Source organism: Trifolium pratense, linkage group LG7 (genome assembly GCF_020283565.1).
Source record: "Trifolium pratense cultivar HEN17-A07 linkage group LG7, ARS_RC_1.1, whole genome shotgun sequence".
NCBI classification, from domain to species: domain Eukaryota; kingdom Viridiplantae; phylum Streptophyta; class Magnoliopsida; order Fabales; family Fabaceae; genus Trifolium; species Trifolium pratense.
In genome coordinates this window covers 4,296,312-4,421,005 of record NC_060065.1, presented here as the reverse complement: position 1 = coordinate 4,421,005, position 124,694 = coordinate 4,296,312, and the positions used below count along the sequence as shown (strand labels likewise).

At 32.9% G+C, this 124,694-nt stretch overlaps 15 protein-coding genes and 1 long non-coding RNA gene across 34 annotated transcripts; 8 read left to right on the top strand and 8 right to left on the bottom strand.

Annotated features, from left to right (window-relative positions):
- Nucleotides 1-5,675: 5,675 nt before the first annotated feature.
- Nucleotides 5,676-10,410, bottom strand: LOC123898169 (cryptochrome DASH, chloroplastic/mitochondrial). Of its 2 annotated transcripts, XM_045949059.1 has the most exons (13): nucleotides 9,764-10,375; nucleotides 9,002-9,141; nucleotides 8,647-8,871; nucleotides 8,122-8,247; nucleotides 7,932-8,006; nucleotides 7,703-7,819; nucleotides 7,560-7,606; nucleotides 7,141-7,217; nucleotides 6,904-6,979; nucleotides 6,700-6,769; nucleotides 6,443-6,566; nucleotides 6,242-6,291; nucleotides 5,676-6,123 (listed from the first exon to the last, which is right to left on the bottom strand). In XM_045949059.1, exons 1-13 carry the CDS (start codon nucleotides 10,353-10,355, stop codon nucleotides 5,911-5,913), a joined length of 1,932 nt encoding a protein of 643 aa, XP_045805015.1. In that variant the 5' UTR covers nucleotides 10,356-10,375; the 3' UTR covers nucleotides 5,676-5,910. The 2 variants fall into 2 exon arrangements, 1 of the variants encoding a protein (XP_045805015.1); XR_006805277.1 differs by lacking the exon at nucleotides 5,676-6,123 and having other exon boundaries at nucleotides 6,690-6,769; nucleotides 9,764-10,410.
- Nucleotides 10,411-10,429: 19 nt separating this feature from the next.
- On the top strand, nucleotides 10,430-12,823 carry LOC123898171 (protein FAM32A-like). Its single transcript, XM_045949061.1, has 2 exons — nucleotides 10,430-10,794; nucleotides 12,407-12,823. The coding sequence occupies exons 1-2, from the start codon at nucleotides 10,647-10,649 to the stop codon at nucleotides 12,643-12,645; spliced, it is 387 nt and encodes a 128-aa protein (XP_045805017.1). The 5' UTR covers nucleotides 10,430-10,646; the 3' UTR covers nucleotides 12,646-12,823.
- A 27-nt stretch (nucleotides 12,824-12,850) lies between these two features.
- LOC123898170 (cucumber peeling cupredoxin-like) lies at nucleotides 12,851-13,937 on the bottom strand. The gene is made up of 2 exons (XM_045949060.1): nucleotides 13,680-13,937; nucleotides 12,851-13,570 (listed from the first exon to the last, which is right to left on the bottom strand). The coding sequence occupies exons 1-2, from the start codon at nucleotides 13,867-13,869 to the stop codon at nucleotides 13,131-13,133; spliced, it is 630 nt and encodes a 209-aa protein (XP_045805016.1). The 5' UTR covers nucleotides 13,870-13,937; the 3' UTR covers nucleotides 12,851-13,130.
- A 1,589-nt stretch (nucleotides 13,938-15,526) lies between these two features.
- LOC123898494 (glycosyltransferase BC10-like) lies at nucleotides 15,527-20,343 on the top strand. Its single transcript, XM_045949467.1, has 10 exons — nucleotides 15,527-16,285; nucleotides 17,778-17,876; nucleotides 17,955-18,055; nucleotides 18,146-18,217; nucleotides 18,326-18,416; nucleotides 18,569-18,649; nucleotides 18,956-19,018; nucleotides 19,108-19,230; nucleotides 19,596-19,634; nucleotides 19,743-20,343. The coding sequence occupies exons 1-10, from the start codon at nucleotides 15,935-15,937 to the stop codon at nucleotides 19,887-19,889; spliced, it is 1,167 nt and encodes a 388-aa protein (XP_045805423.1). The 5' UTR covers nucleotides 15,527-15,934; the 3' UTR covers nucleotides 19,890-20,343.
- A 1,962-nt stretch (nucleotides 20,344-22,305) lies between these two features.
- Nucleotides 22,306-27,280, top strand: LOC123897788 (threonine--tRNA ligase, mitochondrial 1-like). Its single transcript, XM_045948569.1, has 13 exons — nucleotides 22,306-22,548; nucleotides 22,849-22,945; nucleotides 23,028-23,108; nucleotides 23,213-23,297; nucleotides 23,782-23,876; nucleotides 24,023-24,055; nucleotides 24,143-24,229; nucleotides 25,228-25,320; nucleotides 25,582-25,674; nucleotides 25,760-25,981; nucleotides 26,387-26,458; nucleotides 26,710-26,781; nucleotides 26,872-27,280. The coding sequence occupies exons 1-13, from the start codon at nucleotides 22,442-22,444 to the stop codon at nucleotides 26,965-26,967; spliced, it is 1,233 nt and encodes a 410-aa protein (XP_045804525.1). The 5' UTR covers nucleotides 22,306-22,441; the 3' UTR covers nucleotides 26,968-27,280.
- Nucleotides 27,281-27,778: 498 nt separating this feature from the next.
- LOC123898372 (fasciclin-like arabinogalactan protein 3) lies at nucleotides 27,779-28,791 on the top strand. Its single transcript, XM_045949308.1, has one exon. The coding sequence runs from the start codon at nucleotides 27,915-27,917 to the stop codon at nucleotides 28,578-28,580; it is 666 nt and encodes a 221-aa protein (XP_045805264.1). The 5' UTR covers nucleotides 27,779-27,914; the 3' UTR covers nucleotides 28,581-28,791.
- Nucleotides 28,792-35,626: 6,835 nt separating this feature from the next.
- On the bottom strand, nucleotides 35,627-37,985 carry LOC123899467 (thioredoxin-like protein YLS8). The gene is made up of 2 exons (XM_045950600.1): nucleotides 37,768-37,985; nucleotides 35,627-36,180 (listed from the first exon to the last, which is right to left on the bottom strand). The coding sequence occupies exons 1-2, from the start codon at nucleotides 37,885-37,887 to the stop codon at nucleotides 35,872-35,874; spliced, it is 429 nt and encodes a 142-aa protein (XP_045806556.1). The 5' UTR covers nucleotides 37,888-37,985; the 3' UTR covers nucleotides 35,627-35,871.
- A 4,800-nt stretch (nucleotides 37,986-42,785) lies between these two features.
- LOC123895254 (protein KAKU4) lies at nucleotides 42,786-50,180 on the top strand. The gene is made up of 13 exons (XM_045945512.1): nucleotides 42,786-43,321; nucleotides 43,799-43,863; nucleotides 44,361-44,473; nucleotides 45,166-45,278; nucleotides 45,374-45,504; nucleotides 45,695-45,868; nucleotides 46,486-46,753; nucleotides 46,964-47,043; nucleotides 47,131-47,158; nucleotides 47,552-47,621; nucleotides 48,064-48,149; nucleotides 49,051-49,150; nucleotides 49,584-50,180. The coding sequence occupies exons 1-13, from the start codon at nucleotides 43,039-43,041 to the stop codon at nucleotides 49,927-49,929; spliced, it is 1,857 nt and encodes a 618-aa protein (XP_045801468.1). The 5' UTR covers nucleotides 42,786-43,038; the 3' UTR covers nucleotides 49,930-50,180.
- A 1,387-nt stretch (nucleotides 50,181-51,567) lies between these two features.
- On the top strand, nucleotides 51,568-54,782 carry LOC123895253 (COP9 signalosome complex subunit 5a-like). The gene is made up of 6 exons (XM_045945511.1): nucleotides 51,568-52,160; nucleotides 52,523-52,804; nucleotides 52,902-53,049; nucleotides 53,199-53,281; nucleotides 54,347-54,424; nucleotides 54,512-54,782. Exons 1-6 carry the CDS (start codon nucleotides 51,774-51,776, stop codon nucleotides 54,599-54,601), a joined length of 1,068 nt encoding a protein of 355 aa, XP_045801467.1. The 5' UTR covers nucleotides 51,568-51,773; the 3' UTR covers nucleotides 54,602-54,782.
- A 9,590-nt stretch (nucleotides 54,783-64,372) lies between these two features.
- On the top strand, nucleotides 64,373-71,424 carry LOC123894881 (plasma membrane ATPase 4-like). Its single transcript, XM_045944975.1, has 15 exons — nucleotides 64,373-64,783; nucleotides 65,774-66,130; nucleotides 67,042-67,803; nucleotides 67,980-68,102; nucleotides 68,188-68,292; nucleotides 68,391-68,535; nucleotides 68,630-68,794; nucleotides 68,906-69,144; nucleotides 69,231-69,263; nucleotides 69,366-69,447; nucleotides 69,538-69,698; nucleotides 69,786-69,959; nucleotides 70,365-70,547; nucleotides 70,665-70,846; nucleotides 70,965-71,424. Exons 1-15 carry the CDS (start codon nucleotides 64,736-64,738, stop codon nucleotides 71,059-71,061), a joined length of 2,856 nt encoding a protein of 951 aa, XP_045800931.1. The 5' UTR covers nucleotides 64,373-64,735; the 3' UTR covers nucleotides 71,062-71,424.
- A 323-nt stretch (nucleotides 71,425-71,747) lies between these two features.
- Nucleotides 71,748-76,438, bottom strand: LOC123894183 (F-box/FBD/LRR-repeat protein At4g26340-like). The gene is made up of 9 exons (XM_045944100.1): nucleotides 75,677-76,438; nucleotides 75,431-75,589; nucleotides 75,223-75,341; nucleotides 74,859-74,892; nucleotides 74,216-74,269; nucleotides 73,876-73,944; nucleotides 72,103-72,201; nucleotides 71,884-72,009; nucleotides 71,748-71,807 (listed from the first exon to the last, which is right to left on the bottom strand). Exons 1-9 carry the CDS (start codon nucleotides 76,436-76,438, stop codon nucleotides 71,748-71,750), a joined length of 1,482 nt encoding a protein of 493 aa, XP_045800056.1.
- Nucleotides 76,439-78,953: 2,515 nt separating this feature from the next.
- Nucleotides 78,954-79,927, bottom strand: LOC123894182. Its single transcript, XM_045944099.1, has 2 exons — nucleotides 79,076-79,927; nucleotides 78,954-78,965 (listed from the first exon to the last, which is right to left on the bottom strand). Exons 1-2 carry the CDS (start codon nucleotides 79,925-79,927, stop codon nucleotides 78,954-78,956), a joined length of 864 nt encoding a protein of 287 aa, XP_045800055.1.
- Nucleotides 79,928-85,121: 5,194 nt separating this feature from the next.
- LOC123900081 lies at nucleotides 85,122-87,292 on the bottom strand. Its single transcript, XR_006805796.1, has 2 exons — nucleotides 85,551-87,292; nucleotides 85,122-85,414 (listed from the first exon to the last, which is right to left on the bottom strand). It is a non-coding gene; the product is annotated as an uncharacterized LOC123900081 (long non-coding RNA).
- A 4,343-nt stretch (nucleotides 87,293-91,635) lies between these two features.
- LOC123900076 lies at nucleotides 91,636-99,899 on the bottom strand. Of its 16 annotated transcripts, none has more exons than XM_045951378.1 (15): nucleotides 99,762-99,887; nucleotides 99,438-99,550; nucleotides 99,266-99,353; nucleotides 99,091-99,186; nucleotides 97,185-97,230; nucleotides 97,059-97,107; nucleotides 96,116-96,186; nucleotides 95,113-95,171; nucleotides 94,905-94,997; nucleotides 94,301-94,358; nucleotides 94,029-94,165; nucleotides 93,891-93,947; nucleotides 92,792-92,889; nucleotides 92,356-92,555; nucleotides 91,636-91,920 (listed from the first exon to the last, which is right to left on the bottom strand). In XM_045951378.1, exons 3-15 carry the CDS (start codon nucleotides 99,269-99,271, stop codon nucleotides 91,865-91,867), a joined length of 1,026 nt encoding a protein of 341 aa, XP_045807334.1. In that variant the 5' UTR covers nucleotides 99,272-99,353; nucleotides 99,438-99,550; nucleotides 99,762-99,887; the 3' UTR covers nucleotides 91,636-91,864. The 16 variants fall into 16 exon arrangements, with proteins under 16 accessions (XP_045807334.1, XP_045807337.1, XP_045807339.1 ...); XM_045951381.1 differs by having other exon boundaries at nucleotides 99,266-99,341; XM_045951383.1 differs by having other exon boundaries at nucleotides 99,266-99,338.
- Nucleotides 99,900-100,929: 1,030 nt separating this feature from the next.
- LOC123900073 (E3 ubiquitin-protein ligase MBR1-like) lies at nucleotides 100,930-104,922 on the bottom strand. 3 transcript variants are annotated; one of them, XM_045951373.1, is made up of 6 exons: nucleotides 104,710-104,922; nucleotides 102,332-103,524; nucleotides 102,182-102,232; nucleotides 101,795-101,893; nucleotides 101,388-101,552; nucleotides 100,930-101,274 (listed from the first exon to the last, which is right to left on the bottom strand). In XM_045951373.1, exons 2-6 carry the CDS (start codon nucleotides 103,493-103,495, stop codon nucleotides 101,125-101,127), a joined length of 1,629 nt encoding a protein of 542 aa, XP_045807329.1. In that variant the 5' UTR covers nucleotides 103,496-103,524; nucleotides 104,710-104,922; the 3' UTR covers nucleotides 100,930-101,124. The 3 variants fall into 3 exon arrangements, with proteins under 3 accessions (XP_045807329.1, XP_045807330.1, XP_045807328.1); XM_045951374.1 differs by having other exon boundaries at nucleotides 102,332-103,526; nucleotides 104,715-104,854; XM_045951372.1 differs by lacking the exon at nucleotides 104,710-104,922 and adding an exon at nucleotides 104,041-104,326.
- Nucleotides 104,923-114,217: 9,295 nt separating this feature from the next.
- LOC123900074 (histone-lysine N-methyltransferase, H3 lysine-79 specific) lies at nucleotides 114,218-117,359 on the top strand. Its single transcript, XM_045951375.1, has 2 exons — nucleotides 114,218-114,355; nucleotides 115,671-117,359. Exon 2 carries the CDS (start codon nucleotides 115,725-115,727, stop codon nucleotides 117,135-117,137), a length of 1,413 nt encoding a protein of 470 aa, XP_045807331.1. The 5' UTR covers nucleotides 114,218-114,355; nucleotides 115,671-115,724; the 3' UTR covers nucleotides 117,138-117,359.
- The last annotated feature ends 7,335 nt before the right edge of the window (nucleotides 117,360-124,694 follow it).

Genomic DNA, 124,694 nt, shown 5'->3' with positions numbered 1-124,694 from the left:
AACAATAGCTTTCAATAATCGGAAGATTCTTTCAAAATAAATCATTTTTTTCCATATAAATTTCATTATAAAATTTTGATTATAAAAATCGGAAGATTCTTTCAAAATCAACCATTTTTTCCCATCTCATTCTTCCTTAACAACGCCTTCATCATCATTATCGTCTACACCTCATGCTATATAATATAAATCACCGGAGAATCTCATTCCGACAAATTTCCAACCATTCTTCTGGTGAATACTTCAGAATCGTGTATTTTCAATAGCGTTCGAAATAAGCCTTCAGTGTAGATCATAGAAGAATGCCAACACATGCTCTCAGAAATCAAAACCACTCTATTATCGATTAAATTATATAAACGTGTACATATGTGTATGTCATTTAACTTAGCCAACAACAATTTCTTTCCAACTTCACGGTAGCGTTCGAAACAAAAAATTTACATTCTCTCTCCCAAACTCTTGAATAATATTCTCAATAAATAGTTTATATGTTTCTTTTGTCTCAGTTTGCACATCAAAAACTTCTGGAGCTAAATTTTGGCCCACGGCATTTTCGGCCATGCTAATCGCCGACCGGAGATATAAACCCTAATTTTTATAGGCGGTTGTGTTTTGTGTCTTGATCGTCGATATCTAAACTTGGATCCCCTTTGTCGTAGGATGCTTGTCGGTTGCATCATAAGCTACTTATATAACCACCACCGACCACGATCGGATTACAAAACAAGTGTTGAATGTTTTCGTTGATGTTTTCGACGTTTTCGTCGATGTTTTCGTCTTCGGCAACAAATTCACCGATAGCTACATCGTTCAAAACGTCGAGAATGCAAGCCTCTCTTAGAGAATAGGAGTAACTCGTGAGATTGCACAAAAGGACATATAACCCAACCCAATTTTCATTGTAAGGATTTATTTTTTATTAAACAAGATCAAATAATTTGAAAGTTCATTTAACAAGATGTCACAATTTATAAAGTCTGGCTTTTTCAAAAAAGAAAAAGTTTCTATGGGCAAATAATATTTTCTACAATGTAATAAAATGAAAAAAGTTATTACTTTGGTGTATAAGGTTATACGGTGATAAATTTAGGCAAATTACAATGTTGGTACTTTTATACATAAAAAATTATGCTTTGTTACATATGTATCTTTGCAATGTTGTTAATCTGATTGTAAATTAATAGTACTAAAACATCATAAACGAAATTTGAAACTAATAGTAATGCAAGGGACACTTTATAATACTAAAACTTCAAAACAATTTCAATCAGCATTCTCTTGCTTCACACAGATCAATTTTCGTGCTTTGGTAATTGTTGGTGCTTCTGAAACAGATGAAGCATCAATGACTTTTACCTTAAATAACATTTGTTTATCAACAAATGTTTCAAGTTCAGATGGGTTTGTACAAAAGAAAATGAGAATACATTGAATATATAATATGAATTTGGCTTCTTCAAAAAACAATAATATGAATTTGTCAAACATGTGCAATATATGTTAAAAGCAATCAAAAGTATTAATTTTTTATTGAAAAATAATAATTATAATTATTTATTAAAAAATTATACTTTTAACTAGCAATATACCCGTGCTATCGCACGGGTCGTAACGTTACGCGTATTTTTTTAGTTACACTTTGCTAATTAGTCCACATTCCAAAAATAATCAAATTATATATTCATTAATATATTAAGTAGTATGATTATTTTAAAAATGATTAACAATAATAGTAATTTAACATTCAATATCAATTACAACATAGACATAAATCATGGTTAATACAAAGATTTTAGTACAAATAAGTTAATGTTAAGTTGATATATATATATATATATATATATATATATATATATATATATATATATATATATATATATATATATATATATATATATATATATATATAATTGTTATTTTGATATTGTTATGAGTTATATGAATTAGTAGCATAATTTGTCTCATGTAAGATTTATTTAGTTATTTTGAGATTATTATGGGTTTCATGAATCAGTAGCATAATTTGTCTCATGTATGATTTATTTAGTATATATGATAATTATTTTGAGATTGTTATCGATATATATGATATTTTGAAATTTTTAAAATTTTTATAAAAAAACAATAATACAGTATTATAATTTTTCCCATGTGTTAGAATATTTTGTCAAAATACCCATTGTATATTGTTTCTGTCTTTGCAATATATTAGAAATAAAATAATACAATATCCATACTTTAGTATAGATAGCTAGCCTTAGCACATGCATGAACATGTGGATGTGGAGTGTATCCATGAATTTTTCAGCCCTGCACTGCCCAATGCATGTCCCTTCCATTTTACTATAGTATAAAGGATATTTTCTTTGTAGTTTAAATAAAAATTTAATTGAATCATACGGTGCTACTACATTTAAAATGAAAAATACTCATATATTACCAAGAATAACTTGTTTCATGTATATAATAGTTAATTAAAAAATTTCATCAAGAATAACTTGTTCCTTGTTTATAGTAGTTAATAATTTTTTCATCAACAATAACTTGTTCCCTGTATATTTCAATTAATTAAGTTTTTCATCAGCAAATACTTTATTCCCCGTATAATAATAGTTAATTTAAATTTTTCATCACCAACAATTTGTTGCCCGTATAAATTAGTGTAGTATACTTTATAGAAATACACAAGATCTATAAATACACGGCTAAGCAATTTGTTCCCCGTATAAAAATACAATCAAACTTGTACTTTCAGACCCAAAATACATGCCTTAATTTGGGCTTAATGCCCAACCCAGCCCATAAAATAAATAAAAAACCTAACCACTCCTTAGATGTAACTCAGTTTTCTGACTTTCTCTAACCCTAGCCGCCGCTCAAACATCCCTCTCTATCTCTCACATTTTTTCTTCTTCCTGAGTCCTAATGAACCACCACCACCACCTTTCCTCTATGTTTCTTTTGTTTTTAATTTATTTGACAAAATCAATCTCCTCCATTTGTAAAAGTGATGTCCATCTCCTTCATTTGTAAAAGAACAACGGCAAAATCAAAGATGCAGAAGGGAAAGACAAGGAACAACGGCAACTCATCTTCTCAAGTTATCAGTTATCTTCCTTCCACCAATTTTTTTTTTCTTTCTATGTTATATTTCTCCGACCCGCGACCTTTTCTTCTAGATCTCCATCACCATAGATAACCTTCAAAAAAATCACCATCATATAAAGACTCTCATTGATATTCACTACAAAACTCACATAGTAAAAATCCAGATCGGACTAATTTTACCGGTGACAACCGCGCCGGAAATTGCATTCACCGTGTGGGAAAATGAAATCCTTCTATTTTGTAAATATCTTGTGAGTACATGGTTGGTATTTGTCATTAGATTTTTTTTTTTTGTAAATATATTACTTTTGTCTTCTTTCCTTCTCTTATGCATACAACAATAATAATAAAGTTTAGATTTATAAACTTAACTTTTCTTGTGGTAGCTGTTAATTTTTTAGATTTGTTCTGTTTGTGTTTTTTTAGATCTATTTGGATTTTCAATTTGTATATGAAGAGCACTATATGTTTTTATTCCTTTTTGGTTTGTTTGTATTTTTTTTTTTTTTTTGGATCTGATTGTATTTTTCTATTTTTTTCATATGAAGTTGTTGCAAAATTTAATGAAAGTGAAAAACAAAAGGACAAGAAACTTTGATTGATTTTTTTGGATTTGATTGTATTTTTTGTTTTATCTTTTAAAAATATATAGTTTCATATTTTTTATTTTCTCCATTTTTCTTTGATTTCGTCAAGAAATTTATTGTTAAATTATGATCTTCTTTATTCATCTAAAGGATATTTTAATGAGTGGTGAAAAATTAAAACTAATATTAATATAGAATAAAAAGATAAAGAGTACAAAGAAGTTGTATTTGTTCGGTAACCTTATTTCTATCTTTTCTCATTACTATTCACTTCCATTTATTACAACCTTCATTTTTTTTTAAAATTTTTTCATTGTCTTCTATCTAACAATATTTAAGATCAATGTTAAGTATTGATATACTTTTTACAGATCTGAAAAAGAAAAGTAAGAAATAGCAACATATGTTAGAAAACAGAACAACAACAAATATTTGTTCAAAACTGCATACCAAATTTGAACAAAAACAATAATAAAATTTAAAGTCTTTGAGTATTACCATATTTACATCCTCAAGCCTCAACTTTGTTTTAGTGTTGGTAATCTGCATATAAAGAAAATAAACTATTTGTTTGATCGAGTTGGTAAGCATGCTAAAAATGATAGAGTTTGAGGACAAATAGAATAAATGAACAAAGATGATAAATTAGCAACAAAAAAAAAACAAAGTTTGATCGTATCTTCATACCTTTAGTGAAAGAGAAAACAAATTTCGTATACTTGTGTTGTTGTTCAAAAAATGAATAGTTTTCCTGCAAGATGAGAAGAGAAAAAATGGAGATCAGACAAGTAGAAAGATAAAAATACTGAGAGAAAAAGATAAAAGTAGTTAGAGAAAGAAGAGTAAGAATGAAATGTGATAAATGTGAAAGAGTATATAGTATTCAATGATATTTGAAATTTGAATTTGAAAAATTTACCCCGAAAATTGGTTGGTAATAGTGTGAAGAGAAGTTTTGGATTTTTCTATCAAAAAGGTGTGATTTGACATAAAGGTGACAATTAGATTTCAATTTTGTTAGTTCCTTAGTAACTATGGCTTGCCTTTCAGTTACCTTTTGTCTCACAAAAGGAGAATATGGCTTAGTTAGTGAGCCATATGGCTCAGTTACACAACTCTTTAGTTCAGTTTCAAATTTTTTGGACAACAAATACCCCTCTTTTGGACAGGTGGCAAATTTTAAAGAAAGGTTATTGTTGTCTTTACCAGGTACTTCAACTTTCTTATATTGTAATTGATATAAAATGTACAAGTTTTAATACAAACTTACTATTTTGAATTTTTTAATATGTGCAAATTTGCGCATGATAGAAATATTGATTTGCATAGTGATTTAAATATTTGGCTGCAGTAATATGTTAACTTTTTTTTTTATATTGCTCAAAAAACTTTTTTTTTTATAATAATATTTTGTTAACTTAATTTGACAACTGAAAATTAAAACTTCTATTATAAAAAAAATAAGGGTTAAATATATATTTTTCCCCTATAATTTTTAAGAATTTTGTTTTTAGTCTCATGAAGATTTTTTCCGCACTTTTTAGTCCATGAAGTTTTTTTTCGTCGGTGTTTTTAGTCCCTACTTTTCATTCAACTTGTGCATATCATTCGAAATTTAATTTTTTTTTTCTGCGATCATGTTTAGTACATTATATGAATCTCTCTTACAGAAGTTTAAATTTTTTTAACAAGAGATGAATTAAATATGATTTTTTTAGTTGCACATAAAAATTCATAAATAATTCATCTTATCGGGAATGTTCTTATAATATTATAAACATGAATACAAAAAACTATTAAAAAATGTGAAAGTATACAAGAGTTTGATTAAAAGTATGGACTAAAACCATTGACGGAAAAAACTTCACGACTAAAAAGTGTAAAAATAATCTTCAGAACTAAAAATAAAATTTTGGGAAACTACAGGAACCAAAATTGAATGTAACAAAAGTTGAATGTTGGAAAGAGAGCGCAGAGTAAATTTAACAAAAATTGACCTTATTCAAAGTTACCATAGTATAAAAATTCTATACAAAAAAAAGAGCTACCAAATACAAATGGATTAGCTCAACTTCAATGGGGTAAACTTTCTTATTATTCTTTGATACACTATTGGTAGGCAAATCCTATGCTATCAATAAGATTTCCAGTATCCACATTCCCACTGAGAATGGCATACAGTAATATAAGAGGTGGTCATGTTTCTTCTTCCCTAAACTTGTCTCCTGTTCGATCTTCGATCATTACCTCTTCTTGCACCATGTGACTTGTCCTCCTTATTGTGTCTACTAGTTGTTCCAAACTTGAGAGGCACAATTTGACGAATATATAAATTACCAGGAAAGTTCCTTTTATCTTTTGAGATTGCTCGTAACTGTGGCAACCAGTATGCAACATATTCGCCTTCTGGGTCATATGTTTGTGCCTGACCAAAAGTATATAACAGTGTCACATCAGAACCAAATTAAAAAATTTACTGCATATTATATCTGTTTCAAATCCATATTTCAAAGTAAATTGTGAACCTTCTCGTACCCACTTACTTGTTTTGGTATGCTGAAATAACGGTCTTCCCTAGGATCATTCCCAACTCCTGAACAATAAGAACAAAGAGTAAGAGAGAATATGGATTATATTTTCATTGTTCAAGAATTTATGGATATGATAATAATGTTTGCATGACATATTAAGAAATCTACACATGTTTTTATTATAGAAGGTGTTACATATATCCACATATTTACCTGATCCATAAGTCCAGTTTCCATAATTAGAGCATGGATCATAATCCAAAAGACATGTCTCAAACCATTCGGCTCCCATGCGCCAATCTATGCCCATATCACGAACTAGAAACGAACACACAATCTGTCAAAAAAGGTTATCATATTTCATGTTTCAGTTATCATTTATCATGGTGTCTGCAAATTCACATTAGTTCAATATATCAATTCCTAGAAATTACTATACTGTAGAAACACATTAATGTACTTTGGTTCACCTGTCGTCCTCGGTTCGACATAAAACCTGTCGTTGATAATTCCTTCATGTTGGCATCTATCAGAGGATACCTTAAGTTATATATATAGAGTAAAGAAAATGTCAACTACAGGTTTGAGTCATAGGAGAACAAACATAATATAAGAAATAGTATATTGCTTTAAATAAACAAGAATATTCTGCAATAATGCGACAAAAACTGTACCCTGTACAACCATCTCTCCAGGATTCAAATAATTTCTTGTCTTGGCTCCAATTATGCTGAATATTTCTAGGTCCACCTACAAAGAAAAAAGAGACTATACATAAGCAATCTGTAGAGATGCATTGTCACACTAGCATTCCACAACTATGGATAACACCACGAAATAAAACCAGCAGAAATTTTAATCCATGACTCAATAAAACACCAGACGCATCAAAGACTTCAAACAATCCATACCTATATGGAAAATTGAATTTCCATATTTGACTGATAGAAACCTAAAGTAATCCCTCCATATCAACTCGAACAAAACCCTGTGAAAATAAAGACGGGTTCAGAAGAATAATGCATTACAAGAAGGCCGAAGATGTCAAACGTGTAATTATTTAACCCTGACTTCTATTACTGGAACTTTCATGAATAATTGAAGAATGAAAGCTTGAGTTTTCTGCTACTATTTTTTTTCTTTCCTTAGGCGTTACCCTTTCTTTGCCACTAACTTCGTACGAGTCTTTTCTAGATGGAGTTAAAACAAATTTGCATAATGCAACAAGACAAACAAGTAAATTCTTAGGGAATAATTTAAAAAGTAGAAATAAGAGAATTCCATCAAGAAATATGATGTAGAATACAGTAATAAGAAAATGCAGTGTTACCAGTAGGTAGAACTATTTGCTTGTCTTTCATTCTCATATCTCTTTACCTACAATGAACAGAACAGACCAAACTTTGTCAAAGCAGCCATCTAGATTTTCAATATAATGTAATGCACAAATCAGAGATTGTTATCAACTTTAACCTCTTCGTGTATGAGACGAGGTGACAAACTTCCGGATGCAAGCCATGGAGAGAATTTAGTAGAATAATCAGGCCCTAACATCCCATTTCGGGTCTCTTTATATACCTTCAGTAAATCCTACACATGCAATCTCGAGAATGAGTTAGATAACCAAATAAAGGAGTGGGAACTTCCATCTCTACTCCCAGCATAACTAACAATAAATTCTAACATAAGTATAACATCTGACCTTCTTCCAAAAGTATTCATATATTCTGTTCAGGCCAGCAGTTTCACCCCCGACAAATTTCATCCCCTTGCTAACCTACATCAAGAGGAAGTAAACAGAAAGAGCAAAGCTCATTATTTTTTCATTGTTGAGTTCAAAAGACTAGAGTTTCTTACAAGGATTTCCACAAATACTTATGACAAAAACCCACATTCTGAGAGCAAAGTCCCAACTGCTCCATTGAAGGAAGACGTCCCCAATCCTCAATTGGGGGAGCTGGTCCGAGTGAAGTTGGCAATTTGATGCATGAGCGCACGACACATTTAGCTTCAATGGTCTGCGAGTTCAGTAGCAGCACAAGTAGTGTTAAAACAACAATTCCGGCTCTAAACACACACACAAGAACATAATGACTGATCATGGAGTTTGGTCAATGGTGTCTACGACTCCGACAGCAGAGCCACTAATGTAGTTTTGTATTATTCAGTACTTAGGTCAAATTACAAGATTACCCCTAAACCATACCGCAAGGGCAAACCCCCCTGCACTCCAACCCTCCTGGCGTAACCCAACAAACGAGTGAACCAAGCCCAAAGCGCAAATGTTCTAGCTATGCTCGACCGAGTGCCCACTTATTAGCAAATATTAGTCATACATACTCAACAAGTAGCAACAAAAGCCATTTCCAATCAAATAAACAAATCTACACACACACATGTCAATTTAAGTACCATGCCTTACGAAATTGAGTATAAACATCCGGCAAACAAGTGACATCAAAAGGAAGATCATCACGGTGGTACATGGTGGTTCCCCAAACAAACTGTAACTTAGGGTGGCTGTTTGAAGTTGTTGACGCCGCAGCGGATTCTTCAGATGGTAGCACCACTTGTTGAAGGCATCTGCTGACAGAATTTTCAACATTTATCTCCTCACTGCAAGTTTCTTTTTGTGCATATACCTGACAGTTTTACATTCACTAATGAACCAACCAGTGCTATAGCTTCTTCAAATATCATAATATCTGAAAATTCCATCAATCTAACCTAGCCTATTAAACATTCTTAAAAAATACAAACTCAAATACTAACTGTATGAGCTCCGTAAGCTTTAGCTAGAGAAGGAATAATATCTTCAGGTTTCCCATGTTGAATAAGCAAATTAAGTCCCCGTTTCATTAGATTCTTCTTCAAGTCAGCCAAACATTCGAGGAGAAATTGTGCTCTCAATGCTGCACAAGGTCAGGGTCATATAGATTATGCTATATTATATTGCCAGTGCTACCACATTAATCAAATTCAAATCCATAACCATAGCACCAACAAAACAAACAAAGAAGCTAAGAAAATCTATGAAGCACCAAAACTTTACATTGAAGACTTCTCCGGTGTCCTACACGTGTTGGTGTCATGTTTAGAGTTTAGGACCGACAAAACATAAACACATGTTATCTTCAATTGCTTTCATTTTCTCAAATTACTATCGGTGTCTATTCAAGATTAACTAGTTAGTGGGTAGCTAATAATTTGTAGCCCTTTGATGTAATAACCATTCTCATTATTAATACAATTTCTATTTTACTTTTTACACTACATTTCTTTCTCGCGAAACTTTTCAGTGAACCTTGGTTGATTTTTTCTTTGTACTCACCCTCTATTTATATCCAGGCACTAGTATCCAATAGTATCACATTAAGTATAGAGATATGTCTGAAATTAGTTTATAAAGAACATTTCTCAACTTATAAGCTCAGTATAAGTCTAATACTATAATAGTGTTGACGTGTCAGTGTCGTATGTGGTATCAATAAAAACATAGGAGAATCACTAGAATGTAAGGAAGAAACAATGTACCTCCAGTTTTCGGAAATCCGAAATAGTGAGTAGTGGAAAAGAGTCGAGGATCAATACAATAAACAGGCAATAGAGTTTGTGAGGAAATCCAAGCTTTATAAAGAGCCTCATTATCCAAAACTCTGAGATCATTCCTAAACCACACAATTGATGTACCTTTACCACTTCTTTTGGTGTTATTGGAAGTGTACCTTTGGAATGTTTGATTGGAAACACGTTCCATTTCGTTAGAATCTTGCTCTGGCACGTACTGCATTGAGGAAGAAGATGCTGCTGAGGAGGTGGTTACTGGTTCGGATTTGGTTGTGCATAAGTTCATGGTGATGGTTGAGAATTGATATCGTGTTGTTGGATTTGTGAGAATTGATGTTAGTGTGGATTTGGATGAATTGAGAGTGAGAAATTGAAGTTGAAGTGTAGTGCATAAGGAAATGGCCATGTGCAGTGTTAAACAACGTCGTTTTGGTTTTGCAGAGAAAGAAGCTTTTGAGGAAGAAAGACACGTCAAACAGTTTAAATTGTGACACGTGGAAAATATTGATAGGTGTGATGTGGCAATATGCTGTCCTATTGTTGTACTTATCCCCTGCATCAAAGTAGTGAGATGTGGATGTGGAGGTTATAATTTGTTTTCGCAAGCTCTATTAATTTATTTTGCTTTTTTTTTTTCTTCAACATTTGAGACTAGGGTGCAAAAAGTAAACATAGCACACATGCATCCAAAAAGTTCGCGGTTGTTTCTAGAAAATTCGCCAACTTTCCTACCTTTTCCGGTAGTAGTATTATTTAACAAATAATCACAGCGTAATCAGCACCTGTTTTCAATCATCGATTGAATTGAATCCCTAATAATATTTCTACTTCGTATAAGATTATTAATCACATGTCTCCGTACGACGGCGTCGTCATCGGAAAATTGAAACTCAAGGGAAAACCATTGAATGTCAAAGATGCTTCTGGAATCAAAAAGAAGAACAAGAAACACAACAACAATAATAGCTATCATCATTACTTCTCAGAGTTTAATTCAGGTTAATATTATTATTATTATTATGATGCGTGCATTTTCTTGTTTCAAATGCATTATATTGATTCTAATTCCCTCAATAACATGTAATTTTGTAAGAAATTTTCATTTCATTGATACGGTGATACATGCTATTCGCTTGAATCGATGAATTTGGTTATTCAAAATTTGTTATTGTATCAGGAGGATGGAGTAATGCAGAACTGCTAAAGATTCAGGAAATGCAAAGATACATTGAAATACGGTTAATATTTGATCCAATGCCCTGATATTTTATTCCTTGCTTACATTTTTGGATTCACTTTTGGGTGAACCAAAAGTGATCTGAAAACTTACAATTGATTTTAGTATGTTCAAGGATCTCGATTGCATTCGATTTTGCTTGTAGAATTGATTCTAACTTGAATTTAGGACTTTGTAGACAGTAGTGTTTACCTCTAACCGTGTTTTTTACCATCAAATATTTTGTTCAATTCTCTTTCATGCGACCGCTTCGAAACATAAATCATTTTATCTTAAATTCACTTTGACTAAAATCAATTATACATACTCCCTCCGGTCCTTTTTATAAGGAACACTTTGAAAAAATCACACAGACCAATGAAACACATTTAACATAGTTATTTTCATTTAATACTCTTATAAATTTAAATTTATTCCATGTATACCCTTATTTAATTACTCTTTATTCAAGTAACTTACTTATTTTTAAATTCTCTCTCATAATAAATAAGGGCATAAGTGAAATTGAACATTTAAAACATTTGAAAATTGGTCAAAGTTTCTTATAAAAAAGACCAAATTTTTTGCCCTAAGTGTTCCTTATAAAAAGGACCGGAGGGAGTATATGTTAAGAAGTCCCGCATTGGTTGCGATATGAACTGAATATGTATTTATAAAGTGAGTGCAATGCTCACTTTACAAGCCGGTTTTGTAAAGATGAATTAGGCGCGACTCTCAATTTTAATAATATACAAATTTGATTTTCGGGAATACTTTGTTGGGTCCTTAAGTTTGACAACTTTGATTACTTTTGCATTGGTGTTTTTTGTGGTTAGGCTTAGAATTTATAGAGACTAACAAAATTAGGCATGCATTAGTTTCTTTGCCAAACTTGTTTTGGGTTTCTCTTTAGGAGTCTTCTTAGATGTCTTTGCACGCAGGGCCATATGAATGGATTCATTTGCCATGCTAAATGGGCAATGCAATAATAGCTTGTGGGAAGAATTTATATGATTTCATTGAGAAACTAGATAATTGTGTGTTGTTCTTTTATATTGATTTAATGATTTATTGTGAATTTGTGATGTAATGAACACATCATCATTGTTTGAGATGGATTTCTTTAAGTATGAAGCACATATACATAGATACTAGACACGACATTGGCATGTAGGCACCGGTGATAATTTAAGAAAACACAAATGATTGAATGTAGGCACTAGTGATAATTTAAGAAAACACAAATGATTGAATGTGGATCGCAACATCACATGTTTCATTGTTGTGACGCGTTGAACAATAGTATACATCTTTGATCTCAATTTTGGTGCTATCTAGGTCAACGGTTCTCCACTTTAGGGATTATATCTGAAAACTGTTGTGAATGTGAACAGGTAACCATGAAGGTAGCGTGACCGAGGCTGACAAGTATGAGGGCAAAGGAAACGGCGCATCTTGTGATGATCACCTAACTCCAGCTGAGAAGCGATTTCTCCAACAGACGGAGAAGCTCGAACGTCAAAGGCTAGCAAAGATGGCGAACCGATCTCATCGAGATAGGATTCAGCAGTTCAATCAATATCTGGCTAATCTTAGTGAGCATTATGATATCCCAAAAGTTGGACCTGGCTAACACAAGCACTTGGATTCATGTGTGTTGGATGACACCTCTATCCATTTGTTCACTTCTTTTTGAAAGTTTAATTGTTCGATTCTAATTTCTAGTAGCCAGTATCTGGGTTGGTTTCCCCTGTCGATGTGGTTATAAAAGCAATGCTACTACAGTTGCATGCTACTACAGTTGCATTACTAATCTTGAAAGAAAAAAAAATTCTCTAGGGAGCAACTTATGTTATTGACTTTTAAATTGCAGTTGCATCTTGTTAAAATGAAAAAGATGTCCTACTACTCCCAAAGCAAATTGCATTCTACTAGTACTAACTACTAACACATGCAGTATCAATAAAATTAGTTTGTTTCCTATCATAGTTCATGGCAAATTAATAGTGTATATTATTAGTAATGAAAGATGAATAAACTGTAATATATGCCTAAGTAAAACTTATTCCAATGTGATGTATCCCAAAGGAAAAAAAAAAAACTCATTCCAATTTGTGTCTATCTTTGCGATTGCAACAGTACCAGTGCAACGCCGAGTGCGTAAATCGCCACGCACCCGTCAACGCGGTTCGCGAACGCGCCACTATTAGGTGTCTGCGGCAGCGTAACCGACGGAGATTCAGCACTATTAGGACCAGGCGGCTCAATATACGGCGGTGGAGGAGGCTGGTTGAGACTTGGTGGCAAGCCAATGCCACGCTGAACTTGGATCTGAAATGCTAAGCCTTGTTGACACTGAAGACCTTCGCTATAGTCGGAGAAGAAGTAGTTGAGTCCCACAATAGTCAACGGAACGGAAATAGTCAACGGTTTGTTGAAACCATCTGGAAAACCGCTGTATATCGATGTATCGTTGTCTGAATCATCGACTGTACAATTCAAGTAAGCGGTTTTGTTGTATGTAAGAATCACGCTCTGGTTCGAATTGGTGTTGAAAACTGCACGAAAAATAAATAAATTATTAGATTAAATTGGATTTGTCTATCTCAAATTAATCGATCTAATTTTAATTTCATACGAATAGAGATATAGAGTGATTGAGCTTACTGAGATAATCGCCGAGGTTGAAAGTTTGAGTGGAAGCCCAAGAAGAGTAATTTGTGGCGGAAGTGTTGGTGGTGGAGTTGAAAAACCATCCGGCGGTGCCGCCTACGGTGTGGTTTTGGTAACCGGTTATGGCGGATGCAGCGGAGATGGTGGTGAATAATAGTACGAGTATCGTGGGATACGGCGCCATTGGTGGTGAGGAAATGTTGTGACTTAGTGTTGTGTGTGTCTGTGTGGATGCGATCAGACTTAAACGTGACGTGAATATTGAATGGGGAATCATACTTTTGATTAATGGAAAATGCTAAAATTAGTTAAATTTAGAGTTTAACTAGAATAATCCGAAATGATGTTTTTTCTTCCGATCCCGTGTTTCTTTTATACTTCCTGAATTTCCAATTTTACTCTTGAAAAAACTTCGATTTGTAGAAATCGAAGTGTTTTTTTGCTTTAAAAACAAATTTCGGTTTTTAAAAACCGAAATTTACTCTGAATTTGCATTAGAAAAAATTCAGTTTCTACGAACCGAATTTTTCTGTAAGGGCAAAATTGAAATATTGGGGTATAAAAGAATTACGGGGTTGGGAGAGAAAGCATCATCCGATATTGTAAAATTGTTTTACACTGTCAACCAATTAAATATAAAGTTTAATTAAAATATTCTGATAGTATAAAACAGTTTTACACTGTGAATCAATTAAAACAATCAGTTCGCACATGTTACCTTAATGTTAAATATAGAAAAGCAGTTATGCTAGAACTGACCCCGATCGGGAGGGGGCTGAAATTACTTAATATTATAACTGACCCTCAAACGATCAAACCAAATTAAATTTGTGGTAAAAACAAAAAAACAAATAGAAAATTCAAATTAAATCTTTCATAATACTACCACATCTCTTATTAGTTATTACGTTAAAAAACAATTCACGATTATAATTTACATTGAACATTCCAATATGATTCATAATCAAACTACCAATTTGCTTAATTAGAGAAAAATAGTTACTTCTATTGCTCATTGCCCTTTCAATCTATAAAACGAATTAATTTTGGTTCAATTTTTACGTATGGTCCATGGAAGAGACCAATCTTGCACAAATTGATGTAATGGAAGATTGGAATGGGTACTGTCGTACTGGTGTGTGGTGCGAGAGAGGTGATGAGAAAATTAGGTATATAAAGGATAAAAGGAGAAAAAAGTTTAAAATAAATATGGAAAGAAATTAATCATTAATTAGAAAGATTTTATTTGATTTTTTCTATTTTTTTTTTTCGGCTTTTCACCACCAGTTGAATCTGGTTCGGGGGTCAGTTCTGGCATCAAGTGGTTCCAGCCCCCTCCCGATCGCAGTTGTGGGGGATCGAACCGCGGTCCTCCCTACCAAGTTCAGCACCAATCACCACTGAACCAACTAACGATTGGTTGATTTTTTCTATTTGTAACACTTGAGTGATGTGTCTTAAACGATGATTTTAATGGATTGATGGTGAAAAATGATTTTACACCGTAAAAAATTGTCTTTTTATTAACATTAGTTTTATTTTTATTTTTTGATATTTAACAAGTGCTCTTTTAGAGATTAGAATGACTTTTAATTAATCAGTAAAATTAAAATAATTTTGTTCTTCACTTTCTCACGCTGTCACGCACATACTACAACTATTAAAAGTTGGCAAGTTTCAAATATTTGGTAGATGTTGGCAAGTTTTTTAAAAGAAAATGAATTACTAATATTTAGTAATCAAATATTTGGTGTCACCGTGTCAGGGTCTAAAAAAACATAAATCTATATTAACTACGACAGACAGTTAGAAAAAATGCTTTTATGATAAAGTCCGTTTCATCAAGAATTTAATTTGGGTTGTCTTGAACGATTTATCCTTTAATATTTATTAGTAATTATTTGAGTCTTAAAGAATAATATTTCATACTGAATACTTGTGAAAATATTTGGTTATGATAGAAAAAAAAAGAAGAGAAATTAGTTATATTTGTATTGAAGACAATTGTGCGTGTGAGGTGGCAAGAACTCCGTAGTTTGATTAAATCTCAAAAGCTCTGTTTGGCTACCAAAACCAAAGATTAAGATACAAACCTATGATCAGTTGTGAGTTTTTTGTTTTGTTACGAAGATCAGTTATTATTACTCACACACACTATAGTTGTATTTGCATGGCTTAATTGTCCATAAATTATGGTTTAAGAAATTAATCATCCTACAATGAATGAATGATTTCTTGATGATTGAGTGATGATGATGATAGGATTAAGAAAACATACATTAAGAAGTCCTACGTTGATCATTGTATTGGCTTCTGTTGTGTGTTTTGTTATGTTTTTTACAGTTTATGTTTATACATCAACAAGAAGAACAAATCCAGATAAATGTAACTTTTATTCCTCTCAAGGTTGTCGTACACATGATCTGTTTCCAAATGCTAATTTTTCGAGGGAATTAACTGATCTAGAGATTGAATCTCGTGTTGTTGTTAAAGATTTACTCGCCTTTTGTCCTCTTCAAAGTAAAACACCTAAGGTTGCATTTATGTTCTTGACTCCTGGTACATTGCCTTTCGAGAAACTCTGGCATCTGTTCTTTCAAGTAAGCCATTCTCTATATTCCCATTCAATTTCATTTTATCGACACAGACACGTAGACACAATAATGATTTAAAGAAAATGACATTTATGTTGTGTTGATTTAAAGAAAATGACATATCTAAAGTCTCGGTTTAACATATTTTGTTCAGTTCCTCTAGATTTAATTATAACTAGCCTGCAGACGGGTACTGACATGTATTAGATGACGCGAGAATACTTCATTTGATGATATTAATTGACGTTGTATATTACATAGTTGTTGTAAGTCTTTAAATTGCTGTGTAGGGCTGAGAATTAAGAGTGCCAATAGGAAAGTGAGGTCAATATCCTAGAGATGAGTGGTGGTTATAGAAGACAAAATATGATTAGGAAAAAAATCAGTCGAGAGAAAGTCGAAGGTCTCTGTATTTCATATTATAATAAAGATTTGGGCGTGTGTTGAAGAAAATGTGTATAAGTTCAGTGAGAGGTGGATTGGTTGGAGGATAGTTTAGTGACTGGATGTAGAGGGGATCAAGAAAAATCTGTCCACGCCGAGGAAGAGAAGTTTAATGAGTTCGACTACAATGAAGCATATTTATAATGTGCGCCGCAAATACAGAAAGTCAGAGATGCAACAAGTAAAATATTCATGATAGGGAGTTGTCAATATTTTTTAACCATGTAGCAACTTTGCCTAGTGAGAAAATACTTATGTTGTTACTGTACTAGACTACTAGAAGTTAGCAATATATACATATAATCTTAGATCATGGAATCAAGTTTAGTTCTTAATATGAGCTAGTGTCACTAATAAAATTTGGAGAATTTAGGTTAAGGGACTTGCCTATCAATGCAGAAACCAAAATACCTCGGTACGTCTTGTGCCGGGGAGGCTGATTATGTTAATATATTTCATTTTGGCTTGTTCAAAAAAAAAAAAAAAAAAATGTATAATTTTTACTAACTTTGTCTTGTATTACTCTACTTCTATTATGCATCAAACATGAAACCAAAAAGTCATGTCTTTTGTTCTGTCCTTTTCTAAGCGATTATTTACAAGAATTGAGTAAGCATTGATCTGCTAGGGAAACTTGTACTTTTCTCTTCTATTTAATATGATTTCTATCTTAACCAAACATACTTTTCTCTTATGTTCTCTATATTGTTCTTTTCAAACAGCTAGCATTTGCGCTCCTTTTGCGTGAATGTTCTTACCTGTTTATGGATACATTTTTTACTAACATCACTGTCTAGTGTCTATATAAAGTTTTGAGGAACTTAAGTTGTCCAAACTGTTTCAAGATATAGAAGGAAAAATAAATCCCGTTATGTCTCCCTTATCATCATATAGAACTTATTTGCAAGAGATACTTTTTTCCGCAAGTGAAGAAAGATTGTATGTAAAAAATTATTTGACAGTGAATGCTTGAATACTTGTGAATTTATTTTGAGTAATTTATTTAATAGAGATTTAGTTGCTTCCTATTTGATCTTTACATAACAAAATGTAGGGGCATGAGGGAAAATTTTCAATTTATATACATGCATCCAAAGAAAAACCAGTACATACAAGCAAATATTTTGTTGGTCGAGAAATTCACAGCGAACCGGTAAGTATGGCGCATATGATATTTTTAGGCATGCCATCTTTGTTAATATAATATTAACTGGTCTAAATTTTCATAAAGGTGAGTTGGGGAAGTTTTGCAATGATTGAGGCAGAAAGAAGACTTTTGGCGAACGCACTTTTAGACCCTGATAACCAACATTTTGTTTTGCTATCTGATAGGTCATTTTTCTTATCTGGTTTCTCTCTTTGGTATAAACTCATGTTTGGTTTGATGATTTGATCTATTCAATGACATGTTATTTTTTCCAGTTGTATACCTATACGTCGCTTTGAATTTGTGTACGACTACTTATTGTTTACAAATGTCAGTTTCATTGAATGGTAAGATATTAACACATATGGATCCTTTTTCCTTGCTTCGTATTTCTTACATGGAGATTCTGACTAAATCTTTTTCTTCCACCTTTCCAACCCTCCACTGAAAAAAAGCTATATTGATCCTGGCCCTCATGGTAATGGCCGATATATAGAGCATATGTTGCCTGAAGTAGAAATAAAGGATTTTCGAAAGGGTTCGCAGGTATGATTTATGTTGTAGAAACTTTTAGTATGATCTTAATTGAGACCAGGTATAGACAAACTTCACACAAATACTTATTAGAATTTAGAAATTTAGGAATCAATTGAAACTTTTATGGCGCAGAGTTAATTTGGATCATGTGTGTGCTGCAGTGGTTCTCAATGAAGCGGCAGCATGCTATTATAGTTATTGCAGATAGTCTCTATTTCACGAAATTCAAGTATTACTGCAGGGTACTACTATGTTACTTATAATCACTTTATTGATGCCTTTTCTGATTTGATGAATTAATTGTTCGTTCCTTTTTTTACTCTTCGTGTTACCTCTCATGCTACTCTTGATAAATATATTCATTAATCGATGAACCAACGGATTTCAGGGATTTCTTGTTGACCAAGTTACAAAAGCAAAACTTAACAATAGTTAATTTCTTTCATTCTAACCACAAATTTGATTATATTTACTTGGTTTTCTACTAATTCTAATGTTTTAGAAGTTGTTGACAACTGTTATGTTGTTCTTGCTTTTAACTTCAACAGCCAAATATGGAGGGAGGACGCAACTGTTATTCGGATGAGCATTACTTACAAACGTATTTTAATGTCAGTCTTCAATGTTCACCAATCTTTGATCTTCTAAATGACAATGACATTGATCTCTTTCGTTGCTAACTTGTTCGTTGTATGTTTAGATGCTTGATCCACGTGGAATTTCGAATTGGTCGGTAACATATGTTGATTGGTCTGAAGGAAAATGGCACCCTAGATCTTTCCGTGGTCAAGATGTTACATTTCGACTCATTAAAGCCTTATCAGTATGTAATAAAACTATACATTCTTTATCAGTTATCTTTTTCCCCAAGATAATTAGATTGACTCCTAAGTCAGCAATTTGTGTCGATGTTCACCGCATAAAATATTTCTCATGAAACTTGCAACCTTTTTTGTTGACTTATTTGAGCTTATTTACTGACAAAAACACTTGTCAGCCTGTTTGAGAGAGCTTATGAAAATTGCTTATGACATGTAAATATGCTGTTTTTAGCTTATTTTTATAAGCTCTCCAGGATAGCTTATCAAAACAGCTTATAGCTTATTGTGACCTTATTACATCACATGATCCTGAGGCAAAACTTTTCTACTATAAATCATCTTAATGTCATAATTTGTTGCAATGCAGTCCATTAATGGAAGTCCACACATTACAAGTGAATCAAAGGTATAAATGATTGAAAAAGGTCTTCCATATTGTATGATACTACTTAATTATGTTTTTAATATCAAAGGAATAAATTATTTTTTATTTTGAATTTCATATGCTTTTCAGAGAACAGTGTTGATGACACCTTGCATGCGGAACGGGTCGAGACGACCTTGTTATTTATTTGCCAGGAAGTTTTATCCAGATGCCTTGGATAAATTGATGTACCTTTACTCAAATACTACTGCTTTCCAAAGTATCTTCAATTCATAATCATTTTTTGTTAATCAACAGCATATGATTATGATCCTTATAGCCTTACCTTGGCTCTTGCACATAACAAATTTGGTTTTGCCAAGTTCCACAATCCAGATGCAACTTGATAGAATTCTAAGGGGAGACAAAGAAACTGATTCAATCAAACATTTCAATTGGCTGAGCCTTGACAAAGTTGTTCTGCTAGCTTTCCTAGATAGTTTGAAGTTCTTATTTTACATTTTTTGTGATTATTTGTTTAGCAACACTTTGGATTTTCTTGTTGGTATCTAAACTTTGGTGCTTCTCAACATGTTACTGTCAGTTCCCTAACATCCAACAACTCTCTCCATTTGAAGGCCTAACTCTAACCAAATATTCATTGGTAATGGCCAGTGTTTGTGTTGGACAATTGAGGGGAGCTTTGTTGGATTGAATTGACATACTACTGGGACTTGAGTAACTATATAACTGAAATTTACACCTGACTTTTACTCAAAATCTTAAGGCATTAGGTTTAGAGATTTACTTTTGCCACCTTCTTAGTTTCTCACGCGCCCTACATCTATCCCGTTTTACCCTTCCGCTATTTAAGTAGCGGACGTTATAAAAATGAGAATTTTTCGAAAAATGTCGTCCGCTACTAAAGTAGCGGATATTATAAAGGTAGAGTGTTTTTGGGGGTGTCCGCTACCTAAGTAGTGGGCGGGGGTATTTTGGTAAATTCGTAGTGCGCGCAAGAAAATGAGTAGGGTGACAAAAGTAAATCTCTTAGGTTTATGCATTATCTCATTTATATGTTGCTCAACTTTTACTCTTCCAATCAATGTATAACTTAAAATACTTGAGTCCACAAGTCCTACCTCAAGTAACAAAAATGTCAAAATTGTTAGGTAAGCTGTCACGATTGGAACCCCGTCTCTCTCACTTGTGTATGTGAGTTTATATTGAATTTGTCATTTCGTCTATCTATAAAAAAAAATAAAAACTTAACTACAAAACTGCAAAAACAATTACAGGGAATAAAACTGCAAAAACAATTACAGGGACAAAAACAAAATTTTATAAGAATATAATTTATTTTTTAAAAACAGGAAAATTTTATTAAAAATCAAAGAGAACTCATATCTTTTTCGATATGGGTAGCAATATGAAGGGGTACATCAGTAGACCAATCCCTATTGGGCTCACAAAAGGCCCAACGAGCCATATTATGAGCAACACTATAAAAAATTGTTAAGAATATCTCCTCCCTTCCTTGTAGTTTTATTCCATGCCATCTTTAGAAGAATATAATTTTTTTTACAACATTTACTAAAACTACATGTATAATAACTTTGTAGGGAGTAAAATATGACACTTTTTTTATAGGACCAAAAATAAAATATGATAATTGTATAGGGACAAATTCTAAACTTTATAAGAGATAAAACAAAATAAGTTTGTACTAATTTTTATTAATCAATCTTTTAATTTTTGTCATTCCTTCAATATTAAAAACATAAGTTGATGCAAAATCTATCATTTTAAAAAGTTTTTTTTTTAATAGTAGATAGACAAAATGATAAGAGCTATTAAAAATTGACACACAAATGTAAATAACTGAGGTTTGAATATCGATCATAGCACTAAACTATTTCGACATTTTTCAAATAAAGAGAGTTGTGGCCAAAAACATAGGGGTGCATTCGATTAAGAATTCAAAGATTTTTTTTTAAAAAAAATACGATAAAACAACTTGTGGTATTCAATCAATACTGTTATAAAATCTATTTTTTTTTAGGTATTCAATCATGACAAAATAATTGGACATGCGATTTTCTCCTAGATTTTTTACTATTCATTTATTCATTGCGAACAAAACATTACTGCAATTGAGAGGAGACTGAAACTGCTTAACTGGTCTCCGAACCAGATTAAACTCGTGATGAAAGCAAAAACAAAAAAAACATTACTGCAATTATCACTTCAATAAAATCCATCGATGTAGTTTGGAAGAAATAAAATCATGTGTTCATATAGTTCTTCTGTAACTTCTTTATTTACTTGTTTAAAAATTCATTAATTTTTGTTTGAAATTTTAGTAATCCATTAGAATCTTGTTTTAAGAATCCTAATTGAAAAAATATTTTAAATTTTTTTTTAAAAAAAATCTTCAAGAATTTTTTTTACTTCAAAAAATCTTTTCTTTTTGACAAAACTTTTAAAAAAATCATTTAAAATCCCATAAAATCTGTTAAAATCTTCAAAGATTTTTTTTATCAAAATAATCTTTCAAAATCTCAATCCAATACGCCCCTTAATTTTTTATTTTGTTTCTTTAATTATTACATAGATTACCAAATTTTAAAGAATATTTTGTTCCTAAAGGCTAAAACTGCGGAATGTGCAAAACTCCAAAAAAAAATATTATAAATATGTTCGGTATATTTTTTCACCATTGTTCTCTCAAGTTTCCGCCATTGTTCAACCGCTGGCGTCATCCCTCGTCAGCCGTCTTCCCTCCCTCTGCATTCTCCCTCTCTTCCTATTTGCACCGTTCCTTCTCCTCTTCCTCCGTCACCGCCGCAATGTCTGATCACGCAAAGGAAGATAATGCAGAGAGTTCACAACGAGTTGATGATCATCACCTGATTCTCGGAGCGAAACAAGAGCTCTTTTTTTGTCACGAATGGAGGTATAGTGTGTTTTTGTTAAAATTAAGTTATAAGTGTTTTTTTTTTACTCAAATTAAGTTATAAGTTAGCCGATTATTTTAGGTAGTTATTTTGGTGAGTGGGTAGTTTTTCTAAGATTAAAATTGAAATGAAAGGTAAAAAGCTATAAGCTATTAGCAAATAGCATATGAAACAAGCTTATAAGCTAGGCTAGCTTATTTGTGTTACCAAACACACCCTTCATTTTTGTCTGATTGCAGAATTTAGTAAACTTTTCGCTTTTCTTACTGTTGCTTCTTGGTTTGTCATGTTTATGTTAGCCCTGGAAGCTGGTTTTTTCTTCCACATGGTACTCGAATCTACAACAAACTCGTAGATTTCATTCGAAATGAATACAAAGATAGGGGCTATCAAGAGGTAAAGTTTCAGTATCTAAGTTTGTTCATATGACTAAAAGCAATCTTTTTCCAAGTGCTTACAACTTGCTTTGAATCATTAGGTTATATCCCCGAATATTTACAAGAAGGATCTGTGGGATAGAGCGGGGAATTATACTAAGGAGGACATGTATGTCCTAGAGGTATATTTTAAGAAAAACATTTACAAGACCTTTAGAATAGTTTTTTATTTTGAAACACAATCAAGTTACCTAACTAAATTATATATATTTTTTGTATGTTTTAGGTTGACAAACAAGAGTATGGATTGAAACCGATGAATTGCGAAGGGCACTGCTTGATGTTTGAGCACAGGGTTCGGTCGTACAGAGGTAATTTTCATTTGCATGGATTGTGGGATAGACATATGTGTTTGTATGGTATCTTTTGTATGCGTAATCGGGGTGCCTGAGTTAGTCCACAGTTTATTGTTGAAATCAGGATAATGCACCTGTTTAAGCTTCTTGGATAATGGATTAACAATTAATTGATTTTGCCTACAATGAAAAATACCTGTCTAGTGTGATTTTATATGGCTTCATCGTTCTTCTCGCTTACATGTTCACACATAGCTCTAGGGGTGGTTTATTTATAAGTTATACCTTCTTGCTTACAGATTCAGACATTCAGGTTCACATAATGATAATATCATTTTGGCATATTGAGCTCAATCATCTATGTCGCAAATTGGAGTAGAATGGACTAAAAATTATAACTTTGGTGTGATGGTGTTAGGATACAACATAGGGAGAATTAGTTAGGAAGTTAGTCAGTTCATTTGAAATGTTATCCCACACCATTTTTATTGTTTTGTAGAACTTCCTCTCCGTTTTGCTGATTTTGGGGTTTTCCATCGGAATGTGGCCAGTGATGCCCTGAGTGGATTAACACATGTTAGGAGACTTCAGCAGGTAAACCTTTCTCCTGTGCTATATATAGAACAAAACATTAAAAGTTTTGGTGCAATTGTTTTGGGGAAATGCATGCAACTTGGTTACCAGGGTTATTTGTTAGAAGTTCTGTATTATTTATGTCATTTACTTTGTCTGTTGGACAGGACGATGCACATATTTTCTGCATGGAGTCCCAGGTGTGTTAGAACATAAATTTATGCAATATAAATCTTGAAATGTTTTTTGAGCTGGAGCTGAAGTTATTGTTTCAATTCATTTTACAGATAAAAGATGAAGTCATAAAAAGCTTGAACTTCATAGATTATGTCTATCAAATATTTGGTTTCACATACGAACTGAAACTTTCAACGGTATGCTTTTGCTCTTTATTATTCTCAATGCCTGCCACTTAGCACTGATGCTTATATGATATAAATAAGGAAAACAATTTTCCTTCCTTATCTTTGCTTCCAGCTAAGGAAAGGGTGTTTTGGACAATCTGTGGCCATATTGCTCTTTCAAGAACCCTAATTTTACCTTAGACGGGAAGTAAGTTTATAGGAATGGGTAGTCGCAGAGAAATAAGAGATGTTTGTTATTTAGGAAAGTGGTAATCAAATAGTTTCGAGGTTATGGATCATTCACGTTTGAGAGCTTTTGCTCTTATTACTTTCTTCTCTTTTGATCAATAATACAAACATGCATATTTGCCAATAGTGATTGCTATCAATCGACGCTTCTATTGAAACTATATGCACACAAGGATGACATTGACCTTGCAACAATCGAGGACAATTAAATTCAAAGGGTTATTGGGTTGCTACCAAATTTAACTTTCGGTTGATAGTGAGTCAAGTCACAACCTTATAGCAAGGGAGTTTTTGGTGTATTTGTGAAATGGAAGTAGGTACAAATCCCAAAGCTTTTGTCTGGCTATCAATTTAAGATTGGGTGCAATGTTGGTACGATTGCAAGTATACAGTACCGTGGGATCCTGCGTTCCAAACACAAACACCCCTGATCATGCTGCGATGATGGCTGAAGACCGCGGTGAAATCGCAATTTCACTGGAACCCTATGGCCCCTAAACCTCTTAAGGTTTACACCTAAACTCCAAGAATAGCCAGGCCCTAGTTTTACCTTGAGAGCGATAAGAGATGTCTGTTATATTGGGTCGGTGAGGTAGAAGTATTGAATAATTTAGGGAATATTAATCATCATCTGAGCTTGATAGCTTCTGCTCTCTTTTTTTACTTTCTTTTTCTTTTGATGCATGATACAGAAATACATAATGCTGATAGTAATTGCTATTATCTATTTAATGATTCGGTTATTTATTTTCCCTTGCTTGTGTTAAATACTTGAACAGAGGCCAGAGGGATGCCTTCTAGATTTTGAAACATATGAGAAGGCTGAAAATGCTCTAAGGGAAGCTTTGATTGAGTTTGGCAAGCCATGGCAGGTATTCTAGAGGTCTTTAATGTCAGCTATAAGATGTTGCTTCAAATGTATGGTTTTAATTATGACTAAAACTAATTCAGTTTGGGCATCTAAAAGTGGAGTATGTTCATCATTTTAAATTCAATTATAGGTTTACTTGATACCATTTTTTTATACTCATAATTGTTTTAAAAAAAATCGTATCTCTATTTTATTATTTTCTGTTGAACGCAACATTTGTTAGCTTCAATTTTGTGCTTATATTCTGAGTAAAACATCGCAGATAAATGGAAGGGGCGGCGCATCCTATGGACCAAAGATAGACATCAATGTATCTGATGCATTCAATAGGAAATTCCAGTGTGCAACTCTACAGGTTTACACTATTTCCGTTGACTTGCATTCACATGATTCAGTTGTTAATATTTTTACTGATAATTAGATAAACTGGCTGCTTGCAGCTGGACTTCAAGCTTCCTGAAAATTTTAAGTTGGAATTTTCGGCTGAGGACGAAGGCAAAATTGAGAGGCCTGTTATGATACGCAGAGCTATTCTAGGATCTGTCGAACAGATGTTTGCCATACTTTTGGAGCACTACAAGGGTAAATGGCCCTTCTGGCTTAGTCCTCGTCAAGCAATTGTGTTCCCCGTGTCCGAGAAATCACAAGCTTATGCACTGCAGGTACATAGTTCTGTTGTATATTTGTCCAGGTCATAACAGTTAAATTGTGACGTATACTCCATATCATTGGACAACACTTTTAATCTCCTTGGAGGGTAAACTTTGTGGCATCCGATGCCATTTTTCATGCTTTTCAAATTACAGCTTATCTATGAGGTCATACAACCGCATAGGTTGTCTGCATTGTCAAATTGTTGAACCAATTTGTATATTTTGAGTCTGCTACATGTGTTTTTGTATAAAGTTTGTCTGTGGGAACTTCCTCATGTACCTTGAATAGTTCTATGGCCTAACTATTGTCATTGTTCTAATTCTATCGATGTTGGGATACTTGTACTATATTTTGGTGTGAAAAGCAATATGCTTATTAATTTTATAACATAATTTTGTTCTGCAATTTTCTAGGTACGTAATCGGATCCATCAAGCAGGGTATCACGTAGATGCTGATACAGCTGATATGAATATTCAGAAGAAGGTATGACAAACCTTTTAGAACCAATAAATTTTTATTGAATACTTTGATTATAAACTTTTAGAACTTGGCTGATTGATAAAGTGAATTTTATGTTAAGTAGTGTTTTGGTCATGAAGTTACATCTCTATTTTAAATTCGTATTCTGCCATTCAAGTGCCAATTTAAAACTTATATTTTATTTTAGTATGCTTTGATTATAAAAATCTAAGGTTGAATAAAAAGTTGTATTAACAAGTTGTGTCATTCTGTAGGTACAAGAAGCTCAGTTAGCACAGTACAACTACATCTTGGTTGTTGGAGAAGAGGAAGCTAATACCGGACAGGTTCTTCCTATTTCCACTATCTGATAAATAAATGGTTTCTGATCTGTTGAAGAAGTTAACATTATTAAGCCTTGTTTAATATTGTTGCAGGTGAGTGTATATGTAAGGGATAAGGCAGACCATAGCATTATGAGTATTGAGAACCTGCTAAAACACTTCAGAGACGAAGTTGCGGCTTTCCACTGATAATTTGTTTTTGAAAACTATTAAAGCAAGTTTACACACCAAGAACTTTCTAGTCACACACATTGTGTGCTTTATTTGCATTTCAACTTGAAAATATAGTCCAATTTTTTAGACATGATTTGGAAGTTTAATGTAATTTTCATTACTGTCATGATTTATGTAGAGTATGTTGACGCGAACAATTTTGGCGACCAATTTGATTATTTATTCAATAATTTTGTAACACGACCAATGATATTATTTTTTTGGAAAATGCTAAACAGTGCCCCCGGGCACTGGTTAAGCATGTTAAAATGAAATTTTTGTCTCGAAATACGTGCATTCAATGCCTCAAAAGTACAAAAAGTTGTCTTTTCAATATAAATTTTATTTTTTATTTCCTTTTTAAGTATGCTTAACAAGTGCCCCGGAGGCACTGTTTAGCATGACCCTATTTTTTTTTGTTAAAAAAACACTGAAGTTTTTCAGAATTTTTAATTTACAATGACTTTTTCAAAAGTTTTTGTTTTTTGAGCAAAGGCTTTTTTCAGAAAGTTAAAAAACAGTAATTTCTAAAATTGATTAGTATTTTACATTTAAATTAACACTTGAATTCAGATAAAGCAAAACTCCTACTAATTTTAGAGAAAGTAGATCATGCCTTATGTCACCAATCATCATCAATTAATCAAAGATATCCCAAAAATACACATTGTTTATGTAGTACTACACAAATTTAGTCACACAAATCATGCTCAACCAGCCAAAATATATCCCTCTTTAGACCAACGATCACAACAAATTCAGTTACAATGTTAACTCACCTAATTAAAAATTGACCTCAAATTTCACATATAAACACACACATATATAAACAAATAAACCCAACAACTTCATATACCAACTTGGTTTCGGAAATCCACAGAGAAAAACAAACAAAAAAAATTAAAATATAAACAAGCTTTGAAATGATGGGTTTGAGAAACTCTTTTGTTCTATGCTTGGCACTTATGTTGTCTTTCTCTTCAGCCATTCATTGTATTGACATAACCAAAACTTTGGGACAATACCCAGAATTCACCACGTTTAACAAATACCTAACCGAAACCAAGTTGGTTGAACAAATTAACAGTGCTAAAGCCGTTACGATTCTTGCCGTTGAAGACAAGGACTTGGCTTTTCTCTCCGGTAAACCAATTGACGACATTAAAACCGTCATTGGGACCAACGTTATAACTGAATTTTACGACGAGAAAAAACTTTTGGAAGCCATTGGAAGCCAAGTAGAATTGCCTACACTTTCACCTGCTTCAGGTTTAGCTGCCAAAATCAAAGTCCAACTTATTAATGAGGGTGAAGTGACATTTAGTTCCGCTGTTCCTGGCTCAAAACCCGATACTTTTCTTGTTAGAACCGTTACAACTGAAGCCGAAGTTGTTTCGGTTCTTAAGGTTGATAAACCAATTGTTACGGTTGATGCTTCAACTACTTCTGGTGTAACAGGAACACCTTCTGTGGCTGAGACACCTAAGAGCAGTGTTGCTGATGCGCCTGCTCCTAGTGCCTCTTCTCGTGCCACATTCGGATTCATTGTTGCTGTTATGGCCTTTGCTTCCATTTTTGTCTCTTTGTAAGCTTAATACTCAAATGTCTAGAGACGAAATGGTTCAGTATTAATTAAAAGGGATAACTAAGTTAATTTGTTGTTACTGAAAAAGAAAAAAAAAATCAATGTAACATTGTTGATTTGTATTTATGTGATTTATTTGTGGAGATTGAAGATATCCCATACTCTCCCTTTTTTATTTATTTATATAATTAATGTAGTTCATTTGATCTGTTCTATATTTAAAAATAGTGACAAAGTATATACCATTGATAATTATTGTTGTGATTACACATAATTGTTGATCTATTTATCGATAGCTACTGTACAATATAAAATATACAATGTATGATCAATAAAACATATACAATGTATTGTTTGATGAAACTCTAAGAAGAACATTTTACATTCCCCCCTCACCAGGGACGGAGCCACGTACAAGCCTCTGGGGCTCAATGCCTGCACTAATTTTTGAGGAATAATTTTTCCATATATAATAATATATAAATATTTGGTTAGGCCCGCATCAATATATCATCCAACACTACAGAAAGTTGGGGAAAGGGTTCTCTCCCGTGAGAATCCAACATGAGATATTAAAGTGTATATCTTCACCCTGTATAATTTTTTAAATAATTAAAATAAGATGTGATAGAAAAAATGAATGGATGAGATTTCAATGGAGGGTAATGTCATGGGAGACAATCCCCTCCCAGAAAGTTGTTATTAGTCGAAAGCTTCATTCCCTTTGACTTCATCACCCATTCACTCATTATTTCTCACTGCAATTAAAAACAAACACGCCTCACTATCCCATGTTTCATTAATCATCTGAATAAATGAAAGAGGCAAATCAACCACTCCATTTTTTATTCTTGTTTTCTAATCTTCTTCTCCCTTTATTCTTGTCTCTCTCTTTCTCCTAGTGTTGTTGTTAGTTAGTTTTGGTAGTGTTATAGTTTGTTAACCACTAGTGTTGTTGTTGGTATTTAATTTTACTCTTTAGTTTTGTATACTGAATTAATAATATTTTCCTAAATTTTGTTTTCCCTCAATTGTTTTTAGTATCATTGTATATGATATGAGTTCTAGGGTCTAAAATGTATGCGTATGATTTGAACATAGTTTTAATTGTGGTATTTTTATTTTATTTGTACATGTAAAAGTTTTTCTTAAAAGACAGTTAAATTTTCTTCTATCATTTGATAAATGTGAAAGTATAAAATTTGGTTTATATCTGAACAAAAGGTAATTGAAATTTGATTTGAAAAAATCTTCCTAATAATTCTGAGTTGAGGGCAAGTATATGACAAGTCGTACCGAACAATTTTAATGTATATTTATGCTCTAAAAAATGAAATAATATATACATTTATCGTTAAAAATTTGTATATATGGTGCCCCCACTTTGCATAATTTATGGCTCCGTCACTGCCCCTCACTGATGGTGATACCAAATACCGGTCTTTGAGAGATGCATGCACTCTCGACATTCTGAAAGACAACGAAATTGACAAGGAATTGGGTCTTGGACAATACAAAAACATTCAGGAAGGTAATACAATTGCAGAAGATTTTGGTCTTGGAGAAGACGAGAACAGTCAGATACAAAATTTAGTTTTTCAGTCAACTCGTTTTGACGAAGTGGAATCGAAATGTATATTCAACTCGTAAACTCGTATTAAAATAAAACATATATAATATATATTCTAACTTATTTAATTTTGAACGTATTAGTAATTTAATTCTTAATTTAGAAATTTAAGTGTTATGAATATTAGTTAAAGAAAATATAACAAAATTTACACTTAATTAATTTTCTCTCATTCTCATTAGTTAAATATGACTATATATAGTCATGAATTTCAATAACAAATAACACAACAACTATATTCTCATCAATATTAGTAAAAAAAAAAACTATATATTCTCATCAATATATTTCGTAAAGAAAGTAATATGTCTACATTTTTATACGACTTTTTTTTAATGTATTAAATATGACTCTTTGAATCATGCATATATCATGTGAGATTGAATATTATATATGATTGTATATTTTAACCCATTATTTATTTGATTTTTACGAAACCCCTATTATATTATATATCTTTTTTATTTTACAATATTTATGTATCTATTATTTATCGAATAACTTATTATGTTTAAATGTCCACAAATATATTTAACTGTGCACAATTCTTAGCTCAACTAACATAAATGTCGAAATTGCTAGGTCATACGTCATTTCTTCTTTCTACCAAAAAAACTTATTATATTTAAATAATTGCATAAATTTTGCAGTATTATATTATTTTTATCAAAATATAATAATTACTTATTTGTTTTGTTTTACACTTGTTTTCATAGATTGTTTTGTTTTTATTTGTATTTTTTCGCACATGTGCATAAAAATAGGAGACATTGTTGAAAACACACTGACTCTTGATGTACTCCCTCTATTCCTCCAATCCTTCATCCCCTTTTATAAGCAAATATTTTCATTGAATAATTGATATATTTGGTGTAGTATATACCAAATAATCAATTATTAAACCATGATTTTTGCTTATATAAAAAAAAAAAAGAATACTATTATAAAAAATCATTACAAATGTAAATATTTGTTATTCCTATAATTATTAACATAAACTATTATAAAAAGTTAAGTGTCTTTAGATAGGATATTTTATTTATTTATTACTAAAATGATAAAATTGAACTTTTTGACTAAAAATTAAGTTTTTGAATAGTTAGGTAAAAATATATAAGTTTAAGTGATTTTACTGATTTTATAAGAAGTTGAATTGTGTAAACTCTCGCAACTGCGATCGGGAGGAGGCTGAAACTACTTTATGCCAGAACTGATCCCCGAACCGGATTAAACCGGTGGTGAAAAGCCAAAAAAAAAAATTGTGTAAACTCATTTTGACTTTTACTCAAAATTATTTTAGCTCTAAAACTGTAAAATCAAAGTTTACGATTTAAAACGAGTTTTTATAAACCTTATTCAGGAAAATAACCCAATTGCATATGAATTGGGTCTTAGAGAAGAAGAAAACATCATGTAAGAATTGGCTTGCGCCGCCGCCTGTTGTAGTCGATGTTGATCCCGAGGTGCCGCCATCAACTTCGGTGATTTCTCCAGATTAAGTCTGCGAGACTTACTTTGGACGAAGATTGCGGTGATCAATCGACACCCACAAAGTGGGTAATGCAATCTGACAAGAGGATAAATATCATCAGCCAAGATCAAAACAGGCCGACTATACTAAAAAAATTCATGCACCTAGACACTTTCTCATTCATCAATAAGAGAAAGTTTGAGTGGCCTCATAACCACAAATCTCCTTAAACTTTGTACCTTCCTTTTCTAGTAAGCATGTATAAAAATTTATATCGTTTAATATAAATTGAGAATTTTTTGTCTCTATAATTTTTGTTGAGCGGGAACATTAAAAAAAAAAAAAACCACATGATAGCATATAAAAAAGACCATTGCAATATAATACAAAAACATGCGGAATAATCAATGGGATATAAAATACACGATGTAAACTATGAGTATATCTAAGAGTGTATGCGGGTTGGATCGAATTTGGCATCATCCGTTACCCAACCCGTTCATAATTCATTGGGTTGGGTTCATCATCAAACTCGAGCTTTCATTATCAAATCCGAACTGAACCAACCCGATTATTAACGGATTGAGTTGAGTTCCCGGAACACAACTGAGTAGTTTTCAATTTTTCATACATACAGCTGTGTTCATATATCAAATATGATAAGTATTTGTGCTTCAAACCTTTGATAATAATTCTTTAACAATATTTTTCATACGTTCAAGAATCACGTTCATATGATTATAGTTTTCATAGCGTGACAATTTTTTATTTATTATGAACTTGATTTGTTTTTTCCATACATTTTATTATTATTTTTTAAACAATGATTTTATTATGAACCTGAATTTTTTTTAGTTGTTTTGTTTCTATTTAACTTTTTTGTGTGTTAACCTTGCGATTCTCATCGAGAAATCTGGTGATGTGAGGTTCGATTAGAAGGTAAGTAAAATTATTTTTCTTTCTCAAAAATCAATGAAGATCTTTTGATTCTCTTATCAGGGTTTCATGTTCGAATCATCTCAGTCACTTCTGTATTGGACTAATCCTAATCGACCCTCCCACTAAAGGATAGTGGAATTGGTATCCCTTAAATTAGTAGATCTATAGACCGGATACTGAATCTTCAAAAGAAAAATGAGTCCTTTGAATCCATTAAAATCTTACTAAAATGTCCTTAAATCTCACAAAATCAGTATATTATCACAAAGTCTTTTAAAATCTTCAAGACTTTTTTTGCCAAGAAAGTCTCTCAAAATCTTAATCCAATACACTCCCCTTAATAAACTAAATAAGAGTAGCAACTTCGCAAAAAATACATCATTTACATGACCGGGTTGGGTACACGGGTTCAAAAACTCAAATCCAATGCCTGAACCGATTGCTTGTGGGTATGGTGAATTGAGCCGGATTCTACCTGCAAATAAACGGATTCGAGTAAATAGTGGGTTGGATTGGTTGACGGGTTCGCATATTAACCCGCACCATGAACACCCCGAGGACTCATATCCAACACTACTATTATAACATGTATGGTCACTACAAGAAAAACGCCAATGGGCGACCTGAAGCAAACATACATAATACCCTCTCTATAGTATTGAATGATAAGTGAATTGTTATATGTTACACACTCTCTCTACTCTTTCTTCTTCACTCTCCATAACCCTCTCTAGGAGTAGTTATTGAATAATCATATATAATTCTTCTTTAAGAAAGCACAAATCAATAACAAATTACCACCATAGGCTAAAACTTAATGACAACAACTCCTTCACTAATCACTAGCAAACTTAAAACCTAAACTAATTGGGGCAAATTTAATTAAAGAAGAGAAGAAATTGACAATCACAGTTGAAGGAGAGGATTGATTCTCAGCTGAATTGAATCCGACAAAGGAGAAGGAGAAGGAATAATACTCCTAAAGAAAGGTTGAGGGTATTGAAGGTAGGGTTTAAGTTATTATTAAAATATTAGAGAAAATGTTACCTACCTTCTTAGAGAAAATGTGTCAAAGAATATCTCGTAACATATATTATTGAGAAGAGATATAGAGATTAGAGATAGAGATAATATATATTTGTTTTTAATATTTTTTTTAATTAATATTCATAAATTAAATTTTGAAATTAAAAATAAAAAGTCTAATTAAATTTAGATTATGTTCAAAATTAAGTAAGTTTTTTAGGTCGAAATTGAATAAGTTAAAATTATATATAATATATATAATATAATTTTCCTAGAATTTACAAGCCTATTTTGAGTATTAAATAAGTTTTTTTTTTCTACGAATTCACAAAAATGTTACCTACCTTCCTAGACAAAATGAGTTGACATAAAAACTCGATTCTGACAACCTTGTTGATGATGGTAGTGGGGGTGTTGGCAGGGGGTGATGGTCGTGCTGGTGGTGGTGAGGATGATGATGATGAGATGGAGGAGTTTTTTTTTTTGTTGTTTACAAAATGGAATTGAGAATCGAACTCAAGATCTCATGCACACTACTCAAATCTCTCACCACTAGAAAAAATCTAATGGCCCTGAGGAGGAGGAGTTTTATTCTCTACATGAATTACTTTTATGGTTCAAAAAGGAAGGTAAAATGGCATTTGCAGCAACATTCATGCCTCATGCAAGTTTAAGGGGATGGTAATTGAAATACAGAGGCCAAAGCTCATGTAAGATTATGATGGATACATTGGAAACTAACCTAATTAGATTAGGTGTAAATGATCTACTTCTCCTTTTAGTGTCTGAAACAATATTTGAGATGTGGACAAAGAAATTTGGGTTTGCAGTTGCACCCATAACCAATCATAACTTCAACGAATTTAGTAATGGTCTGTTGTTTCATTCGGTAAACTAATTGATACTTCTCATGGTATTTTTTTGTGGAAGTTTCAAAGGCAGGCAGTTTTTTTTTTTTTTTTTACCATTTCCAATGCTTGGGTATTATATTCTCCCGATTCTGAATGCAATTTTTAAAATCAATTTATCAGTTTGTTTGATTGTTTAATAAAAATTTATGAACTGAAAAGTAGAAGGGTAGAAAGTCCCAACATCTACTGTCAAACCTGTGAACTGGTTAACTCGATAATCTACTTGGCATGTTGCTATTACATACAAACTTACTTGGTTCATAAGTAATTATGTGACAAGTGAATTTGTTCCAGTGATTAATCTCAAGAGTTGAGAGAAGTTAGTGCATTGACTTTAAGTAGCTTGCATTATGTATAGCGAATCATTGCCTTGTTGCAATGGAGCGTCCGCCGGCCGTGATGGTGATGACAGGTGCTGAACGAATAAAAAGTGCAGCTGCAACATAGAGTTCGTTTGATGTGTGATGCAAAGTAGGTCGCGGCATTATCAAGTGTTCAGAAATTTACATTGTATGATCAACAAAACATATGCTTTTGCTTTTAGTACCCTGGATGATTTTGTATTGTTTGTAACAATACCAGCCAGAGAGTAGTGAGAGTAATTTATGTTTTGGTGGTTAAAAGCTGTTAAGAGTGGCAAATTAGCAAGTACTATGATGAGGGTATAAATGGAGGCATTCAGATTTGTTAGCATTTAGGAAGTGAACTTAACTCTATTGTGAAAAAGAAAATCCTTTGCGAAGACGAAATTATGCCACACAGAATTTCTAATGTCTTTGTAATTTAATTAAACATTGTTGTTTCTAATCTCTCCCAAAACTAGGTTGGTTTATACAATGTATATTTGATCACGATGTATTCCCTTTTGGGTTGTAACTGGGTCGGGTCTAATGCCCCTCAGTCTCTGTTTTTCTTGTTTGTTTAATTAATATATTTCTCTTTAGCTTAAAAAAAAATCTCTTCCAAAACTCAGAATCTGATGCCGAGTTCCTAAGAGTTTAGCTGTTTAGCATGCTTGGTCAGATTGCCCGATTAACATTAATTGAATAAATGTATCCTAACAATTCCTATCATTCCTTTTAATCAATCACTTTAATCATAAAATCATTGTTCAGATAATCCAAGTGCATGTTACACAGTCACAGTCTCACGAGTATAGCAGTTACAGTTCCGAATAAAATGACAGACAAGTAGGTGTGTAGACTGATAGTTTAGTGACAGTTACACATTAATAAACGGTGAACCAGATGAGGTAGGTTTTGTACGAGAATGAAAATAGAGTTCAAATTACACATATCCCAGTAGAGATTGATATATACTAGTAACGGTACTTGGTGGAGTAATCTTTGGGAGCAATGACAAGACCACGGCCCTTCCTTGCACCTCTGTAGACAGTCTCAATGATGTCAATGAATTCTTGTTTGTCCTTCATAGCCCAATTGATCTTGTTGTTGTTTCCAGTGCCAAGGTCGATCATGATGTGCTTGTTCCTAAAGAAGAACATAACTGTGGAAGGGTCATACAGCTCATACATAGTGTTGAAATCAGGTACCTCTGTGATGTCCACAAGGTATATCACAGCAAAGTTTTTTATTGTCTCTGCAACCGATGCGAGCACCTCATCCATCTTCATACAACAAAGAAAAAACATATCAAACTGCAATACTAACCTACTTAATGCAAAATTTACTCAATATAGCTCATATGAATCTAAAATCAAGAGTTTGCATCTGATGATGCTGAAAGAAACAAACATTATGTATGGCATGATAATATCAATCCAGGCCTAAATATCTTCGTGGTGTTCGTAGTTTTATCACATTTTTGAAATTGCGAAAATAGAAGATAAAAATGTGATTGTTATTGCGGTGACAATTTTGTTGAAGATACCTCTACAACTCAATTTGAATTAGCTTTATGATTCTTCAAATTCTATAAGCATATAGATATTGCTGTGTTTACAGAGAATCCAAATGAGGGAGCATCAAAAGAAGTCAAGATGCAGAAATTGTATTAGGGAAATACTTGTTACAAAAACAAATGGCACGAATTAGGATGAAACAGTTTTGCACTCTTACATTAATCTTCTACTCCCTAAATTCATTACTTTATCTCTCGTATCTCCTTTTTTATTGGCTGTTTTCTGTTTCGTATTGTTATCCTGCTAGAAAGAGTTGTACTTATATAGCACTGCTCAACTAGTTTCAACTTAAGTAATATTGAATTTTTTTTTTAGTTGTCAATTGTCCTCTATTGAAGCCCCTGCACTACTTTCTGTACACAATTCCAACAAAGCCATATGCAACAAAGTTTATTTCATCAAGCGGTAACATTTTTTTAACTCCTTTTGATTTTTGTATTCCCTTCATTAGACACAAAATGAAATCAAAATTTTAGTATAAGAATGAAAAACTTCCTTTCATTAGTGTTTTTTGGGTTTCGACTCCTCTATAAAACAACTAGACTTGGGTAGAGCTATAGCAACTAGGACTACAAATTTAAGTGACCAATTCTTTTTTTGCAGTATGTATACTCCTAATTGTTACTTTTCTTGATTATAAGTTCTTTCAACCGATCTACATTAGCTTTTTCCTTCTTATGTTAGGCAAGAAATTTAATAAATTAGAGGTGAACAACATATTCAGTACAGGGGAAAGGGTCGCACCCCGTACTCAGGAGTTCAGTCGTGACATAAGTAAAGTCTAGCCAAATATTGCTTCAGCGAGTAGTAATTCTAGATTTTTTTAATAAAAAACTACAATTGTGATGAAGAATTAGGGCCCGTTTGGATTAGCTTATTTTTCAGCTAAAGCAAACAACTTATGCAATATAAATTATTTTTTATGCTATTTTATAAGTTCCCACTAGTGAAAATTGTATTTTTATAAACTATTTTATCATAAACTAACTTATAAAATAGCACAAAACCTAATTTATATTGCATAAGCTGAAAAATAAGCTAATCCAAACGGACCCTTAATCTTCTCCTCCCTAACTAAATTCATTACATTATCTTTCTTCTCTTATCTCCTATTCTATTGGTTTTGTTAACTTTGGGACTGTTCAACTAATTTCAACTTATATACAAGAAATTATTGCTTAAAAAGTAAAATTGATTTTTCTGAAAAGTGATTGTTGGTGACTGCAATTAACTTAATTAACCAAATAGTAGCAGCATAAAAAGGAAAGAATAAATTGAAATATAAAAAGTTACCTGCATGCAAGTTTCATCCCAATCGTGACCGAAACGGATGACAACGAGACGTTCTTCCTCGGCGAGGATTGCCTGATCAACAGCCCATCCTGAATGCAAGTGAGGTAACATGTACGACATCTTCGGATTCTTTTTCTTGATCGCTAATTTCCCCTTTTCTTGATTTAGGGTTTCTCAATTCAACAATAATAATGCGGGTGGTGTGAATAATACTCACTTAATTTTATCCTTTAAAATGGGTTCTCTCGACTTTACCCTTATTTAATTCAAATTCCATATTAGTCCCTAACTTCTTTTTTTTTTTTATGCAAGTCCCCAGTTTTTTTTTTTTAATTTTTTTTTTGGTACAAAAGTCCCCAGCTTATTAGTAGTAGCATAAAGTGAGTTGGGAACCAAATTGACCGACTGATATTGACATTGTCCGTGTTAAGGAAAAAAGAATGAATGAAAGTTTTATACAATTTTAATTTTTTTCGCCACTAGTTATCCGGGCCACCGCATAATTTAGTTCGGGATTAGTTCTGACATTCAATTTCAGCATCAGATCACCACCGGATCAACTAACGATTGATAATAAAATTTTAAGGGTCATGTTAACATGTGCACCAAAGGCACATGTTAAAGTTCTAAATATAGAAAATTGCATTTAACGTTTGAAAAAAATTTAATATCTAAAAAATTAAATGCACAAATTTCAATATATTATTTCTACTTTTACTTCCTTAACATGTGCACAAATGTACTAGAGCACATGTTAAGATTTTCCAAATATTAATTAACTTTAAAAAAATTAAATGCACTTTTTTCTTACACCAGCAAACTCAATTAATTCCATTCATAATAATAATACCTTCGAAATAGGGTGGATAATAATTATAATTTTGGAGACTAGCGATAAAATAAAACTAGTCGCTTGGGCTAAGTGATAAATTATCCGATTTGCTTATCTCACTACATAATTGACCTTACAGTTGTTGTTCAATACTAATAAATCACGACACTAATGCTAACTCTGTATTATTATTTCAAGGGTCATGCTAACCGGTGTCCCGAGGCACTAGTTAAGGAAACCAAAAGAAGAAAGTTTTGAGTAGAAAATAACATTTTCTAAATTTTTGAGAAGGTGATTGTATAAGTTCTAATGCCAAAGAGAGTTGCTATATGGCACGATAAGCTCTACACACGACTATGCACGACAGATTCATTCTCATGTGATTAATGCGTGCTAGATAGCGTTTGGTGCTGGCGCCGGTGTTTACTGTTTTGAGGTGGTCTGCGAGCTGAGACTAATCTGCCGGTTGTTTCTAAACGTCCACTGAAGCTCTTCCAACCTTTGATTTTGCTTAATCTGTACAAATATGAATTTTATAAATTTTTGGGTTTTAAAAGTTTGAACTTTTTTTGAGATACAAACACATTTTGAAAAATCTAAATTTATTTTCATGATCTACACGAGATTTTGAGTGGGATTAGGAGGTGGACCTCTGTTAGGTGGTATTTGTTTTGGTGTTTATTTTTGGCGTTCCGCATATATACGGCACCCTGTTATGTAGTTACTTTAATTCTGGTCTCTGTTCGTCTTGTGTAGAGACCTGATTAATAATATATTTGCTGTTAAAAAAAAATGCCTACTAGATAGCTTATAATTTTTTAAAATACTTAAAACAAAAACCAAGATAAAATAAACATTCAAGGATGTGTGATAATATCCTAGACTTGTCTTCTACAATATTCATTCAGCCTTGGACAATGGCAACACATCACAGAGTGATTTGGAAAACCACCGCCTCATGTGATGGGATTTCTCATAAATAAACACGTGTGAAACTAAACTGGTAATTAGGAATCAAATAAAAATCAAAAGATAATTCAAATTATAACCAAAATTTAACTCGTGCTATATTGTGACGAATGCTTTTGTCGTGCAGTTTAGCTTTTTCCAATGCCAAATTACTATTTTGCTTCCTTAACCAGAGCACTGTTTATCATTTTTCTTATTTCAATGCTTTGAATTGATGGCTTGCACAACCGAAAACAATCACTCTCCAACTCTATAGCAGCATTCTCACTCTATGTATTCCGTAGCCGAAGCAACGCTTCGTTTACTCACATGGCCTTAGCCTTTAATATAGATGGAATTCATTAACTACTACTCCATTCGTTCCAAAATGAGTGAGTCATTTTGACTATATATATATATATATATTATTCACATATCTTACTTTGACTCTATTTTTCTACTAATAAAAACAAATATTAGCATATAAGATGTTGTTGAATTCATCTCGATAAGCATTTTCAAAATATCATATTTTTGTAATTTTTATTATTGTACAATTTAAAATATTAATTGTCAAAGTTATGGATTGACATGGATGACGCAGTCAACTGACTCACTTATTGTGGGACGGAGGGAGTAATCATTATGAATTTAAGTGTTTGTGATTGTCGGAACACTTGGCACTAATTAATACCTCCATCCATCCTTTTTTTTTTTAGAAACCTCCATCCATCCTTAATTATAAGGAAAAGTCAACTTTTCAGATCTTTTATATTATAAGCTTGTATACACAAGCAAACCCTAAACCCTAATTTGTTTTCTCTATTTTCCCTCCATTTTATCTTGCAATTTTTATTAAAAAATAATACAATCTTGTCTTTACTAGGATTCGAACCCGCAACCCTTCAGTACAAGACAATATTTCCAACCAATATGGCAAGTATACCCATTGTGATTAAAATTATGTGCAATAATTGATAAGCACCATCAATTTTAAAAGTATATCATATCAAAATTATTGTTGACTATATTATTCATCACGAAATATTTTTATGTCTTTCCTGATAGATGATTTTTTTTTCTACCGGATCATAAATTTAGAGAATAATTATCATGTGAGATTTGGAAAGTTATTATCACGTGTAATTTGGAAAGTTATTATCAAACTCATTTTGCTAAATCAATTTTTTTGCAATACAACCAAATACAACCATAGTCATGTCACTAATCATATTTATTCTTTTGATTTTAACATTGCAGATTTAATATTAACCGATGATCAATTGATAAAATATGCACTAGCAGATCAATTGTGATTTAAATTATGTCCATAAAGTGTTAAGGTCCATCAACTTCCATAGGAAAGATTTCATACGACAATTAAGCACCATCAATTTTTATTGCACAATTTAAACAATTAAAAACCGATAATCTCTTATCTCTTATATTATAAGCTTGCTAACATAAGCTAACCCTAAACCAAATTTTTTCCCTCTCATTTCCTCTTTCTTTTTATTGCAGCTTTATATTCAAAAAATACATATTTTTCTACGATAGGAATCGAACTTGCATCCCTTACTTACAATAAAACCTTTCAACCGCTAAAACATGTGCTTCAATTATGAAAGAATTTAGGAATCCTAATATGTTAACCCTGTTTTCAATAAATTTAAACGGCGGAATTAATCACAATTTTTATTTATTTATGGATGTCTACTTAATGTTCTTGATTGTGTCTTTAATTTTTTTTTTTAACCTTTAATTATCATCAATTTTTTAACCTTTAGTTATCAGCAATTTTTTTTTAATAATTAAACAAAACGATGTGGTTCCAAAATTATTTAAACAATATATAAAATATAAAATAAGCACATAAACAAATATAGAATAATTAGTCCATGAAATTCCCTATACTACTCTTATTGAAAATGGCTTAGAATTTTTGTATTTTATTTTTTATTGTTACATATTACAACTAATTAGACTCATGCACCGCATGGGTCAAAGTTCTAGTTTATTGAATAACTTATGTATGTGGACTATAATGTACTTTATCCGTCCCAAAATATAAGCAAAAGAAAGTCAACAAAAGTAAATGTATCTAGACCAAATTTTGAACCAAATTCACCAACTTTTATTGACCAAATTTTGTTTATATTTTGGGACGGAGCTAGATATATCACTTTTTCAATGAATCTAAAAAGTGAACTTTTGCTTATAATTAAAGAAAGAAAGTAATATTTGTACCCCTCCGTCCCAAAATACAAACAAAAATTAGTCAACAAAAGTGAATGTATTTAGTCCAAATCTTTAGCCAAATACATCAAATTTATTTGACTCATTTTTTCTTATATTTTGGGATAGAGTGAGTATGTTATTGAATTTGCAATAAAAAAACAAGTGATTGGACAAGTACACATTAGAGATAACAATAAAACAACTTAAATCAAAATCATTCTCCAAACATAGTAACATTTAAGAAAGATTTTAAACTGGAAATATCATTTCATATTTCAACCATGGTTTATGTCGTGCTTAAACATCAACATGAAATTATAAAATTGTGAAAACAAAAATCTATATGACAAAACAAATGAAAATATATTTTAGATCCGAAGCAACATAAATTACAAGACCATAATCAGGCATAGTGGTCATTGGGTGCTAAAACATCTACAGATTCTTCTTCTTTAAAGTCTAGCTTCAATGATCTTCAATGTAAGGATATCAAATGCTTTTTAAATAACACACTTTGATTTTTATTTTTTTTACACAATAACACATTTTTTTGTCAATTAGCCTAGTGGTTAGAAAATCCACCTTAAAGATGAATAAGTGGAGTGTCCCGAGTTCGAACCCGGACTCCCACACATATAATGCGATGTCCTTACCACTGAGCCAAACTAATTTAGAAAATCATTCGAGTCGATCTTTCACTAATTTAGAAAATTGCAAAATTTGTTCTTTATGCCTTGAAAGGGGTTCCAACTCAAAGAATCTTCTAACATTACTTACCTAATCACTTCTAAGACCTTCAATTACTAGATCTATTCCATATCGTTTGAGAATCATGCACATTATTCATATAATTTATTTTAATTGTAATTTTTTTATTAATATAAAAAAGTAAAAAATGAAAATACTATATGAATAAAATCCACAACAAAAGTTACACAATTAATTATTAAAATTAAAATATTGAGAATATTTAACGCAAACAAACAAAACTATTACCGGTATATATGACGATGCAAGAGAACAAAAAATAAATATTCTTTCGGGCACACAAAAAATCCAATTATCCGAAGTAAATAAAAATGAATAAACCGAAGATAACCGCAAGAACAATAAAACACTTTGTCTGTTTCTTGTAAGTGAGGTTTTGAAGCGAAAAGAGAAAGAAGAAAACGAATAGAATAGAATTCAAGCAGAAGATTCGACACTTCAATTTCCCACGTGTACTTCCGCGCGTGTGTTTCGCTCCCATCTTCATGGCTTCAATTTCCGGATCTCAATCGAGAGGAGGAGGAGGCAAAATGGTTCGCCTCCGCCGTACCGCCGCCGCCAGAAACCGTACTCCATATTCCCGACCCGTTCCACCACAGCCTCAACCTCAAAGCCCTAATTGGCTTTCACGTTTCGTCATCTCTCCCACTCGTTTCATTGCTTCCGGTGCCGGAAAAATTTTGTCCACTGTTTTGGATCTTGAATCGTCTCCATCTTCTTCTTCCTCAGCTACTTCTTCTTCCTCTTCTTATGCCGATTCCGTTGCCGGTAATTCATACACTTTTTTTATGCAATTTCGTTAATTTGACATTTTTGTACTTGCAATTACAATACTAGGGTTTTTTCCCCCTAATTTGTGAACTTCTAGTGATTAATTCAGAAATTATTTTTATTTTGACTATTTGGACTTAAGTGTACTGAAAATTCTTTAGTTTTACATTAGTTGTAGTTTATCTAGTTTCTGTAGATCTATTAGTTGAGGAATACTTGTGTTGCTATTGTGGATTTTTTTAAGTGCTTAATTGGATTTGAAAAAAAAATGCAAGCTATAAGAATATATTAAGTATTTATTTAATTTTAAAATTAAAGTACACGCCATGGTCACTGTTTGTTCAGTTTTTTTAAAAAAATATGCAAATTTAAGTACATGTCTTTTGATATCGGATAGAGCCATGCAATTTTTTTGAATCGAATAGAGCCATGCAATTCCCTCCTAAAAAACCTGTTCACTGTTCAATTTTGCAGAGGAAGTTGGTGATCTTGATGATGTAAGTTATAACCCTTTTGAAGGTGAAGTTGCATTAAACCAGGTGGGTTATGTTGTGCTTTAGATGCAAAATGCTTGTTTTTTTAGTGTTAGGAAGAAGAAACTAGTAATTTTCAATAGTTATATTTTGGTGTTTTTGGTATTTTTGTTTTGCACTGTTCTTTGATGAGGATGTTGAACTGTTTTTCATTATTTTATATTATGTGCATTTTGATAAACCTGACATAATCACTCGCTTAGACATTGCAGAAACATGACAAAGTTCTTTAGTTTTTGTTATAAGACACCTTGTTGTTCCACTTATTAATGCGCCTTTGGTAGTTTTATTATATTTCACTTTTCCGACCTATTCTTCATAATAGCAGACAAATCTGAATCATTAAATTGTAATTTTTAGAAATGTACTGGCTTGTGAGTTGTGATAGTACTGTAGATTGTGTTTCCATTCGGTTAGAGGCAATCTTGATCGGTGTTTTCTGTCTTTATGAATCCCTCGTTCCATCTATCTTGTGCATTTGACATTGGTATCTCTGTTGAAAGGGTGGGACGTCAGAACCTATCAATTTATCCATGAAGGAGCTCCAGCCATTAGTTGCATATAGCAAAAGCAAGAATACCATTGAGCAGCTACTAATGCAAGAGACATTCTCAAGGTACCGAAGAATTTATATCGATTCTAAATTTTACATTGAATTTTCTCTTTTCTATTTCTTACTTTTTGCACCCTTGTTGTATATTTTTGTTGAAAGTTTGCTATGTCTACCTCTTTTGTAAACACTGTAATTTCATTAACACTAACCGACGGTTAGATAAAAATCACAGCATCCTGGTTTTAGGGCTGGCTAACATTCTTTGTAGTGTTGAATTTAAAATTAGCAGTATTCTTTATTAGGCTTGACCAACCCTCATCTCTTGAGCCACCTTTTAAGGTCGAGTTAGGCCAAAGTATTTCTTGTAAGGCTTGGGCAATTGTGACCTCTTGAGCTATATTTTGGGGTTGACTTAGGCCTATCCCAAATTATAAGAGAAGACTGTCATTGGCTAATTTTTAAATTGACTGCAAGACTTGGGCAATTGTGATCATGCACAGCTCTGGTCATTTTAACTTTCAAATATTGGGAGCCTTCAAAAAGTAAGCATTAGGCAAGGAATGTATTCATGTAAATTTTACGGTGCAGCAGATATCGTGGTCTATACCGAATTTGCAGACCTTGAGTAATATGTTTTGTGTGAATTATAGGGAGTAGAAAAACATTTATAATGTGCTTCACACTGTAGTGGTTGCATGAACTGTTTCCTCTTGCTGTTCTAAATAAGATTCTCAAACAGCTTAATATTTGATCAGGGAAGAAGGTGATAGGTTGATAAAAATAATAAGATCAAGAGTTGTGGATTCTCCTGCAAATGATGATAGGGTTACCAGGCCAAGGGATATATCCAACACGACTCTTGCAACTGGTATATATTCTCTATATTCAAATTCAAATTCAAAACACAATTTTAACTGTATACTTTTACCTGACCATGGATTTTCAATTATTTCTCGGATACAGGCTCACCTGAGCTCTGTAGTGCTGCTGTTATGGAGTCAAAGAAATGGATGCTGGAAAAGAAGTCTGGATTAGATTCAAATTCTGATTTAGGTTATGGAAGTCCTAGTTTGAATTTGATTGCATTACCACAAGTTAGTGACTCTCTCTCTCTCTCTCTCTCTCTCTCTCTCTCTCTGTGAGTTTATGGGGAAGGGGAAACATACAGTGATGTTTGTCTATGCTATCTCCTCCCCCTTTTCCTCCTTCATATAGTATATATCTTGGCAATATAAATTGATGTTAATTGTCTGTTCTTACCCTATATACTTGGCTGTCATGCAGGCTCCCAAAGATGAAGGATCGCCTGTGGATGTGGCTAAGTCGTATATGCGTTCACGTCCTCCATGGTCATCTCCTTCTGTGGACCATACTAAGCCTCCAACACTATCCGGAATTCAGCTCTTTAAAGAAGAAACACCATATCCATTTGGTGGCAATTCTACGTCATCCTTGAAGGTGTCATTCGATGTGTTTTCATATTCCCTTTTTGCTTGATGATCTGTGTCCTTATTTAATTAGGATTAGAGGTCTGGTGTTAATAAAAATAAGGAATATCACTTTGTCTTTTTTATCTAACCATAGTCATCTAACAAGGTACTAAATGAGGTCCTAAAGGTGCGCACAGAATGACACAGTTAACAGACCAAATGGTATTGAAAATAAGAAAAAAAATAACTTTCTATTGATCTCAGTGAAGCTCAATGTGAGCTTTAAGAAGTCAACAGTACAATAGGGAAATTTTGGAGTCCCTATTTCTCACAGCAAATACCTTTTTTGCCATCTCCTGTCTTCCAAAAATACACTTTCTTTAATATAGAGTGCCTATCAAATAAACTTTGAAAAGTATTGTCTAGAAATTCACGTGCTTCAACTTTAGAAAACAACGTAGCTTGGTTTTAAAAGGTAAATTACACAACATCTCTTAGTAGAGTTTCTCATGCTCTGGAATATCATTTGCCAAGAAAGTTACATCACTGCTCCTGTCAATCATAGCTCATTTGTCATTAGGGTTGATTGAGTTACAGTATTCAGTTATTATTATTTGTTTCATATTTGTTGATGCTCAAATGCAGTTTAAAAGGGATTCTTCTGCTACCGGGTCATGGAGTATTCAGGATGAGATAAGAAGAGTTAGATCCAGGGCAACAGAGGAGATGCTTAGAACAGTTCCCTCCTCAAAAATTGACTGGTCTGCATTTGCTGTGGAGCATAAAAATAATGTCAACTCATCTGCAATTGAAAATATTGGAGCTAGTTCTAGAGAAAAAGTACATAATTTTACAAATTTAGTAGCTCCATCCGTAAACTTGGCCAGTGGATTGGGTTTTGAGGCCACTTCAGGTATGATTCAACTACTGTAGGAGCCTTTTGGTTTATTCGGATAGTCAATCCTTTTGATATAAGGACCTATTCATTTATTCTTATTACATATATAATATATAATGTCTTGAATGTTTCACACCCACTTATATTTTTCCTGCCTATTTATTTATTTGAAAAACACATTACCTCTTGGATGTTTAACAATTTTTTTTTTGGTTTACCTTTCAGATTTGCAGAGTAAACTGGATAGGAACCAACCTGAATCTGTGCTGCCAGATGCAGCTAATATTATTTCTGAACAGAATCAGGTGCTCAAGTGGAGTTTATATACATTTAGGCTTGTTTGAGATTAACCTATTTTGTGTCTTAACATGTTTTTTTTTTCTTTTGTTAAGGGCTTTGTAGCTGTTCAGAAAACCAAAGGTAACGCTTTTGCTAATTGGCACTTAACTAATTACCTGCAACTGCGCTGAAACACTCCACACGAAATTTTAAGTCCCTGTATTGTCTTCAAGTATTAGATTTGCTTAATTTGTTGGTCAAATATATTTTAGAAGCAAAACCATTTTGTTAATTATCAATGCATAGCTTATGTAATACTCAGAACAACCATAATTAGGCAATTTGACTCGGACACTGGTCGTTATTATTTAAAAGCTGAAAAATACTCCATGATTTAACTAGCATGCATAGATCCACTGTTCTTTCTGTTGGTACAATCTGACTAACAGATAGAATGCTTGTTCATTCACAAAATTTATTCCCTTGTCTCTCTGTAGAAGTCTTACTTGGCTTATGAAAAACCATGTCACATAGGTACCCAAGATGACTGTAGAGAAATAACTACTTCAGTACTAAGAGACGGGTCCTCAGATAATATGCACAGGTTAGAGTATATCATTTTGACATTTCTCTGTAATATACTGTGATATTACCTTCTTCTCCCTTCCTAAAATTCCACCATAACTTTACATTTTCTTTTTTCTTGTCTGATTGATGGAGTACCAATACGGTGCATTCAAGGTCCTTTGTACCCTATAATTTAACTCATTAATCATGTTTTGACAATTTCTTTAGGTTTATGAGAGGATTTTTTAGTCAACACCACAAACCTTTCATTTGGATTTTCTTTGGCTGACAAACAGAAAAAATTTCAAGACTAAATGACTGATACAAATTACAGCAACAGTTAAACATTATGTTGAGTTTAATCTTTTGTCAGTGTGGTTACCCATGTACATAGGTCTGGTCAGGCTATTGTAGGGATATCTGTCCTTGTTTGGTTATATCATTTGTCTTCTAATTTTTGCATTTTCTTAATTTAATAGGAATGGTGATCTTGTTAAAGTCAATGGCACCGATGACATAAATGAGTCTAAGCACCAACAAGACCTAGTTGAAGAAACTAGGGAAGGTAAGAGTTTTTAGTTCTGTTGGCCCCCATGTGATTACATAATGCACCCAGTTGATGTTATGAGCTATTTGCAATGTATGTAATCATGGTTGTTTGATATATTGTGAATATGTGAGAAGTTAAACTGTTTGGTGATGCACTATGGACCACTGCACTATGCTAAGTGTTTAGTTTCATGACCCAGTAAATCAGTGGTATCTTCTCCAGTAACAGTAATAATAGTAATAGCATGTCCTAGTAAAACTGAAGCGGACTTAAAATCACACTGTCTATGTAGCCTTTGTGATGGTTCTAGCTGATTATTTGGTAAAAAGAAACCTTAAAATCACACTGTCTATGTAGCTTTTGTGATGGTTCTAGCTGATTATCTAGTAAAAAGAAACCTTAAACTACCGTGAACTTTTGCATTGTCTGACTATTGGAAGGCTTTGATGTTGCCCCCTGTTTTTAGATTCGCCGGAGGGTTATAGTCCTGCATTCAGGTGAAAAGAAACTTCACTCAATGTTTTGTAACGCACAATGCATGCAAGGGAGCTTCAGCTTTTTAATTTCTATAGTTTAAGAATTCAGGATTTGTGTCTGGTCAGACAGAATAACCTCCAAATGGTGTCAGATATTGGTAGGCCCTACAGGCCATTCCTGTAGAGAACTTTAGCTAGTATACACCCTCACATTTTATGATGAGTATGATTGGATCCAGTTATACATTTCATGGTTAAATATGTTATGCATTTTCTTAAGGGCATGTTTGCAAAGATCAGGTTAATTATGTAGATAGATCTGGTATATTGCCGTCATAGATCATGATAATTTATCTTTCTGTGCCTCCTTAGTTTAAATATTTTATCCAATATTTTCATATGTTAGTTTGCTTCTTAGATGATCCTTCCTCCGAATGCAGTTTCAAATTCTAGATTACAAGATGGAAATCTATCAGAATTCAAAGAGAAGGTTGGAACAGAAGATGCACCGGAAAATGGATTCCCCTCTTCAAGGCCCAGGTAATCATGGTTTACTTTTCTTGTTTACTTTTTTTGGTCGATTGTTCTGTATGCAAAATCTTTTAATTTTAGGGAATGTTAACAACATATTTTTTATTATTGGGTGAAGTTAATGTGGATTCGAGCAAATAAGAAATGGCTCTGAGCCTCTGACCCTATAGGGATTAGGGAGTGGGAGAGAACCACATAATTTGGTATGATCCATGCGAATTTTACTTCAAAACTGTGTTGCTAACCTTTTTTTGAATTAAGGTTAGTTTTAGTTAACCAATGGAATGTAAAATTGTGATATAAGTTTTCTTGTTGCCTTCATCATAGTATTTGGCCTCGCCACCTACAGATTATCTTTTGGAAGTATTACCTCCTCAATTACTAAATTTGGAATCAACAACTTCTGATACTAAGTTACTTCTGCCATTTTTCTGTTTACCAGTGTCTATGCAGGGAAGGCTGCTGAACAGAACTCGAAAACATTGAATAACGAATCGAGTACAGTCAATTCAAGTCAGGAGAGGATAGCTCAGGGCGTTCTTGAGCAAGAGACTCGGAAAATGTCTCATGAATCTACTGAGGTGCCTGATGTGAGTATAGATGGTACCGTTGCTTCCAGAGATGACGGGTCACAGAACAGCTCCAGTGTACAGTACGAGGTTCAACAGGTCAGTTCTCAGCAAGGTCCAGAATCGGGCTCGGTAGCCACACCAACTAGTAGTATTGCTAAGCAAAAGGGTAAAAGATTGACCAGATACAACAGAAGGGGCAGCAAGGGTGTCAAATGACGCGGGTTGTATTTTGTATGTTAAATTGTAAGTTACGGTTAGCTTCTGAGAATAGGGATTATGCAGGCCATTTGTTGAGGTTAATAATGTTCACAAATGAGTCTACATCAACTTAGGCAGTATTTTTTGTTTCACTTGCTTGTTGTTTTTCATTATTTGTTGATCATGTCCACGGAAATCAGGCTCGGGAAATTGAATGTATTATCTGTAAAAATGTTTAAATTAGCGACATGGAATTTTTTCTTTTCCTATTTAACTAATTGACATGGATTTGCATGCACAACCTGAATGGTTAAACTGGTCATTGACAGTCAGGCCCACCATCACCAACCAACAGAGATGTCGGTGTGAGCCGTTAGGACATGACCCTTCATTGTGCAACAGAAGGTAAAGTAGTTATAGATCATAATATGCAAGAATGCTTGTTTGTGTGCATGATGATAATAACGTGTATGGATAATGTTCTCTTGATTTAATTGTATTATTATTATTATTATTTTTTTGTCAAGTAGTTTTATTTTTGAATGAGGTCTAAAGTTATTATAATCAGGAATGGAGGGATATTATAAGTTTTTTCCTCTTTATTTACAAAAACACATAAAAGTTGATTAAAGATTGGGTCCGTTTGTTACAGATTAAAAAAATAGTGATTTTGATATAAAATAATTTAGAGATTAGTTTTTAGAGATTTTTAGAAAAGTTGAATTTATTTTGTGTTTGTTTATTATAATAATTTTTTTTTTTTAAAAAATAAAAATAATCTTTAGTTTGTTTGGATATAACTTATAAAAGTGATTTTTTTAATTACAAATAATTTTCTTATTTTAACATTTTTTTTTTCTCTCCTCTAATTTTTTTTTTTATTTTATAAGTTACTCTTAGTAGCTTCTCATTTTTAGCTGTTTTCTAATTATTTTTAGCTTCTGATTATTTTACAAATCTATAGCAAACAGATGCAAAACAATTAAAAGTGATTATTTTTATAAAAAAATGATTTTTTTTTCTAAAATAAGCTATAATAAACGGCCTCATAAGTCGGTGGATTAATTAGTTTGGCTAGAGATATAAACATCGAAGGGATAATAGGGGTAACAACCGCCTCTCAACCGAGTTGACCTTAGGGTTTGAGGTCTCTATGAGAATGAATTCTCTATTTTGTCCCTATCATATTTTTACATCTCAACTCTTAATCAATTTCAATATTATTTTCTCATACTTTTTTACAATTGAAAGAATCCAAATCGAATTCTACTCACTCCAACTAAACCCACAGAAACAAATTAGATAACTTGATAGCAATTACTTCTAATATATCGTTGCTATATTTTTTTTTTATTTCACTAAACTTTTTATAATCTTTTTATTGTTTCTATTTTTTTCTATAATTTATTTTTTCTATATTGTTTTCTTTCTATAATTTTGTTTTTTTTAATTAAACTTTCTATAATTTTTTTATTATTTTTTTTCATATATTTTTTTTATAAGATTTATGCATATATTTTTAATCGAGTAAAATTACAATAAATGATATAAAAATTTGAACTATTATTAAAATTAATAAGGATGAATTAGTAAATTTGGTATTTTATTTTATTATTTATTATATTATATATAATAGAATATAGAATAGAAAGAACTAGATATGCATAAAAAGATATGCTTAACAAAAAAAAAAATCATTAAAGAAACAAGTAGATAGGTCTATAAAATAGAAAGCTATGAACCTTAATTTTATTTAATTCTCTCTTTTCCTCTAGATTGTCAGTCACTTCACTACTCCCCTAGAGTCTCCTTCCCCGTTCCCACTGAATCACCGGAGCACCGGAAGGAACAACGGCGGAGCAATGGAAGCGTCTTCCTCATCGGCAATAGCACAACAAACATGGGAATTGGAAAACAACATCATGCCAATGGAAACTCCCGCAGACGATTCAATTTTCCACTATGACGAAGCTGGCCAAGCCCAATTCCAACGCGATAAACCATGGGCAAACGATCCTCACTATTTCAAACGCGTTAAGATCTCTGCACTCGCTCTTCTTAAGATGGTTGTTCACGCTCGTTCTGGTGGAACAATCGAGGTTATGGGTCTTATGCAAGGTAAAACCGATGCTGATTCTATCATTGTTATGGATGCTTTCGCTTTGCCTGTTGAAGGTACTGAAACTCGTGTCAATGCTCAAGCTGATGCTTATGAATACATGGTTGATTATTCTCAGACCAACAAACAGGTTAGTTTTGATTTGATTCGTTAATTTCAAACCCTAACCCTAATTATGACAATTTTGCTTTGTTTCCTGTAAACCCTAACCCTAATTACAGTTTTGATTTTTGCTTTAAATAACTAGTTGAAAACCCTAACCCTGATTATAGTTGTGATTTTCCCTTTAACTCTGATTATAGTTGTGATTTTCCCTTTAACTCTGATTATAGTTGCGATTTTCCCTTTAACCCCTAACCCTGATTATATTTGTTATTTTCCCCTTAAACCCTAACCCTGATTATAGTTGTGATTTCCCCCCTTAAACCCTAAACCCCTGACCCTGAGTAGAATTGTGATTTTGTCCTTACTAATTGATATTTGTGTGTGTAGGCTGGGAGGTTGGAGAATGTTGTGGGATGGTATCATTCTCATCCTGGTTATGGTTGTTGGCTTTCGGGGATTGATGTGTCGACACAGATGTTGAATCAGCAATTTCAGGAGCCGTTTTTGGCTGTTGTGATTGATCCGACGAGGACTGTTTCTGCTGGAAAAGTTGAGATTGGGGCTTTCAGGACTTACCCTGAAGGTTATAAGCCTCCTGATGATCCTATTTCTGAGTATCAAACTATTCCTCTTAATAAGATTGAAGATTTTGGTGTTCATTGCAAGCAGGTTCCTTTTCTTTTTTAGCTCCCATGAATTCCATCTCAAACCCTATATAATCCTTGTTTTTGTGTATTTTTGTCTCATACATTTGTGTGTTTTTCAGTACTATTCCTTGGATATCACTTACTTTAAGTCTTCTCTTGATTCACACCTTTTGGATCTTCTGTGGAACAAATATTGGGTGAATACATTGTCATCTTCTCCTTTATTGGGCAATGGAGACTATGTAGCTGGACAAATCTCAGATTTAGGTATTCTTCGGTGTTATTCTTTTTACTGTGATAATTTGTTTTTGTTGACTTGAGTTGGTTCTCGATTTCTCTTATTAAATATCCTGTTGTTTTTATTGTTACATTCTGTATTTATGAATAACTCAATTGGGAACTTTTCTTTGTTGCAGCTGAAAAGCTAGAACAAGCAGAGAATCAATTGGCACACTCACGTTTCGGGCCACTAGTAGCACCTTCACCTAGAAAGAAAGAAGTAAGTGTTTCTACTTCAATGTACTTTGTCTAATTATGGAATTTCTGTATTGAGAGTTTCAGCTGGTTTATTGTTTTACTTATTCATTTGAACAATAATTTTTTATGATCAAAACCGCTCTGGGTGTTTTGTTATTATAGCATTCACTCATTCTCTAGGCATATATTTAGATATCCATATGTAGTAATCGTGGTTTTGAGAAAGTTTCTCTTACTCAGCCATGAGTATCCATGATTACTATACCCCATTATACTTTTTTGTTTATCCGTAATTTTCATATTTGGTAATTATATTATATTTCCGGCCAACATTTTTATGCTATGGGAGTGTGAGAGAAGGATGTATTGCATATTTTGCATCTACTCTGGCATCATATGTTTTGTAACATCAATTCACAATTTAACCTCTTTACTTTTGTTGTGTTGGCTTTTCAATAGATGATTGAATGTTGGTTAGATTTTTTTTATCAGTAGGAATCAAACTCTTTAACCTAGGGATTAAACCACTCACACACTGCGCACCAATCACTTGAGCTAGACCCCACCCCAATGAATGTTGTGTAAGATACCTTTGCTATGTTTCAAGATGTTTGCAAACCATCATTGCAATGTCAAGCGTCTATTACTATGAAATTTAAGGTTCACTCAGTAAGTGTTAATTAGTTTGTTTCTTTCTTTTTCTAGTTGCCAGATACCAATAATTATTGAGCAGGTTCCTCTTGCTTTGGCAACTCAGATTCCAACAATTTAGAACATCCAGTATCACCTTGTGTCAAAACAAGAGTGAATTCATTTAACTTTTCTTATTGGAAAATGGGATTTAATTTAAATTTAAAGTGATATACATGTGTGCATATAGTTGTTAGATTTACGAGTGCTCCAACTAGATGTTGGACATTTGCTTACTCAGCCAGTAAATAGCATGCTTGGATTTGCGTTCAGAAAATTTAAAATTATATAAATAAACTCTTCTGTTACCTATTTGATGTTAATTATTTTTATTTAACTATTTTTATTATTTAACTTTTTTATTTAATGTCGACGTCAAATTCTCAATGATGTGCAGGAAGAATCTCCACTCGCTAAGATCACTCGAGATAGTGCAAAGATAACAGTGGAGCAAGTACATGGTTTAATGTCACAGGTAATTGCTAACACCATCGTTCATAAATAGTAGAAATTAATAATAAAAAATAACGGCTAAATATTATAGTTAATTTGTTGGATGCAGGTGATCAAGGACACACTGTTCAACTCTGTTCATCAAGCTAACAAGTCTCGTGTAGAAACATCTGACCCCGAACCAATGATTGAAAGCTGATTATGGTTTCTTTCCATTAGACATACGGAATTTTTGTTGTGATGTCCTTCTCATTCATTGCCAACAGTTAAAGTAGGCAATTGACATCGGATTCAAGTTCTCATAGAGTTAACTTTATAAACTGCATCTTGTGTAGTTATAAATTTTATTTTATTGTTTTATCAATTTTACTTTATTGCAATCTCTTTAATGGCTACTTCCACTCAAACAGCAACATAAAATTTGTTCACTAAGATGTTTTGCCCAACAGTAGTTTGTAAAAAAATAGAACCTCTTTAAGTAAATGTAAGTAAAAATGCAAAGTCTTTGGAAGTTTACGATTCAATGTGTAAAATTGAGGACTTAAATTCATTTAAAAATTAAAATACTAAAATATAAATACGCATTTTAGTTTATAAGCAAAAAAAAAAACTTATTTTCTTTCTTATTTTTTTTATGACTAAAAACTAATAAAAATTCTTAATAAAACTTTTTTGTTTGAAGTTTTTATTTATTATGGATGGTGATTTATTTTTTACGAGGATGATTTTAGAGTGCCTTAACAAATAATTAAGGTTATTATAAATTCGTTTTAAATCGTAAACTTCCTATAAAAACATAAAAATAGTATGTTTTTACTAACAGTTTAAAAACTTAATTTTTTTTTTAGTTTATTTAAATTTTATATTAGTAATAAATAAATATTATATTTTATCTAGAGAGACTTTTTATAATTGGTTATTCAGTCTATATTATACACCAAATGACGGAGAATGGAGGGAGTAAATAAAGAGTTAGACAAATAATAATTTTTAGTACTCAATCGTGTGCGAAAAAAATAAAACAATACACAAAGAATAAATGAAAACAAGTGAGAAACAAAAACAAATAAGTAATTATTATATTTTGATAAAATAATATAATACTGTATTCTTAAGAATTGTGGACATTTAAATATATTTGTAGACGTTTTGTCAAAAAAATAATATTTGCAGACATTTAGATATAATAAGTTACTCTATCCGTATTGTTCAAAGAAAGTTGATGTATTTGGTTAAAAATTTAAACTAAATACATCAATTTTCTTTGACCATTTTTCTGTTATATTTTATAATAAAAAATTAAAAATTTAATTAAGAATATTTAGGAGATAATTTAGTAAATTTGATAGTAATTAACTTTATTGTATTATTATTATATTATTATTACTAATAGTTAATCGTATATTTTTTTTTATGAAAATATTGTTTATGTTTCTATTTTTATATTCCTAATTTTATGTATATACATCTTTTTTTTTTTCAATAATTTTTGGGCGAGAGTAGTACTAGGATGGGTGACCTCCTGGGAAGTCCTTATGTTGCACCTCTTTTTTCGATTTTTTTTATCTCGTTTAATTTTCACCGTGTTATAAATTTTATCGTTCAATTTTTGGGGAGATTAATGAAAAATATTGTGATGAATTTGAAATAACTTTGACTATTTTTATTTAAATTATCATAAAAATTATTTTTAAAAATATAAGGAGCAATTCTTTCACCAAATTGATGAAATAAGTCTTTTCCCAAGAAAATTAGGCCGAGTAATAAAACAACCGTCCACCTGATGCTGGTGATTATGACGATGGTTGTATCAATCAGATAGATCATCATGTTTCCGATCACAAGATTAGCAATCAACACTCCAATATTTCTTTTTGTGGTTTCCTTTCAACTAAACATACAACTTTTCTTTCTGTGATGTTCTCCTCATTCATGGCCAACAGGCTTACATTCAACAGATGGACAATTAATCTAGTTTTGCATTTTGTTTAGTGTCTGTCCTGTATATCCTTGTTGGTGGCGTTGCATCTTAAAAAAGTCTTTTGAGACTTATCAACTAGGCAATTATCATGGGATTCAAGTTCTCATAGAGTTGATTATATAAACTGCACTACACATTATATAGTTATAAATCTAACCATTCACGTTTAGTAAATTTTATTTTACTGTTTTATCATTTTAAAAGGTTGGAGGAATAAATTGAAGTCAACATATAATGGGTGAGTGAGTGGAATACATGCCATCTGTAATTTATTTGTATGTTCTTCCCTCACTCACAAATCACAATAAACAACATTTTTGCTAAAAGATAAGTAAAGTTTTTGTCAAAGATTATTTCACTCAATAATCAACTTTGAATTTTTTCAAATAATTCAATTTTAGGCGAAACTCATTAATCCCATAAGCACTTTGATTTTTTTTCCTCTTGTTACAAATACAATAGTTCCAAAGCAAACAAATAATTATTATTTATAAGCTTTCTCTTCTCCTTCGTTTTAAAAATACTCTCCAAATAAGGTAATAGTATCTGAAAATTTCTCAAATAAGGTGATCTATAATTAAAATTTAGATGAACTGAAAATACATGTAAGTTCACCTAAAAAGACATGGTACTCACAAAATAACAAGAAGTAATCAACATTTCACAAAACATACAAGAGAAGTAGAATGATGACCACAATGGTGAAATTGGATACGTACAGGGACGGATTCAAAGGGGGGCAGACAGTGGTCAAGGCCCCCCCTCCCCCTCATATATGTATATAATATTATATATTATTAAGTTTGAACTCAACTTTCTATTTACAACACTAGTTTAGTACTATACATACATAAAATAATATTATATAATATGATAAAAATACTCATAAAAAAATTATATATATATGGGGAGAGCAAACAGTGATTTCTTCTTTGTATTGAAATTATAAAAATATTTTCAAATCTGTTTATTATTAGTAATGTTTTGGACAAATTGATTAATACAAAACTTATTTGAGGAGCAAACTAACAAACAAAAAATAAATTTGAGGTTTGAGAATCAAAATAACTAAAAAAAAATATGTTTAAGAGTCAAAATAATTGTTCTTATTTTCGCCCCCCGTATAGTAAGTTTCTGGATCCGTCCCTGAATACGTATCATACCATAATGGATGGTTTAAACAATAAAACAAAAGGATTGCTCTGAAATAAGTAAGGTATGTCCTAGAATAGTACAACGATATGTTTGCACATGAATGTATAATTTTGTAAGTCATTTTCATATGTACGGTAATTTCAGAATTATAATCAATTAGATGCCCAATATAAGAGGTCTTAATAAAAACGTACTAGTACTAATCTTCACCTTTCATCCCCACCACTATCAAGAACAAAAGTCCAACTCAAATAGAACTCCCTATTTTATCTACCACTTTATAATTTTAATCGTATTTCAACCTCTTTGGTGATCTTTATGAATTGCCAAACATTTAATTTAAATCAATAGTATAACAATATGGTGTCACACATTTAGAAGATAATTGTGTTCCTTGGACAAAAATTAGATCTTTGACCATAGCGTATAGAAGAATATCTGTTGAGAGATGTCAAATCTTTAAATAAATCTTTGTATCTCGAAAGATTAGTCTCTAACTTCTGCATGATGACAACCCTAAAAATATATTACTGCATAGAATTATAAAGACAAATTATAAATGCATGGTTTTTTTTCCTCAACAATTTTTTAGACATATTTATTGTTTATTTAATTTGTTTTTTATGAATATTATATGCTTTGAGTTTTTTTTTTTGTTGTGCCTAAGAATGTTTCTTCCCACTCTTTCTGTCTCTCTCATTGTCACACTCACACCAACATGCATTTGATAAGATTCTTATGGGATAGCATATAACAAAAAGTGATGTCTTCATTCACAAGCAAATGGTCCTTTGAATTCTCTTTACGGTGCTAGGACAATTTTTGTATACAACTCTCACATGGCACATAAACCACACACATACACGAGACTCCTTTCAATTTAATTTCTTTTTCTAGAAATTATTTAGGCATGTTAATGGAAAGCTAGCCACTTCGAGGGGCAACTTAATTTCATAATCCAACAACAAACATGTCATTTTTTTTTCTTTCTTTTTCAATTTGTCAAATTTTAAGTATTTGGACTCTCTAGAGCTAATCTTGTGACCACTATCTCACTCACGAACTTCATCATCTAAATTGTCTTTTGGGTTTTCAAGGGACATGTCCTACCACTATTTTCTCGTGAGAAATCTAACCATCCAAGTATCCAACTTCGTGTTATTAAAGCTAACCACAAAAATGTTGTGTTTCTTGAAAGGTAAATATTTTTTTTAAAAAATGTGATTAATTCTTTTTTTTTTTTTGAACAAGAAAAATGTGATTAATAAGATTAAGTAAAATGTATAAAGTATTGTTGATTGAAATCGAAGTCTCTTGAAAAATGTCTCACAATATTATCTAATATTGTAAAAGAAGAACGAGGACAATGCTATATAGATTTGTTCTAATTCTTCGTTACAAGATGTATTAGCTGAAAACATTTTAAGTTACGTTAAAAAAAACATTTAAGTTAGCATTTTAACTTTTTTTTTCTTTTTTTATTATACACTTAACATAGAATGTTGTGAGATATAATTCATATATTTATTTTGAAAAGTGTTGGTGTAACGAGATTTGAGAGTTATAAAAATTTTCATTTAGTAATTTTATTCAATATATTGTTACTTTATTCTAGTTTGAGTGGTGGAATATGACAATACTAATAGATAGCATCGCAACAGTAGTAAAGAAGAAAAAAGAACTTTTAGATATTTTTTAGATATGGTTGATTAAGAGAAGTTTCCTCAAATCCATGATTCCCATAAAAATTGATGGTAATTAGAAGAGTGAATCATATTGATCTTTGAAATTTTAGAGATTGAACAATATATTCCTTTAATTCATAAAATAAAAAATGAATCATATTATTATTCACTAGTAATTCAAAGTTATCACAAAAATGCAAAATGCCCTTGCAACTTGAGGTTGGAAAGTCTATATACTCCTCAATATTATGTTCTATTTATGTGTTTCTCAATCAAATAAATCAACTATATGTGGTGATTTTATTTAGATGCCAAATGCTTGGAAAAGAAACATTTCTCTAAATAATTCCTTACCTTTGAAAGTGAAAGGTGGTGCACTACCACTATTCACTTGGGGATACATACATTCCTCCTCACCAAGACAACAATGATTTTGCAAACCCAATCCATACCATATATGCCTTATGTAAGGCTTTTATGAAGAATCTTTGCTCCACTTGGTTTGGTTCTCATCACTAGAAAATAAATAAATAAATAAATAAAAACATTTGATTTTTGGTTAGTGTGCCTAAAAACATGGGAGAATTCCTATAAGACTAATCAAACTTTTTGGTAGCAATAATAATTATTCTAATGGCATCTCTTATCTTAGCCTTTCTTTCCATTTTCTTTTGCTATTCAACTTTATACTCATGGTGTGTCTATTGCCTATTTGTTTTGGTAGGTCAAAAAAAGAGAGTAATGTTTAATTTATAAAATTATTTAAGTTAATATTCATAATTTTGTAATTTTTAGCTGTTGTAATTTCAATAAACTAATTATTAAAAAATTTAATATTTTAAAGCAACTTTTTTATTTAATATCAAATTCTTTTCTTTCATAATTTAATATTTTTAAGATGAATCAATAATTTATTTAATATCAGCAATTTTTTTATTTAATATAAAATTTTAATATTTTAAATTGTATTTTATAGAAATGAATCAGTAATTATTTTCTTATCATATTTATTTGGTTTCTAACACAACTCATATTTAACATAAATAACTAAAAAGGCAAAATAAAATTTCAAAATTAACTGATCATATTTTGACGTCTCACCAAATACCAAATTAAAATAAAATATTACACTTGACCAAAAGAAAAAAATAAAATAAAACATTAACCTGTTATCCTATCATTTTTTTATCCTAACCACACCAAAAAAGTCCAAAAATATTGAGATATGCCATTTTTGTCCAATGCTAACCCTTGGTTGTATGAGAACTCTATTATATATGCAGAGTTCAAAAGATCATGCATAACAATGTTGTGTTTGCATAAATTTACGAATATTGTTTTTAAGACAATTGGTTTCACGATTCAATTAAAAATGGTAACGGTATGGTGCAACTTGTTCGCCGTGTGCCTTTCATTTATATTTAATTATTTTATAATTATTAATGAGTATATTATCGAGGAAACCATATATTTTTGTTTTGAAGCACAAATGCTTATTTTTATTTCCAATTTTCCGTGAGGCATGGGACACAGTGAATTAAGCCAAATGGAAACGAAAGGTTCTTAGTGACAATTTAATTTGGAATCATACAACTACTTTAATTTGGGTCAACACATTATGTATCCAAACCGAATCAATGTTTTTTGGTAAATATCTTATTCTCTACTACTCTTTTAAAAGTTCTTAATTCCCAAAGTATATAATTTCCTCAATGGTTCAAATAATATACTAGCAATACTTTTTTCTAAATAAGCAAAAAATAAAATAAAATCTAACTAGTGCCCATAGTACTATCTAACAAGTTCCACACAATGTGGGGATAAGCTAACACTATTTTCTAGTTTTTAGATATAAAGTTTTTTTTAAAAAAAATTGAATTTAGTTTTGAATCTACTTATTGCATTTCTTTGTACACTTGTATGGATTTGTTACCAAATTCTAAAAGGATTTTTTTAAGCCTCATGACTGGTTTGAAGACGATTAATCAGAAGGACACCAATTATACTATCTACTAACAGGAGGTCAATTTATAGTCGAAGTTTGGCTCTGTATGGACTGATCTAATTTGACACCGGAATTATTCGAACATGAGACTAAGACTATGAAAATAGCACACTTTAAAGTCTCAAAACTTCACTAGATTTCCAATTCTAAAAGGGTTTTCATAAAGATAAATGTTTTCCACAAACTAATTAGAATTAGAATATCTAATTAATACTCCCTCCATCATAAAATATATGGGAAAATTGGTTAAACAAAATTATGTATTTAGTCCAAATTTTTAACCAAATACATCAATTTTCTTTAACTAATTTTTCTTTATATTTTGGGACGGAGGAAGTACTAGCTAGAAGATAGTACTTGAGTTTTGAAATAATTAATTGGTCACATTTAATTAGTAGTTCCATTTTGACTTTCACTTTTTTTACCCATCATCATCAACTTGTATTTCTCTTCTATTCTTTCCTTGTTTCCGTATCCATCTTTAACATATATACATAAAAATATACTATTCATTTTGTTGTCACGTTCTCCCGATTTAAAGGTAACATATGAAATGTCACCATCGAATTGGTGCCTACATTCTAGAGCCATTATTAATGAAGGAAGCAAATTGATGATTGTACATGAACAAAACATTTTATATATAGCAATATTTAGTTGGTTTAGTGGTGATTGACGCTGAGCTTGGTAGGGAAGACTATGGTTCGATTCCCCGCAACTGCAATCAGGAGGGGCTGAAATCATTTGATGTCAGAACTGACCCCGAACCACCTCAAACTAAACAAACAAACAAAAAAACATTTTATTGTGTTTTTTTACGGGATTAAGATTTAGTATATAGTAGGTTATCGCACAGTTTTTAGTCTAGATCATTAATTATAGACCGAACAGTATATATTAATGCAGTTATAAAACCTTTTATAATGATTTCGACAATATATTATAGATCAGACAATCTTAATACAATACTTCGTAAAATCTGTGTTAAAATGCACATTAGAGAATCTGTTTCGTTTTTTACGAGGAAATTGAATAGAAGAAGAAAAGCATATATAATGGTCCAAAATTTGTTATTTGCTTCAATAACACAAGAAGAATCAATACTGTAAAAAAAAAAAAAAACACAAGAAGAATCAAAATCAAGGCAAAATATAATGCAGTTTTGGATTGTATGGTATAAAGCAAATTTGAATATACATTATTAATTTCTAATAACCTTCCTTAGAAGAACTTACTTATGCATATGAAGCTCAAAAATAGCACCAACAATGCAAAACGCAAAGAGGAATCACAACAAGCTGTTTATATTCCACTTTTAGGCCCCAAAACTTGTTACATTGAAATAGTATTTTTGCACCTTGCGTATATGTATTTCCAGCATAAAATTTATGTGCCAATTTGGGAATATTAGGACCCATGATTACTATCTTCATATATAGCTTTTTTTCTTTTTCATTTATAAGTATAAAATATTTAATTAGAATCTCAACGGAGAAGAGATTTCATTTTCTTTGTTTTAGCTATAAGTATAAAATATTGGTCTTGTGAACACTTTTTTTTTTTTTTTTTTTTATTTTTATTTTCAATCTTTAAAATTTGTGTTTTCTTTTGGTTTACAATGTTGTCGTACCATCGATGAAGATCGAACCTAAGATCTCATGTATACTATCCAAGCTCCTCACTAGATCAAATTTGTGCTGATTTTAGTGGTTAACAATGAACTATTACATGAACTATATGTGCATTTTTTAGACACAATGAAAATGTTACTTAAAATTTAAAAATAATTACTTTTATAAAAATGTCATCCCTAACTGCTAGCATTTTATATTCTCTCCATTATAATGGTCCATCAATTTCAAGAACTTCAAGTCTTATTAGCAAGTTAAAATGAACACATATTTTATAAAAATGAATATTATAAAATGTTTTCAAAATTAAACAAAACCTTAATTTTTTGCATTCTCACAGTCACTCTATCTCTCTACTCAATTAGAGATAGTATCTTTAATCTCTTTGAGTTTACTTTGATTTGAGTTGTTAATACTAATAACGAAATGAGAAAAATGTATATGGGCAGACAGTGTAAACTAATTTTACACCATCAAATCATCAATCAATATCAATCATGTATTCTGCCAAATCATCCCACTATACCCCACTATAATTGTATGACATGAAAAAATATTTGATTCCTATTGGATGTCAGTGTAAAATTAATTTACACCGACAAAACATATATATTAAACTCTAACGAAATTATCATAAAAAACAAAAGAGTATTAATTAAGTGGCTATACATATCATCTATTTTGCCATTCAAAAATAAAAAATTAACGTTGCTATACTTTTTTTACTCTATAGTCTCTATATATAGTCTATACTAATACTAATACAATCCTTTAATTGTTTTATAATCTTAACAATGCATGGGCAAATATAGTAATAATAGTAAGATAAGTTTAATAATTTGGTACGTAAGAAAGATTGGAAAGGAAAGTAACAAGAAAAGTGAATTGAATCAAATAACAAAAATGAACGTGATAAGAAAAAGAGAAATTTAAGTTGTACAAGTTGAAAACAAAAGTGGAAAGGAAGAAAAGAGACGCATTAGAAGAGAATCCTAACCTTAATATCATAACATTATCTGAATTGGTCCAAGCGGTAAGAGTTTTAGTCCTCTTAAACATGTGGTCGATTCCTAATCCATGCATACGAAGAAAATTCGATTGGGAGGAGAGAGCCCACCTTATGTACCCCACAGGTTCCCCGACAAAGATTAGTCATCATTAACAGCGATGAAAACTTCGTAAGATCCAGATCCGCTGCAATAAATTTTAACTCAATTTTTTACTGTTTTAAATTACAACTACTGATTTTAGATCGAACCACTGTGATTAAGCTGTCCCTGATAAATTTCAACTAATGATTCAAATCGGATGACCGATACTATTACTGCATTAAACGCAGTTACCGCCTAATCCTATTCCTGAAAATGTTAATGAAGGAAATGTACCACAACATGGAATTCCAATTTTATGATGAATAATAGTTTGTGAAGTGAAAGAACAAATTGTGAGAAAAAGTGTTGGGTATGTGGAACCCCACCACCTTCAAAAACGAAACGCATAAGCCATACACCTCATTGATTCTTACCTACAAAATTTAGGTACCATACCTGGACCGGTTATTACTTTATTTCTTATTATTTGTCACACTCACACATGATCATATCACATCATGTACATGCATGCATATATACATTGCATAGCACATAATTTGCATTGCATACATGGAACATATTAGGAGTATATATACACCACCTTATAACTCAAAATAACCGCTGCATCACTCTTTCTTCAATTCAATTCAATTTTCACATTAAACCAAAAATATATATGACTCTGTATCATCACCCTTCACTTCATAATAATTAGTTTCTTTCTTTAAGATCTCGACTCATTCTGTTTCATAATTTGAGTACGCTAGGTGCAGTAATTTTTCAACATGGGAGGTATCAGTCTCGAGGAGATCAAGAATGAGAACGTTGATTTGGTATATTACATATTATTATTTCTTTAATTTCTTCATCTTTTTCTTTTTCTATCTTTAATTTCTGCAAATGCAAACTGAGTAATTTGTGTTTTCTGATGTAACGTTTGAATATGATTAATCTAAATTACATTAACAAAAATTTGATGAGATTAAGTATTAACAAGATAAAGATTTTTGTGCGTCAACAGAAATTCCTTTCAAGTTACTACTGCTAACCAGCCTACCACGCTAACTAACTTTTTGCATTCACCAATCTTATTTACTTTAGCCACTCATGATGTGACACTGTATTTACATAGATTTTTATTTTTTAAATTTTAATATTAGGTGTCTTCGTGAGCTTAGCTCAGATGATAGAGACATCAGTATTTTATATGTAGAAGTCAGAGTTCTAATCTGAACACTCAACTTATTCACCTAAAAACAAAGCGGGATTTCTAGTCACTAGACTACTGACAAAAAATAATAATTTAATATTAGGTATTTTATTATTATATTTATTTGAAAAGATGTAGGTATAATTATTATTGATAACAATAATTTTTTTATTATATTTTTCATGATTTTTAATTTATTCTAAATATTTTGTCAAAACTTGCACGATCACTTTTTTATTTTATAAAAAATTCCTCTATCTCATTAAAAGCATCTCATTTTCGTTTTATGTTTATTTCAAAATAAATGTCACTATAATATGAATGCAATATTTATTATTTGTGTTCACTTAGATATCTTATTTATTGAATTTCACTCAATCAAAATACTACATGTTATATGAAATGATAAAAGTATTGTTAGGCTATGTTGTTATCCAACTCGGTCTATACTTTCTGAGAAATCATGGTGGAAGTAATATTTTTAAAATTGGATCGAATTGTTATCCAACTTGTGTTTGATTTTTAAAATATGAACTGCTACAGTAGTAACATAAATTCAAGTTTTTCACAACTAAGTAGTAACAAAAAAAAAACATTGAATTAACGTTTTCAGGAACGAATTCCAGTAGAGGAAGTGTTTGAGCAGCTGAAATGTTCAAAAGCTGGTTTATCCTCTGACGAAGGAGCCAACCGTCTTCAAGTTTTTGGTCCAAACAAATTGGAAGAGAAAAGAGAGAGCAAATTTCTAAAGTTTTTAGGATTTATGTGGAACCCTTTATCATGGGTTATGGAAGCTGCTGCTATTATGGCCATTGCTTTGGCTAATGGCAGTGGTAGACCTCCTGATTGGCAGGATTTTGTTGGTATTATTTCTCTTTTGGTTATCAACTCTACTATCAGTTTCATTGAAGAAAATAATGCTGGTAATGCTGCTGCTGCTCTTATGGCTGGTTTAGCTCCCAAGACAAGGGTATGTATATATATTCTAAAATCTATTATTATTATTATTACTATTTCAAGTTTTCGAGTGAATGAATATATTCATTTAACCCGCATGAGATGGCCTAATGGTGTAGGCTTGAGATTCAAGGCCTCAGGTTTGAATCCTCCTGGTGTCACTTCTTATGTTGGGCCATACGGAGCAAAAACTATGACTTTAAATAGGGTCTTCACTAGTGGGCAGTGGGATTGGTTTAGTCTTGAAATTATAAAGATAGGTTAATCTAGTCATTTTATAAAATTTGTCAACACAATTTTGTAGGTTTCAAGCTAGTTTTGATGCTGCAAAAAACTATTTTAGTTGATGTGTGTCGATTATTGGTTTTGATGAATGTTTACTAAATAAATATTTTGATGAAGGGACTTAGTTGATTGATATTTTTTAATTTAAGGGACTAATTTGATATTTTGCAAATTTGTGGGACTAAATTGACCGATCCTTATAATTTTGCATGCACTTTATGGGGAGTAAATACACAAATTGGTCCATGAAATAGTAAGATTGGATCGATCTAGTCCTTCGTGTTATTGATATTCCAAAATGATCTCTGGAATTGCAAAATTTTAATCAAATGCGTCACTCTGTTGATATTTGTACGTAGGGACTAGAATGATATTAAGCTGATAATATCTCATGGATGAATTTGAAATTAAGTGAATCATGTTAAGGATGCATTTGATGATAGATCAGGAGAGACAGATTTTATTAACATTTTACAATTCTAGAACCATTTAGAAATATTAATAATGTGGGAGACTAGAATGATACAACCCTATAGTTTTAAGGACCAACCTGAATATTTACTGATTGTTTAGGGCTCTATATCTTTCTTTTTTTTATTAATTGATTTTAATTCACCTTTCTTGTTACAAAACTTGTAGGTTCTCAGAGATGGTCGATGGAGTGAAGAAGATGCAGCAATTTTAGTCCCAGGTGACATAATTAGCATTAAATTAGGAGATATCATTCCTGCTGATGCTCGTCTCCTTGAGGGTGATGCTTTGAGTGTTGATCAGTCTGCTTTAACCGGAGAATCTCTTCCAGCGACAAAGAATCCCTCAGATGAAGTGTTTTCTGGTTCAACTGTTAAGAAAGGTGAGATTGAAGCAGTTGTTATTGCTACTGGAGTGCACACATTTTTCGGTAAAGCTGCTCACCTTGTTGACAGCACCAACCAAGTTGGTCACTTTCAGAAAGTCCTAACAGCAATTGGTAATTTCTGCATTTGCTCAATTGCTGTTGGAATATTGATCGAGCTCGTTGTCATGTATCCAATACAACACCGAAAGTATAGAGACGGAATTGACAATCTTTTAGTTCTATTGATCGGAGGAATTCCAATTGCTATGCCAACTGTTTTGTCTGTTACTATGGCTATTGGTTCTCATAGGCTTTCTCAGCAAGGTGCAATTACTAAGAGAATGACAGCTATTGAGGAAATGGCAGGCATGGATGTTCTCTGCAGTGACAAAACTGGGACTCTGACCTTAAATAAGTTGTCTGTTGATAAAAACTTGATTGAGGTTTTTGCTAAGGGTGTAGAGAAGGATTATGTTATCCTTCTTGCAGCAAGGGCTTCAAGGACTGAGAATCAAGATGCCATAGATGCTGCAATTGTTGGGATGCTTGCTGATCCAAAGGAGGTAAAGACATATACCAAAAAGCTCTATTGTTCTTGTGATAGTTGTTTTCTTTTTATCAGATGGAATTGAACTCGATACCTTGAAGTTTACAACACTCACACACTACGCATCAACCACCTGCGATAGACTTCGGTGGTCTATCTTTCTAATAGTGAATTTTACTATGAATTGCACAGGCACGAGCTGGTGTCAGGGAGGTTCATTTTCTCCCATTCAATCCTGTAGACAAGAGAACTGCTTTAACTTACATTGACTCTGATGGAAATTGGCATCGATCAAGTAAAGGTGCTCCTGAGCAGGTAAAATATGTTTTTTGTTGGCAGTGACACCACCGAATGACTATGTTCGTGAAGATGACTAATTGATATGTTTTTCCTGGTTTAGATATTGAACCTCTGCAACTGCAAAGAGGATGTCAGGAAAAAAGCTCATTCAGTAATTGACAAGTTTGCCGAGCGTGGACTCCGTTCTTTGGGTGTTGCTAGACAGGTATAGAAATTTGATATTAATGTTAGAATTTCTAGTTTATTAGGCTTATTTGAACACCCTTCATTTGTTGATGCTATTGAATGGTTTGTTTATAACAGGAAATACCTGAGAAAAATAAAGATAGCCCTGGTGCACCATGGCAGTTTGTTGGTCTGTTACCACTATTTGATCCTCCTAGGCATGATAGTGCTGAAACCATCACAAGAGCTCTGAACCTTGGTGTGAATGTTAAGATGATTACCGGTAAGATTTGAGGTTCTTCCTTTTTTGTAGTTCATATTTCATTTCATAAATGAAATCATGCAGCTTAAACATTGTGGATTTCTCATTTCTCTAGGTGATCAACTTGCCATTGCCAAGGAAACTGGCCGAAGGCTTGGAATGGGAACAAACATGTATCCATCTTCTTCATTGCTCGGTCAAAGTAAGGATGCTGCTGTTGCAGCTCTTCCAGTTGATGAGTTGATTGAGAAGGCTGATGGATTTGCTGGAGTGTTTCCTGGTAGGTCCTTCATAATGGTTATTATTATGATGATAACATCATCAATTTCAATTTGTTATAAATTCTTTCAAACATGTTAATAACTTTTTTCCTCTTTCTATGACATGGTAGAACACAAATACGAGATCGTAAAGAAGCTGCAAGATAGGAAACATATATGTGGAATGACAGGTGATGGTGTCAATGACGCTCCTGCATTAAAGAGAGCAGATATTGGAATTGCTGTTGCTGATGCTACTGATGCTGCTAGAGGGGCTTCTGATATTGTCCTTACCGAGCCTGGTCTTAGTGTCATTATTAGTGCAGTGCTCACAAGCAGGGCAATTTTCCAAAGGATGAAGAACTATACTGTTAGTTTCCATGCTTGCTTGATTTAATTGCTTGACTTCATTTCAAATTCTTTAGCATTCTAAACACAGAATATTGATTATTGCAGATCTATGCTGTGTCAATTACCATTCGTATTGTGGTAAGTGCAAAAAACGGTTATTTCATAAGAAAATGTTAACTTCTTATCCGTACTTATATAATGGTTCATGCAATTCATTTGCTCTATTCTTCATTTTGCCAGTTTGGTTTCATGTTCATTGCCTTGATCTGGAAGTTTGATTTTGCACCCTTCATGGTGTTGATTATCGCCATACTAAATGATGGTGAGATAATATCTGATTGACCTTCATATTGTTTACGTCAAATATTTTGTGAAAATGTCAATTTAACTTCCTTCACCTTTATGCTACTAGGTACCATTATGACAATATCGAAGGATAGAGTGGTACCATCTCCACAACCAGACAGTTGGAAACTGAGAGAGATATTTGCAACTGGTGTTGTGCTAGGTAGCTACATGGCACTAATGACAGTAGTGTTTTTCTGGCTCATGAAGGATACCGATTTCTTCTCGGTAATAATTTATATTCTATAGTTCCCTCGAAACTATCACTTAGTAGTAGCAAAAAATTAAGATCTATGAACACTACTACTATTTCAGGACAAGTTTGGTGTGCGGTCTATCAGACACAGCCCGGATGAAATGATGGCAGCCCTCTACCTACAAGTCAGTATTATAAGCCAAGCATTAATTTTTGTCACCAGGTCTCGTAGCTGGTCCTTTGTTGAAAGACCCGGTCTTCTCCTATTGGGTGCTTTTATGATTGCTCAGCTGGTAATCCTCAACCTCTTACTTTCCTGTCATTATGGTGTATGTAAATTTGCTTCTAGCTCTTATGATTTTACGATCAAAGCAGTGTCTTTGTTTTATCAATAACTGAGTGTCGATGATCACATGCATTTGTCCCTCATTCTTGATAATCATACACTTGTTACTCATTTCCTCTCCACAACCACCACTAAAAAAATGTACACTGCATCTCTAACTAGTAACTAAACTAAGATTTGGAAACACAATTGTGGGAAATGGAACTCAGTCAATACTTATGTTGCCTTAGGAAGAAATAGTTATTGGCATAATACAAGAGCAAGCGAGTATAAATTAGAATCTAGGATCTGCTTTATCAGCTGGTAACATAAATTATTGATTAATTGTAATAACTTGTTGCACAATTTACAGGTTGCAACTTTTATAGCAGTATATGCTAATTGGAGCTTTGCGAGAATTAAAGGAATGGGATGGGGTTGGGCTGGTGTAATATGGGTGTACAGTATAGTGACATATATCCCTCTTGATATACTCAAATTTGTAATCCGCTATGTTCTAAGTGGCAAAGCTTGGGATAATCTTTTGGAGAACAAGGTAATTGCTCCTTCCAACTGAGTCCTGAACGTAGTATTATATTATTTTTAGTTGCATCGTTGATCTTAATCCAGAAATTTCATGATTCAAAATCTATTTTATCCTTTCTAACTACAGACTGCCTTCACAACGAAGAAAGACTATGGCAAAGAAGAGAGAGAAGCACAGTGGGCAACTGCTCAGAGAACTCTTCATGGTCTTCAGTCACCTGACACAACCAACCTTTTCAATGACAAGAATAGCTACAGGGAGCTTTCTGAGATTGCTGAGCAAGCGAAGAGACGCGCTGAAGTTGCACGGTAAGTCATCGAGACCGTGTCTGAAAGGATTCAAAAAGCAGTATATATAATATTGATGATAATAGAATAAATTTATATATATCCTAGTGTCTAAGAATTTTTTTTAAATTGTTCACAGGCTTAGGGAGCTTCATACTCTAAAGGGTCACGTTGAATCAGTCGTGAAGCTTAAGGGACTTGACATTGATACTATGCAACAACATTATACTGTTTAAGGAGCTTGAACAATTTCGTAGAAGAACAGGGTTATGTATGTGCTTGTCCAAGAAGCAAAAACAACAAATGCAATGGTGAAGACTTAAGTTAATCATGTGTCTTTAGATTAGGATGAAGGGTCCTTTTGTGAAAAATTGAATGGTTACTCCTCTATGCCAGTAGCTAGAAGAGATATACTATTCTCTTAGGTACCAAATAACATGGTTGATAGGATTTACTTGCGTCTTATTTTTGGGAATGTTAGTGACTAAAGGTCACGTAAAAGCTTTATATATTTTTTTAGCTGAACAAAAGTCAATATTTCGACCTTGACTACTAATGTCGTTCGATAATGAATGAATGCAATCTTTAGGTCTCTTTTACCTGCTTTCATGTCCAGCTTAAATAAAGTGAGATGGTGAGAAATGTGTTTAGTTACTGCAATCAGAGTTTTAAATAAAGGTATGCAATCTTGAGGTTTTGTTCCATTTAAAAGCTGTACTACGTTTAGAAAGAGTGAAAAGAAAACAAAGAAAAAGTTTATAACCAGATACTACGTTTACTCTGGATGAGAGAAATTTGATGGAGAAAAGTATCTATATCTTCCATACTAAGGGTATCCTATAGCAGAAACTTCAATGTTTATTCAAGTTATAATTTTCACTTATCAATCACATGTTTTATAGCATTGTTTTCCATACTACGCTCAACTTGGTACATAAGATACAGCATATGGCATTATTGTGAAATACAAAAATAACCAAATCTGAAATGAAGAATGAAAATACAACTTCAAACTGAATAGCACAAAGTTTTTGTGAGGAGGAAGAAAAGACACTCACAGAAGAGGAATCAAGTTTTTGTGAGGAATTCCTCGCATCGTCTTCAGAGCTTCCTTCGGGTGAGGTAGTGATATATGAGAATCTTAGTTCCAAATCATCTATTAAATTATCACTATCCTTATTAAACTGCAAACCAAAATAGCAGTATTCATGATCAACTATTTCTTGTCAGCTTATATAACTCTGATACAGTTTAAAGAACAGTGTTGAATTTCTTACAGTATCTGCCTGAAGATCATCAACATCAGTATTTGGAGCCACTATTGTACTCTGTACATTGCATTTCTGGAGGGTATTCACGTTGGACTTGAAGTGTGACTGTACAAATACAAAAATTGGACAGTAAGACAGATGCTAATACTGCAGAATGCGAAAAGACTCCGAGTTCATAAAAAATTTCAGTTTTCTAACTTTATGATTACTGGATGGCCATTTAGTAATGTGATCACATGCATATCTCCCTCAAGCAATTCAATCTTTCAAAAAACATTAACAGGAGCTTCTTGGACAGAGAGGTTAAGGAATACAGAATAATATTACTCTTCATAAAATCACCTTATTTAAAGAATAAAGTATCAAACAGTCTGAAGTTTCAAAATATCAAGTGATTCTTATATGTGTACTTCAGGTGGTTAATGAGCTTAAGTGAAGGTCAATCAATCGGGAGTACCCGAGTTCAAACTCTGGCTAGAACAATCAACGATCAGCCAGACTTTGCTTATCAATTGGCCAAAATCCGGATTACCAAGGGCCCTTTCATTACGAACCGGATCAGGCAGCTTGGAAAACTTTTCACTATTTTCAAAAATGTATTCTCTCTAGTTTCCTTTCATCTTTTCTCTATCACAGTTATAAAGGAAAATTCATAATCAAATGGCATTTCATCTACTCACATACAAAGTAACAACTGAAATTGAAAATGTTAGAAAGTAAATGGGTCCTTACTTTGAGTGAAAAATGTCGATTCCTGCTTTAATAAACTTCTCTATCCGAAGACTCATCGACTGTTTTATGGGCAGAAGATAAAAAGAAAAAATAAAGAAATGGATAACTCTTTCTAATGATTCTGATTATTTTATCCTGTTTAGGGACTTTAACCTTTCTCCTGTGATAGAACTAGCTTGAATGAATTCACAAATTGTTTTTGATTTCTATAACTTAACTCTTCTCAATTGTAGGTGGATAATAATACAACTGCGCGCGTGCAGCAACGGGGTGGACAAGCCATAGAAATTGACAGGACACACTCTAAAGCACCAGGAAGAATACAATAAGAAAACTGAGGAGGATAATCACTCCAAATCTTATGTAAATCATCTAAAGAAGCTCCTTGTTTGGCTAACCAATCAACACCTTCATTTTCTTCTTCTTAAAAGTGTGTTCTATGTATAGACCTAATTGTAATGAATTTCTAAATCATATCCTTAAAATAAGAAACCAAAACTAACAAATCTAAAAATTGTTCTAAACAAATATATAAATTATATAATATCTTATTTTAAATCTCAAATATAGTTAAATCTTATACTCCTATCCATACCTCCACCGTTGCATGCAAACGCTACACATTACGAAACCAATCAAACTCAGAAGGAATGAAAGAATTACAAATATCTGCCGTGACCAAATTGGATAAACTTTTAACTTGTTTCTCTCTACGTGAACAAGGCGACTTTATGCACAAACAGTTTGTTACCAAATCATGTAGAATAGGGGTCAGATAAAAGCTTCCAAAGATCATCATAATATAAGAAAGTGATCCGTTGCAAATGAAGGACTTTGAGCGAGGGAAGATCAACGTATGTGATTTTACGCAATTTTATGCCAGTTAATTTGAGGACAGACAAGGTTTTGGTAGTAAGAACAAAAGAAGGCAATGTCATTATGGAGTAATTTGAGTTGCATAGATCGATACCAAGGCTTTCAACTCGGTGTTGAATTACGGTATAAACAAGAAGGTGGATTGAGTGGAGAATTCAAGGCATTCATAACTTGATTAATGGATAAATCAAGGGAAGCCTTAGAGGAGACTGATTCATCAGAACAGAAAGCAAGGAATGCCTACAAAAGGCACAGCCAAACAATAAGCAGATACAACGAGAAATTGAGAATAACAAAAACAGTACAGAATACATATATAGTGTGGAAATGCAACAGCAGTAAATTCTGAATATGATATCCAGCATATTATTAAATATAGGCTCCCGAGTTCCAAGATAATATTAAATATGACGGCCAACTAATGACTAAACCTTGAACATTGTACTGTTGGGGAACTTTCATATGTGTGAGAGGAACAGATGCTTTCGTGTTTTAGGGGTCACCTACTCACCTGTAAGCATCCATTCCACGGCCATTGAAACATAAGGGAGTTGTTCTTGCCCATCTTCAGAAAAAGATGAAAGACAGTTCTCTTGAAATTGAGTCATTGTTTCCCAAGCAACTCTATCAAATGGCATTTTTTTGGAACCTATGACAAACATCTTTGAGGCTCTTTCTGCAAGTTACTTAGACTGCTCATAAAAGACAACCTTGGCGTAGCACCTAATCTTACCTTCTGCTTTGGTCAAGATTTTAGACAGATAGCGATGTTCCTTGGGAGGCAAGCTGATACAGCAATAGTGTTGGTTGCATATGTAGTAATTATTACATGGTTATCTCGTAAAGAAGGAAATTCCTTAATATCCACAGAAATACAAATGCATTCCTTCCAGACTAATTTACATGACTAGAAAACTACCCAACTCAAATAGTTCAATCATTCTCTCCCCTCCGCCCCCCAACTGCCTTTTAAATTTTCATAAACAAAATTAAGCATAGCTTGCAATTCTTTTACCTTAGTCCAACAAAACAAAAAGACAAGTCAATCTAATACGCTTTGGAATTAAATGTCACCGCAAGGAACAAGTCTTCCGGGTACAATTGTTATTCTAGAGCATAAATCCATCTTTGTACATACATTCTCTACTATTAACCTTATGTGCAACTTCTTCAACATATCCTATACACCTACAATCACACTTCATTGCCAGCAAATTATAACAATATTGAGAAATAATTGACAAAACACTCTCAAGATTAAGAAATAATTTCTAAAAATTAAAAGCTATTGGAGTTATTACAAGGTTTGTGGTAAGCTTAAAGCTGCTATTGCAGCAAGCTCTAACAACCATTATCATTCAAATTAATAAAGTTTTACATGTGGTTGAAATCATTGGGCACAAAGATAATTCCTTTAACATTTGGAACTTTGTATCCTTGTCTATGGATTTGGAACTCTGAATTGTCATAGTGCTTAGTACTCTTGAATTTTGCATTATATATTTTGCAAATTGAAACCCGCAGTTGAAGCGGCTATAATTTCTAATTGTGCATGTTGTAAGATGAGATGAAAGGCATTCTGGAACGGTTCTTGGTTCCCTCCATTCTCCACAATTGTAATATGGAATTGTATCAACCTGACAAAGATGTACAGTTGAATTTTTAAAAAATATATAAAAAGTACAATAACTTAAAAAAAAGAAAAAGAAAGGGGGCAATGCCTTACATTAATCTCATCAATGATAAGAGTTTGTAGCTTGGGAGATTTTTGAAGAAGTTTTGTCAGCCAGGTCCACTTCGTAAACCCCGTTGGATAGGGTAATTTGAATGTCAGCTCCATATAGGCTAAGTTGTGAAACATGCCATTTAAACAATAGTTCCTCCACTGCATGAGTTACAAAGACATAAATTGAACATGTCACACAATTTGGCCATACAGATAAGATAGATTCATAGATAGATATATACATACCACTTGTATGCGGAGATGGTGGGCGTTACGAAGCCAATCAAGCTCAATACCAGCAGAGGAAATGTTAGCTCTGACCAAATTGGAAATGCTTAGAGCATCTCTACCGCTAGGAAGCAAAGGATTTAATCGCGAAGACTTTACGATTAAATCCTTTGCTTGGAAGTCCTCTAGAATGGGACAGCCAGAAAGAAGTTTGATGATATCTTGATAATATGTGAAACAGACAGATTCTAAGTGAAGAACTTTGAGATAGGGAAGATCAACAACAACATCATGATCCTTCTTCTTCATTATTAGTTTTACTCTCTTCAATTTGAGGACTGACAAGGTTTTGGTAGTTAGAACCAAAGTAGGCAATCTCATTATGCCGTAGCGGTCATGGTAACAGAGATCAATGCTGAGGTTTTGAACTCGTCGTGTAATTGCGGCATAAACAGCATTGTAGAAATCTTTTCTGTAGTAGAAACCGTGGTGACAACAGGTAAGGTGGAATGAATGGATTGGTAGAGTGTTATCTCGAATGGTGATGATGGAGTAGAGGAATTGACGAAAGGCGAATGCGTCTGGGAAGTATTTGTCGTCGAAGTGGAGGTTGAGCTGTGAGAACCATAGTGGTTTCCACCGTTTAGCGAGGACGCTTGTGGCAGCAGCGTCTTTAGTCGGAAGAAATGAGAGAATGTGGTAAAGAATGGAGTCAGGGAGAGAACTGATTATGTCTCTGTCTTTCCGTGAGAAGATTGAAAGCCGCAGCCGCTTAGACATTATCGGAGTGTTTGGTTCAACGGAGCGGAGGGGAGGAAATTTAATGCGGTGGAGGGAAGAGCAGAGGAGAAAAGGGGCAGTGTTTTAAAAACCGGACCGGTCATCGAACCGGCGAGGGTACTGGGTCACTGGTTCATTGGTCGAACCACTGGGTCACTGGTCGAACCGCATGACAAACCGGATTAAACCGGATTAAACCGATGGAATGAACCGGTCTCTATGATAAGACTATATAGTTATTAAACCGGTTGAATCAGATAACTCGGTCTTTAAAAAAGTATAAAAATATGAAAATTTGAAAATTTCATAAAAAGAATGCCATAAATTCTATAAAACAAGGACATATACCACTAATAATAATAAATAAATTTTTATATAAAGAATGTCATATACAAATAAATTATGTTTATAGGTTTTAAAAGAATAAATAATAATTGTATATCTTACCAAAAAAAATTGTATGTCAAATATACTTGATTTATTTTTATTTGGTTAAAAAGAAAAGTAGTCTTTTTATAATATTTTGGGCTATTAATTTACCTAGTTTTGTTGACCCAAAAGCCCAAATTAAAGCTATAACCCTAAAATTGAAATTTCATTACTCCTATTACACAACCTACTTGCACAGCCGCTCTATCTTCTCTCTTCCTCCATCTGTTACGTTTTTTCTTTCTTTTTTCTCTCTTTTCTTTGATTCTTTTCTCCTCACTATTTAGCCAGATCTTTGTTCTTTCTTTTCTTTCTTCTTTTCTCTCTCTCTCTCTGTCTTTCTTTCATCTTACTGATTTTTTTTTTCTTCTTTCAAACATGCCTAATATTGATTTTGTTAGCCAAGGTTAGACCTTTTCGGTGATTGATCTATGGATTTCAGTTCATGGGATGATATTGTTACTTTCTTCTTGGAATATTCAAATGGGTTAATAATTTTGAGCAAGCATTTGTTTCTTTTCTATTGTTATTAGTTTTGCCCTATCCAATGTTACTTCTTGTTATGCTTTGGATATCAAGTGAAATTTGTTTCGTTTCAAAACAATTTCATCCGTTCTGCTTGTTGTTTACCGTAACAAAAAAAAACGTACAAAAGAAAGAAAAAAAATAGAAAGAAAGGAAAAAAAAAAACTTAAAAAAAAAAAGCATAAAAAAAATTTAAAAAATCTGCCTGCAAATAAACCGGCCGGTTCAAAAAACCGCCGGTTCACCGGTTTTTCCGGTTTCCACCGGTTCATTCCGGTTTCCACCGGTTCATTAGCATGTCCGGTCCAACAATCAGACCAGACCGGTTTGCCTCCGGTTTCCGGTTCAACCGGTTCGACCGGCCGGTCCGGTCCGGTTTTTAAAACACTGAAAAGGGGAGAGATTTTGGTTTAAAAGGAAAGCGGAGATGAAATGAGAGAGATTTCAATGATTTGTTCAGAAAGGGAGAGGGAGAGATTCTAAAACTGATTCACTTTTTTTTACGAAGCCTTGTAATGTTTAACCTTATATATATATATATCTTTTTTTTTTATTAACCTTGTAATCTTATACGTATATCTTTTTGTTTTTTTTTTTTGATTAGCTTGAGAGCTAAAGCCATGTATTTTTTTTTTTTTTGACGAAGCCAGGTAATATATATCTATCTATTAAATATAAGAATTTCTCAAATAGTATTCCCTCCACTAAATCTAATACTCCCTCCGGTCTTTTTTATAAGGAACAATTTGGAAAAAAAATTTGGTCCTTTTTATAAGAAACAATCATTAAATTTATTCTTACAATTCCATTTTTACCCTTATTAAATTGTATCCATTCCAAAGTTATGCATTAATTAGAGTGATATATTCCCTACGGATAAATTAATACACCAAGGTTAGTTTTGGAATATATTGTAAAATTTTAGAATTTTTATTAAGAAAGATAAGGTTTCTTGGTATGTGTGTTTTACTCTACTGAAAATATATACATAAAAAATAGGAACAAAATAAATGTGAATCTATCTATAAAAATTGGAAATAAAAAGTTTATAGCAAGTTTAACGACAAAAAAACGTTTAGCAAAAAATAACTACTAACAATATATTAAATTACGTAATTTGTTCTCACCAATTTTAATAATCTTCTAAATTTTGTACCCTTAAATGTAATTTTACTCGAATAATAATTTTCAGTTGATGAAACACTATTCGAAATTTTTTACTACTGAGCTTGGCATTATTGTTGAGTTGTGTCGAAGTTTATTAAATTTGATTCAGAATTGTAAAGTCAGTCATATTAGAAGACAAGTCAACCGAGTAACTCTTTTTAGTTCACTAGACAAAAAAAAAACATCATCTTTATTTGAATTTTCCTCAATTTTATTAATAAAAAACATCTTTATTTTGTTTTCATTTGGCTAGTTTCACTTCTATTTTAATTTTAACAATGTTAGAGTTAAATAATTGAATATCTTTTTTTTATATAAGCAATTGAATAAAGAGAATTGAGGTGACATTGTTTACAAAATAAGTAACTTCTCATTTTATTTGAATATTATGACATTAATCAAATAACTGTTAATACAAGGAGGAATAGATTCAAAAAGACAGCGACTAGGCCTAGAGTATGTCGCCCTTGCTAAGGTGTGAGCGACCATATTCGTTTGTCGCTTTACAAACTTTACCTCAAAGTTGGGAACTAAAGATAACAAAGAGCGAATATTAGAAATTAAGGGACTAAAAGTAGAGTATCCTTGTTGCCTAGAAGAGATGGCATCAATAAGGATTTGTGAATCACTTTCAAAAATCACATGAGTAAATCCCCTTTGTATAGCTTCACTAATAGCTTCCTTCATTGCCACCGCCTCTCCTTCAATTGTGTTCAGCCTTCCAAGAATGACATTTGATCCAGCCAACAAGAATCTACCTTGATTGTCCCTGAAGCACCAACCAGAACCTGTTGCATTAGTTGTACCTAAGAAACTAGCGTCTACGTTGCATTTCAAGTAGCTATATCTTGGGGGCTGCTGTTGCTCATTAACGTGAGCAACATGCTGTTGTTGACCTGCCTTATTTGTTGTTACAACCTGCCCATTAACCTGTATCCAGTCCTCCCACATGCTCATTGCTTGCAAACCTGCTTGTCTAGCGGAAATTCTGGTTTCATGCCACACAAAGTTGTTTCTATTTTGCCATAAAACCCACATTAACAATGCCATTTTACCAGCCACTTCCTTACTTTCTCTGCAACAAATATCAAAGATCAGCTCTTGAATGTTGTTACAGCTTTGCAACCTTGGTGTCAGAATCTGTTCCAACCCCATGACACTCCATGCTTCCCTACTACCTTCACATTCCACTAACAAATGCCACTCCTCCTCCGGTACTTGTGAGCATAGAGGACATTCCTCTTGACATTGAACAAAATGGTTTCTTAGGCGAGTCCGTGTCGGTAAGCAATCCTTACAAATTCTCGACAACAGGTGTTTTGCTTTTGGTGGACTCACATTTGCGGAATACTCCAGTGTATGAGTCATTTATTACGATAACACAGTGATGATAATTGAATTTGAATCCTGTTGGATATTGTATATTGGGCCTAGAATTATGCAAGCCCAATATCAAGTGTTTGTACTTTAAGCCCAATGCTTGTATATGGCACATTGCCTATATAAAGTATGTGTGGTGATCATTAGTAATCAATGAGAAAGATCCCTTAATCATAACAAGTGGTATCATCACCAAAGATCCAAGGACCTAGTGGTGGTTTTGCAAAACCACCATCAAAAAGTTTGTTACAACCGTTTTCAAAGTGTTTCTTCTTCAGTTTTTCACCGATCTTGCAGCCTCATTCTGCATCTTTCTGCAAATTCATCAGTTCTTTATCTTTCTTGCGCATCAAGCATGACAGAGAATTCAGATTTTCTGAAACCTTCAATCCCTAGGTTTGATGGATTTTACGATCACTGGGCAATGTTGATGGAAAACCTGCTGAGATCAAAGGAGTATTGGTCATTGATAGAGGATGGAGTTACAATTGCGCCTGCAAATGCAACAGAAGAGCAAGTCAAAGCTGCAGCTGCAAGCAAGATTACTGATATGAAGGTAAAGAATTACCTGTTTCAATCTATTGATCGTGCCATTTTAGAAACAATTCTTGCCAAAGATACTGCAAAGGATATTTGGGAGTCAATGAGATTGAAGTATAAGGGATCAACAAAGGTGAAGAGAGCTCAGCTTCAAGTTTCTCGCAGAGAATTTGAGGTAATTGAGATGGGTGAAAGTGAAACTGTGACTGAGTATTTTGCAAGAATCATGGCAATTGCGAACAAGATGACTTCTCAAGGTGAAAGAATGGAGCAAGCAACCATTGTTGATAAAATCTTGAGGTCTATGCCAGAGAAATTCAACTATGTCACTTGTTCAATAGAAGAGTCCAATGATGTGACTACAATGTCTCTAGATGCACTTCAATCCAGCCTGATAGTGCATGAGCAAAAGATGAAAAGCAAGAAAGTGGTGAACCATGATGAACAAGCTCTCACAGTCTCTGGTGCAGGGAGAGGGAGAGGAAGGAATGGTTCATCAAGAGGGCGTGGCAGAGGAAGAATAAGCAAAGAAACTGTTGAATGTTACAAGTGTCATCAGTTAGGCCACTACAAGAATGAATGTCCTACTTGGGAGGAAGCAAAATATGCTGAAGCAGACTATGAAGAAGAGTTTCTTCTTATGACAGGCAAAGATTGTGAGGAATTTGAGACTGAAAGATGGTATCTTGATTCAGGTTGCAGCAACCATATGGTTGGCAACAAGAATTGGCTCTATGAATTTGATGGAAATTATAGAGACACTGTGAAACTTGGAGATGATTCAAAGATGAATGTGGTAGGCAAGGGAAATATCAAGCTAAGAATCAATGGTAGGGTACATGTTATAACTGAAGTGTACTATATTCCAGGCCTAAAGACCAACCTTCTAAGCATTGGTCAAATTCAACAGAAGAATGTCACAATCATCTTCAAGAATGATACCTGCAAGATCTTTCATGATGACAAGGGTTTGCTGTTCACCTCACAGATGTCAGGTAACAGGATGTACACTTTGACTGCTACAGTTATCTCACCCAAATGCTTAACAGTTTCAAAAGAGGATTGGTCACAGTTATGGCATGATAGATATGCACATTTGAGTGTTAAAGGCCTAAATGTGCTAGCTAAAAAGAATATGGTAGATGGATTACCAGTATTGAAAGAAATTGAGTACAAGTGTGAAGATTGCTTGACTGGCAAGCAACACAGAGAAGTCATTCCTAAGCAAGCTGTGTGGAGGGCAAATGAGAGGTTGGAGCTGGTACACTCTGACATATGTGGTCCCATAAACCCTACAAGCAATGGAGGCAACAGGTACTTCATTACTTTCACAGATGATTTCTCAAGGAAGACTTGGATTTATTTTTTGAAAGAAAAGTCTAGTGCATTAGATACTTTCAAAACATTTAAAGTGCTAGTTGAAAAAGAATCAGGTTGTGCTATCCAATGTCTGAGAACTGATAGAGGTGGTGAATATGTCTCCACTGCTTTCAATGATTTTTGTAGCAATCAAGGCATCAAAAGACAATTAACTGCTGCTTACACTCCACAGCAAAATGGAGTTTCTGAAAGAAAAAATAGAACATTGATGAATATGGTTAGAAGCATGCTAGCTGGTAAGAAAGTACCTAAAGTTTTTTGGCCTGAAGCTGTGAAATGGGCTACTTATGTCATGAATAGAAGCCCTACCCTATCTGTTAAAAACATGACTCCTCAGGAAGCTTGGAGTGGGAAGAAGCCTAATGTGCAGCACTTTAGGGTTTTTGGGTGCTTGGCATTTGTTCATGTACCAGACAGTCAGAGGATTAAGCTGGATAACAAGAGTGTTAAATGCATACATCTTGGAATAAGTGATGAATCCAAAGCCTACAAATTGTATGATCCAGAGAAAAAGAAAATTCTAGTCAGCAGAGATGTAATTTTTGAAGTAAAGAAAGGGTGGGATTGGAACAAATTAGAAGACAAGAGACATAGTGAGTTTGTTGATGAGCCTGAAGAAGAGAATAGTGAATCAGTCAATGATTTAGACAACAATGTAGAAGATGGTGGAAGTGATTCAGATGCAAGTCTCCCTTCAAACCCTATTCAAACTCCAAATGACTCTGAAGATGATGATCTTGATGTGCAAGCCTCAACTTCATTGGGTCCAAGAAATAGAAGACCACCAGTTAGTCACAATGACTATGTATCTGGTAGTGAGTTAGATAATGATGATCTGCACAACTTGGCTACTTATACACAAGCTGAAGATCCAAAGACATATGCAGAAGCTGAGAAACAAGGTGTGTGGAGAACTGCAATGGATCAGGAGATGGAGTCCATTAAAAGTAATAACACTTGGGAATTGACAACCCTACCTGCAGGATCCAATGCAATTGGAGTCAAATGGATTTTCAAGACTAAGTACAATGAAAAGGGTGAAATTGAGAAGCATAAAGCTAGACTGGTTGCTAAGGGATATACTCAGAAACATGGAATAGATTACAATGAGGTTTTTGCTCCTGTAGCTAGATGGGATACTATAAGAACAATTCTTGCTCTTGCTGCAAAAGAGAGCTGGAATGTGTTTCAATTGGATGTAAAAAGTGCTTTTTTACATGGTGATTTAGCTGAAGACATCTATGTTGAGCAACCTCTTGGATATCAGAAGGGAAATAAGAATAGTGTGTATAAATTGAAGAAGGCCCTCTATGGTTTGAAACAGGCTCCAAGAGCATGGTACAGCAAAATTGAAGGGTACTTCAATGATGAGAAGTTTGAAAAATGTCCTCATGAACATACTTTATTTGTGAAGTATGATAGAACTGGTAAGATTCTGATTGTTAGCTTATATGTTGATGATTTGATATGCACTGGAAATGACTTGCACATGATACAAGCATTCAAAGAATCTATGAAAAAGAGGTTTGCAATGACTGACTTAGGAAAGATGAAGTACTTTCTTGGAGTGGAAGTTATTCAATCTAAGGAAGGAATATTCATAAATCAGCACAAATATGCAGTGGAGATATTGAAGAGGTTTGGCATGGAACATTGTAATGAGGTTTGCAGTCCTATAGTGCCTGGATCTAAGCTTGTCAAAAATGAAAATGAAAGTGCTGCAGATGCTAGAGAATACAAGCAGATGGTGGGTAGCTTGATGTATCTGCTAGCTACCAGGCCTGACTTAGCTTTCTCTGTGTGCTTGGTTGCTAGATTTATGGATAGACCTACTGAGCTTCATGTCACAGCTGTAAAAAGAATAATGAGGTATTTGAAGGGTACTCTTGCTGATGGAATAATGTACAGTCATAACTCAGATGAAGCCAAATTGGTTGGATGGTCTGACTCTGATTATGCTGGAGATTTAGATGATAGGAAGAGTACTTCTGGATATGTGTTCATGATTGGAACTGGTGCAGTCTCTTGGTCTTCAAAGAAGCAGCCCATTGTAACTTTGTCCACCACTGAGGCTGAGTATGTTGCAGCTTCACTATGTGCTTGCCAAGGATTATGGTTAAGAAATGTCATGAGTCATTTGAAGGTTGAACAAAGAGAGGTAACTGTTGTCTACTGTGATAATAGTTCATCCATAAAGTTGTCCAAGAATCCAATTATGCATGGTAGATGCAAACATATTGATGTTAGATTTCACTTCTTGAGGAATCTTGCAAAGGAAGGCACAATTGAGCTCAAGCACTGTCCATCTCAGGAGCAGCTTGCAGATATAATGACTAAACCATTGAAGATTGATGCATTCTACAAATTGAAGGCTGGTTTAGGGATGAAGAATGCAGTGAAATGATAGTGTGAAGTGTGCTTGTGGATTGGTCAGGTTGTCTGTGTAGCTTGCAGCAGTTGGCTGTGTGCTTGACTGGCCTAACCAGCTTGCAGGCCTGCCTGTTGGCCTAGGCGCGCGCGCAGTTTTCTTGTTTTGGCTTGCTAGTGTGTTTGCCTTAGCTTGGCCTAGCAATTTCTTCTAGTTTTTGTATAGTTTGCTGTTTGTTTTTGTAATTGTAGGGTTATACAATTAGGGGAGGATATGTTGGATATTGTATATTGGGCCTAGAATTATGCAAGCCCAATATCAAGTGTTTGTACTTTAAGCCCAATACTTGTATATGGCACATTGCCTATATAAAGTATGTGTGGTGATCATTAGTAATCAATGAGAAAGATCCCTTAATCATAACAAATCCAACGATAATAAATTTAATTGTGGAATTAATTTACACATTATGGAGGTGTTTCTCACTTTAAAATCATTCAAGCAGATTTGTATAATAAAACTATAAGTAGATTAATTTTATTTCAACATAAGAGATGTTACTTAGTAGTCATATAAGCAGACCTGTATAAAGATAATTTTAGAGATTTAAAGGTTATTGTTATATACTTGTTTGAGATTTAAAATAAATATATCATTATCTACTAAGCAATGATTTTTATCTACATATTCATTCATTTTTCTTTCAAAAGAGTATGCCATCGAACTTAATTAGTTTGACACTGAGGTGAGGTTTTCCAGAAAGTGTATCTATATTTTTTTAATAATAAATAAATATTGATTTTTCAAATTTTTAATCCCAACCTTGAATTTTTATTTGTCACATCTCATACATCTGTTAAGCTAACTAGGAAACATGGAAATGGAGCAGATCCATACTCAAATTACATGTATATAGATAGATTGGGGAGGAGAGATGAATTAAGTCTCAATAGTCAATGAAAGTCAACATAGCCCTGTTGTACAACAAATTATACAGCCCACCACCAGAGGGTATTAGAGAGGAATAACAATATAATGTATGTCGTGTGACAAGTACAGAAAAATGAATCCTCGACCTATAACCAATTTACAAGAGAATCTCTCAGACTGCTGAAAGGGTGAAGCTGTTCTTTAATAGTACAGCTGCCGAAGCGCATGTGGAAGATTTAATACAATCTCTGCATAAACTGTTATAGGAAACAAAATATAAAATCAGTAGACAGCTAGATAACGTTAAAGTATAGCAATAGCGAAACATATCAACGTATGCCTGAAAAGGTTCAAATAAACATGGTCCATGGAAACATATATAACTGATTTTACCATTGCATTGGATGAAAGGAGATCATTTTCTGTTTCGCATATTGGCAAGAAAAACGGAACTGTGTTATCATCAAAAAACAGGAAATGGAAGAAGCCTGTAGAGAAAGATCCAGCCTCCATATTCATAATGTCGCCTCATGAATTAGTGAAGTCATGAACAAATTAGTTCCAAAGTACCAGCAAAAGATGTCTTATACTGTATGCCAATTCTTGCCCCTTCCAAACAGCAAATTACCTGCTCCCGAACACACAACCAATATTAAAAAGATTATTTGATGGTCAAGTTATTTAATACACAGAATATCAAATGATCCAAGTACAGCATTGAACACCTAGACAAACCATTGATTTGTATGTCTCTTGCTAAATCAGCATTTGATACACTCAAATATATATTCCAACGGTCCTTACTTAGGTGGAAGTTTCCACTCTCTCGTCCACATGACTTAAATATGCAAACTATAATCCTTGAAATATCTGCAACTTAATTACAAGTATAATCTGCTACCATGAGAAGTTTTTCGGGGATGTAATATCTCTAAGGAAATGAATAAACAGCAGAAGTTGGTCAGCATTTAAGACGTTACAAAAGTATTATCTCATACACAATGCTCTAGATTATACAAATGATTTTTTGCCATGACATGTTCGCCCAATTGGCCTATTGTTTCCAGATGCATCAACAAGCCTCTTTTGAGAATTCAAGGCATTCATAACTTGATTAATGGATAAATCAAGGGAAAAACCTTAGACGAGACTGATTCATCAGAAACACAAAGCAAGCAATGCCTACAAAAGGAACAGCCAAACATTAAGCAGATACAATGAGAATAACAAAAATAGTACATAGTAATACATATATATTCAATTATGCCACGGAGTGTCAATGCAACAGCAGTAAATTCTGAATATGATATCCATCATAATATTAAATATTGGCTCCCAATTTCCAAGATAATATTAAAGATGAAGACCAACAAATTACTAAACCTTGAACAGTGTCCTGTCGGGGAACTTTCATATGTGTGAGATAAACGGATGCTTTTGTCTTTTACAGGGTCACATGTTATCATCCATTCCACAACCATTGAAACAGAAGGGAGTTGTTCTTTCCCATCTGCAGAAAAAGATGAAAGACAGTTCTCTTGAATTTGAGTCATTGTTTCGCAAGCAACTCTACCAAAGGGAGCCAGTCCAGAACTTTTTTTTTTCATATAAACATCTTTTGGACCAGTTTCATCAACGGCAATTTTTGGAGCCTATGACAAACCTCTGTGAGCCACTTTCTGCAAGTTACTTAGACTGCTCATAAAAGACAACCTTGGCATAGCATTTGATCTTACCTTCTACTTCGATCTGGATTTTTCTGACAGATATGTGATGTTCCCTGTGAGGCGAGCTGATACAGCAATAGTGTTGGTTGCATATGTAGTAATTGTTACATGGTTGTCTTGTCTCGTAAAGGAAATTTCTTAATATCTACCTAAATACAAATGCATTCCTTCCAGACTAATATACATGACTAGAAACCTACCCAACTCAAATAGTTCAATCTTTCTCTCCCCCAACTGACTTTTACATGTTCATAAACAAAATTAAACATAGCTTGCAATTCTTTTACCTTAGCCCAACAAAACAAAAGGACGAGTCAATCTAATACGCTTTGGAATTATATGTCACCCCAAGGAACATATATTGCAAGTACAGTTGTTATTCTAGAGCATAAATACATTTTTGTACATACACTCTCTAGTCTCTACTATTAACCTTATATGCAACTCCTTCAACATATCCTATACACCTACAATCACACTTCATTGCTATGATCGAGAAATAATGACAAAACAATCTCAAGATTAAGAAATAATTTCTTTATCCAAAACAAAAAAAATAAAAAAAATAATTTCTAAAAATTAAAAGTTATTGGAGTCATTACAAGGTCTGTGATGTGATAATACTAAAGCTGCTATTGCAGCATATGCTCTAATTAACCATTATCATTGGGCACAAAGATAATTCCTTGAACATTTGGAGCTTTGTATCTATGTCTAAGGATTTGGAACTCTGAATTGTCATAGTGCTTAATACTCTTGAATTCTGCATTAAATATTTTGCAAATTGAAACCCGCAGTTGAAGCAGTTGTAATTTCTAATTGTGCATGTTGTAAGATGAGATGAAAGGCATTCTGGAACCGTTCTTGGTTTCCTCCATTTTTCACCATTGCAATTGCAAATTATATCATCCTGACAATGATACACAATTGAATTTAAAAAAAAAAATATATAATACAAGAACTTAAAAAATGAAAAAAGAAAGAGGACAATGCAATGCCTAACATTAATCTCATCAACGATAAGAGTTTGTAGCTTGGGGGAATATCGAAGAAATTTTGTCAGCTGGTCCCACTTCCACAACCCTAGTGGTTCGGGTAATTTGAATGCCAGCTCCATATAGGTTAAATTGTGAAACATTACTTTGCCATCTAACAAATATCTCCTCGACGTCGTCGACTGCATGAGTTACAAAGACGTAAATTAAAATGTCACTCAATTTTTATTTTATCTTTGAACAACAAATATATTATTAACCTTGACGAACAGAGACCGGTGAAAAAGAATCTACATACCGCTTGTATGCGGAGATGGTGGACATTATGAAACCAATGAAGCTTAATATCAGAAGAACCGGAAACGTTAGCTCTGACCAAATTGGATAGGCTTAGAACATCACTACCGCTAGAACTCAAATTAGACACGATTAAATCTTTTGCTTCAAAGTCTTGTAGAATGGGACAGCCAGAAAGAAGTTTGTTGATGTGTTCATAAGAAGAGACAGATTCCAAGTGAAGTAGTTTGAGAGAGGGAAGATAATACTTCATCATTATTAGTTTTACTCTCTTCAATTTGAGGACTGACAAGGTTTTGGTAGTTAGAACTGTTAGATAATAATATTATTAGGGCTTTAAGTATTGGGCTTTATATGTTAGTAGTTTAGTAGTCCATTAGAAATTATTATAAATTGTATTGTAATCCATATTTTGTTAAGTAATGCAATAATATTCTATTGAAACCCTAGCCGTCTTTCTCTTTTCCTATTTGTGTATCTCTTATTCTAACATGGTATCGAGAGCATGGTACGATCCGCCTTGAATTATTTGTCGCTTCCGCTATCAAATCCCTAAAAGTTTGGGGATATGTTTATTGTGTTCGTTTGATGCTCGGTTGTATTGAAAGAAAAAAAAAAAGTGAAGGTTAGAGTATTGTTGTTGTGTTACTGTTATCGCCGTGATAATTGTTTCTTTCTAGTTGGATTTTGTTTTGTTTGTTTTCATCAAGTAGCGCCGCTGTGACTTATTAGTGGCCGGAATGCTTTGCTTTGTTCTGGATTTAGTGCTTGGAATTCTAGTCGTTTTTATCTATGCGTGTACTTTGGTATTTAGTTAGTTTTGTTGATCTGTTTGGTTCAACCTGATTAGTTTGATTTAGAAACAAGGGTGATGCTGATATAATACTGTGTGGTGGTTGAGTTGATTTTATTTTGGTCTTTTGTCCATGTCTTGGTTCTGTTTTTCTGGATTGATTTTGGATCTTTTGTTTTTGTGGTTCAGTTCCGTTTGATTTGATTTGGTTCTGACTGAATTGGTTTTGTTTAGTTATGGTTGGTTTTGTTTGGTTCTGTCTGGTGAGTTATGATAGTACTCACAATTTGTCTGTCCGGTGAGCGAAAGCTCGCAATCTGTCTGGTGATCGAAAGCTCACAATTTGAAATTTGAATCCGGTGAGGGAATACTCACATTGAATCCGGTGAGGGAATACTCACATTGAATCCGGTGAGGGAATACTCACATTGAATCCGGTGAGGGAATACTCACATTGAATCCGGTGAGGGAATACTCACAATTTGAAATTTGAATCCGGTGAGGGAATACTCACATTGAATCCGGTGAGGGAATACTCACATTGAATCCGGTGAGGGAATACTCACAATTCGAAGTCTGAAATCTGAAGAAGTTGAATTTGAAGCTATTAGTTAATTTAGTTTATTTTCGGGTTGATTTGTAACAAGCTCAAAGCTTAGTACGCTTTAGCTTGAGGGGTAGTATTAGAAATAAAATATTTAGTTAGAGTAGTTTGATTTTCGTTTTTTGTTTGACAAACTCTCGATGATTATCTGATAATGCATCGTGAGTTTGAGGGGAAGTGTTAGATAATAATATTATTAGGGCTTTAAGTATTGGGCTTTATATGTTAGTAGTTTAGTAGTCCATTAGAAATTATTATAAATTGTATTGTAATCCATATTTTGTTAAGTAATGCAATAATATTCTATTGAAACCCTAGTCGTCTTTCTCTTTTCCTATTTGTGTATCTCTTATTCTAACAAGAATTACTCATTATGTTGATGGGATTGTGAAAGAGATCCGATGCTGAGATTTTCAACTCCTTGTGAAGTTGCCGCATAAACAGCATTGTACAAATCGGTTTCGTAGAGGAAGCCGTGGCGACGACAGTTAAGTTGGAATGAGAGGATCGGTAGAGTGTTATCTCGTTTGTCGATGACGGAGTAGAAGAATTGACGGAAGGCGGAAGCATCTGGAAAATGTATGTCGTTGAAGTGGAGGTTGAGCTGTGAGCGCCAGAGTGATTGTGATTTCCATCTCTTTGTGAGGAAGCTTGTGGCGACGGCGTCTTTGGTCGGAAGATAGGAGAGAATGTGTTCCAGAATTTCGTCCGGCAGAGAACTGAGTCTGTCTTGGTGTGGCCGTGACATTTCGGTGGTGATGACCACAATAGCGATTGCAATTAACTCACGAGTTAACACGAACTCACTCAGATAAAACAATACTCTACGAGTCAATATAAAAATATGTAATTCATGCGCTGCGCTTTATAATTTATAGGCAATGGTTCCTCTTACGTAGATTCCATCCGTAGTTTTCTTCTCCCTTAAGATCAAATCTTTCTTTTTATATATATATACAAGACTAAATCTTTGTATTGATTGCGGTTATAATACCTAATCCAAAAAATCTAAATCAAGGAAAAGTTTTTTTTTTTTAGAGAAGATTATAGGTGGCGTCTAAGGTGAGGGCTCTATCAAGTCCCTCACCGGTGAGGCATTTAAAAAATACCGTTGGATTTAATGGATGGTTCAGATTTCTTGAAAATAATAATAAGAACATGTACATATTTTCACACACAATTTTGTCTTTGTTTCTTCCATTTTCACACTGTTTTTTTTTTCTTCTTTTTCTTTTGACAAAATTTCCTCCATTTTCATTACACCGTAACCTTTCTCTTTTCCTATTACACTGCTAGAAACTCTCATTTTCATTACTCGTCCAACTTTTGTCAATAAAACTTCAAGAACAAACAGATGTGTCACTACCATAATTAAAGTTCTAGTCATAACAGCAACACAAGGCTAAAGACCTCAATTTCGATTGTTCTTACTATGACAACATTGTTGTTATCGTTGTCCTCTTTGATCAAAAGGCCCCATTACAAATTTTGCTATAAATTAGGAAGACCCATCAAACCCTTTTTAATTTATGGTGACACAAAAAAAAGAAATTTAATGTGTAGAGATAAATAATGAAGAAGATGGAAATGGTAGAGAGTGAGAAATTAGCAGAGAAGATGGAAATGACGGGGGTGGGAGTGCGGGGGTGGGGTGAAAAATTGCAGAACTGGTAGGGGGAGATGTGAGACAAAGATCGTGTGTGAGAAGAGATAAGTGTTCTCAATTTTATTTCTAATAAATCTAAACCATCCATTAAATCCAACGGTATTTTTTAAATGCCTCACCGGTGAGGGACTTGATAGAGCCCTCACCTTAGACGCCACCATATATCATTATATATCATTATCTACTAAGCAATGATTTTTATCTACATATTTATTCATTCATTTTCTTTCAAAAGAGCATGCCATCCAGATCGTGTATCTCTATATCTTGTATAAAAAAAAAACGATATTGATTTTTCAAATTTTTAATCCCATCCTTGAATTTGTATTTGTCACATCTCATACATCTGTTAATCTAACTAGGAAACTGGACAGACATGGAAATGGAGCGGATCCATAATCAAATTACATGTATATAGATTGGGGAGGAGAGATGAATTAAGTCTCAATAGTCAATGAAAGTCAACCTAGCCCTGTTGTACAACAAATTATACAGCCCACCACCAGAGGGTATTGAAGGAATAACAAGATATGTCGTATGACAAGTACAGAAAAATGAATCCTCAACCTATAACTAATTTACAAGAGAATCTTTCAGACTGCTGAAAGGGTGAGCTTTAAGTTCTTTAGTAGTACATCTGCCGAAGCGCATGTGGAAGATTTAATACAATCTCTGCATAAGCTGTTGTAGGAAACAAAATATAAAATCAATAGAGAGCTAGATAATGTTAAAGTAGAGAAATAGTGAAACATATCAGAATAAAGTGAACATTGAAGCAGGCACGTATAATATCCATGTATGCCTGCAATATATCTCCAACATGAATCCTCAACCTATAACCAGAATATAAAAGATTTATTGAAATTTACGACATTTAATGCATTTCTAACATTAAATGTTATACTTTTCAATATAAAATTCCATTCTTGGTTCCTTGTACCCAATGTTCTAAAGAGACTTGTTAGCTATAATTCCAGATTCTAATTTCATTGAAGTACTATAGGACTCACATAGTTGCACACATAATCACATGCAGTCAAGAACTGTGGGCGACAAAAGTCCAAAAATAAGACATTATTCTCATATAATAATTTAACTAAGTAATATAGTTTTCACCTTCTGGTAGACTCATGGTCCGTAAGGCCTCTTCTGCATAGGGTAATCGAACTGGAGCAGGATGATTTCCTGAGATTCCATCTTCCATCCGGTTCAAAGTTACAGTGGAATTTTTCTTTGACATTGGCCAGGCTAGCACTGTAATTCGAGTTGGAAGCACCGAAATGAGATCCGTGTATCGAAGGCTGACTGTAACTTTGCTGCAAAAAAATGACTTCATGATCAATAATATTACAAGGTGAGAAAACAATATAAAATGTAGGAAAGTGGAAGAAAATCAAGGGAGAGAAAATAGAGGCAAGAGAATCAAAAAGAGAGTGTATTGTACCGATGATTCCACCAGACTAATAGTTGAAAGGGGGGAGGAAAAAAATTAAAAAGTTACAAATAGAATTACAAAATTGAAGAGAAAATAATATCACTTTAACCTACTAACCAATCAAAATCATCCAATACAAACTCGATCATGTGATAAGGAAGGCTATGATACAGCTCTCCAATTTGATTTCCATAAAGTTCCTTTATAAGTCTGACCTGCATGTCATTTGAAAGAGGCAAAAGGTTAACTGTTAGTTTGTAACAGAAAAATATATACATGTAGATACTTTACAAATATATGGTTCTTTTTTTTTTCTTTTTTTGGTTTAAAATACATGGTTCTTTAGCATCAAAACTTTTCTCGAGAATTTCCAAATATACTCAATTGATAAATTTATATTTAACAGGTAAACCATTACCTAGCTATAAGCTTGTAACCTCATGTTTTATAGATAGAGATTGTGGATTTTAATCTCAAAAGTAGACGGACAGGATATTGAATAAATAAAAAATATATAAATATTTTAATTAGAAAAGAAAGAGACCAAGTTTTAAAAAAAAAAAAATAGAAAAGAAAGAGGGACACGGTAAAGTTCTTATGAATGCCCCAACCATCAACATATAGATTTTTAGGCTTTGTTTGGGAGTTAGGAGGGTAAAGGAAGGTTTGCCAAAACAAAGAAACATGATCAAAATGATTGTACCATTTATTAGTTTAGATACCAAAAAAACTAACACCCCTAGTTTAATATCTTCCGCAATCAGGGTTCTTAGATGGCATTGTCAGATAACTGCAACCCAGAATACATATTTTGACAATTGTCAAGAAAAATGGGAAAGAAAATGTATGAACGATACCCAGCTTATCAGTCAATAGTGTTCTAAGAATCTAAATTAACAAGGATATGAGATGTAGTAACAGTGAAAAATATTGCATGATACAAATATGCAAATGTATGTCACTAAATAATATTGTTTTCTGGAAATATGGATACAGGTAAACCAGTCCAAAGGTACTAGCTTTAAAGTGTTCTAACATTATTCGTTGGTTTGGTTGGCACGTTTAGGTTATTCCTTAGAACAATTATACATGCATGATTGTTTCAGCGTAAACTTTTGCTCCATGTGTAACATACATGTTCAGAAGGATAATGACGACATAATGTTGTTATTCCCAAATATAAACATATCATTTATTACATACATGGGTAGTCTACCTGTTCCCTTCTATCCACGTATGCCTGCAGTAGATCTCCAACGTGATCTATGAATTTCTGAATGAAAACCAATAGATACGATGCTTAGAGAAGGTTCAAATAAACATGATCCATGGAAACATATTTAACTGATTTTACCATTGCATTGGATGAAAGGAGTTCATTTTCTGTTTCGCGTATTGGCAAGAAAAATGGCACTGTGTGCTCAAGGACAGTCATCCTTTGAAGAAATGACTTGCTCTCTAGCACACAGTGGTAAAACTCACAATGTTCACCTGGCAATAAATGAAAAGATATTATTATCAACAAATGGGAAATGGAAGAAGCGTGTAGAGAAAGATCCAGCCTCCATATTCATAATGTCGCCTCATGAATTTAGCTAAGTCATGAACAAATTAGTTCCAAATTACCAGCAAAAGATGTCTCATACTGTATGCCAATTCTTGTCCCTTCCAAACAGCAAATTACCTGCTCCCAAACACACAACCAATATTAAAAGATTATTTGATCGTGAAATTTATACTTAATATCGATGTTGCATAGGCACGGGAATACAGCAATTTAAAAATATTAACATATGGGTACATCAATAAATAAACACACATTTTGTTATAAAATATAACATGAAGGAGCTAATCTCTTTAATTCACGGCAAAAGCATCACAATAAAAGTTTAAAAAGTCAACCACTGTTTGGTTATAACAACAGAAACTAGAATACACAAAAATATTATATTATTATATTAATACATGAGATAGCCACAGTTTCACTCACTTCCACCAAAATAATTAAGAAAAATAGAGTACCACACAAGTACCATACGCATAGTACATTTTAATGCTACAGTCCTACTTAGGTAGAAGTTGCCAATGATTTGTGAGTGAAACTGTGGCTATCTTTTCATCTTAAGCTGCTGTCTATAATCCTTGAAATATCTGCAACTTAATTACAAGTATAATCTTCCACCATGAGAAGTTTTTTGGGGATGTAATACTAATATCATATAATATTTACCTTGTTTCCAGTTTTGTAAGTAATTCTTTCCTGAGGTCCAGCTGATATATCAGCATCCCCAGACATTGCTTTTCTGTCTGCCTCCATATGCACCTGACAAGAACACGTTTGAATGGATCAAATCAAACATTATAATGAACATCAAGGACAAATACCAGAACATGAGTGTGAGTGAGAAAAAATGAAGGTATAACAACCACAACCATACCTGCTCTCTTATCGTAGCTAGTAGACCATCATTCCACTGTTCCCCATCTAAATATATCTCTACACACAAAAAAGGAGGTTAAGAAGCAACTTTCTGGATATCTCTAAGGAAATGAATGAACAGTAGAAGTTGGTCAGCATTTAAGGCGTTACAAAAGTATTATGATATTATCTCATACACAATGCTCTAGATTTACATCTTAAAAATCTCCATCTGTTAAAATGTTCTAGATTATACAATGTTTTTTCGCTGCTCAACTCTCTTTTGTCATTCTACGCAAAAAAAAAGGCTGATATTTATTCTACATGATCCAGTTCAATTATTGTCGATGTAAAAATAGTGTAATATTCTGGCTTTTAAACAGTATCATTTCAGCCAATAGATAATTTAACACCCAACATCAATATATAAGCTAGGCTACACCAGATAACATAAGGCAACTAATAATACTAATTGCTAGATATTTTCAATGCTTTATTGGTTACTCTATATTTTGAAACCTCTATATTGAACCAACCCAACCAGCACTGTCTCCTCATGCATATAGGCTTGTCATATATGCAAGGGTAAACACTCATTTAAGTCCCCAAATGATACATGTAATACCACTCAGATCCTCCAATGAAAGTTGATATTAGCATACTTACTCAATAAAGAAAAGTAACATTGAAGTAGACCTTGTGCAGACTGTGAGAACACCATTAAAGGAGCTTCAAATTTGGGAACTAAATTGATACCACAATCTGATAAATGGACTAAATTGATGTCAAGTTTTACGACAGAAGGCCTAATTTGGTGGCAATTTTATTTGGAGGGTGAAACAAATATCACTTTCTATGGATAGATGGATTCACGCATGACAGAGGATAAAAGTTGAAGTTCTTATTATCACCTAGACTAAAATATGATGGGATATAAATGGCAAGAAACAGGAATCAGGGCAGTGCCAGATACTCTCCATTATTAATAGGAATCTACCAACATGACAGCCAAAGAAAGCTACCTTCAGTTTGAGAAGCTCGTGCAGCTTCAAATTCTTTCTGAAGACGCTCAAATATTATCTTGTCAGAATCCCTATTAACCCAGTGAATATTAAAAAAAATGTTAATATGTTACTGCAGCATATATCAATCAATGGACATTCTAAAACAATAATCTCCGATTTAGGCATCCATATAAGCAAGGAATTCAGCATGATGTTAATATATTAATCGAGGAAAAGAGAAGAAAACCAAACACCTTAAAACAAGCAGGTAAACCTAAATTGTGTATAAAGCGATTTCAAAAACATATTAGAAATTGCATATAAGCACGGCCAATAATGTCTAGTTTGAGAATTTCAACATGTGTCAATAGATTTCAAGGCAGTGAGAGAAGTACAAATGGAGGGGAGATCAGATATCGACATATTCAGAAAAGTAAGCAAATAATTAAATAAATAGCATACAAGGGACAGCAAAGAAAGTGAAACATCCCTTGCGATGGGAAAAAAAACACCATAAAATAAATAGGTGTGGAGTAAAAGGTCATATGGTACCTATTCATTATTTTTGGTTCCTCTTTCATTAGTTGTGATAGGCAAGACAGACTTTATTTAGATTTCCGGAATTCAACTCCATTTACTAAATTCTCTCTTATTTTAAGTACCGCCAAAGACTGGCTTCATTGATGCCAAAAACCAATACCATAGCAATATAATGTAAAATGTGAACTCGAATAGTTTTCTCAATGAATACTAGAAATATATTCTCTAATCCTCACCCACCCCACAGGTAGACCAGAAAAGTCAAAATAAGCATAGTATAAAAAGTTAAGCACGGACAAGTTTATTCAATTCTATACATAATAATTTTCAATTTTAAACTAGGTTAAGCACATTGATCACTTTTCAGCGACAGAGATTCAACTAAGGAAAAAAGCCTTATGCTGCATCAAGGACGTTTTACCTAGAAATACGCTCTGCCAAATTTCCATGCCTTTTAAGCAAACTTCCAACTGTCATGAAAATATAGAATTACTTCTTGTATATTTTCTAGAAAAGGGAAGAAACACTGATTAGATTATAGACTTACATCTTGCTCGTGTAATCTCCAACCGATTATCATCCTGCATAAAATTCTGAGAAAAAAGGAATACCAATATGATCTCAGTGAAGACAAATTATTAAGAAATGATATCAAGAGGTAAAAATAAGTCTATGTGACATGAGTCAATTGATCCATTTATTCACGATCGGATTATATTTCTTTGATACACTGTTGTCAATATTAGTGTTGAAAAAAAATACAATTGAGAAAACAAACAAATCAAAAAATTCAGTAATATTGGACAGAGTAGGACCAAAACAATAGTAATATTGGAAGAGGACCCATCCAAAGAGCACATTACTTGTGCACAATAAATGTGAAGACAATTTTTTTGAAAAAAGAGTATCTTTACACTTCTCGCTAATGATCAACACTAAATAAATGCATTCACTACACATTCCATATACATGTTACTGCAATTCTACAAAGCATTCAACCTACTTACTTGTCAATGCAAAAAGTATTCGCTATTTAAATCCAATTAAGGCCAAGTTCAAGAAAATGAATTAAAATTCATTGAAGAATATTTGATTGTGTTGCAACATTCAAATAATCTCTTCATGCCATTTCTGTTACAATAATAGTTGATTATGCTACAAATAAGTTATTGTTACGAGACATCCATTCACAATGAGCAATGACACAATATAAACACATATCAGCCAAACAAGCCGTTTCAAAGTTGCAAAATCCAACAAACGCTGAACTTCAGAACTGTGACTAAAACATGCACTCATGACTCATCAGAAAATCCAACAAAAACCGAGCTTCAGAATCGGGAGTCATTGTAGCTTCGGTGATGTGGTAATCAAATTGAATAACACTGAACAACACTGGAATCAAACTGAACGAAAACTAAGATCTAAGTGAAGAAGAAGAACATCGCAATCGAACTAAGGAAAACTAAGATCTAATTGAAGAACATTAAAATCAAAATGAATGAAAATGTGAAGAACATCGAAATTGAAAATGAGGAACACTGAAACTGAAATGAAAATTAAAGTGTGATCGAACTCAATCGCCAACAAAATCAAATGGAAATAGCAAATCTAAAGAGTGAAGGTAGAGCGCAAACAATAGAGTTGGAATTTAGGGGGGAAAATATCCATGTCTGATTTAGGGTTCGTCGATTTGGGATTTTAAGGAAATAAGATGCAGAGAGGATATGAATGCGGGCAGGACTTCGGTTTTACTTTTGGTTATGGGTATCAAATAATTTGGATATGGCTATCCAAGAAGTCCAAGATACGGGCCAGTTAGAAAACCAACATATTTTATCCGGGTTTTTTATAACCGGATTTAGTCTATAGATAACTTACTTGCCCTCTTAAAATGACCGCTCGTAATTACCATGTGAGAACTGCTATTTAGTTTGAAACAACTGCATATGAAAACTCACAACCTTATATGTTACACTTTTATTCAAGTAATTATTTAATGAGTGGGTAATTGGCATAAAACACAAAGGATCAAAGTGAAAGTTTACTTTGTGATCTCTCGGTGTATCATTTCCATGTTACCTTAGAATATAAAATGTAAAAAAGGAAAATTGAAATTACATGAATGATTATATCTATGTTTTTTCCCTTAACATAAAGGATGATGATGACTATTGTTGTGAGCAATGGAAGAAAAGAAATAATGAAATACTCAAATACTATTTAACATATTCATCCAAATCATGAGCATATTGTTGAAACTGATGCATGATTCCACAACAATAATAATAAATCATAAGAAAAGTAACAAAATGAATAAAATATAATTCCGTGAAAAATCTCAGGGTTTTAACAACAATAGTAAAATGAATCAATGAAACAATAGGAATTAGGGTTTGAATTATTGCTACGGTGGTGATAATTGCATTGGACATAAAGGAAAAGAGATGAACCTTGCGAGAAGAGTAATCGGCGGAGAAAGGGTTTTTTCTGAGTCTTTTTCGCATAGATTCTTCCATATCGCTATCCATTTCAACTGAAAACTCAACCTGCAACAGTTAGTTGCAGTTATTATATGTTATGTTATGTTATGAATTATCAGTGAATCATGATTTTGCTGCTGAGTACTCTCATATGTTCGCGCTTTCACAATCTACCAGGCCTGGGCTGGCTGCCTGGCTGGGCCTTATCACGGCTCGGCCTGCTTCATATGTAACTAACAAAATTTATCTCAAAATTCATATCAATTTTACAAAGACAAAATTTGAGAGGAAAAGGGTTTTGCAATTGAGATTGATACCTTAACCTAAGAAGTGTGGTGGTGTGGTCGGTGGTGGCGGTAGTGCGATCGTGACAGAAGCATAAACAAAGCCCTAAGCTTTTTGAAAACAATCCCAAAATCAAAACCCTAAGCTTGAAAAAGAAACAAAACAACACAATACACAACAAAAACAAAATCAATCAATTTCAATAGGAACAAAATCAACTTGAAATCTTAAATAGGATATCATTCATTCAGAAATAAACACAACAACAGTGAGGGAGAGAGTCAAATTGATTTTCGCAGAGAGAGATAGAGAGAGACAGTGAGGGAGAGAGAGAAAGAGGGAGACTGAAAGCTTACCGTCGGAGGCGGTGGTCTCTTCCAGCGCGTTTTAGAGAGGGAGAGGCGTCGGAGGCGGTTATCGAGAGAGAGAGAGAGGGAGAGGTGTCGGAGGCGCGTTTTAGGCATGCATATTTTATTTTATTTTTTATCTATACTAATAATATTAATATTAATAATAATAAAGGGAATACTCAAATTTGAAAATTTATTTTCTATAATTTGAAAATAAATTGAATAATTTAGTTTTATATATCTCAAAAATTTATCTCAAATTTTATTTAATATATATATTTATTTATTTATTAAAACAAAATTACTATTATAAAAATAAAAATAGACACTATAAAAATAATTATATATTAATGTTGCATCTTCTTTTCGAACAATTAATGAACTAAAATCTACGTCAATCTTTCAAATAAAAGCGGCTATGGTTGAATTTGAAAACTATATTGACTTCTTTGAGGTGTTCCTTCAAGAGAATTTTGGTCTTAGTGAACTTTTCCTTTTCAAGATCAAAAAATTGAAAAGATGTTTTTTCCTCATTTGTAGAAAAAGACTTAGATACGTTTCTACAAAAGATTTAGATACGTCTACAAAAGATTTAGATACGTCATTAGTTTTTGTTACTTTAAACGCATCATTTAGACACACACAAAAAAAAAAGGAAAATATAAGGTAAAAAATAAATTATATTTATTTTTTATGTGTGCACGAATATTTTTTTTTTTTTACGTTAATCGGCTACAACTTATGTGATGCACAACTTTTGCACATAATGGTTTAATATGCAAAATTTTGTACTTTGTAATCATATATCTTGGATATAGTACTTTGATCTCGAATATAAGTAAAAATTTGTCAACAAAAAATTGATGTATTTGATTCAAAATTCAGATCAAATATATCAGCTTTTATTGACTAAATTTTTGCTTACATTTAAAACGAGGGAGTATTAAATAGAGGCAACGGCTAACATGGACCACTTTCATTTCATAGATAGATAGTTCACAATGCACCATAAATTTAAGCTGGTAGATTGATCTACACTTAACCTTCATACAGTGCCCTTTTATATGTGGTCTACTACTATAGCCTTCGCCATCAAATAGATGCAATCATTTAGCAACACAAAAACAACTAGCTAAGGACATAAGCTAAAATTATTGCACCAGCAGCCTAAAAAGAAGTTTAAGTCTATCACAAGCCAGTGGCTTGTATTATTTGATATAATGGGTATGAAGATATTGGTTATGTACAAAAGACCAATAAGAAGAGGTAAAGAGAATATATTTTGTACAGATGTGATGAAAATCAAAATGAAAAGAAAGAAGAGGTGGTAGAAAGAAATCAATCTCCATTGTCTGGCCTAACAATGTAATTAGTTGGACGACGATGAACTTGACTGTGCCACTGATGCTTTGCAAATAGGGCACCAGTTCTTTAGCCGTAACCACTGCTGTATGCAAACAGCGTGATACTTGTGTTCGCATAGTAGACTCCCCACTTCATCCTCCGCCACATATTCCTCCTACAAATCAAGTCAACTTATCTAAATCAGATCTAGTAACAATAACTTTGAAAGTGTTTATGGCAGCGGCTACACCGTGTCATAATATGAGAATTGGGAAGAAAAATAAATACCTGGCAAATGCTGCATTTGATATCATCCTTATTCTCATTGCAACACTTAGATGCATTGTTTAAGGGTGAGGATTGAAAGGAACTTCTCTTTAAGCATTCTGATAGATCTTCCTCGGTTACAGCTGTGCTCACAGTACCCATCCTCTCTTCCAGAGCCAGTAGTTCCTGTAATTTTTTAAGATATTGTTACTGCCAATAAATAGTACTTACAATTATGTTATAATCCTCATATTTTCATTAGTTACATCACTTGCATGCATTCTTAAAAATATTTTCATCTAAATCATATGTTAACACAGAACCTTCAAAGTTCAAACAACAGTAGATATTGCCAGAAAGATAATTGTGAAATTATTAAACACACAAAACAACAAAATGAATTGTAGCACCTTGCGACATTAACAAACCTCATATGACATATTATCAATGTCCAACCGCATTTCTCTGTGCTGATCGTAGAAGTTTAATCCAGTAAGGAACAAGTTGGATTCCAGCAAAAGAATTTGCTGTTAAGACACACACAAAAAAAATGCATCAAATAACTGAAAGATATCGTAAATCAACAAATTCTCATCCTGCATAAAATTCTGAGGAAAAGGGAATACCAATATGATCTCAGTGGAGACAAATTATTAAGAAATCATATCAAGAGAGAAATACATAAACTCTCAAATCTTTTAACTAAAATACGGGATACGTGAAAATGCACACTAAAGACCGACGTGAAAATGCACACAAAAAAATGCATCAAATAACTGATATCTTAAATCAACAAATTCTCAATCAAGAAATACCTCGTGTGTTAGCTCGACATCTTGTTCAATCCTCTCAAGTGCCAACAATACCTGAATACAATTTAGAAAACGGTAATTCAGTTGTGAACTTTCACATTAATGAGCATGATAGCATGTAACATGTGATTCCTAAGTTTAAATGAAAATTACCTCTGCAATACCATCCATGTTATAGCGTCGTCGAAAGTTATCCCGGTTTATTAGAGAATGAGTGAGGCCATATTCTGCAGGAGACCCTGGCATAACACCGTATAACTCCTCACTGCTAGTACCTGCTCCACTGTAAGAGCTTGGACTTGAAGGAGCCTCCAGAGAATTATGATGTTGTGCACCAGGAGCATTAAGATTGCCAGAATGAGAAAACGAAGGTACCATGATAAGGGCCTGATTTGATGCCACAGGATTAGCACTTCCTTGGCCAGAAAGCCTTCCCCTAGCATGACCACCAATTGATCTTCGTGTTCTAACAGACGTTATATTGCTCTCTGGTCTGTCCCTATTAGAGGTATTTCTTGATACTCTTGAATCAGAGATAGATATGCCATTTCTGGAAACGGAATTCCGTCCTTCTACCGAGGGCCCGTTAATTTTTTTCCCTTTGGCTGTAGAACTACTTTCGCCTTCACAATTTCTCTTTTTTATCGCATCCTTCCTTTTGTTAAGGGTTGAATCTGATGCTGTACAGCCGGCCGGGATGACATCAGAAATGGAGTTGCATTTGAGGTTCCTTAATCCATACCTACTAGTACCAGCACGTGTCCCTGGACCAGTGCTTTGAATTTCTTGACTATGTAATCCAGGTTTGGGATGAAAATTCCTCCTTGATCTTGTATTAGATGCTAAACTAGAACTCCCTACTTCCGTCTGCATGCCATTACCAGACTCCGTGTTTTCCCCTTCAGCTTGACGTCCCTTCTGATTTTTTTCAGGTGGAGCTACGAGCTTTGAAACTTCAGGTTCATCTAGTACGCTACTAGTTTCAGATGAATCTGTCTCTACATGAGATGATAATGTTTTCTGAGGCTTTCTATGAGGTTTTCCAGTGTTACTACTCCCGGAGAAATTTTTAGAGGAGCTGCCAATTGTTTCCTTACCATTTGATGAGAACCGAAATGAAGGCCTCAACGATTTACCCTTTTCAGAGGAACCAATTTGAGAACCTTTAGAAGAGTTAACTTTGCTGCTGCAACCAAGGCGGCTACATACTTGACCATTTCGATCTCGAGTATTGGCAGTATCTTTTAACATACTGCCCATCCCCTTTCTAGGGACTAACACCCCGTCAACGGCTCTTTTACCAGAATATTCATCCATCAATATTCAACAGTTTATTCCTTACAAATCTGTAACATTGGCACAATATAGATAATCAAAAACTCATACAAGCTACATGATTGTCAGAACTCATGCTGAAACACGAAAACTAGCCAGACATTTTGGGGTTCGCAATGGCATACCATCAGTTACAGGCACTTTCTCACTTCAAATTATATATCTAGAAACTACTAAAAACTTGTTGCATATATCAAAGCTAGATAGTTTTAATCACAGAAGTGTGTTCTTTATAAGACGTCTCGAATTCAATTGAAAGAGGACAAAAAGATATTTTGCATAAGATAAGGAGTCATAAATAAGACATCAATCATTGTTAACACGCTCAATTTATATCAAGAAGACAAAACAGCTTATCTAAGTGATTATTTAGAAATTCCTTTGACAAAAATTCAATGAAAGCAAAACAATGTTGTAACATAACAATTAACCAATAAGTCAATATAATTCATAAGTCTCATGGCAAGTTTTTAAAACAGCTTAAAACAAAATTACAAATCATACAGATGATTGCATGCATAATCTACCTTATCCAAAAACACATGAATTCTGACAAAGTATTGAATAGAAAGCAACATTTTTATGAAAAAACATAGAAAACCCTTTTGGTGAAAATGAATAAATTTTGGTTTTTGTTAGAGTGAAATAACAAGAAGTGACCACATAGCCATGATTGATTATCAGAAAAAGTTGGAGGTCGGTTGGTTTTTGAAAGGACGAAGATTTTCATGAAATATTCTCCACACAATCACAAAGACTTCTTCTCCGTTATTTCAGCGCTCAAATTCAGCTCAACACTAACCATAATACTCAACAACAAAAAAATGAACCAAAATTAATTATAAAAAAAAAATAGAAAAACAAAAACGATAATTTCTACCAAACATGTTCCTTACACAAACAAACAAACAAACAAACAAACACATCCCTTTTATTAATTTCAACGAAACCAAAATTTATTTCATCATAAAAAAAAACATATGAATTATTGAATTTATTATTTATTTTATTTTATTGGATTATGATCATGTTATATATAGAGAGAGATTGACGTGGAACAACGCGGAGAAAATTGATATATACAAAAAAATTGAATCATCAAGTTTTTGAATTAAGGTGAATATAGAAAAATAGTGTGGAAGGTTTGGAATTTGAATAGAAAGAGTTGAACGGAGAAATTTGAATTTGTTAGCTACCTTCTTTTTTTTTTCCTTTCTCTGGTGTGATTGTTTTTCTTGTTGGTGTTGTTGTTCTTTGTTTGAAGCTTTTAGAAGACAGAGAAGAGAGAGAAAGAATTTTGCATAGAAAAGTTTTTAGGAGAGAGAAAGAAGCAAAGTCCCATAAGTAACGAACGAATGAAGGTGTGTGTGTGTTTTAAGTTTCAACAATAAGAAATAAATTTTTATCTTATTATTTTTATTAAGGAAGAGTAACTAAAATAAATAAATCATCAAATTAATCGCAACTCGATAAACACTCTTATGTGTGTTTCATATGATATGATAACTTGGATTGTTTGTCCACCAAACATCGTATAATATATAATTTGTTCAATATTTTAAGTGATTGTTTTATGTTGTTCTATCGTATATTATTTTGTACTGTTCTATCTGATATTAATATTTATTTTTTTTCCCGATCAAACAGACTCTTAAGTAATTAGGTTGTCAAGTTGATCATTATATTTAATTCTTAAATTTATTAAATTATTTTCAAATAGCCCTTAACATATTTTTTAAAGAATTTACCGAAATTTAACAAAATCATAGTAAATTTTTTTAAAATATTCACAAAATGAGAATCACCTTTATATTTGTCTTACAAGTAAAAATGTCAAATTTTCGAAATTCAAATTCGAATGTCAAATTTCTTCAACTCGTTTCGTTTTTTGTTAAGTAAATAAAAATTTTCGAAATTCAAATTCTAACTTTAATATATATAATACAATGTATCTATCGTCAACTATTTTACTTGGGTAAATTTATAATAGTTATTATTATTTTATCTATTAAATAAAAAAAAAAGTGTATTACAAAATGGAAGATTGAGGTGAGATAGTTAGCAAAAGAAGAGGGACCAAAAAAGGAAAAGGGTAATAGTGGCGGCTGCCTAATTGAAAAGCGGGGGGAAAGAGATCTAGACCGTTGATTGGAAGAGTTTGGAGGGTTTAGATTGAGTGTGATGTCACAGACTCAAAGAACCTTGTGGTTCATTCTGCCGGCACACGAATGGAATGAATGGTAAATCACTTTGAATGAATGAATGAATCACAATTCTCATGTCTTTCATGGATTCGTCCGATTAATTAACTAAACTAAGTAACAAAATCAAGCACTTAAATGCATTAATCAATTTTAATCATCCATTTGAGATCAGATTCATATTAAATATAGTCTTATTGATTGTATGATCGGGTCACTAACATCAATATTAATCGCATCACACACACATTTTATGCGTCTGAATCCAATTTTTTTATTTCTTAATACAATTGATTGATAGATGCAATTGACAAAAGAATCTGTACATTCGGATAGTTTAATGGACACTGGCGTCATGTACATTCAGATTGCTTAATGGACACTAGAGTAAGTCTCTATCGCTTAGTGGGAGTAATATATTTAGAAAAGATGAGGGCTAGCAACACACTCTTTAACAAACATACTCTAACACACTCTCTTCTATTGGTTAAAATTTATATGCGGCTCATAAAAGTTATATAGGTCCACATTTTTTTATGGCACCCATGTGAATTTCAACCAATAAAAGAGAGTGTGTTGGAGTGTGTTTATTAAGGAGTGTGTTGCTAGCATTATTCATTTAGAAAAGAGGAAAATTCGCAGGGAATAAGTTAATTTTATTTTTTCTTTTTCAATTCAATTGCTTAAGAATTTGAATCGGTTTATTACTGATTCTCGTTGATTAGTTAACTAACGAGTGTTCTTATTCATAAATTAATGTTTAAGTCAAGTCACATTCGATGTGAGACTTGTTAATGCACCTTCTCATGTTCAATAATATTAGATTTGACGCATGGAGGACCGTCTCTGAGATTTTGGGTGCTCTATGCAAATTTATAATTTTGGTGCTCCGTTGTTTATAAGTCATATAAAAATATACAATGTAAAAGAAAAGTTAAAGATTATATTTTCAATTGTTAGAACCTCACTGATAACTTTTAATTATTCAAACGGATATACTATCAAGATCGTAAGAGATTAAGTCTATTTTAAATTTTAGTTTAATATAATTTATTTATTTTAACACACAAACGCACACACACATGCACGATTGCACACACTCACACTAAGTAAAAACAATTGGTGCCCTAAAATTGTGGTGCCATGTGCGGTCTCTCTTCTCGAACATACGCAACCCTTTTGCCATATTGTTAGAATTAACATCGTGATGATTGTGTAAGAAGCCGCATGGATTTTGAAATTGGTGTTGAAAACTGTTCAATCGGATTGAAGTGTTCCGAAGCAAGGACAGAGGTATTAAGGAGGTTATGGGGCACAAGCCTACACAAATATGTGAGAATTTCTTTTAGGGCCCGTTTGGTGCACATGATAAGAGATAGGATAGGATAACTGTATCGTATCCTGTTGCAATCCAGTGTTTGATGACACAGCAGGATATGATAAGTTAATCCTGGAGATTATCCTATCCTGTCTCTCTAGTTATAATTCTTATCCTGAATTTGAGCTGGGTTACCAGCAGGATAAGATAAGAAGAAAAAAAATTACTATTTATTCTATAAAATTTATTTTAAAATAAATAAAATAAAATCAAATAAAATATAAATAATTAATTTTTAAATACATATGTGATTTTCTCACAGGGTTAATTTTGTAATTAATATATTCTAAAAAATCAAAATTTTACTAAAATTACAATATTTTAAAGTAAAATAATTATTAAAAAATTGAAAAATATGGATATTAATTTAAATTTAATAAAAAATTAAATATAATTTTTTTGCAATAGTAGTTTTATTATTTACGTATGAGATATATCATATATTTATTTGGCTTATCTAACATGTATATTTTATTGAGTTATTTATTTGATCATGATTCATATAAAAAATTAAACTTGATTATTTTCTCATGATTTTTATTTGAAATTGTAAAGTTATTTGATTACTTATTTATATTTTTTATTTATAAAATTCAAAGTATTACAAAATAATTTTTAAAAAATAACAATTGTTTACAAGAGTAACTTTATCATTTAAATTGTTATATATCTTATCATATTATTATGAGCAAGTATGTATTAAAAACAAGATATAATTATTATCATGTTTGTTATCCTGTGTGCACCAAACACAGGATATGATAACTAAGGATAACTGTTATCCTGCTGATATCCTATCATATCCTTATCCTGTTTTATATCATATCATGTCACTATCCTATCATGCGCACCAAACGGGCCCTTATAGTTTATATGGTAGACTATGACCAACCCACATCTATCATCCAATAGAAACAGAAAGTTGCCATATATGAGAGTTAAAAAGTTGCACTTCACTCCACCATTATGTGCACACATGTGATCACACTTTAAAAGTTAATTAGCATATTTTTTTTATTAAAACAAAGAACAATTAGAATTCATTCACTTGCTGTCAAAAAATAACACACTCCCACAAACATAAAAGAAAAAAATATGAAATTTGTTTAACTCAATTTTATCCTTTAGAATTTCTCCTATTGAGATGTTGACATTTGATTGCTTGAGATGAATATTATTAAGAATATTACGAGAAATTGCATGTGAGAAGAATAGTTAAATTATTGTTTAGTTACTTATACATATATGTTTGAAAATGAAAATAATTTATATATTATTCTCTATATAAGGCTAAACAATAAAAATGCTTCTCTTTATATTCTAAGGTTATTGATATTGTAAATGACAAAATCATTTAACATTTCCAAATTATGAGTAAATGTAGAGAATAATTATGGTGTATATTTATATTTTAATAAATGAAATGCAATATAAATATTTTATGCCATAAATTTGTACTATATATCGTGCCTCTACTATTCAAAATTTCTGCTCCACTGAGATTGTGTTATGTTGGACTAATGCAACGTAGAAAGTATACCTGAAAACCAAATTGGTAGCACTCTTAGTAAGCATTTCACTTCTTGTACTTGTTGTATAGTAGCAGCTTTGTCAAGCAACCTGTTAATTCATATAAACATTTTTTTTTAGAAAGCAGTCATTTAATGAAAGGAAATCAACAAATTGTACTGATCATTTAAAAGATTGTAGAATAATATTATTGCTTAATTACCTGACTAAGGTGTACGTGGAACCTTGGAGTTAATAGAGTGAGGAGATATATAGCTAAAAAGTGAAACCAATGAACAGTGTCCGAGATTTTGGGTGTCTGCTTGAATTATACTTTCAATCGTTGAATCATCTAATAATTTTTAATTCTTCAACGTAACTATTAATATCATAAGAATCTAAGTCTATTCTAAAATTTAGTTATATTAATTATTTAATTTATTTTAACATATGTGTACACGCACACGCATACACGAGTGCACGCACGCGTATACACACTAAGTAAAAAAATAGTGTTTCTAAAATTTTGGTGCCACGTCGAATCACTCATCTCGAAATGAAACTCTCTTAAATAAATGATGGATGCACTAATATATATAACATGTGGTCTAATAATATGTATCAAGTATACAATGGCATCCACCGGTTTCAAAATTTTGAACTCCTACCATAATAGTTATATACTAATCTTCCTTAAATATCATGTCTATCAATAAGTTAGTGGATGTTTTATGTGCAATGTATTGGTTTAAATATAGCATTGTCATTTTCGTGTGCATAAATTAATTTATACATTTTAAATTAAAACTATTGTCGAGCTTAATTGACATGACATTACATTATATATGTGGGGTCGGAGTTTGAATCTTAGTCATCTTATTTATTCACCAAGGATGAAATTTATAGTCATTAGGTTACCCGACAAAAAAGAAAACCTACTAAATGCAATCTTTGCAGCAAATTTAATTCTTTATTTATATAGAGTTTAAAGAATATACGTTGTTGGTACAAAATTATTTTACATTGACATTTAATAAGAAACCACCATTCTTCCATATTATATAAGTAGTATCAAAATAATCATAGAATATGTCGCAAAAATGGGTGGATTTTCATCGGTATGTATATAACTAACCCCGTTACTCAATCCAAATTAAACCTATAAAAGAACTAGTAACTTAAGTACACATAAGCTTAAATTTGACTGGTTGCATGTAAGCCAAGTGTAGCACAAGGAAGGGGAAGGGACTGCGCAATGCGCATGCACATCTCATCTTAACCATCATACCACTTAGTGATTTCTTGTCAATTGTTTTTATAATTGGTATTGTGTTGTTTGTTAGCTAAATATTAAGATAAGCTTAAACTTATCTGGCGTCATAAGCAAATCAAATGACATACTTTGAAAAGAAACCTAGAAATGGAATGGGTGGGGTTGGCAGTAGACAATTCCAACCATTCAATATTCAACAATATGTTTCAAAAAAGCAAATAAAATAATAATAATGAACACATTGGCTTTGTCCACTATGATTGGACTTAGCTTAGATGTGTAACGAGTCTCTTTAGTCTTTACTAATTGAATTTTAGAGAAGAAAAAACACACTCAAATCAACAAAAAGTTGCCAGTTAGAGAAGAAAGATATTTTTCAATATTTTACTATAAAATATAAATTAAATCAATCATTTTTTTCTTCCAACAATTAATAAATCAAATCAATCTAGATTGACTTACTGGTATTGATTTAGGATCTTGAAGTGTGTTCATCTCATTGTCTTAAGTTTGATTTGTTCTGATATTAATTTTGGTGACCTCCATACAAAATAAAAGAAACTCTGAATTTACACTACAAGAAATTTGCTATTTAGCGACGGTTTAGCGGCGGTTCTGAACCGTCGCAAAAGTATATATGACGACGGTTAGTGAAAAGTCGCGAATCCAGGCGTCGTAAGTACTATATTACGATGGTTATATGAACTGCCGCGCGTGAACGTGAGTGTGTGAAGCCGCGCGGAAAGTAGAAAACGTCACGACGGTTGATTGAACGGCCACAAAGTATCTTGAAAATATGATAGCGGCGACGGTTCCAAAGAACAGCCGCTATATATTAGTCGCAAGAGACAAATTTTTTTGTAGTGTTAAATAGACCTCACAAGTGAGTTGTACGTTGGATCGATCCTCAAATTAGTCGGTTTTATACTAGATAATGAATTTTAAAATATATAAAAAAAAATTAAAAAAAATAATGATTTTATCGGTTTTATTTGGTTTGGCCTCAAACAAAATAATAAACTAAATCATTTAATTGATATGGATTAGATTAGAATGATATTCAAGATAATCAATTCATTAGTTTAATAATTCTTATATGGGTCTTGTTAACATGTGCCCTTAGGACACATGTTAAGATATACCAAAATAGAAATTCAACATTTAATGATATAAGAAATTTAATGTTTCAAAAGTCAAAATGCACAAATTAGCATTTAATAATTTATATTTTTGCTTCCTTAACATGTGCCTTAAGGGCACATGTTAACATTCTCCTTCTTATATAAATACTCCCTCCGGTCCTTATTATAAGAAACACTTTGACAAAATCACACAGATCAAGGAAGGTAAATTTTCTCATTAATGATTCTAACATTTTATGTTATATTCCAAAACTAACCTTTGACTAGCATGAGAAATAGGTCTCTCTAATTAATGCACTAGCATTATAATGAATTATTTGATTGTATTTAATAAGGGTACAAATGGAATTGTGTCAAAGTGTTTCTTATAAAAAGGACCAAATAAAAATTCCAAAATATTTCTTATAAAAAGGACCGGAGGGAGTATAATATTTTGGTAGGAGGAACAGACAGGCAGGTGTGTGTGTGTGGCTTTAAGGTTAAGATGTATCCTGGTCACTCGTGGGTTTAGTTAAACTAATTTGCAGGTCAAAAGGTCCTTTTACCAACAAAACCATTGGTTCAAGGCCAACCGGATTAATGATCAGTTGCCAACATGTTTGGTCGTGGTTGGTGGTGCTCCACACGAACTCAAGACCCAATTAAGCCACCAAAGTGGTTTTACTTACACTTACTGGCCCCATAATAGACACTTTCTGTATATACAATACAATAAATTAAAATGGAGCTGTTCCATATTGCATATGATGTTATCACTTTATAATAGTATAACACGAGAATGGATGTCTCAATTTTTTTTTTCTCAATTTTCTTTAATTTTCACATCTCAATCATCAATCAACTTTCTTCCATTTCTTTTAAATTTAAATATTGTTTTATATTTATGATCTAATGGTCAATTATCCACATTATTTCCTCAATTTGTTTTTGAACTTGAGAGAATCCTCTCTCATATAACACTTTATGAACCAATAATAAAATGATTAAATGGTCTCGTAAACTTAATTCAGTTGGCAAAATATTACATTATATATATATATATATATATATATATATATATATATATATATATATATATAGGGGTCGGTGTTCGAACTTCGGTCATCCCACTTATCTACCTTAAGGTAAAACTTCTAGCCACTACATTACTTGACAAAAATAAAATAAAATGAACTAAATATATCTTAGCGAGTCTAACTTAGTTGGTGGAAATATTACATGCAATATGCGGAGATCAGAGTTCAAACTCTAATACACACATTTATTATATACTCCCTCCGTCCCAAAAAGAATGACCCATTTTGAATATATGCACTATTTATATATATTGTTTTGACCATATTTTTCTACTAATAAATAAAAATAAATATTAACATATAAGATGTTGTTAGATTCGTCTCGATGAGTATTTTCAAAATATCAATTTTTTATAATTTTTACTATTATACAATTAAAGATATTAGTCGCCAAAGTTATGCATTGGCATGCGTGTTTCGGTCAACTGGGTCATTCTTTTTGGGACGGAGGAAGTATATATATTTATTTATTTATATAGGTGAAATTTTATTGCTGAACTACTTGAAATTTCTTTGTTTTACTCCACAAATCCTAGTTCAACTGACAAAATATCAAAATTGCTAGTGTTAGATGTCAGAACCAGGGTTCGATCCCCGATCACCCCACTTTGTATGTGAGTTTTTAACGACTTTATCATTTCGTCTATAAAAAAAAAAAAAAGAGTTTAGAAATTTGACAAAAATGTGAATTCAAATTCAATTCTTAGAGTCATCTATTTGGAGACATACAAAAATGAATTATGGACTTCCAACTTTTTAATTCTCAGCACAACTGACTTAACCAATTGAACTACTCATTTCATCCATAATTCTATAAATAGTTAAATGAATTAATTAAATATATATCACTTGTATCATATATCGTTAGTGAGACCATGTTAATTTTATTTTTTTTTCAAGTAATTTAATAGTTGAAATTCCATTTTATAGACCGTGTTATTTTCTAACCCATAAGTATTATATTTATGAATGATAGCGAAAAATAAATATGTCTCAATCAAACTATAAATTTTTATCTGTCTTAAAATTTAAGTGTATTTTTCATGAGTAAGAGAGTGAATATTCTCAGATATTAAAGAATGAAGGACAATGACTTTTCTCACAGTGTATATATTATAAATGACAAAATTTAATTAATGAAAACAATTGTACAATTCGATATCATCAACATTTATAGGATGCTTCTGCCAAATGCCACCTCATCACTCCGGCTTTACAAGGTAAACCGGCCACATTACAATATCTCCAGATGGGCCAGATCGGCCCAATTTAGACTTATTTAGTTCCTAATGTTGACGTTAGTAACAACGAAGATTTCTTTATGACAATAATAATAATAATAACAACTAAGATGAGCATTGGAATCATGTTTTGTCATCATTAGAAGATTATAATTAGAATATATTGTTGTAAGTGAATGTCAATCGATAGTTATCAAATATATTATTAGAAAAGTCGGAGTTTAAATGTCAAATATAGTATTGTTGTAAGTGAATTTTTCTTTTTTAGTTTTTTTGGTTTACAATGGAGCTCAGAATTAAACTCATAAGCTATATCATACAACTTAAATCTCTCATCACCAAATTAAATCTAGTAACTTGTAAATAAAAAACTTATGAGTTGTTTTGTTAAATAGCTTAATGACTATAATGTTGACGAATGACATGTCGTGGCGGACTTCAGCCAAAGAATTGGTGAAAAACTAGATTTGCAAGTATGACACTGTGGCGGACTGGCATGAAATTACTTCCATTAGAGTTGCTATAAGATGAATAAAAATAGTGAATCAAAGCTTAAATCCGATTTGTGCATATAATATACACTTTCTCTCTATTAACTGAATTATATTGATAGAGACAAAATATAGTTAATATTACATGAATAAAAAACTACAAGTGATTTTACAAAATTATTTTATGTTTCTCTTGTACAAGTATGTGCTATTTTATGTTGGGTTGAATTATAAAAGAAAAGGTCAACATGTTCATTCCACATGTTTCGGTTATTCACAACTTTGTTTTGTTTACGCAAAACAATGTTATTGTTTTAATTTAATGGCCTCTAATGCAAACACCTCACCACATTTTGTTTGTGCTTAATTTACACATCATTTTTTATACCCTTTATACAATTTTTATCTTCCAGATAATGTTTCATCTTTTTGTTTTGCATATTTTTTCATATTCCCATCCCATTTTTCAAAGCAATTTCATTTGGTTTTATGCCCACAAATTGACTCTTCCACAATCTTTCTTTTAACAAGGTACGTTTTCTAAACATGAACAATATTCTATGCTTTGATTGTTGAGAATTCACTCTTCCTTTTTCTTTTTTGGTTGCTTGTATCATTATTGAGTTGAATTTTTTATTTTTTATAAGTTCTTGATTTTTGGTTGCTTCTCCTAATATCGAAAAGATGTGTGTAGCATAAATCATTGTGTGTCACATGTGCATAGTTGCTTTTTTTTTCTCCTTTTAGAATATATCAAAGGAACATGAATTTTGTTAAAAGTATCCAGAAAAGATTACTAAGTGATCACAATCATTTGACTAATACTTTATTGAAGAAAAATGTTTTTAAATTTCACACAAATAATATAAATGTAATAAAGTTGTTCTTTAGGCTCTTGCGTTGCTCTCAAGCCCCCCAAAAATTTAAAAATACCGCGGATTGTAGACCAAGTTTGATTTAGATTGTACGATCTGAAATCTCCATGTACTTAGGAAGATAGGATCCAAAACAAGTTAATACTTAATAGAAGCGTTTTGGAAGATAAGTTCCAAAATCCTAATTATTTTTTAAAGATAGGATTCAAAACAAGTCAATAGAAACATTTTAGAAGATACGTTCCAAAATTATAAATGTATTTTCATAAGTTTGGGGGGGTTGTGAACAATTGAAGGGGCCTAGAGAGCAGCTTTCATAAGGAATGGCGACATTTCTTAGGGCCAAACCAAAGATAAATATTGGCAAGCCCATACAATAGACCCACTATCCAAAATAAATAATGTTCTATCAAAACATTTTGTGAGTTATTATCCATACCCCACATCTATAATCACACCCACAATCTTTTCTACTAGCCTTTCTTTGTTCGTTTGTTTGTTTTCTTTCACATTTTGATATTTGGTTTATTTATACCAGTGCACCATGTAGACATTTGGAAGATTATGGCCATTATATCAAAAGACCAAATAATCAATATTTTGAGTTTTATTTAAGAAGAGGTTTTTTTTTAAAATTTTTTTTTTTTAAAGTTGGAATATAATTTGTCTTTGATTGAACGATCATGATCAACCGACTATAATAATTGCAACATGTTTTGACTGCATCAAATCTAAACCCCTTGATAGTATAGCCAGATTCTAAGGGATTAAGATTTGTCAAGTTTAAAGCTATATTACTACTGGATTTACGCTAAAAACAAAAATATGTCTTAAGATTTGAATCATCTAATCTTAATTTGACGGTTCTGAATCGTTGACTGCATGCAATCGGACCACACGTAATTTAATTCCCATCTCTTATATCTTGTTTAACATAGATTATTATTTATTTATTTTTTGCTTATATGCAGGATCCTTTTCAAATAAATAAACTACTACCAAGGACATCAATCAAAGTAACATACATGGCAACAAAACCAAAAGATAGTACTAGTAAAAGTATTGTGGTGAAAAAGGAGAAGAAAACACTCTCATCTAATCCTGTCATCACAGCCACAAAAAAGACCACAAGACCATCAAGTGCAAGTGCTGTAGAGAGATCCACCACCTCACTATACCCATCAGAAAAACAAATTCCAAACTACCTTAAACCAACAGTTAGTTCACAACCAAAATCACAATCCTTAAAAATCACAAAAAATGATAATAATGCTCCAAACATTAAACCTCATTTAAATAGAAGAAGATCTTTTGATAAACCACCTTCACCTTCAAGATTAACAAAACAAATTCAACAATCTCCTTCAAAGCTACAAAACACAGTATTTGTTAAAAGCAAAAGCACTTTAATTTCTTCTAAACCCAATTTAGAGAGAGTTTCAACAAAGACAACAAAACAAAGTGCTAGTGTCAAGAAGAGTAGTAATTCTAAGAAAGATGTTGCAAAGAGTAGTGCTAATGATGAAACTTCAGAAGGAAAAAATGTTGTTGAAAATGAACCAGAAGTAAAAGTTAAAGAAGCTATAATAAATGAAGAGAATGTTGGAGAAGTAGAAAAAGTTGAGAATATTCAAGAAAATGATGATAAGGTTGAAGATGTAACTGAGATTAATCAACCTCAAGCTCAAGATCAAGTTGACTCTGAACTTAATCAAGTTCAAGATCAAGATCAAGTTGACTCTGAACTTAATCAAGTTCAAGATCAAGATCAAGTTGACTCTGAACTTGAACAGAATCAAGGGCATGATCAAAATGGTGAAAATCTTGTACATGAAGAGAATGTGAAAGAGGTAATTTCTACAGTGTCAGAAGAAGAAGAAGCAAAAGAAGATCAAACCAAAGATGAACAAAAAGAGAGTGAGAATGAGAAGACAGATACAAAGCAAGAAGAATCAACTATTACTGAAAGTGATGAACAAGAAATAAATCAATCAACAAATGAAGAAGTTGTTGATGTTGTAAAAGAAAAAGAAGAACAAGATGATAAAGAAGAAGTTGTTGAGGTTGTAAAAGAAAAAGAAGAACAAGATGAAAAAGAAGAAGTTATTGAGGTTGTAAAAGAAGAAGAAGAAGATGGAAAGAAAGAAGTTGTTGAGTTGGAGAAAGAAGAAGTTGAAGGAGGAACAAGTGAAGTAATAGAAGAAAAAGAAGAAAATGAAAAAGTTGAGAATGAGGTTGAAGAAACGAAGGTGGAATCAACGGAGGAAAAACAAGAAGAAGAAGAAGAAAGTAGTGTGGTGCAAGGGAAGAAATTGACTTCACAAGTTTCCAATGATAAGATTGAAGAGACTGCAAACAAGTTAATAGAAGAGAGAAAGAATAAGGTGAGAGCATTGGCTGGTGCATTTCAAAATGTTATTGATCATCAAAAGAAATGAAAATGCAAAAATTATCATGTTGATGATGTGGATTTTCTCAGCTAGATGAGTACATAAACATGTGTAATTAATATCATTGTAATTGTAATTAACTTATGTATGTAAATTGTGGTTAACTTAACACCTGATTCCTGATAAAAATACATGTATTTTAAGCTTTTGTAATTATATATGTACAATAATATTTTCTTTTGTCATTAAACTAAAAGATTCCATATTCGTTTGTCTCTGGATAAATTTTACCACAAAACTGAATTAGAAAAAATAAGATTCTTAATACTGCTTATGATATAACTAAAATCTGATGCGTCGTTGGAAGACTATGAATGACATCAATTGTGATCTACGAATCACTTTCGAAAATGATGTTCGCGATACCTAGCTAGCTGCTGAACACACTGTATTTCTTTGAAAAGGCCTAAAGCCTCGCCTTCTTTGGTTGGTAGTATGAGATAAGGGGGGAAAGAATGCCGCATCAATACCCATCAATATTTCATGTTAACCAAATCTGGTTTGAGCTTTAGTGGGAAAGAACATCGCATCAACATTTCAAGTTAACCAATTAAGCGGAGGTTTAAACTTTAGACCAATTAACATCCTGCTGCTCCTCAATCAATTAGGTCCGCGACAGTTCGTTGATGATCAAAGCCTAAAGAAGGACACAGTTACTTGCACTGCAAGTCAGTTAGGAATCTAGCTGTCAATAACTGTTTGTAACTAACCAAGTTGGTTAGGATTTTGTTAGTTAGTTGTTAGATTCTATCTTAGAGAGTTATAGCTTGTATATAAGTAAGTCTTGTATCACAAACTCATATCAGATTTGTGCATAATAAAAATTCTCTCTTCTTCTTGCTTAATCGTTTCTCTGCTTAAGCGCGTATTAAGCCTATGGCTATGGTGTCTAACTTCAAGTTTCACATGGTATCATCGAACTGTGCTTGAGCCTTACCATTCTCCGCTGCATTGCTCACAAATCTCCCTTATTCGAGCTTCATTTGCTCACTATCTTTCTGTTTCTTTTCATCACCATTTTCAATTATTGCTTTGCTTTCTTGTTCACCATGTCTGGTGAAAGCTCTGCTAGCAGTGTTCATGACGGTTTCTTCACCAATAATGCCAACAAGAGTTACCAAAGTGACACACTCAATCCTTATTTCATGCACCCCAATGAAAATGCTGCACTTGTTCTTGTTTCCCCTCTTCTTAATGGAAGCAATTATCATTCATGGTCAAGATCCATGACTGTGGCAATTTGTTCCAAGAACAAGCTTCATTTTCTTAATGGTTCTCTTCCCCGTCCCTTGGATGATGATCGCGATTGTATGGCTTGGGATCGGTGCAACACCATGCTTATGTCATGGATTACTAATTCTGTTGAACCAAAGATTGCTTAAAGTGTGCTTTGGATGGATGTTGCTCCAGAAATGTGGCAAGAATTGAAAGATCGTTTTTATCAAGGTGATGTGTTTAGAATTTCAGATATACAGGATGAAATCTCTTCTCACACAGTTTGTACATCCCCGATCAATATTCATGCACACCAAAAGTTAAATTGACTAATAAAAAACACATTTGAGAATCAAATTGACTATCGAAAATAAATTTGAGGATCAAAATAACTAATAAAAAAGATAACCGTGAGCTTAATTGCAATTTCGATACATTCAAAAAACGAATGTGACAATTGAGGGTGCGTTTGATTTGCTAAAAAACAGGGGACTGGACGGGACAACTTTTGTTGTACTCTGTTTGATTTGAAATTTGTTATGGGACTGGACAAATTAGATAGCAAGAGACAGGACAAAAACAAGATTTTTTGTCCCTCACTAAACAACGGGACAACTTTTTGTCCACAGTACAAATATAAAAAATACGAAAATACCCATTTTATTTTCGAATATAAAAATATTATCGTTCTATATGTTGGATATTTGTGTGTTGGCCTCATTTTGCTAAAACAAATATACAAGCAAGATGTTGGACCAAATGTTTCAACATGTTAGGTACAAAAGATGTTGGACCAAATGTTGTAACATGTTTGGGTACGACAGTCAGATTGCCCAAATCTCGCGCATTTATTACACGTATCTGCTATATATGGAAATCCACTCTACAAACGTGTATATCAAGATTTGATATGATCAAGACGTTATTAGTGCAGATATGTTCTTATCAAGACTTAATGGAATGATTCAACACATTGTTTATTTCCTAAAGAGGATCAACTATTTTAGGAAAGTTTTTATTAAGGTCTGATTTGCTTAGCTGGACGTGACTCAAAGACCAGCTGTGTTCTGAAGCTTATCTTGGAAGATCAGGAGCGTGCTAGCTCTGTCTATATAAAGAAGACTCAAGGCCAAGATTTTATGAACCGAAACCATTGTTTATCAAAGATGTAGTCTTTAGGGTTTCGTGTCTTTAAGCCACTCTCTAGGAGAGTTGGTGTAAGTGAACCACTCGGGTTGTGAGATGGTCACTATGTCCTCACTCAGAAACCTTTAGGTAATGAGTAGAGTATTGTAATATCTCCGAAGCTTTTAAGCAAGGAGATAGTGTTTGTGAGCCTCTCACGTATTGATTTAATACTTGAGTAGGACTGTGTTTTATTGAGTTGTAATGTTTTAAGGTTACTCCTAAGCTTTGAAGTACGGAGTTAACTGTGTGTGATTTACTCGAAGCTTTTAAGCAAGAGTAAAATATGTCACGGTGATTGTCGCCACATTTTATTCAACATTATATGAACAACACAGGTTGTGTTGGCTGTGTGGAAGTGAGATGGGATCTCATGTCTAGGAGTTCCTAGGCAGAAGTTACATGAGTAGTGTCGAGGTCATAAGGCGTAAACCTAGGATTTGCTGGAGGTCTTAGTGTAAGACGTAAATCGAGGGTTTGCTGGAGGTCTTAGTGACTAGAGCTATTAGTGGATTTCCTTCCTGGATTGGTATCCCCCAGAGTAGGCAGGTTGGCTGAACTGGGTTAACAATTTCCTGTGCAGTTTATTTACTTGTTGATTTTATTATGTTTCGTAAGATGTTCCAACATTAAGTATGACATTCTCTTTAAATTGAATGTTGGAACATCTGATAAAACATTATTTCTCAGTATCCGTTTTAATGTTATATGCCTTGCCGTGTTATTTTTGTCAGACCAGATGTCTCGACATTCTATACAACATCTGGTTCTGCTATACCAGAATTTCAATTGGTATCAGAGCAGGCTTCCTGTTCTGTTTTCTGGATGAGATCCTAGGGAAGATACTTTCTGGTTATGGGCAAGAAAGGAATACTGAAAATTTGTTTGAACTTGGAGAAGTTCACATTGATTGAATGGTCCCTAGAAGTGGAGGATGGACTATTCATGATAGGGTGTGTATTAGACCTATCTTTTGTTGTTCAGGCGTGTAGATCTTGTGATGAGTTGTTGTATGGTTTGATTTATTTTCAAACACGTGTTATTGTAGTGTGCCTGAAGTTTGTTGAGGAGTTTTGTGGTTTGAATTCCGCTGCATATATATCTGATGGAAAACTCCTGGTGGTTTTGTTTGTTGAGGATGCACCACTCTGTTCTATGATGTAAGCCCTGGTGTGGTGATGCTCGAGGAGAGTTTTTTTAATTAACTTGTTAGAGATGCCAAAGATACTTAGGGGTGATCTCAAGTCCACTCATAAAGGCACTCATGTATGAGTTTGTTGAAAAGGGGTCTGAAGGAAGTTATGAGCAATTTATTTTTGCTTTCAACTCAGAAAAGTTAACTTCCAGTGTCTTTGATAAAGGATTTCTTGGTGTGTTTCGTTAGAAGGGAATTGATGTCTTACCAGATGTTGGAACATCTGACGGAACATCTGACGAGCAGATTCTGCAGAATCTTGTTGGATGACAGTAGGGCATGGCAGATGCTTGGGTGCTAAACAAAGTGTGTGTTGGTTACATATGTTTGGAACCTTCTCCTGACCTGGAAGAGGAGGCATCTGTGTCTAAGATGGTTTCTACGCTAGAAACATATCTTAGATAAGTTTGTTGGGACACGATCAACATATGGTTGACCTCTTGGGTTAGTTCATGTCTGATCCAAGTAAGTGATAGTTGAAGTTGTGTGCAGTGTTGATGTGTTATCTGATGTTTTAACCATGCATGTTATATTCTTATGATGATATCTAGTTGTATGAATGCATGATTAAACAAGGAGGATTTATTATTTTTGGGACCAAAGAATTATGGTTCTCTTGTATTTTTGGTGAAGTTAATTCTTGACCTTGTGCGTTAAAGATATCTTTTGAATTAAGATTGACGAAGTTTTTACTTCCCTTCAAGATGTGTGTTTGCGTTAAAGTGAAAGGAAGTATATGTTGCATCCCTCTCTCCATTGTCTGGTGCGCGCTAATAAAGGGAAATCCATCTGATGTAGTTAATGCTTCCACTAAGGTCACAAGTGAGTTTGTTGATGAGTCTCTCAAAGGATCTGTCTCTGAATATGATGTTGTGTCGTATGTTGGCACATCTTTGGCACATAAGACTGATGTTGTGCTAAGTATTGTCACATCTGTGGTACCTGATATTGTGTTGGATCAAAACGTTCCAGATACCTGTTAGAGGGAATCTCCTCTATAGGTTCAGAAGAATGGCATCAAACATCTCAAAGTAAGATAAGAGGTTGGAACATTAGAAGAATTTTTTGAGATGTAAAATATGCACGTCCCTGCATGTGTGGATGATTTGATATTGAAGGTTGATCAACTACTGATGGTTGATTCTCCTGTGTCCCCTTGCAAGAGTTATGGACTACTATGGTATCTTCAGACCATAGTTCAGGATGAAACCGATGGGATTGAGATTGATGTCAGAATTAATGTTGAAACATCTTCTCCAACATCTGCTCCTTCAGCCAAGGAAGCTGGTTCTACTCAGGGTGGAGTACAAGGTCAAGCAACTGACCTAATCTGGAATGATCTTTTTGTAAGAATAACTGTCATGAGTGGATGTTATCTGTTGGTGCCATATATGTGCAGAAGAATGATGTCAGATCTAATGTCCTACCTTGTGTGAGAAGGTGTTTTGAAAAACCTGGATGATCTGCATTGATGGTACTCTATTGGGAGCTTCTTGAAGGATGTCTATGCACAATGAGTCCTTTTGAATGATGATTTATGAATCAATGTAATTGGGTTCCAAAATCAGAAGCTGGTGTCCCAAATGATGTTGTAACATCATATTTATTGATGGTTGTTCTGTGGAAGGTGCTTGAGACTTTGCATGGGAGTGCTCAAGCTGTGTGGTCAGAAGACGTGTTTCTGACTATGTGAATCAGAATGTGGATGTTCTGATCTTGTTTTAATAGTATGCTCTAGCAATGCATGACTATTTATTCCACTAGTATCAACAACTACTAGTGAATGTAAGGGCAGAAGAATATTGTCAAATACTGAGGTTTGATAATTGTCTTTGGTTTTCTTCTGTTGCAAGTCACTCTAGAAAAGGGTTGATAATCAGGATCTTAGTCAAGCTTTTAAGCAAACTAAGATGTTTTGGACTTTGTGAGTGACTTTACACCTTGTATGCATGACATCCTGCCTATTCAAAAGGTCATGATACATAGTGTGGTTCTGCTAGGACATTGATCAGATGTGTCCTTGTTAACTGAAGAGGTCAGAATGCTTGAATCTATTCTCAAGAAGTGAGAATATCTACTCAGAATCGACTCTACTGAAGGAGTTGGTGTTGCCCTTCAACATGAAAGCATGAAGTCTTTCACATGTTTTCATTTAGTGCTCGAGTTTTCATCTTCTGCTGGAGCCCTGATTATCTATGACATGTAGAGTCATGTGTTTTTCTGTGGATTGCATTGGTACATATATATTGTCTAGAGTGTTGTACAAGCTTCTGGAGATCTTTGCCTCATATGAGAATATGATGTCAGACAACATGTTGTGACATTTTGAAATTATTAACAAGGCATGGTTGATTCTAGTCATGTAAAGCTGAATAATTATATCAGTTATTCACATATCTCTCGAGTCGTTAAATGGTTGAGTCTGGGAGAATTTATTTTTCTCTACAGTTTTTTTTGGAAGGACTTTCCAGGAGTCTTCATTATTGAGAGATGTCACAAATGTGATATTCAGATGTCTTGGTATGTGTCACTAAGTCTAAGTGAAAGAAGAACACTTAGAATCAAGTGGAAGACAGTATGTTTGAAGATGTGTTGATCAATGCAAGTAAAAGAAGACAATGTCTGACTGAATGTTAGAACATTATTCGAGACATGTTTCCTGTAAGATCAACAAGGAAGTGAAATGGACAGTGTGATCAACCACGTGTCAAAAGGGAATGCATAAAAGGTCTGTGAATACTTTGAATCCATCTGAATCTACTCCTATTTTGCTTGGTCAACAAAATGTGCATCATCTAGGAAACCTATTTCTAAATCCATTATCCAGGTTAATCTTATCTCTCAAAAGGTCCTAGAAAAGTCTATCTATGTTTGTTGATGATGTTAATAAACCTACCAAACTCGTTTTGATAACCTAATTGATTCAGTTGTCACCCCTATATGTTGAATCAAATTTTGTTACCTCTGTTAAAGGTTTTTGTCAGTTCAAATGTTGTGGGTAGTGTTGAAACATCTGTGAGATCTGCCTCTGAAATTGTAATTCTAGATAAATCAAGATCTCTTAAAACCATAGGTCAGTCTAGTATGAATGTTGTGGTTGTTGATGACATTTTTTTTAATTTTTTTCATGTGTCATCTTTCAAAGTTGTTGATTCTGTCACTTTGATATCCCCCACTAAAGTTGTGGTTGTGTCCCCCAAAGAAACCTCACCTGAGTCTGATGTCACATTAGATGTTGAAACATCTTGGACCAACCTGATAGTGTTGTTGAAACCTGTTCTACAATTCCCCAAACTGATGTTAATATGGCTCTGAGAGTCTTAAACCAGATGGTGGTTTGGAGTATTGAAGTTTAGACTGTGGTGGAAGAAACTGATCTTGATGATCTTCCATGAGACCAAGCTATTGCTCAAAGTATGACTAAAAGAGAACTGGTCATGCTATGACTGTTTGTGTGGATGTGCATTCTGTTGAGAAGTACTATATGTGTTCAGATGTGTTGTAATCAGATGTGATAATGCTCAGATATGTGATACTTAAATGTGATTACTACTACTATGTGTGATAGTTTCAGATCTGCTTCTAAAACCTCTAGCTTTATGTTCTCATGAAATATGTTATGCTATGATGTCATCCATGATGTCTACACATCCTGATATGATTTTTGAGAATTTATTTTTTCTCTGATGTGTGAGAATTCATTTTCCTCTGTATATGGGAGTTTATTTCTCCCTTTGTGCTTTAAAGGAGGAAGAAGTTATGAGAAGTATTACTAGCTCCTGACATTATTATCTCTGCTGGTGTGAATGTTGTTGATTACACAAACAAAATTATAGATGTTCTTGTTGTTGATGTATCTCAGACAAAAGATGCTATTGGTTCTGTTGATAAATCAAAACAAACTGTTCCTGAAGAGGATGTTGTGACAGACGTTGACACATCTGTGGTCC

Coding starts and splice junctions, on each gene's coding strand:
- LOC123898170 (XM_045949060.1), bottom strand. CDS start 13,869: ATGGCGCCGTATCCCACGATACTCGTACTATTATTCACCACCATCTCC. Junction 13,571..13,679: donor CAACCTCGGCGATTATCTCA/GTAAGCTCAATC, acceptor TTTTTCGTGCAG/TTTTCAACACCAATTCGAAC.
- LOC123895253 (XM_045945511.1), top strand. CDS start 51,774: ATGGAAGCGTCTTCCTCATCGGCAATAGCACAACAAACATGGGAATTG. Junction 53,050..53,198: donor TGGACAAATCTCAGATTTAG/GTATTCTTCGGT, acceptor TCTTTGTTGCAG/CTGAAAAGCTAGAACAAGCA. Junction 54,425..54,511: donor TACATGGTTTAATGTCACAG/GTAATTGCTAAC, acceptor TGTTGGATGCAG/GTGATCAAGGACACACTGTT.
- LOC123898169 (XM_045949059.1), bottom strand. CDS start 10,355: ATGCAGGGGATAAGTACAACAATAGGACAGCATATTGCCACATCACAC. Junction 9,142..9,763: donor CGGATTTCCGAAAACTGGAG/GTACATTGTTTC, acceptor GACCTTGTGCAG/CATTGAGAGCACAATTTCTC. Junction 7,820..7,931: donor ATGAATACTTTTGGAAGAAG/GTCAGATGTTAT, acceptor TTGCATGTGTAG/GATTTACTGAAGGTATATAA.
- LOC123900074 (XM_045951375.1), top strand. CDS start 115,725: ATGGCAACAAAACCAAAAGATAGTACTAGTAAAAGTATTGTGGTGAAA.
- LOC123895254 (XM_045945512.1), top strand. CDS start 43,039: ATGGCTTCAATTTCCGGATCTCAATCGAGAGGAGGAGGAGGCAAAATG. Junction 47,044..47,130: donor TTATTTCTGAACAGAATCAG/GTGCTCAAGTGG, acceptor TCTTTTGTTAAG/GGCTTTGTAGCTGTTCAGAA. Junction 47,159..47,551: donor AGCTGTTCAGAAAACCAAAG/GTAACGCTTTTG, acceptor CATGTCACATAG/GTACCCAAGATGACTGTAGA.
- LOC123899467 (XM_045950600.1), bottom strand. CDS start 37,887: ATGTCGTACATGTTACCTCACTTGCATTCAGGATGGGCTGTTGATCAG. Junction 36,181..37,767: donor GGGATGAAACTTGCATGCAG/GTAACTTTTTAT, acceptor TGTTGTATGAAG/ATGGATGAGGTGCTCGCATC.
- LOC123898494 (XM_045949467.1), top strand. CDS start 15,935: ATGATGATGATAGGATTAAGAAAACATACATTAAGAAGTCCTACGTTG. Junction 16,286..17,777: donor TCTGGCATCTGTTCTTTCAA/GTAAGCCATTCT, acceptor AACAAAATGTAG/GGGCATGAGGGAAAATTTTC. Junction 17,877..17,954: donor GAGAAATTCACAGCGAACCG/GTAAGTATGGCG, acceptor ATTTTCATAAAG/GTGAGTTGGGGAAGTTTTGC.
- LOC123898372 (XM_045949308.1), top strand. CDS start 27,915: ATGATGGGTTTGAGAAACTCTTTTGTTCTATGCTTGGCACTTATGTTG.
- LOC123897788 (XM_045948569.1), top strand. CDS start 22,442: ATGTCTGATCACGCAAAGGAAGATAATGCAGAGAGTTCACAACGAGTT. Junction 23,877..24,022: donor ATGTTAGGAGACTTCAGCAG/GTAAACCTTTCT, acceptor TCTGTTGGACAG/GACGATGCACATATTTTCTG. Junction 25,675..25,759: donor TCCAGTGTGCAACTCTACAG/GTTTACACTATT, acceptor GGCTGCTTGCAG/CTGGACTTCAAGCTTCCTGA.
- LOC123898171 (XM_045949061.1), top strand. CDS start 10,647: ATGTCTCCGTACGACGGCGTCGTCATCGGAAAATTGAAACTCAAGGGA. Junction 10,795..12,406: donor CTTCTCAGAGTTTAATTCAG/GTTAATATTATT, acceptor GAATGTGAACAG/GTAACCATGAAGGTAGCGTG.
- LOC123900076 (XM_045951376.1), bottom strand. CDS start 99,869: ATGCCTAAAACGCGCCTCCGACACCTCTCCCTCTCTCTCTCTCTCGAT. Junction 93,948..94,028: donor TCCTTTCATCCAATGCAATG/GTAAAATCAGTT, acceptor GTTTTCATTCAG/AAATTCATAGATCACGTTGG. Junction 91,921..92,355: donor GACCATGAGTCTACCAGAAG/GTGAAAACTATA, acceptor TTCCTACAACAG/CTTATGCAGAGATTGTATTA.
- LOC123894881 (XM_045944975.1), top strand. CDS start 64,736: ATGGGAGGTATCAGTCTCGAGGAGATCAAGAATGAGAACGTTGATTTG. Junction 67,804..67,979: donor TGCTTGCTGATCCAAAGGAG/GTAAAGACATAT, acceptor TGAATTGCACAG/GCACGAGCTGGTGTCAGGGA. Junction 70,548..70,664: donor ATAATCTTTTGGAGAACAAG/GTAATTGCTCCT, acceptor TTCTAACTACAG/ACTGCCTTCACAACGAAGAA.
- LOC123894182 (XM_045944099.1), bottom strand. CDS start 79,927: ATGACTCATACACTGGAGTATTCCGCAAATGTGAGTCCACCAAAAGCA.
- LOC123894183 (XM_045944100.1), bottom strand. CDS start 76,438: ATGTCTAAGCGGCTGCGGCTTTCAATCTTCTCACGGAAAGACAGAGAC. Junction 75,342..75,430: donor TTATCATTGATGAGATTAAT/GTAAGGCATTGC, acceptor CATCTTTGTCAG/GTTGATACAATTCCATATTA. Junction 74,270..74,858: donor TTGAAGAAGTTGCACATAAG/GTTAATAGTAGA, acceptor CTTTTTCTGAAG/ATGGGCAAGAACAACTCCCT.
- LOC123900073 (XM_045951373.1), bottom strand. CDS start 103,495: ATGGATGAATATTCTGGTAAAAGAGCCGTTGACGGGGTGTTAGTCCCT. Junction 101,553..101,794: donor TTGATAATATGTCATATGAG/GTTTGTTAATGT, acceptor AAAAAATTACAG/GAACTACTGGCTCTGGAAGA. Junction 101,275..101,387: donor TCAAATGCAGCATTTGCCAG/GTATTTATTTTT, acceptor CTTGATTTGTAG/GAGGAATATGTGGCGGAGGA.